This window comes from Lithobates pipiens, unplaced genomic scaffold, assembly GCF_037356315.1.
Source record: "Lithobates pipiens isolate NorthernLeopardFrog02 unplaced genomic scaffold, aLitPip1_a1.2 Scaffold_27, whole genome shotgun sequence".
Taxonomy (NCBI): domain Eukaryota; kingdom Metazoa; phylum Chordata; class Amphibia; order Anura; family Ranidae; genus Lithobates; species Lithobates pipiens.
In genome coordinates, this window is record NW_027507788.1 from 122,057,114 (window position 1) to 122,201,292 (window position 144,179).

The window sequence follows — 144,179 nt, forward strand, 5'->3', positions numbered from 1 at the left end:
TTTTTTGTGTGTACGAATTGCATACAGACAAACTTTTTCCGACCGAAAAATATAGAAACTGCTCTCAATCTTTTGCTGGTTGGAATTCTGCCAGCAAAAGTCCGATGGAGCATACACATGGTCGGAAATTTCTGACTAAAAGCTCACATCCGACTTTTGCTAGCAGAATTTCTGATCGTGTGTATGGGGCATTACAACAAGTTCTGGCTCACTGCTCACCCAAGTGCCTTCTCACAAAGCTATAACTTAGTCCTAGAACCAATACCAGGCCTAAGTATCAGATGGTTGCATCTTCCAGGAAAGATTACAAACTTCATCAGCAAATGGTTGCGGTTTGTTCACACTGGGATTTTTTTCCCCTTTTTTTTTTAATTGATGAAAAACACACGATAGCTGGAGCCAATCTGAATAAATAACTAATTGATAAAATGCAGGAAAAACAATGTAAAACAAAATCTGATGAAAAACATATAACAATTAGAGTGTAAGGAAGTAAAGAGATATAGTTAAGCTCATAAAGCTATGAATGTGCCCACACATTTAAATCTAGTGACACTTTAAATAAGTGTAACATTTCTCAGAAGGTTAGATCTCAGAGAACAATTTGTAAAAAATTATAATCAGTGAAGATGTCTTGGAATTTTAAATTTAATAGGCTAAGGGTAAGGACACACTTTAATGGCTGTCAGGCTTGCTTTAAAATAATTCTCTAAAACATATTTCACACTTAGATTTTGATTCATCTATCTCACAACCCTGTACTCTGGAAATATGATTTATCATTTTTGCATCATTTCTTGGAAAAATTGCTCTCACGCTAGTGGCTTTGCCCTAAGTCGTATCTCCTCTATAAGCTTCCTGGCACTGCAGCTCCACTGGGATACAGTAGCCCTCTCTCAAAGAGATCTTATGAAGCATTGCTTACACTCTCATCAGACTCCCAATGCATTCCATTACTTTGACATAGGAGATAGATGACTATTTTGCCAATAAAATGAAAAGACACAGCGGGTGCTGGCAGAGGTAAATTGCGGAGCATTTCATCACTGCTGTACTTATTGCAGAGGATGTTTCCCAGCACAGCAGCAGAGCAGACATCTGGCCCACACACCTGGCTGGATAGATAAACTCCTTTGCTATCATAATCTTTCTTAATTTCTCTCTCACCTTGCTCTGAATGCATCACACTCCTAATGAATTCCATAATGGTCTGTTGATAGCAGCTCTGTACATTAACTACTGTGGCATTTTTTGAATTTTGAAATCTCTACAAGCAATATAAATTAACTATGGTTACTGCAGACATTACTCACCACCCATTTGCCTATTACACATTTAAAAGTCAGGCCAATTCAATGGGGGTGAACAATTTGACATTTAGTAAAGTAATAGACAAAAATACAAATACATAATAGTTACTGCATACATTTATCTACTATTATCCAGTACCCATTTGCCTATTACCCACTATCCCTTTGTCTATTAATATCCATTCTTATTATTATCCACTCAAATATCAGGGTTGTTTAATTAGAGCAGTGGTCTCCAAACTGCGGCCTGGGGGCTGGGTGTGGCCCTTTGCTTGCCTTTATCAGTCCCTTGGGACACTAATCCTCCCACTGATAAAAGGCATAATTCCTATCACTGACCCTAATCAATAGGGTTTCTACCACTGACCCCTATGATGTGACACTATTCCTCCCACTGACACCTACTGCAGGTCCCTATTTTTCATACTCACATAAATGGCACTATTCTTTCCCCCTGATATCAACAATGGGGTACTATTCCTCCCAAAGAAACCAATGATGGGTTATTATTTTTATACCTAATACCAACAAATTGGGCAATATTTCTCTAACTATAACCAATGATGGGACATTCTTTACTCCCATTGATACCAGGGCATTTTCAACTCCCACTGGCCACAGTCTGGCCCCCTCAAAGTCTGAAGGACAGTAAACTGCCCCTTTGTTCAGAAAGATTGGAAACCCCTGAATTAAAGGTTTACAAATGGGCATTTGCTGAGAGCTCATGAGAATTGGGCTACTAACAGAGCTATTTGTACTGGAGATTGAGAGTAGCTGTCCTAGTTGGTTAAAGAAAATCAAACGTGATTGTTCTTTAGTGATTTTTTTCATAACTCAGTCGTATTCTTTGTAAATGGTCAAGCTACTGTGTAACTGCATATGTATAGTAAGGCCTCACCCTCATAAAAAAAGATTATGGCCATAAAATTGTCACATGCAGCATTCACTCATATTGTGTTAGCCCCAGTTTGCAGGACATGTCACCTTCCAAACATTAAAATAAATGCATATTCGGTACAGCAGAGCCAGACAGTCATTTGTTATAATTAGATGACTGGCAGACAATGCAGGCTGGGTCAGTTCAACATGGATGAAGCCTACATTTATCTTTTAAATGAGAAGATGGGTTTCTTTGTTGTATTCTATATAAAAAGTTACAGTTCAGGAGAATTGCAGACTCACCAGTTTTTGCTGTGTGGTTCTGAACATTTCTATTTGTATCTGATCTGCGGAAGACCATTATTTTTGCAAATTCACTCACAAATTGTATGATTCTCAACAGACTGGACACTTTATTCAGTGTCTGTTTTTCATAACGACTCATTCTTCCCTATATGGAAATCACCTGTCAATTTGTTTACTCTAACCACTTAAATTGAAAACTAAAATTTTTACGACCTAGCCACAATAGCATGATTTGTCTGATGCTTATAACGTATATAAAATTGTTATGATAGTCCTTATTTCCTAAAAAATTTATCTTTGCATGTGGAAGCTTATGTGTCCTGAATTTATGTTAAAAAGTGGCTTTCTGCAGTTTGATAGGGTAATAGATTTGACAGCATCCCAAAACAGAATATATATGTGTCATTCTGTCTGTATGCATGTTTTTCTGTGCTTTTAATGAATGGGTTATGAAAAACTTTCTGGCAATTTCTGTTTTTAAATGTCACAAAAGGAAGAAAGTGCAAAAGCTCTTTGAAGTAGTGAAGAATACACCAAAACCAAGGTATAAGCTACATTAGAAAGAAACCTGTGGGTGAAATCATTTATACTTAGGGCTGCATTCACATCTGCACGCAGTGGAAACTCGCGTTTCCGTTAACATAATTTTTGCTAATTTTTCACGTGTTAACACGCATTACGCATAGGGCAGTTCATTCAATTAAATGGGCTGCCCTACATGCTACAAACACCCCAAAGTGGATTGTGGCACTTGTTCTATGGTGCTTTTGAGTGTGTTTGCAGTGCTTTTATCATGCGACAAAAAACACGTGCCTGCTACCTGTGATTGGGTGGCATAAAAATTTTATGGCAAAGCAAGCATGATGCACATTTGCAGCACATTACTGAAGCATGGCAAATTGTGCATTTTCTGTAAGGTTTGCTGCATGATCGAAAATGTGGAGACGTGAACAGGGCTTAAAAGCAGTCAAAAGCAGAATGCAGCAATTTTTTCTGCTTTTATTAATGGACATAGGTGGTACAAACATACAGTGGTCCAGGACAAGGATTCAAGACATGTAAAAAACAGCATGGCAGCATTACATAGTTGTAGTAATGAGATTCAGACTGAGAAGGAGGAAAAAAAGACATGGGTCTAGCTCAGAAGAGTCTAAATGGCAGTCAAATTATGTCGAGTAAGGAGGGGGTTATTTCAAAATATTGCATTTAGGCTATGCCTTAGAGGGTCAGTATCGGGTGCCACCGTGTGTAAGCTACCGAAGAGGTAGGCAGTTAGGAGTGGGAAGTACAGGAAAGAGGGAAAGCCAAGAAAAGGGGGGGGGGGGGCGGGTACCTCTAGAGGAAGCTTGAGATGGGAAGTTGAGAAAAAGGCAGAGAAATTGATGATGTGAGCAATAGGGATTTATCAAAGTTAGGTGGGAGGTAGTGTGGTGGGAGGTAGTGTGTCACCCATGGTGCCCAGAGGGCTTCATATTTACCTACCTTATCCATGATAACCGCTTCTATTTTAGCATGTACCATGGCTTATGTAACTTTATTTTTAACTGCATAAATACATAGGGTGGGGCTCTTCCAGGCCTTAGCTATAATCTGTTTAGCTACTATCGTGATCTGCAGGAGGAGTTTGAATTGACACTGATTCAATTCCAGGAGTTTTAGATTCAGAAGCACAACAGCAGGGTCTGGAGATAAGGGTAAAGAGTATGTTGAACAAATCAGACCAAAGGACCCGAACTACCAGGCATGCCCACCAAATGTGTGGGAAGGTGCAGAGCAGCCACTGAAACAGTTGGAAAGGTATTGGGGACATATTTAGCGATCCTGGCGGGGACCAAATATCAGCAGGTTAAGACTATACAGTTGGTTTCTAGCGCCACAATATTCTGTGAGGAGGATTTAGTGGCTTGCCAGATATGGTTCCAGTCTGCCATGTCTAATGACAGTTCTATCTCTCTTTCCCATTTAGTAAAATAAGTAAGGCCCCCTGTACACGTTTTTATAACCTCTTCTGAATGATTAACTTGACAGATAGTAACCCACATTTAACACGTCCATTTTGCCACGTTTACATGCCACGTTTAGTGTCATTTTGCCATGTTTTGTCACGTTTGCATTTAGAAGTGTTTAAAAAAAATGCTTTTTTTTTTAAATGGGCAAAAACAAAAAACGCCTATAAAGAAAAGGCGGCTAAATGCCTGTTACCGCATTTAGATGCATTCGGCTGCATTTAGACGCATTTGGCGTTGGAAAATTCGGCACCTGAACCCATTTTTTTTTGCTTTCAACGAAACGCTGTTAAACATAACTGCCTAAAAACGGCAATAAATGAGACATGTGTACATGGTCACATAGGATAACATTGAAAGAGTTCTGGGGCAGTTGAAAAAACTGCCTCTGAATGTATGTTTAGCAGTGTCCCGTGTACATGGAGCTTAAGAGTTAAGAAGGAGTCGGTATGAAGGAAATGAGAGTATAGAGAGGAGATTAGACCTCATCTATGGGGATAACTTTTGCAGGCTTGTTTGAAGATGGTTATGGATGGAGCGGGGGAGTCCCTAGGTATTCAGGGTGTGAGGAAGTGTTTAATCTGAAGATAACTGAAGATTTCACGAAAGAGGGAGGGAGATTATGCGATCGGCAAAGTGGAATGGCTTGATTCCAGTGGGGTCCATGAATTTATATACATGGATAAGGTTTGCTGATGACCAGGCCAGAAAAGTGGTTGGGGAGGTCCAGGCCGGTTGAAAATTTGGGTTGCAGAGGAAGGTTAGTATAGGGTTGTGGGTTGATTGGAGAGTGTGGCTGGATTTAAGGAGGTCCCAAAGGGAGAGGGAAGGGCTTGTAATTGGGTTAAGTATAGTGCGACAATCAGAAAGCTGAAGCCAGAGAAGATTAGCGACTGAGAGAGGGTCACATTCAACAGACTCTATGGATACCCATAAGGGTACTTCAGAGGTGAAATGGTACTTGGGAAGTTGGGCCAGTTGAGCAGAGTAGTAGTACTTCATGAAGTTGGGGAGGCCCAATCCACCCACCCCAGTTTGGGCCTGTAAAAAGTAGGGGAATGAGTGGTCTAGTAGAATTCCAAATATAGAAGGATGCACGCTGTTGTAGCAGGCTGCGGAAGTAACCCAGCCTTGTAGTACACGGAAGAGATATAGTATCTTCAGAAGGAAGGTCATCTTGACCACTGTCATTCTGCCCATCCAAGCTAATGGAAGGCTAGACCATTTAGACATGAGATTGGTAAGGTGAGTTCGCATAGGGGGGTAGTTCGCTGAGTAGAGGTCGAATAGACTTGCAGTCAGTTTGACACTAAGGTATGAGATGGAGTGGATAGATCAAGGGAATGGTAGGGCATTCTGTAGTTGGACCAGTTCCCCAGTGCTGTCATAAAGAGTAAGACGTAGTTCGCAAATAGGCATAGTTTATTATGATGGCCTTCTCTCTCCAGACCCCTAATTGTGGGGTCGGAACGGATTAGTTGGACTAGAGGCACAATAGCCATAGTGAAAATAAGTGGTGAGAGCAGGCAGCCTTGTCTCATTCCTCTTGCAATGGGAAATGGGTCTGATCTGTAACCCATACAGCTTAAAAATGCAGCTAGATGAGTATACAGAGATGAGATACAGGTAAAGAAATGTGTGCCAAACCCTCATCTCTTAAGTATAAAATGAAGATAAGGCCAGGAAACAATGTCAAATGCCTTTCTTATAGCTAATAATATAATATAGCTGATAAGAAACACAGGGGGACATGGCGGGTACATGCTATATGAGCTAAAAGAGCTGCTCTTCGGATGTTGTCTCCTGCTTGGCGGGTGGGAATGAAACAGAATGCAGCTATTTTTAACATGACTAAATCACACAACTAACATGACTGCTTTTCAGAATCCTCTGATGAATTGAGCCAGCAAATGGTCATCCTACACTTTCCTTCTGTGAACCAGAATATCATTATACCTAACTTCAAAGAGTATTACTGCTCACATTCATATTGTTTAAAGTGGTTTTAAAACCTTACACACCACTTTTACCTACACGTAAGCCTATAATAAGACTTACCTGTAGGTACTGTGAATATCTCCTAAACTTGCACAGCTTAGAGGATATATTCACTGTATCAGCATGTGCCAACGCCATCAGCAGATGCACACTGAAGAAACGGCTCGCTTGTATCGTTTCTTCAGCTGCTGTGCCATTACCGGCAGCTCCCACACGCATGCGCAGCAGTGACGTCATTGCGACTTCGGCCAATCACAGCGCCGGAGCCCGCAATATCTGCAAATAACTCCGGTAGACATATCACCGGCCACAGTGGTGTGCCAGGACCACTGCGGGGGCTTTGATCTAAGGTTAGTATTTCATAAGGAGCAAAAAGCCCTGCAAGACAAAGGTATAATGAGCTAGTATGCATAGCATACTAGCTCATTATGCCTTTGTCTTGCAAGGTTTTTTTTTTTTTTCTCTGTGGGTTTACAACCACTTTAAGGTCTGATTACAAAGTGAAACAAGTGGGAGAAAAGTTTCACAATAAGATTCAAAGCCAACGAAACAGTGTACATGAGCCTTTCTTAGATAGAGTTCCACGTAAGGTTTTTATACGTTCCTTGAGCAGTGTGCATCGGTGAGGTATTCCCTACCTTCACTGCCACCAACATAGGTAGGACATTTTCTATTGACTTCCAATGTAAGGGGTTATTTCTACACAATCCACAAACATCAGGTTACATCAAAATGTCCATTGTCTGCATTTATTTTCATCCTACCAGTATTCATTTAGGCCCCTTTCACACATGCGGACGATATGTCCTTATTTCATCCATCCGTTTGCAGAAGAAGTACGGACATACATGCATCCTTATGGGACAGCGGGTGTCTGCGAATGAACATCCGCAGACACCCGCTATTGTCCGCCTCCGCAAAAGTCCGATTCTGCAGACAGAGGAAAATCCTATTTTTCTATCTGTCTGTCCGTGTTCATCCGATCCCCATAGAGGAGAGCGGAGAGCTGACAGGGTGGTCCCCGCACAGTGTGCGGAGACCGCCCTGTCCGCAGCCGGCTCAGCGGGGACAACGGAGCGATCCCCGCTGAGCGAGCTGATCATCACGGGGCGGATCATTACTGATCCGCCCCGTGTGAAAGGGGCCTTAGTTTCAGGACTATTGCTGAAACTAACATTGGTGTATACAGCAGGTGGTGTTAATGTTCTGCCTTAGTGGTCAAATACTCTTTATTCTCTTATTAAAAACTTTCTGTAGCTTACCATGAGCTGTAGATGTACTGTAATAGTTTTTATCAGGGGTTGGCAGGGCTTTAAAATTATTGTTCCATTGTAAAAAATATCTTTTTTAAAAGCTGTTTTATATAATCTTTATATATGTGAATTGAAGCCATTTAGAAGCAGACATTCAGCTATCAGTTATTTATCTAAACCTAGGACAGTGTAAATTGTAGAATCAGGCTGTCCTGTAGGTTTATTATTGTATTAAGCATTGAGTAAGAGGGTATCATAGAGAAGGTGGAATGAAAGTGGCATTTTTGGGTGCATTTGTGCATTTGGACTCTGGAAACTAAACTTACAAATGAATTACTCGTTATGGAGCTGCTTTTCTCCACTGTTGCTTTTCTTTCCCTAGCAGTTTTTATCCAAGGCTGTTTTAAAGAGTCAGGAGAACAACCTGCCATTAGGCTAAAAGAAAAATATCAGTTTTTATAAATTATCTACAATACCAATTACCACCTAATAAGAATGAATCTTTTCCTTACATTGGATCATTTTTATAACTACTGCTGGTCAAAGATTAGATTAGAGATTAGAATATCATATCACTATGCACCCTGTCCAGATTAACCAGTGGAGCCTATAGATTCCAAAGCATGGACCCGTCAATAGAGGTGTACATTGTTTTCTTGTGAGGATGGCCATCCTGGACCCTAACCTGCTGATATATATCACCTGCAGTGATGACCTGTATTGCCTATGGTTGACTTCATACACTGTAGCTTTGATATTAGGCATAAACCTCTGCTTCAATATTTCATGAAATATAGGAATATCTAGCGTCCATCTCCAGATTTTTAACTTAGACTTTGATGTTGAAAAGTAGGACATCGACTTTAAGACCGTTTTTTATACTGTCAAGTTTAAATATGTTTGCAGAAGCCTTTAAAGTATCCCTTGATCTGTCAAGGAATGTTTAAATTGTGCTTGTTGCCAACTGAACCGTAGACAAAGATCATCTAGGGGAAAGTTGTTTCTAATACCCATCAGTGTTCTTACATAAAGATAAAGTACTGTACCAAAAGCATGTGATGGGGAGCGCTATAAAGGTAGGTAAGGAATTATATGTGGGTTAGGATGGGCTTTAAAAAGATTCTGTCATTTTGCCTTGAATGGGCAGAAGGTGACAGAATCTCTTCAAAAAGAAGTAGCCATTACTGACTTTTCCTGCCAATAATCCTAGCTGACTGGCTGTTATACTGTTTCAGTGATTTATAGTACTTTCAAAGTCACTGACCTGGAACATGTTCATAGACTTCTACCTCCACTGTGACCCTTCTGTCTTTCCAGCTTGTCCCAAGTCAGTGACTTTAACTTATAATGCATGCCAAAAACAACAAGGCAACTAGCAATTTCAAAAAGAGGTCAGCAAAGGCAGCCTCTATATTATTTGCAGTATCAGTTTCCTTTAATAGTGTCAAAGGGTCTGTTTACATGGTTGCGCTTATTTGGGCTGCACTACTCTGTAGTAAAATAAAAATGAAGGCAACTTAAACGTGGCGTTGTACATAGAAATGCACTAAAGCCTGCATGTAAACTTTTTCATGCAATTAAGAATGCATTAGGCCTGAGTAGTTTCCTGGTTGTATTCTCATATGTTGATCTATGAATTAAGGGGGTGGACCTTTCAATCATCCACCTATCCTCCATTCTTTGATTCTGCTTCATTTACAGAAGCTAAAGTGTGGTTTCTATGAGTGGAGAAGCTAGGCGTAAAGGGCCGGAATTGTCAGGTACCATTGATGAGTGCCTGTCACAGCTCTGTTGGTGCTAAAAAAAAAAAAAAAAAAAAAAAAAAACCTTGCTGCACTAGAAGATTATGGAAGAGATGGTGGGGGATCAATGGAGAAAGATATCAGCTTATAGAGGGCACAGCAGTACAAGGGACACACCCTACTGACTGCAAGTAATGGCCCTTGCGCTGATTTTTATTTTTTGATTTCTGATAGGTTTTAACAAGTTTAGCTAGAGGTATCTGTGGTCTTGTCACAACTGCCACAATATGTACAGTACAAACTGATCTTTGTTAATATAGGTTATAGAACTGTACCATGCAGAATGCTTATGAAATATTTTGCATTCTAGAGGCATACGTGGATTTCTAACTGTATGACACCCATTGGACATGTATAATTATGTATCTGTACAATTGGAACTACTCTTTGTGATAAAATTCTGGGATTCTAGTGCCAGCATTTCATTCATAAGGGCTGATCATTTTCCTGAGTGTATTATTTGTTCATGTGTAAATAGAGAGTCTCTATTATCCTGCATGCATATGCCTATTTGCCAACACACTAATATCACTGCATCCTGGTCGATACAGTATTAACTTCTGTCTGAAATTATCATCTGACTGTTCACAATGGCCTCATCATTTTACCTCATTAAAAAAAAGTCACTGGAGCCAAGCTGCTTCACAAAATATATTGAAATTAACTCAGGTTGCCTATGCATATTTTTACAGGTACTGGTGTTTTTGGATGCTTCAAGTCCATACCCTTTTACAGTGAAGGTCTTTGACTTACAGCAAACACATATCTTATACCCCCAACACAAAGATCCTAAACACCAGCCTTAGGCAAAAAAAAAAAGTAAACTGTAGATCCAAGCTTCCATGAGAGCCAGATCATTGCTATGTATTTACACTGGTTCTCTCTAAGCTGACTGAGCACAATACTTCAGTTACACTAGTCAAAAACATAGACGTTTATAGGTGGCTCATACTTAAGCTCACAAAAAAAACAAAAAAAAACAATGGGCAGCCCATGAAATCTATGCAGAGACAACCAGTGCAAACACCACGGGTCTGCTGGCTGTTGGAATGGGAGCTCTGACCAGAGAACCTCTTCTTTTTGTTACCTTAAATTTTAGGAAGGACACTGGGAGTATTTGGTATTTCCATATTTATAATTGCCTTGTGCGCTATAATTATTCTTTTGATATAGGCTAAAGTATATTGAAAATTTCATCTAGAATATGAAACTATCAGGCTTGGGGACAGATACATTCGAACATAATTAGGAAGTATTAGTTTGGTTTTCTCTGGAAGGTCATTGGAAAGTACCTGAGGCCGACAATTAAGTTCTCGCCATTATTAAAATTGATGTGTATCTCAAAGTATCAAAGATTCCCTACTGAAGATGTTGAGATATAGAATTTAGTGTGCATTGATTGAATGTAGATGCAAAGTAAGGAAAGGGGTAAAACTTCACAGTCCAGGTTCCTTGAATAAACCCCAACTAAATGTTTTCTAACATTGGCTCCTTGGAAGCTATTCAGTCAAAGATGAACAGAGATTAGTGCAGCATTAATATGAATGTATATGAAAAAACTCGGGGACTTGTCATACACAATGTATGTTTAGGTCAACCATAACAGTTTGCTAATTTATTATTATCATATTTATAATAGTAGGAAATCCCCACCAGCTCCCTATATAGATAAGGGATTCTTACAGTGATATCTCTACACCATCTCAACAGCAGAACTAAAATTCCATTGAAATGTAGGAAAGAAGCAGAACCAGTAATTCCAGCAGAGAGATATTGATGCTGGAGACCCAAAAAGATTTAAATGACTGGTAGTAGAAAAAAAAAAAGAAAAATTGAGCCCGCCATTGCATACTAGGAGCTGTTACCTTGAAATCTGCCACTACAGTCTCTAAAACTTCTTAAACTAAAAAAAGTGGAAACTTGTACGGGGCTGAGCTTACCCGTATGACTTTGATTTGGCCACTCAGGCACCTAGCATTGCATTGCGGGAGACAGGGAGGCTGTGTATGTGAGCCCTATACCTGGAAGTACAGAGTATAAGTGGGGGCTCTGAATGCAAAACTCAGCTACGGGGAACAAGGCAGATGTTACAACTGGCACTTTATGGTTTCCTCTGCGTAGTGGAAGGCTTATGTCTTCAAGAAGCTAGTGGATGTTTTAACATAAAATGAAAGATGTATGAGAACTGAACCTTTCATTCAGAGCTGTCAAGATATGAATATTGTTCAGAAATTTAAACTATAGCGTTCCTTTCCCATTAATTTCTTTCACAGTATTCATTTACAGTGGAATGACGGTTTCAATTTACATTTAGAATTTGATTTTAAACATGAAACTGCTTTGTATCCCTGTGATTATATTGTCAGAGAAACTACGGCTTAAGAGCAGTGTAGTCCTAAGCATGTGAAATAACAAATGGTTGGATAATCCTTACCTTATCTTAAAAGAGAACAGCTTATCAGCAACCTAAAATGTACAATATCTCTTAAGTATATATGTGTGTTTATATATATATATATATATATTTATATATAATATATTTTTTTTATCAAAACACTATAATGCAATTTTCAGAACATTTACCATTTGGTTCCAAAATTTCTTTCACTAGAACAGAGGGTTGGACTCCTGACACCTCTGTACCAGAAATTGGCAGCTACATGGCATAAAATGGCTCCTATCTCCATCCTAAAACGTACACCCAATCACACGCATTGCACATTCACTCACACACACTCACTTAGAAGACCTTAGGCTTGGAACCACCTACACAGGTGTGGTTTTCCTGTTTAGAGTGTTGGTGTTTGAACCGTCCTTGCCCAGGGTACCAGTGTTTGAGGCTGGTCCTGTAACGGTGACAGTGACCCCTGTTTCCTTAGGGAAGCAGTTGTGAAGCTGTAGAAAACTGTGATCTCCACGCTCTGTATTATATAAGCTGCTAACATTAGCCTTGGAGGTATCTCTTGACAAGGTGTACATGGAGATGTCAGTTGAAGGTATCCCTTTGACTCCCACCGGAGAAGTGTCCCTCGATTGAGAAGGTTCAGTGGAGCGTGAACTTGATCTAGAACGTCGGCGGTATCGAAAGCGGTAACTTGGTAAGCGTAGAATGGCAGAGGGGTTTTTGATCAGCTCAGTACGTGATTTACAATGGGCCTCTCTGTTCTTTTCAATGTAGATGTTGACCGCAAGGACCCCAATCATTTCAGCAATAATAAAAGAAAGTCCACCAAAATAAAAGGACCAACCGTATGAATAATGACTTTTTTTCTCATCATCTCTCTTGGTTCCCGGATCTCCGGCATTGGCAGATATGTAAACAATTACACCAATAATGTTGCTTAGTCCTGTCATTAAATGTGAAAGAGAAATTATCAGAAAATTAGGAATATTTTGCTTTTTGAAATAAAAAAACATTAAAATCAGTACAACATTTAAAAGGACTGTTTCAGTCATGTTTGGGAACTGGTGTTCTGGACCTCCTTATTATTTGGTGCTTGGTGTCAAAAACATGTTAAAATTAAACAGCTTTTAAAACTCACCCTGAGCTATAACCTAATCCTTAATCTGACTCCAACACTTAATCTTCACCTGGACCTGAACTGCAACACTTACCCCATTCCCTAAAATTAAGGGAATATATAGTGTTTCGTACGTATTTTTATTATTTATCATAATCGGAACTAAAAAAATATGGTGGTAAATATGAAATATTGCATTTAAATATATAGAGGTTGATTTACTTAAGGCAACTATACTATGCACTGCAAGTGCAGTTGCTCTAGATCTGAGGGGAAGTGCTAAAATGAGAGGAAGCTCTGCTGATTTCTATCATCCAATCACATGTAAGCAAAAATGCTGTTTGTATTTTCCTTACATGTGATTGGGTATTCTTTGCAAAGTATATTTACCTTTAATAAATCAACCCCATAGTTCCCTTATTTCTAGCTAGCAAGTAGAGCTATAGGCTCTTTATTTTTTTCAAGTGTTTCTTTACATTTTGTTGTAAAAAGCCTGTTTACAGAGTTCAATAGCTCAAGATGATATTTTTACAGACAGATCGATATGTCAGGGCACTGATGTATTACCCTCCCTCCCCTTCCTTCATATAACTCTGTTCAAATCTTAATTCAGATTTAGTGATCCCATAATAGACATTTATTACTGACCCTTTAAAAAAAAAAAAAAAAAACATAAATAAATAAATTGGTCCCAAACCAATATACTTTTAACCAGCTCCTTAAACCTAAACTCCAGGCAAACAAACAGTTAACTAAACAAAGTAAATTCATGTACAAGAGTACTTTTACCTGCCAAATTATTTGTATTTCTGTTCATTATTCAAGAGATTTACAAAGACCTGCCACACATCGTAGCCAGTATGGAGACCAGACATTGTAGATACGGATTACAAATGTTCTTTCCTTGTCCACAGACTGTGACTGGACAGTGAAGGAGAATCAGAAAACTGATGAGCTAATTTTTCTGTCACGGGGCTCTCTCCTCCGGTCAGTAGGTTCTTAGATAGCACATGGACACTGCAACACAACTGATTAGCTTTTGTTGCTGCCTTTCCCTCTCCCTGTCTGAGTTATGTTGTACAAGTACAAGGGATTGCAAGAGGCTGGTGTCAATCAAATTTAGATATTTACATCAGTTTCTTTTAAAATGGTGGCCCTACCAGTAGCACATATTCTCTACACCACCACTCTATTTAGCCTGGAACTTCTTGTAACAGATGTGACTTACTTTTATCCTAGTGCTTGGCATTGGTGCATGGTGACTGATTGCTCAGGCTCAGGATCAGTGTCATGCAGGTGCGAAAAAAGAGTTACAACCTCCAGACGGAGCAACGGGATAGTGAAGAGAAGGTTTGTACAGCTGGTGTGGTGAACATTAAAGTTAACCTGTTGCTTCTCCGTGCTTGGCAATAATCCAGCTCACTAAAATCTCATATAAGCTTTAATATGTCAATGTAATTTCAATAATTTTTAAACATGCAACTTTCATTAACATTACACCTAGTGAGGCTACCACGAAGGTCATTTGTTTGCCCTTGGGGTTGATTTACTAAAACCGGACAGTGGAAAATCTGGTGCAGCTCTGCATAGAAACCAATTAGCTTCCAGTATTTAATAAATAGAAGAACCAAATGCTGGTGGGATTTTTTCGGTGCAAAATTTAACAAGAAAAGACCATATATATAAAAAAGTTTTTATTTTCCCATAATAAAATTTCACACATTGCACATGTTACAAAAAGTATCCTGATATACAAAGATTACAAAACAGTAGCTGGTCCATGAAATGGAAATATTTTTGAAGTACTTGGTTATCCCGACATGTTTCGCAATAGCTTCTTCGGGGGATATACAAGCTAATAGTAACAAAAACATATAATTATTTTAAGTCAACGCAACCATCTTACAATACATTCAATACACATTTTATTCATAGAACGTTTAGGTATGGATCTCCAAAATCAAAGCCTCAAGGGGGCGCTTACCCTCCCTACAAATCCACCGTCCTGTGCAAAAACACCAGTCTAGATGTGATTAGAGGTGTGCAGGCCCACCCATTCATCAGCTGACGAAAGGAATGGCTCGGGAGGGCATAGATAGGAGCCAGTCTGGACAGTAGAAAAGAAATACTAAGTATATTTCAAATTTATAGGACTTTAAGTTTTTTTTTTTTTTTTTTTTTTTAACAATTAATAAATATATTTTTATTTTTATTTAATATCTCGTTCAATAATAGACAAAAGGGATAAAGAGGAGAGGGGAAGGGGAACGCTATCAAGCCTCTGTATATTAGATATACTTCTCAAAGAATAATAAATAGAATAGGGTATAGTAAATTTATCATAATGTGATTCATATAGGCTCATATTACACAAGGAAGAGACCATAAAATTCTCAATAATTCAATCAAGAAAATAGTCCAAATAGTACTTACTAATGCAAATGATGCTATCAGGATGCTATCAGGATGCAAGTAAAACATTAAGCCGGTATGCTAATAGGGATTCAATGCATACAAGTTGCAGTGTACTGTTACTGCAATACAGCTCAACACTCACGGACTAACAACTCTTTCGCTAGGTGCCTATAAATATATAAGGTATAATATGCATTGGTGTACAGAGAATAGGTAGATTAGGGTATAAAACAATTACAGTTTCTGATTAGAAAGAACTTACATTGAACAGCATACCGCATGTAAAGCTGACTCAGCGCTTCCGCCAGTACGTCTAGCTAGATAGAGCCAGTTTAAATACTCCCATCCATCGAGCCGGCATCTGACATTACCGGCTCGACGAGGACACGTGCGACGGCACAGCGCATGTCCAAGGGGGGAAGGAATAGGGGAGAGGACTACGATACCCATAAAGCCATTAGGGCGGTAATGGACCTCACGTAGTCACCCCATGGCTGTGTGGGAAGGTACGGCCTCTGCTCTTTCCATTTGAGCTTTACGTTGCCCAGGTACTCAGTGATTCTTATCATCTGACTACATAAGGTCCATTACCGCCCTAATGGCCTTATGGGTATCATAGTCCTCTTCCCTATTTCTTCCCCCCTTGGACATGCGCTGTGCCGTCGCACGTGTCCGCGTCGAGCCGGTGACGTCAGACGCCGGCTCGATGGATGGGAGTATTTAGACTGGCTCTATCTAGCTAGACGTACTGGCGGAAGCGCTGAGTCAGCTTTACATGTGGTATGCTGTTCAATGTAAGTTCTTTCTAATCAGAAACTGTAATTGTTTTATACCCTAATCTACCTATTCTCTGTACACCAATGCATATTATACCTTATATATTTATAGGCACCCAGCGAAAGAGTTGTTAGTCCATGGGTGTTGAGCTGTATTGCAGTAACAGTACACCGCAACTTGTATGCATTGAATCCCTATTAGCATACCGGCTTAATATTTTACTTGCATCCTGATAGCATCCTGATAGCATCATTTGCATTAGTAAGTACTATTTGGACTATTTTCTTGATTGAATTATTGAGAATTTTATGGTCTCTTCCTTGTGTGATATAAGCCTATATGAATCACATTATGATAAATTTACTATACCCTATTCTATTTATTATTCTTTGAGAAGTATATCTAATATACAGAGGCTTGATAGTGTTCCCCTTCCCCCCTTCCCCTCCCCTTCCCCTCTCCTCTTTATCCCTTTTGTCTATTATTAAACAAGATATTAAATAAAAATAAAAATATATTTATTAATTGTTAAAAAAAAAAACTTAAAGCGGCCACTGCCGGATTTTCAGGCCAAGAATCCCCTTATGCACATGCGCCGCTGCAGTCAGCGGCGCATACCGAGGGGAATATCTATATTTTTTTTACCTACAGGTAAGCCTTGTTATAGGCTTTCCTGTAGGTAAAAGTTAAAAATTTGGGTATACAACCACTTTAAAGTCCTATAAATTTGAAATATACTTAGTATTTCTTTTCTACTGTCCAGACTGGCTCCTATCTATGCCCTCCCGAGCCATTCCTTTCGTCAGCTGATGAACGGGTGGGCCTGCACATCTCTAATCACATCTAGACTGGTGTTTTTGCACAGGACGGTGGATTTGGAGGGGGGGTAAGCGCCCCCTTGAGGCTTTTATTTTGGAGATCCATACCTAAACGTTCTATGAATAAAATGTGTATTGAATATATTGTAAGATGGTTGCGTTGACTTAAAATAATTATATGTTTTTGTTACTATTAGCTTGTATATCCCCCGAAGAAGCTATTGTGAAACATGTCGGGATAACCAAGTACTTCAAAAATATTTCCATTTCATGGACCAGCTACTGTTTTGTAATCTTTGTATATCAGGAAACTTTTTGTAACATGTGCAATGTGTGAAATTTTATTATGGGAAAATAAAAACTGTTTTATATATATGGTCTTTTCTTGCTAAATTTTGCACCGAAAAAATCCCACCAGCATTTGGTTCTTCTATTTATTAAATACTCTAATTGGGATTAGGTGCCTTTAACTTTGGTGCTGATGGAAGCTTGAATCAAACTTTACAAAAAAATTTGCTTCCAGGTTTTCTTCTTGAAAGCTAAATTTAATCAGCTGAAGTTAAAAGCTGATTGGCTACCATGAAGAGCTGCACCAAATATTTCACTCTCCAGTTTTAGTAAATCAACCACAATGTGTCTGAAAGAGTCTGAAAGAGATCAGTTGCACTAAGATGTAACAAGAGAAAAACAGATGAAAAGCATGTTTTAGAAAAAAAAAAAAACATGGCAGATGTTTATGGCATATAGTGCTACATTTCATTCAGATTGATTTGAGATCTACTTTAACCGAAATAAAACGTAAGCACTCCTGTGCCTAGGCGAAACACCAGACTGGCTATGGAAAAACAAACAGTGGCCTTGCTGTCCTCAAGGGTGGGGAACCCTAGAAGTCAAAGAGATAAAAGAAAACAAGAGGGTGCACCGGCCTTGTGCAATATCCTTTAGGTACGTATTTATTAAAGACATAAAAAAAGAAACTACTCACAAACGTTCATATACAATCTTGCAGTAAGACAGTAAAAGTAGTCATCAAGTGGCAGTTTGACGGCTCTCCTTCAGCAGTCCCTGAATTGCTGAAGGAGAGCCCACTATTGAGCTCTGAAGAAGAGGGGTTGGTCCCCTTGAAACGCGTCAGCCGGTAGTGAGTGGTGCAACGTCTGGAGAGTCCCGTTCATCTAGTACTGGATGCTGCCACTTGATACTTTTACTGTCTTACTGCAAGATTTTATATGATCGTTTGTGACTACTTTAACCGAACCCTTACAATAAGCCCTTAATATTTAACTGGAACCTCAAAACATTGTGTATGAATTTTGGCTTTCTATAAACTCTATTTCCTAACCATTAACTTTAAAGTGTATGTAAAGCCAAAACATTTTTCTTTTTAGTTTTGGATAGAGTATAGATGTTTTTAAAACCCCTTTCAGGTTTTATTGTGGTCTGTGTCCCTGCTGGTGAGATTTGCCATCTTATCAGGAAAAATCCATATTGCCTTTGGGAATAAAAGTGATGGTAAATCCAATATGTTGGAGCTGTCCTAGGAACTGGAATAGAGAACAAATCTTTAATTTTCAATAGGGATGAGATGGGGATGGACTTTAATCAAGATAGTGTATTTTTTATGTCATAATTCTGAACCTAATACTTTTTATATGTTGTCCTTCTCTTTCACTTTACTGTTATTCTTAAATACATATGGACATAAATCTTTAAATTAAAAAGGCAGAACACAATTGTCAGTCATACATATGTGAATAATAGATTTTGAAAGCACAATTTGGAATTAAAACACTGTAGCAGGAAAAAAAAAAGGCTCATGGACAATGTGATAGACTAGCCAATATATACAGTTTGATACAGTCCCATCCATCAGAAACATTCCCCATCAAGAAATACCGATGTAACCACAAAAATGAGCTATAATGTAGACTGTAAGCTCTAATGAAGTTCACATTAAAAAAAAATAAAAAAAACATTTCAGAACACTCAAGATTGTTATTTTTGCAGGAGTTTTTGCAGGAGTTCTTCTTTAATGATCTCAAAACGTTTTACTTACCCGCAGCAACAAATAGAATTCCAGCTCCTAGGATGATGTTGCGCTTGGATTTGTAAACACGACTGGCAGCAACACAAAGGCCCCCAAGTAGCAGGAGCATGGCACTAAGGATAGGGAAGATGCTTGAGGCACGAACCACACCTGGGAATCAAAAGAAAGGAAAAAGAGATGACTTGATAACACAGTCTATAGATATCAGCTTGTTGAAATTCCTTGCTACATAGAATGAATAAACTTAAAATTGTATTTGGAAATGTCATTCACAAGGCCAAATTTATCTTACTACAATCTCTAGAAGCATGGCTTTTGAAACATTTTAAACCAATAGAAGATAAGTACAATTATTTAATAAAATGTAAGCCATTATATAAAAACATAAGCCATCTGACATAATTAGGACATTTCTGAACATTAAAACTTTTCAGAGTATCTGGAAAGTTCTTGAAGAACTGTAGCCTTTTTTATGCGTGCTAAAGAAGAGGTTGCTATGATCTTTTCACCAATTGTTTTTTAGTTGTCAATCATATGGGTGTATTATCCACTTACCAACTGCAATACGTATATACAGTATAGGTTGCAGTTTGCAAGTGGTTTACCAGGGTTATGGCTGAATCTATCAGCACAGACATAATCCCAGTATCTTTTTTTTTCAGCCAGTGGCTAGCTTTCTCACTCAAGCAATCCAAGTGGCTCATTACCATTACATGTCATTAGCAAAGCAAAGCCCCCTCTTGCTGCTTGCCAGTGTTTCTCGGGCTTACCGTTTGTACAAGTGCACTCAAGAAACAATCCAATAGTGAGTTTGGCTGGTTTCAAAGACAATGAAAGACTAGATTGTCTCTGATTGCCTCTATGACCTTGGAGGACCAGAGCAATGTCATGATGTCACTTCCGGTCTACAGCGGAAATAAACTATTTTTTTTTTACAGCAAAAGATCAAATTTGTTTTTGATCTTTTGCCTTTAAAGGTAAAGAAGAGATTCGGGGTCTTTTTGACCCAGATCTCTATATAAAAAGGACATGTCATCCTTATTTATATTACAAGGGATGGTTACATTCCTTGTAATAGGAATAAAAGTGATAAATAAAGAGACAGTGTAAAAAGAAAAAAGAAAATAAATAAGAAAAACAAAATGTAAGCGCTCCCATCGCTCAGTGTTCATGCACAGAAACAAATACATACCTGTTATGAAGTATCCCCGCAACTGTTAGACCAAGAGCAATATTTCTAGCACTAGACCTCCTCTGTAACTCTAAACAGGTAGCCTGTAAAAAATTTTAAAGTGTTGCCTATAGATATTTTTAAGTACCATACTTTTTTGCCATTCCATGAGTGTATGCACTTTTAAAGAGTGAAATTTTAAGTATCTATTTCCTCAGCATAACATCATCTTACATATTTTACAAAAGAAATTGGGGTATATGTTGTTGTTTTTTTATTCATTAACCACTTGCCAACCAGTGCACGACGATGTACGTCGACAGAATGGCACGGGCAGGCAAATGTGCGTACATGTACGTCCCTTTAAATTTGCCGCCCTGCCATCGGGAGCGCGCCACCGGCCGCGCGCTCCCGTGCTGGTCGGGACCCCCGTGAGTCCGGTCGCGGGACCCGCGGACTCGATCGCCGCGGGCATCCCCGCGATCGTCTCACGGAGCAGGCCGAATGGAGAAGTGCCGTTGTAAACAACATTTCTCCATTCTGCCTAGCAACTAGTGACGCTGATCTCTGCTCCATGTGATTGGAGCAGAGATCAGTGTTCACTAAGTGAAAGCCCAACCCCCCCACATTTAGTAACACACCCCTAGGAACACCTAACCCCTACACTGCCACCCACTGGTTAACCCCTTCACTGCCAGTGTAATTTACACAGGAATCACTGCATTTATATAGTAGTGATTACTGTATAAATGACAATGGTCCCAAAAATGTGTCAAAAATGTCTGATGGGTCCCCCACAATGTCGCAGTCACAATAAAAATCGCTGATCGCCGCCATTACTAGTAAAAAAAAAAAAAAAAAATTATTAATAAAAATGCTATAAAACTATCCCTATTTTGTAAACGCTATAACTTTTGCGCAAACCAATCAATAATCGCTTATTGCGATTTTTTTAACCAAAAATATGTAGAAGAATACGTATCAGCCTAAACTGAGGGAAAAAAATGTTTTTTTATATATTTTTGGGGGATATTTATTATAACAAAAAGTAAAAAATAATGCGTTTTTTTCAAAATTGTCGCTCTATTTTTGTTTATAGCGGAAAAAATAAAAACCGCAGGGGTGATCAAATACCACCAAAAGAAAGCTCTATTTGTGGGAAAAAAAGGACGTCAATTTTGTTTGGGAGCCACGTCGCTCGACCGCGCAATTGTCAGTTAAAGCGATGCAGTGCCGAATCACAAAAAGTGGTCTGGTCTTTGACCAGCAAATTGGTCCGGTCTGAAAGTGGTTAAAGTGTGTTTTTTTCCAAAATATTTGCGTTTGAAAAGCCGCTGCTCAAAAACCGTGGGAAAAATTTGCAATGATCGCCATTTTATTCCCTGAGGTCTCTGCTAAATATATATATTTATATATTATATATATATATATATATATATATATATATATATATATATACATTATATATATATATATATATATATATATATATATATATATATATATATATATATATATATATATATATATATATATATATATATATATATATATAAAATGTTTGGGGGTTCTAAGTAATTTTCTAGCAAAAAATATTGATTTAAACTTGTAAATAAAAAATGCCAGAAAAGGTCTGGTCTTCAAGTGGTTAACAACCAAACAACAGGCAAGAAGGGGTTTTAACAGTCTAATGCCACCTACACACGATCGGAATTCCGGCCAGAAAAAGACCGATGAGAGCTTTTCATCGGAAAATGCGACCATGTGTATGCTCCATCGGAATTTAGCTGTCCGAATTTCTGCCAGCCAAAAATTGATAGCATGTTCTCAATTTTCACAACGGAATAACTTTCTATCGGTAATTCCGATCGTGTGTATGCAATTCCGACACGCCAAAAATCACACATGCTCAGATTCAACTACAAGACAGAAGCTATTGGCTACTGGCTATTGAACTTCCTTTTTCTAGTTACATCGTACGTGTTTTACGTCCCCGCGTTATAAACTCGGAATTTGATGTGGCCGTGTGTAGGCAAGACAGCTTGAGCCGAATTCCATCGGAATTCCATTGGCAAAACCATCAGAGCTTTTTCCATTGAGAATTCCGATCGTGTGTACACGGCATGAGAAGTAGGTAAGTGCACACCCATGCTGGGCTTTCTCTGGGATACAAAAGTTGAGGATCCACCTTTCAATCCTTGAGCAATGCTACATTACAGATCTCTGCACTGAAATTATGCAAAACCAAAAAAACTGTTAATTACACCTACGAGTATCAAAATGTTGATCAAAATAATAGGAAGACAAAAAAGTCAAGATATTTTCCATGGGGTTGATTTACTAAAGGCAAATAGTGAAAAAAAAGTGCTGCACGGTTGATTGTGCATCAATGTCCAGAAAAAAAAATGCTTTATTGTTACAGTTCAAAATATGGAGACAATATCACAGCATAAACACAAGAATAGACCTGTTAATATGCTTTATGGTTGAATACCACCACACATCTTAATGTGTTAAAACTGAACATGTATACTGTAGGATAAGCAACACCTATAAATATACATATATATGACACAATACCATGTCATATTCACAGCAATATAAAAAAATAAACAAAATGTATAGCTATAAGGATATAAAATGTATCAAATAAAGATATAAAAATATACAGTATATGCACTGATTGAAATGGGTACAATAAAACAAGGGGGTGAGATGCACGGGTCTACAAGAGGGATTAGCATCAAATCAGTCATAGCAGTGGGTCAAAATCCAACTCAAAATGTAATCAACCAGGAATCCTGGTCCGCAAATGCCTAGACAAATTAGCAGTTGCCTAGCTCTTTAAAGCAGTTAAATTTCCTCCATGACACTCATTAACATGTCGAGCCACATTAGTAGAGTAATGTTTTCTATACTGTAGTGGTGATTGTGTACGTGACCCCTTAGCCTTCTTGTAGTTCTTCCCAAATATTGGATGGAACAAATTTGACAGGTAATGACATAAATGATGTATCGTATATTGCAATTCAAAAATGGGTTAGTAAGTGTGGACTGACCTGGAGCGGTTCTACTCTTGAAAGATGTTCACTTTCTAAAGGAGTTTTCTCTTATCTTAGTAAATAAGATGACGTTTAGTTGACTTCCATCATCCAATCATGTGCAAGTGTAGCCTCGGTTCGGGCACACAGGGCCACTGGTACATGGACCAGCCAGGATGTCTTATGGAACACAGTTTATGCCAGTGAGTGGAGTGGTGGTTGTGCATGGACAGGAGGAAAGGGAGGGAGCTGACTAGAGGACATTTTGACAGGGCTGAGGTTGCAGCCACAGTGAACTTGAGAAAACCACTCACCATTCAAGGGTACAGAGAACACTGTGACTTGCTGCTTTGCAGTCTGGGAGAGACTGCTGGGAGCCACCTGGAACTAAGGGGGATGTATTCCCCAGGAGACAGCCTCTATCAAGCTAAGTGCTGGATGGAACTACAAATCCCAGGAGAACAGAAAGGAGGAGGAAAAAGGAAAGCAAAGCCCCGGGCTTGGGCAGTCTGATGTGTAAAGTGAGAGGGGACTACTGGAGAGCACTGATGAGTTGGTGACACTGCCTGTTGTGAGGGGCTCACAGCGGTGTCAGAAAGAGACTATGTTACCCCAGCTGCATGGAGGGTACAGCTTTTGGAGAGATCCAGCAGCCTTGAGAAAAGGGACATAACCATTTTCATGAGAGACTGTCCCCATGGAGAGCAGAAGAAGGCCTTATTACAGATGGCATGGTGCTGAGAGACCATGGGGCCACAACTTTGTTAAGCATTTCACAGGCTGCTTGGTGGTAGGAGGCTGCTGGCCCTAACTTCCTTACCCACTTCTTAAAGGGACAGTGTCACCTTGCCTTAGGATACAATTTGGGTATTTACCCCCTGTACCATAGAATCCCCTTAAACTTGAATGCTCCAAATTCAGGAACTCTTAATAGTATGTAGGCAGGTGCAGTCTACTTCCTCCTCTGCAGGTGGTGCTCAACTGAAGTGGCAGTATAGAAGGAGAGAAAGTGAGGAAGAACATGGTTCCTCTATGGCTGCCTCGGTCACTAGGGCAGCAATATTCTAGGATGCAGAAAGCTCATGTGACTCTGGTGGCCACAAGACAAGTAGGGAAAGTGTAATTTATCTGCTTCTCATCCTGGAAACTTCCCCACTTGGACCTGCCAGGCCTCATTCTTTCCCTCCAGACAGACGCTGTAATCTTTGCCGAGATCTGCTCTGCTACACACTGTTGTCATCCTTAAGTGTTCCCAGTTGGGCTTCCTTCCACTGGGCTTGTTGTGAACTGTTTTTCCTTGACTTCAGTACAAGTTCTTTCATTTGCATATGGACTGAATGTGTGTTGTTGCCGCTGCACCTACCTACAAGTATACTTGCCAGTTGGAGGGATTTGAAGAGACTGAAGGACTATTTGCTTCTAGTACCTACCCTTTGGCTAGGACCTCCCTAGATCCTGGGTTTCAGTGCAGAGATACTTGGTCTTAATATGTTGTTACATTGTGAAAATCATCTGTTTTAAGACTCATACACACAAGGCTTTTTTTTTATTCAACCCAGCAGGACTGAATGAAAAAAAAAACTGTCAGCTCAAGAGGAGTTACTGCACTAACTATCTGATGTTAGTACATTGATCTCCCCCTGTTCTATTGTGTTCTGACAGGGGAACAGCCCCCCCCCCCCCCCCACCAGAATACACCAGTCAGATTGGGAGCCGATAGGCAGACCTTTTTCAGTCATGAACAGTTGGACTCCAGTACAAATGGGCAGAATGTCGACTGGTTTCTATTGAACTGGCCAGTGCCACCCCGCATTCAGCCCCTATGTACTAGACTTTACCCTGTACCTGTTTATTACTATTATTAATTTCTGTTGTTGCCTTGTTGGGTGTGTAGCACAAATAAATCCTCCTTCTTTAGATTTGGTGTATTTGGTTAGATTTGGTGGAACATTGCCAGAGGGCTCAGGTCATCCGGCATCTGGGGACCCATACATACATACCAGTGTTACACAAGAAAAAAAAATGCTTTCCTTACCCATAATTGGGTATTCTTTGCAAAATGAATTTTCATCACATTCACTCAGCCAAGGGAAAATTCTCTTGCAAAATTAACAGCCTATTTGCCTTTAGTAAATCAGCCCTAATGAGTGCATGTCCAATATACAGTATCTCAAAATCTGTATTTATTTAGGCAAAATCATGATGCTTTCTGTAAACACTATCCCTTTATATGCCAATCAACTATGAACAAAACAGTTGCATAGTACATTACACCGACACTAGCTTGATTATGGAGTGACAAAATAGGGGATGCATTATGCTATGTATTTTTCGCCTGTAAACTAAAAGAATTGGGTCACTGAATAGTTGCCCTCCCCAAATGTCTTCACTAAGCTTTCCCCTAGCACTAAAGCCCCGTACACACGACCGGACTTTTCAACATCCAAAGTTCGATCGTGTGTGGGCTGCAACGGACTTTTGATTCGCAAAAGTCTGACAGACTTTAGAAATGAAACATGCTTCAAATTTTTCGGCCAGAACTCTGCCGGACCCAGTTCCTACCGAGAAATTTGCTCGTGTGTGTGCTATTCCGACGGACTAAAACCGACGCTAGTGCAGCTATTGGCTACTGGCTATGAACTTCCTTATTCGAGTCGAGTCGTACGTCATCACGTTCGAATCCGTCGGAGTTTGGTGTGATTGTGTGTGGCCAAGTCCGCTCATTCGGAAAGTCCGTCAGAATTCTGCCAGAACTCCGTCAGAACTCCTTCGAAAGTCTGTCGGACTTAATCCCTCGAAAAGTCTGGTCGTGTGTACGCGGCATAAGTCCTGCCCACAGGGATGCATATTCTGCTTTAGAAGAGCTTACCATTTTAAAAGTAAACCACTCCATTCCACCATGAATACAAATCAATAGTTTTAACAGTGAGCACAGTTTTGTAGTCTGAAATGCATTAGAAATCCTGTCAACTAGAACAGAAAAGCAAAGAAAAGGCACAATAAGTGAGACAAGACTGTGCCTTGCTGTTTTACATCTCCCCTTGTGTTTTTATAATGCACCCCCTAATGATAATAACAGCTGGCAATGCCAATGTTGTTGTGCTTCTATGAATATTCTTGATTCTTGTATAGTTTTCTCCATGTCTTTTCCAAGAAGAAAATCAGATTAGCAGCCATGAAGCAAGATGGGAACCTTGATCCAAATATACAAGAAAAGTCTCACCTAATCCTGTGGTTTCAGTGGTCCTGGTAAATTCCACCCCTTTATAAAAAAAACAGGAATCAAACTGGCTAAGTGACATGTGTTGCAAACATGCAAATTAGCTGTTTTGGAGCAACATCCGACCATGTGTACGCTCCTACGGACAAACTTTTTCAGTTTTCATCAGACTTTTGTTGGCTGTGGGAACGGACAAACTTTTTGACAACATAAGTCCGATGGAGCAAAGTCCGATTGGGTGTATGCAAAACCATAGGACTTTTGTACAAAGTACAAACACGCATGCTCAAAATGAATGCAAAAGATCAGACAACAATACGGAAGTTGACCAAAGGTGGCGCTGGAGTAATTGAACATCCTCTTTTGAAGTGTCGTCAGTATGTTGAAACATCACTACGTTCGTGTTTATTGCCTAAAAATTCTGATTGTGTGTATGAAATACAAACTTATGGCCAACGCCCTTTGTACAAAAGTCCACGGGAAAGTTTGTACAAAGTCCGATCGTGTGTATGAGGCTTAAGTTGCAATAAGTTCAGCTCACTAAGCTATCATATTTTTATTTGCCATATCAACCATTAGATCAATGAGGTACTGTATATCAATAAACAATGAAAGTCAATAAAAAGCTGGAGTAAGGAGCCAGATGGAGGAAAATAATAATCACTAAAGCAAATAACACAAGTATTATAACTAGGTGAATTGAGCTTTGTGTCTGAAAACTATCTTGAGCATTCTGTCTTTAAATTTTTAGCACACTAATTGCAACAAATCATTTATTTTTTTATATTTGGCTATTGACGTTTCTTTAATGATTGAATGATTGATAAAAAAAATCTTGAAATCATCATAAATAATTTCATCCATGCTTGTTTTTTAATAATAGAAGCTGTTTATTATTTTTTAACCTCTTGCTGACTGTATAACTTACATATACGGCGACAAGACGGCATTGCTGTGCAGGCTCATGTACCTAGTACGTGATCCTACACTTCCGGGTCTGGGGCACGCATTTGCGCCACCGACGACCCACAGTGGGAGCTGATCTGCGGGTACCGCAGACTCAATGTCCACTGGCACCTGCCGATCATTAGGCAGAGAACCAGAACAGTGATCTGCTTATGTAAACAAGGCAAATCGCTGTTCTGTCAGTAGGGAAGACATGGATCCTGTGTTCCTGCGAAGCAGGAACATGGATCCTTGCCTTCCCCTAGTAAAAGCACCTCCCACACAGTACACAAGCACTGGTTAGGCACAGAGTTAACCCTTTGATCACCCCTGATGTTAGCCCCTTCCCAGCCAGTGTCATTAGTATCATCATTAGTACAATGACAGTGCATATTTTTTAACGCTGATCACTGGTCCCTAAAAAGTGTCAAAAGTGTCAGTTAGTGTCCGATTTGTCTGCCGCAACATCGCAGTCCTTCTATAAGATGCTGATCGCTGCAATTACTAATAAAAAAAATTAAAAATTCCATAAATATATCCCATATTTTGTAGACTATAACTTTTGTGCAAACAAATCAATATACGCTTGGGATTTTTTTCACCAGTAATATGTAGCAGAATATATGTTGACCCAAACTGAATGCAGAATAGATTGTAACACCATACTCAACTTCAGGGTTGAGTGTATTGACAGTCCTACCTGCAGTTGCCTAAGTGCTTTGTAGAATATTTTTAAGTTTCCCTGCTGTAGAGAAGAAATTATGAGAACCAGCCACTTTGAGTACCTTTTACAGCATGTTCTTGATTGTGTAGTAAGAGTGGATGTGGGGCAAGTCTATGTGTGTATGGGTATAGCTACAAAATGTAGGTCCCTTTAACAAACTTTTGAAAGATCCCCTATCCACACCTTGTGCAACTGTGTTTAGCATAGTAAATAGAGGTATGTGTAGAGATCAGCATGGTGGAAAGTGGCAACCTCCACTAAGTAGAACTGCGCTGGTAAGTCTGCCATATGGATAGATACTGTCTTGCAGAAACTAAATAGCAGAATGTCATGAAGTTACAGTAAGATGCTGTTCTGCAAAAAGAATGATTGTCCTGGAGAGCTCCTAGATAGACAAGGCCTATAACGAAGTATCCTGATCCTCACCTACTCGGGGATGACGGAAAAAAACAAACAAAAAAAAAAACAGGCACATGGCCTGTAATCTAGTTTTAGGGAACTAACAGCATGGATCCTTGCTTGGCAGTAATATCAATAATAGTTCTAATATTTAGTCTCATTCAACTGGACTCCTTCTGTAGTATTTAAGACATTTTATAGCTTATCAAACCCCTTTTTCAGTTCCAGTGGGGTTCAGGAGGATATATCAGCATTGATATCTACATGATATGACACCAATGTTAATTGTCCAAGAACAGGATAGGATGATATAAATGCTGGGGTATGTTCCTGACAAACACTGGAACTGAATAAGTGGCTTGCTAAGCTATGAAACATCTTCCACATTGCAGAACATAACCAGTTGTATGTGACTAACCGCCATGAGCTACACCATGACCTGGATAATGAGAACCTTCACAGAAAATGTACCACAAATGATTTTTTATGAAGTGTCGACATATTTCCCCTATACAAAAGCTGGTCCTTCCCCCATTCTTGGTCTTCATAGCAACTGCTAAGTCTCCTTTGCTTGTAGTTGGCCCCTTCGGTGAGTGCAGAAATACTTGTATTACCTTGAAGTGATTTTACCTAAGCCCAGGTGGATTGTACACAGATCTCTATAATAACTGCACATCTGATAGGTGGACTCAAACTAGGATGCAGTTTCTGTCAGGGATTTGTTTGTAACTATACCAATTGCAAATCATTGTTTCACCATGGTCTGATTTGCCTTGACATGATTTTGCTAGACCCGCTATATTATAGGTGTGTTAGGAAGTGTACTAGGCACATATTGGAGAAATCAATATTTCCTTGATTGTGACTAATGTATAAGAATGCCTCCAAAACTTCGGTATGATGCCATATAAGGCCATAAGGATGGTTTTACCTTAACTGGCCTAATGCTATAGGAATGTCATTACAAACTGACCATATGGCCAAGCCCACCAAGTTATTTTAGGGATGTGTACTATCTTCCTTAAAAAGTGCTATCAATTTCCAAACAGTTCCTATTGGTTGTTACTTACTGACTAGTCCTGTATATACCACAGCCAAAATTTAAGTAAACTTGTTCTCTAACAAAACTGCAATAAGCCCATGTCTGTCCTGATCACCTGCCAAGCCAATGGAAAACGGGCAGGGACCCTTTGAATAGCATATATATCCTACCTCTAGCAAAGTAGTTTGATTTTATCTATTGGTTATTCTAACCAATGACACAACAAAGCTCTTAATTCACTCGCTGATCATCTCTCGCCTCGACTACTGCAACTCCCTTCTCATTGGCTTACCTCTACATAGTCTATCACCTCTTCAATCCATCATGAATGATGCTGCCAGACTCATCCACCTGCTACTCCTCTCTGTCAATCCCTCCACTGGCTTTTGCTCGGCCAAAGAATTCAATTAAAAATACTAACAACTAGTGATGGACGAACTTCCAACGGGACGTTTCGCCAACACGGCCAAAAGTTTGCGAACCACAAAGTTCACGGCGGACCCCATTGACTTTAATGGCAGGCGAACCTTAAAAACCTCCAGGTCATATTTTCAGCCACAAAATACTTACTAGCTGTGCACACATAGTCCAACAACATGGACACTGACATAACAAAAATATTAAGTGAATCTGGGATCGACAACGACAAGCATTCTTTTTTTATCTGTGAAATTTTGACAATTCAGGAGCACATGAAGGGCAGGGAGGAGAGGCAAGGTCAGGGCAGGCTATGAAGGGGGTGCAGGAGAGGATCAGTGCCACAGTCAGGGCAGCACAGTCCTGTGCCAGTGTCCCAGTGTGCCAACCTGTGCTTGAGCCCCTCCCTCTGCCCGGTCCTTATCCCCACCTATGCAGGGCTCCACTGCGGTGGTCCAGATGTGCCAGTCCAGTGCTGATCCTCAGCCATGGTGCTGGCACTGCCTGCCGATTGACTTCTCTGCTGCTATGTCCCTCACTGACACCAGCACTGAGATAGAACACTGACACCAGCACCGCGATAGAGACTGAGCACTGACACCAGCACCGAGATAGAGATCACTGACACCACACCAGCACCGTGATAGAGAGCACTGACACCAGCACCGTAATAGAGAGCACTGACACCAGCACCGTGATAGAGAGCACTGAGACGCCACCAGCACCGAGATAGAGAGCACTGACACCAGCACTGAGATAGAGAGCACTGACACCAGCACCGTGATAGAGAGAACTGACACCAGTACTGAGATAGAGAGCACTGACACCACACCAGAACCGAGATAGAGAGCACTGACACCGCACCAGAACCGAGATAGAGATCACTGACACCAGCACCGAGATAGAGAGCATACCACACCAGCACCGAGATAGAGAGCACTGACACCACACCAGCACCGAGATAGAGAGCACTGACACCCCACCAGCACTGAGATAGAGCACTGAGACCACACCAGCACCGAGATTGAGAGCACTGGCACAACACCAGTACCGTGATAGAGAGCACTGACACCAGCACTGTGATAGAGAGCACTGAGACCAGCACCGAGATAGAGAGCACTGACACCACACCAGCACTGTGATAGAGAGCACTGAGACCAGCACCGAGGTAGAGAGCACTGACACCAGCACCGAGATAGAGAGCACTGACACCAGCACTGAGATAGAGAGCACTGACACCAGCACCGTGATAGAGAACACTGACACCACACCAGCATTTTTTAAATGACCCTGTGACAAAAGTCTCTAGAGAAGTGCAGTATGTATGTGGAAGAAGGTATATAACACCCCACTTTAATCTGTCATTTTTGGGGACCACTGGTCTATCACACCAGTTATAATCCTTTTTTTTAATTGAGTTTGTCACTCTTTGTAGTATCGCTGCAGAACCGCTCAGCAGTCACAATGCTGCACAGTGGAAATGCACTATACTATGCTTTCTATATGTGCAAGTATTTTATACGTGTAGCACACCCCTATATACTGCACACCAAATAGTACACCTATACCAGTCCTTAAAAGGACCTTTGTGGACCTAGTAGCTAGTGATTTGCAGACTGTCCCTCAGTCCCTACACTGATAAAAGACAGCTGCAGAATCGGTCAGCAGTCAAGTATAATAGGCTTTCTATATTTGAAAGAAAGTATATTATACGTGTACAATCCTATATACTGTACACCTATACCAGTCCTTAAAAGGACCTTTGTGGACCTTATAGTAATAGCTAGTGATTAAACTGACTGTCCCAGCTCCACACAGCGTCCTGTCCTTACACTGACAAAAGACAGCTGCAGAATTGGTCAGCAGTGCACTCAGCAATCAGCAGCACAGCCGTCAGCAGCATTGCACCAGAACCCTATATACTGTACACCTATACCAGTCCTTAAAAAAGGACCTTTGTGGACCTAATAGTAATAGCTAGTTGTTAAACTGACTGTCCCTGCTCCACACAGCGTCCTGTCCCTACACTGACAAAAGACAGCTGCAGAATTGGTCAGCAGTGCACTCAGCAATCACCAGCACAGTAGTCAGTAGCAGTGCACCAGAACCCTATATACCGTACACCTCTACCAGTCCTTAAAAGGACTTTTGTGGACCTAATAGCTAGTGATTTGTGTCACTACAGTCTGTGCCTGCTCCACACAGCAACCTCTCCCTACACTGACAAAAGACAGAATGTAAAATGGCCCCCAGATCAGGTCTATTTCTAAGGTAGGGGGAATGTCCAATTGTCCATGTGCTGAAATGTCTCAATTGGCTGTCCTGTACCCCATGAGGAATGTGTCATCATGTGTCAAAGTTCTTTCACAATGTAAACGCATATGTCCGCCACGCGAACAGCCCTACTAACAACTATGTACAAAGCCATCCACAATTTAACCCCCAGCTACATCACTAGCCTAGTCTCTAAATACTAACCTACTTGTTCTCTTCGTTCCTCTCAAGACCTTGTGCTCTCTAGCTCCCTCGTCACCTCCTCCCATGCTAACCTCCAGGTCTTTTCTAAAGTCAACCCTATGGAATGCCCTACCCCAATCTCTCCGCTTATCTCCTACTCTATTAGCTTTTATGCCACGTACACAAGAGTGGAATGTCTGACAGAAAAAGTCAGACAGAAGCTTTTCATTGTATATTCCGATCGTGTGTATGCCTCATCTGACTTTTTTTCCCGAAAATTCTAACGGACCTAGAAATAGAACATGTTTTAAATATTTCCAATGTAGCCAATTTCTATCGGGAAAGCCACTCGTCTGTATGCTGTTCTGACGGACCAAGAACGATGCATGCTCTGAAGCAAGTACAAGACAGAAGTTACTGGCTACTGGCTATTGAACTTCCTTTTTATAGTCCTTTCGTACGTGCTATACATCACCAAGTTCTTAACGATCAGACTTTGGTGTGAACGTCTGCACGCACCACAGTTTCAGCGGAACTCTTCGGAGTTTATTCCGACTGGAAAACCGTTCATGTGTACACGGCATTAGACAATCCCTGAAAATAATAATAATAATCTACAAGTGTTTGTGTGATCTCTCTTTGCGCATCTAAAAAAACTCAAAAAATGTAAACTATCATGTAACTGTGATAAAACATTTGGTGTCAGAAGTGAGATATTCAACTCGTGTGAACTAGAGATGAAAATAATAGAATGTGTAGTGGCAAGATTGTGCTAGAAAGTGCAGAAAATGCATCATTTGCTAAGCTGTTGTAAGAGAGAGGTGCCAGATGATCAAAGTGCGAGCCCATTACAGTGTTGGGTGCCCATGACTGGACACTGGAATCCTATTTTTTGTGATCCTTGCCAGTGGGTGTAAGATTTGTCTTGGTTTGATAAAATGGAGCAAAAAACTGATGTGCAGGTGGAATAGGTTTGATAGGAAAAAGACTTTGGACTCTGGGCTGCCAGCAGTTTAACCCCTTCTCTATCAGCACATTTTAAAATGACACCAGCAGGAACCTTCCCTCCGGTCGGGCGCCATATGACATCCACCCCTTCTTGATGCTCTCGTATGTCCCCAGGGGCACACAGCATGGCAATCAGCGATGAGGCATGTACCTCAGCCCATCCCCGATCAGAGTAAAGAGCCAATGAAAATGGATCTTTACCATGTGACCGTCTGTGTCCAATCACAGCTGGTCACATGCATCTTTGTGCACAGCCCATCCCCGATCAGGGTAAAGAGCCAATGAGTTTGAATGAACACAGCTGGTCACAAATGTCAACAAACTGCAGTAACTAGCTGTTACCGGGTTCTCCTCCTCACACACCAAACCTGTGTGAGGAGGAGATTGCAGTAACAGCTAGTTGCCGCTTACAGTGTACAGCACAAAACACAGATTGTCCAGTTAAAAAGAGTACCTGTAAGCAGCCCATCAGAGTACCTATCATCAGCCCATCATCATACCTGAGTACTAGTCTCCCGCCCAGAGTACCCGAGTACCTATCCACAGTCCATTAGAGTACCTGAGTACCTGTATCCAGCCCATTAGAGTACCTGAGTACCTGTCTCCAACCCAGAGTACCCGAGTACCTATCTGAAGCCCATCAGAGTCCCAAGTACCTATCTCCAGCCCATCAGAGTACCTATCATCAGCCCATCATCACACCTGAGTACCAGTCTCCAGCCCAGAGTACCCGAGTACCTATCCACAGTCCATTAGAGTACCTGAGTACCTGTATCCAGCCCATTAGAGTACCTGAGTACCTGTCTCCAACCCAGAGTACCCGAGTACCTATCTGAAGCCCATCAGAGTCCCAAGTACCTATCTCCAGCCCATCAGAGTACCTATCATCAGCCCATCATCACACCTGAGTACCAGTCTCCAGCCCAGAGTACCCGAGTACCTATCTACAGTCCATTAGAGTACCTGAGTACCTGTATCCAGCCCATTAGAGTACCTGAGTACCTGTCTCCAACCCAGAGTACCCGAGTACCTATCTGAAGCCCATCAGAGTCCCAAGTACCTATCTCCAGCCCATCAGAGTACCTATCATCAGCCCATCATCACACCTGAGTACCAGTCTCCAGCCCAGAGTACCCGAGTACCTATCCACAGTCCATTAGAGTACCTGAGTACCTGTATCCAGCCCATTAGAGTACCTGAGTACCTGTCTCCAACCCAGAGTACCCGAGTACCTATCTGAAGCCCATCAGAGTCCCAAGTACCTATCTCCAGCCAATCAGAGTACTTGAGTACCTGTCTCCAGCTCAGAGTACTCAAGAACCTGTCTCAAGCCCAGAGTACCTATCTGCAGCCCATCAAATTAACCAAGTACCTATCTCCAGCCCATCAGTGTACCTGAGTACCTATCTCCAGCCCATCAGAGTAACCAAGTACCTGTCTCCAGCCCATTAGCTTATCTGAGTACCTGTATCAAGTCCATTAAAGTGCCTGAGTACCTGTATCCAGCCCATTAAATTACCTAAATACCTGTCTCCAGCACAGAGTACCCGAGTACCTATCTGCAGACTACCAGAGTACCCGAGTACCTGTCTTCAGCTCAGATTACCCGAGTACCTATCTGCAGCCTGTAGGAGTACCTGAGTACCTGTCTAAGCCCATTAGAGTACCCGAGTACCTGTCTGCAGCACATCAGAGTACCTAAGTACCTATCTGCAGCCCATGCCTCATGTTTGCTTTCCAAAATTGGATCATTTTGTGGGCATTTCCATTGTCATGGTGCTCCAAGGCCTTCAAAAGTGTAATAGGTAGTCAGGAAATCATATGAGATATATAATTTATAGCCATTGTAATTTATGCTCCTAGAATTCCTGAAAGTGCTACTTGGATGTTGGGCCTCTGTATGTGGCCAGGCTGTAAAAAAAAGTCTCACACATGTGGTATTGCCATACTCAGAAGGAGTAGCAGAATGTATTTTTTGGTGTAATTGGAAGCATACATATGTTCTGTGTGAGAAATAACTTATGACAATTTTGTGTAAAAAAAAATCAAAAAAAATCTTAATTTTCCCAAGAATATTGGGAAAAAATGACAACTTCCAAAAACTTACAATGCCTCTTACTAAATACTGTGGTGTCTGCTTTTCAAAAAGGGGTCATTTGGGGGGTATTTGTACTGTCCTGACATTTCAGGGTCTCGAGAAATGAGATAGGTCATCAGTGCATCAGTGATCAATTTTTAATGATTGGCAACATAGCTTGTAGACCAGTGATGGCGAACCTTGGCACCCCAGATGTTTTGGAACTACATTTCCCATGATGCTCTGGCACTCTGCAGTGTAATGGAGCATCATGGGAAATGTAGTTCCAAAACATCTGGGGTGCCAAGGTTCGCCATCACTGTTGTAGACTCTATAACTTACTTATATACACAGACTAAATAATATCCACTAATTTGGGTTATTTTTACCAAAGATATGTAGCAGTATAAATTTTGACCCAAATTTATAATTAAAAATTACTTATTTGCAAAATGTTATAATAGAAACACAAAAAAGTGGTTTTATTTCAGAATGTTTGCTCTTTTTTCACTTATATCGCAAAACATAAAAAACACAGTGGTTTGATAGGCGGCACTAATAGGTGGCAATGATGGGTACTGAATGACACTGGTAGGTGGCACTGATGAGCGCTGATAGGCAGCACTAATAGGTGGCACTGATGAGGAGGCACTGATGTTCATTGATTGGCAGCACTGAAGAGCACTGATTGGCACTGATTGCCAGCACTGGTGGGCACTGATTTGCAGCACCGGTGAGCACTGCTTATCAGTGTAGATGTCCCTTTAACACAAGCTGGTTATCAGTTCTCTTCTCTCCTCCTCATGCTGTCAGAGTGAGGAAAGGAAAACTGATAACCGGCTTGTGTTTACTTCTGTAATAAGCTGTCATTGGACACAGCTGATCATGTGGTAAAGGGCAATTGTGATTGGACCTTTACCCTGATCTGTGATCAGCTGAGTCCAGAGGACTTAGCGATCACAGAGCGGGCTGCCCGTGCACGCAGGCAGCATGATCACGAGAGGACATCCATGGATGCCCTCCCAGCAAAGTAAGCCCTTCGCTGTAGTCGTCTTTCAGCTATAGCACGGACGGGAAAGGGTTAATGAAATTTGTCTTCCTAATGAAAAATCCATGTAGTGTTAATTTATTAATTGATTATGAGCTCATTAAATATTGGTAACAGAAATTGTACTTATAAGTTAACAAAATAATAGCCATATGTTTTGTGCAATGTGGTTTGTAAAATGTGTCTTTGTGTAATATGTTTTTTGGTTCTAAACATTTGTTTATTTCTAGGAGGGAAATTTAATGACACCACACCTTTTATTTTGTTTCGTTTCTAGATAATACTAAATGGCATCAATCAACGTGTTTAATATGATTTTATGTTAACAAAACTAAAGAAGAACAGCCTTAATAGACAATGTGCGTCATTTTATTATTGTTTTTATGTTTTTGAGTAATATGTGAATGTATTGATATCAAATGTAATGAAATTTTCCATTAAGACTGATTGTAAAACAGAGCAGTTTATAATCTTGATGCTGCATGATAGCTATTTAAGAGTTTTTTTTTCAGAATAATCTGAAACAAGAGAGAAAACAACAACAGTTTGATTATTAACAATAGTATTGCTTCCACATTTGGGATGGTATACTTAATTTTAATGCCCAAACATTTATACTAAAAATGTTGTTGTACACCTCCTGTACTATCCTTTCATGTGTGCTCAAGTAATACCAACCTTTTTCAAACAGGGTGCCAAGGCACCCTGCGGTGCCCTGAGTTTTCTTCAGGAGTGCCTTGGTAAAATGCCTGTAGACAAGCCGGCAAGACACTGGCAACCTAACAACCAATGATGTCATCAGTTAATAAGGATGATATCTGTTGCCTCCACAGCATCCTTGTTTGACCCTCCTGTGCCCCTCTCCCTCGGCACTGGGGTGACATTAGCTGACTGATGGAGAAAAATTGAGGTAGAAGAAAAACATTGGAATACTTGTCAGTACCAGTGTGCAAAATTGTATTTGCTTTTAACCACTTCAATACTGGACATTTTCACTCCCTTCCTACCCAGACCAATTTTCAGCTTTCAGCTCTGTAACATTATGAATGACAATTGCGTGGTCATGCAACACACTGTACCCAAATGACATTGTTATATATATTTTTTCCCCACAAATAATGCTTTATTTTGGTGGTATTTGATCACCTCTGCGGTTTTTATTTTTTGCGCTATAAACAAAAAAAGAGTGACAAGTTTGAAAAAAACCACAATATACTTTTTGCTATAATAAATATTCCAATTAAAAAACAAACAAACAAAAAAATAAAATAATAATTTTTTCCTCAGTTTAGGCGTATATGTATTCTTCCACATACTTTTGGTTAAAAAAAACGCAATAACCTTATATTGATTGCTTTGCGCAAACGTTATAGCACCTACAAAATAGGGGATAGATTTATGGCATTTTTCGTATTATTATTTTTTATTTCAATGGTTTTTATTCAATGTTTTCATACATAACAGAAAAATAAAGCCAGAAAGGCAGCGATGAGCACTTGTTTGTAGGACTTTTAAACTTAGAAATATAGATTCTTAGCATAGCATAGAACATCATAGGAAGTTAAGTATCTGCATCATCAGTAGTTTCAAGACTTATAAACATTATAATTGTGTAAATAGCCTGACTGTTGATTGTAATATTTATAGAAATCACTGCTACTAGTAGTTGCTCCAGCTTTGCGATACTCCCTTTTGCGGACACCCCAAAGGGATCACGCTGCGTCCGCATTTGGAGTCCACAAGGCTGAACTGCATATTGTTGACAGTACAATTTCCAATAAGTAAAAGATCACAGTAATTGAAAGTTCATTGTATTGTTGGTTCATCGACTTCTCAGAAACGATCGGGGACTGGGATGGGTAGTGCTTTAAACAAGTAGATAAGTTGGGGTAAAACAATCATTTTAAAATTCGCTAATCTTCAATTAGCACTTGGCGCCCATTAGCAATTAGCACTTGGCGCCCAGTGGCCTATTTAAACTGCTCTGTCACTGCAAACAAGTGCTGGATGATCTTCAGCTCCTTCTTGACCCAAAAAGTCCAGATCCATTGCTCTGTTTGTTTGTTGTTTGTGTGTGACCCGGCTCACCTTTGGACTTTCCCTCTGCTTGCTCCTTTACTCTGTTACCTGGTATCCTGACTTCAGCCTGTTTATTGGACTTGATCTGCTTGCTGACTTGGTACCACATTGCCCAGCTGTTACCTGACCTTAGCCTGCCCTCTGGACTTGCTTGTGTCTGCTGATTCGGTACCCTGCCGCCTGGTTGCTGCTGACTGTTGCTCTTCTTCTGGTTTTGCTCCTGTTCACGCTCTGGTGCCCAGCTGCTTCTACTTCCTGCTCCAAGGACCATGACTGCCAGCTCTACCCACCTTCAGAGGGGACATCACCAGCCAGCTACCCGGCACTCGTGCCACTCCTTCCCTTTACACTTTCTGTTCCCACCTTCAGGAGTGTAAGCGGGAGGAGCAAGGGAGGCCTCTATCACATTCCAGTCTCCACCAGGTACGTGATATTTGCTTTCATTAACCCTATATTACGATATTTGATTAAACACAGCCAGAGCTTCATGTGCCGCAGCCAGGGAAGATTCCACTTCAGTCAAAATCATGATAATGTCGTCAGCGAATAAGCTAATGGAATGGTCGCTGTCCCCTGCTGGGAATCCTTTGATATTTGGATGCGTTCTAATGAAAATAGCAAAGGGTTCCATTTAGAAATTGAAAATTAAGGGGGATAACAGACACCCCTGTCTTGTTCCATTTGATATGAGGATGATAAGATACCAGCTAAGTATACTCGGGCTGACGGATTGGAATATAAGGCCATAGTAGCAGATAATATGTTCCCCCTAAAGCCAAATGTTTCTAATACTTTGATCAGATAAAGCCAGTGTATACGATCAAAAGCCTTCTCTGCATCCATCGTTAGGAGCAGAGAAGGCCTCCGCTGCACCTCTGCCCTGTGAATGATATTCACTAGTCTTTGAGTGGCATCTGAGGTTTGTTTGTGCTTGGTGAATCCTGTTTGATCAGGGTGGATAAGTGTGGGTAATATGTTGACAAGACGTGAGGCTATCAGTTTTGCATAAAGTTTCAGATCAAAATTCAGTAATGAAATTGGTCTAAAATTTGAAGGAGAGTCTGGTTCCTTTCCTGGCTTAGGCAATGTTACAATCAGAGCTTCCAACATTTCAGGAGGGGAAAAGGCAGAGGCAGCAGCGGTGTTGAAAATTTGTTGTAGATATGGGGATAGAAGGGTTTTAAATTCTTTGTAGTATTCCCCACTGAAGTCATCTGGACCAGGGGATTTGTTCGGGGGTAGGGAGTCTATGATCTTGTGGATTTCTGCTTCCGTGAAAGGTGCGTTTAAGGAATTCAGTTGGCTAGATAATAGTTTTAGTATAGATAAGGTTGAAAGGAAATTTTGATGGCTTCAGGGGTTGGTTGGTGTGTCAATCTGTCATTTTTCCAGTTATATAGAGAGCTGTAATAGAAACTTAAATCTGCTATTTTTTGAGGATGATATTTTTTTTGTTTGGTTCCTGGGTGAATGATCAATAGAATTGTTGTTTTATATCTATGCCCTTTGAGATTTTATGCCAATATTTTGGCTGCCCTGTTACCATTAGCATAATAGGTCATTTTTATTTCCTACTTCCTGTAATAGGTCTGTTAAACATTTTTGTCTCTGCCTCCTGGCCCTCAACCCCATCTGAATACCAATACCCCTCATGAACGTTTTATGGGCGTTCCATAGCATAAATGGGTTGAGAACAGATCCAGCGTTATTGATAAAAAACTCCAGCAACCAGGTTCGAAAAATCTCCTTTGTTTCTTTTTTTTTGCAGCAGGAAGGAGTTGATTCTCCATATTGGGCTTGTCTTAACAGGCGACATGGAGAGGGCAATAGGGGCATGGTCTGACCAGGTGATTGGATTTATGGTGACAGCTTTGGTCTGAAGTAGTTTGTTGATCCACCAGGAAAAGGTCTATTCTGGTGTAGATATGATGAAGTGGAGAAGTAAGTAAAGTCTTTCTCACCAGCATGGAAGCATCGCCATGCATCATACAGATTCTGTTTATGGATAGAAGGCAAGGGTGACTGAACTGAGCATTTGGAGTGGGATGTAGAATCCAACAATTGATCTGGGGTAATATTAAAATCCTTGCAGATAATCAGTAGACCCTTTTGATGGGATCTAATTTTCCTTATTATCTTGTTGAAGAATTTGAGTTGGCTAATGTGTTTGTTTGGGGGTACATGTTAGCTATCGTATAGGTAGTGGAGTTTAAGTCGCAGACCAACAGCAAAAACCTGCCATGGGGGTCTCTTATTGCTTCATGTAGTTTAAATGCCACAGAGTCTTTGACAGCAATAAGGACTCCCCTGGTTTTAGATTCAGCATTTGCGGTAAAAACCTGGGGGCAATGCTTATTTGAGCATTTAGGAGATTTTAGTGAGCTGAAGTGAGTCTCTTGCGCACACAGAACATCGCTGAGGTGCATAAGTGTTTCTTTCCGTAGAGAGTTGCGTTTCACAGGGGGGTTAAGCCCCTTGGCATTTATTATTATTATTATTTTTACTAGTAATGGCAGCAATCTGCGATTTTTATTGTGACTGTGACATTGCGGCAGACACATCGGACACTTTTGACACTATTTTGGGACTATTGACTTTTACACAGCGATCAGTGCTATAAATATGCACTGCTAACTGTAGATATGTCACTGGCAGGGAAGGAGTTAACACTAGGGGTGATCAAGGGGTTAAATGTGTTACCTTAGGAGTGATTCTAACTGTGGGGAGAGGGGACTGACTTGGGGAAGAGACCGATCAGTGTTCCTATATACTAGGAAAACATAATCTGTCTCCTCTCCCCTGACAGGATGTGGATCTACACACACAGATCCACGCTCCTGCTCTGTAACATGTGATCGCGAGTGCCTGGCGGACATCGGCTCCTCTGTGAAGCAGCGTGCGCATGCCTACTATACCACCCACCTACCCAGGATGGGAAATCTCATCTGCGGGCGTCATATGACAATGGCCAGGTGGGGAAGTGGTTAAAGAATAAATGACTCTGTAACGTTGGATGTCCTACTTGGACTTGTGAATGTTGATGCATTATGTAAAACTATTAGAATTGTTTTTACATTTTAGAATGGTGTGCCTTGAGATTGTCCATTATTTTAAAGGGTGCCTTGAATGAAAAAAGTTTGAGAAACACTGAATTAGACTATAGCAGCTATGACATAAGTATTGTAGTGGAACGGTAATGCAGAACCACTGATGGAGGAGCGCACATACAGCTTAATATCTATACCAGACCTGAAGGGCCTGGTAATTGAATTTGGGGGAACCCCACACTTTTTTTTTTTTTTTTTTAATCAATGACTTTCAATGACTGTTATCTGTATTATGGGGAGCCGACAATTCATTGCTTTTAAATGATTTTTTTCCTGCAGAAATTACACTTTGTGCAGGGACAGTTCTAAGCATGGGAAACATGTGCCCCTTTACAGGCATATTATACACACCCCCCCAGGAATGAAATTTAAAGGAATATTACACTTTTATTGTTTCACTTTAAGCATTATTAAAATCACTTTCCGAAAAAAGGGACTTTTTTTTAAAACTTTTTTTTGCATTGATCCATGTCCCCTGGGGCAGGACCCAGGTCCCCAAACACTTTTTATGACAATAACTTGCATATAAGCCTTTAAAATTAGCACTTTAAATTTCTCCCATAGACTTGTACAGGGTGTTCCGTGGCTTTTCGAATTTGCCACGAACACCCCAAATTGTTCGCTGTGGGATCATGAAAGTGCAACTTCACCTTTCATTAAAGTGGCACTAAACAATATTGAAATGATTTCCTACTGTGTTTTTCTGCCTCCTTGTGTTGTCTTCTGTAAACCTCGGAACCTCTCCTTTTGCCCGCACTTCCAATTGTTTAGAACTAGCACTTCATGCTAGTTGCTATATGTACAATATACATAATTCATAGTCCGTAGTCTATCTCGGGCACAAGCAAGAGTGGGTAACATTCCTACATACAGTGGGACCATGGAGAACAAATGTAGTTGCCTTCTAACATGAAGTAAGATCACAGCAACAAAAAAAAGGAATTTGATGATGAGGATGTGGCCGAGAGCAAAAGAAGGTAAGTGAGTTAAAAATACATATTTAATTACATTTTTTAAACCAGATTTTATTGTCGCTTTTCTGTTTAAAAGTAGTATAAATAAACAAGAGTTAACTGCATGAGCTTATCTTTCTTATTTTTTATTTTTGTTTAATTTCTAATGGCTTTATTATTTTCTCATACACATGTACAATAATGGCTATTGTGACCTACTAATACTTATAGTGCCACTCTAAGCAAAGAAGGGCAATGTATATGTAGCACCCCCTAGCATTGCGATAGTGCTACATATACATTGCTGGCAGCCAAGCCTGTATTGGTTTTCTGGGTCAGGGTTAAGTGACCCAGGGAGGCTGGTATGACTCACAGGCAGCATCTCTGATACCTCCCCCTACTTATGGAAACTAGCAGAAGATTCCAGAAGGATGGGAGTGAAGGTGAGGAGGAGCTGCCTGGAGTATTCTGAGGGCCTTGACCAATCAGATGAGTTGGCCTGGGGCAGACCCCCTCAGTTATTCAGGGTCACCCCAGCTGGGGCAGTGGAGTTTGGGTGGAAGATGGAGATGGAGTGTTAAGCTGTCGGAGGCCTTAGAAAAGTAGCCCTAGTCTGGGGGTGAACTCAGGCCTGGGACCCCTCTTCAAGACAAACAGTGAGATCATGACCTGGAGGCACAGGAGCAAGGAGAGGACAGCAGGAGAACACTGCCAGGCGCATCTCCAGGGAGAAAGACAGCCAGGAGGGCTGGTGAGTGTACAGTCAGAAGACTGAGAGGCATGCCTGAATGGACTGGTGCAAGAAGTCTGCGATTATTGCAGAGTCAGTCTGGGTGGACTGTGGAGTATTAGCCAGGAGGGATAGTGAAAGGGACAGCTGCAGCCAGGTGGGCTGGCAGTGACTGAAGTGGTGGTACTGGGACCAGTAGCCACAGGAATAGGATAGCTAAGCACTGGGACTTATTTTCTGCTGCAAAGGGGCCTGCGGCCTCTGCCTGCAAAAGGCATCTGCTACAGATCTAACTAGATCTATAACACACTCAGAAAAATTGTTGATTTCAATCTAGTCTGTGTGGTTAACATGTGTGACGTGGCTTGTAGAGTGGTGCAAAGCTGAGGCCATCTTACACGTTAACCATACAGACTGGATTGGGAGAGTGGCAATTTTTCCAAGTATGCTATACAATAATTGCTATCATATAACTAAATTTTTTCTGACATCTATAATGTGACCAGAGCTGTAACTATGTGTGATACTGCCCAATACCAAATATTCTAAAAAGACTCCTTGTATCTTTACTCTCCATCTCAAAGCTAATTCCACTAGGAATACAAAAATACTTCATGGCAATCATTTTGAGAATTACAAAGCATATATACACTATACTTCTGGGACCCATAGAATTTGAATGGTTTCTTATGGCTGCATTGATTTTCAGGCTTGGGGACACAGATAAAATATTTTCTTTCTCTAGAAACTGATGGTGTGCTGTCTGGGTCTGTCAGGAGTTCCTGATTTTGACACTCATGAGTCATGACGACATGGACTTTCTTCTGTGGCACCAAATATATGTTTAAAGTTTTTGTGCTGGGAGCATGCTCAATTACGCAACCACCAGCATGGAGATCGAGCTGTCACTGTCATAATTATTGATCAGTTTTCCTATGATAATAATAAAAAAAAGAAATCAGGGGATATGTAATAATATTTAACATACAATATATACAGTCCTATATATATATATATATATATATATATATATATATATATACCCTGTTTCCCTGAAAATAAGACCTAGTGTTATTGTCGGTGATGGCTGCAATATAAGTCCTACCCACCAAATAAGCCCTACCCTGTTTCCCTGAAAATAAGCCCTACCCTGAAAATAAGACCTACAAGGACTTTAACTAGGGCTTATTTGGGGGTAGGGCTTATATTGAAGCCATCACAATCACGCTAGGTCTTATTTTCGGGGAAACAGGATATATATATATATATATATATATATATATATATATATATATATATATATATATATATATATATATATGTCAATACTGGTGACAGAAGTATATCTATCCCCTTGATGTTGTCTCACGGGCACTATACCAGACAGCTGTATGTTAGTAGATGAACCTGATTATTGCAATAGGGTTTATTCTATAGCTAGTGGAAGCTCTGGACTCAGTAACCAGCATCGATTACCAGCATGTAATCATCCTCAGGGGCCCCTGCAACATTCATCTGAAGGTATCGTTATTAATAACTATATGTACACAAGTATAATTCCACCAGGACTCTTGTTTGTCTCTTTGCTGATATTACCTGTTTGTGCATTGGATGTATATCCTTTTCTTTTAATCTTTATTGTATAAAGCTTGTATTATTCCAATACTGGTGTGCATTTGTATACTTATGGTTAATGTTATATGCTAGCTGCAGTAGTTTTTCTTTGCTCAATTATTAATTAATACATTTCCCAGGACAGGAATGCCCTCTACTCACAGAGGCCCTGTCTTGGGTGGGGGCAATGACAACTTTATTACCAAACCTGCTCTTCCACTTAGCAAAGGTTCTTGTTCTCTTATTTATCTACAGGCATGACGAGGGCCATTTCTTATATTCCTCCCCCCCCAAAAAGAAGGCTGCACAGTCTAAGAAGAACATCACTCTGGTTTAAAAAAAATTTCAAGTAGCAGCTACAAATATTGTAGCTGCTGACCTTTAAGAAACAAACGCTTACCAGCCCATGGAGCTCCATGTCATCTTCATCTTATCTTTTGTTCACCATGATTCTGCTCTTCAGTACTGCTATCTTGGATTTTGGAGCCAGCTGTGACTTTCTGATGTCTCACAATCGGTTCCTCACTGTTCATGAACGGGCACGGTAGCACTGTTAGACTGGTCCTGCAGTCTTCGGGACATATGACATGTTCCAGAAGGCTGTGGGCAAGAGGGGTAGCGCAAGTGGATGTCATTTGTGCCTAAGTGAGAATTGAGGAAGTGGGAGTGGGTCTGTCAAGAAAAGGTACCTGTTCCTTCTCCCCATAAAAAAATCTTCAAATGATAGGGTGATGGGAAGAGAAAAATAATCAGTACTTTAAATTGCAGTTTAGGTCAACTTTAAAAGATTTTTTTTAACCCCTTTATTAATAGTGGGTGCTTTTGTTTACCAGTGCCTTGAAATATTTGTACGTTGTGGAAAACCCTAGGACTGGCTTATTTTTAATGGCAAGATGCAGCAATTCAGTTTCCATACCAGGCATCGGAGTCCTCAGAGAATGAGAAATGTGGTATAATGAGCTTTGATTTATGCCTGGGTACATAGGGCATAACATGGCGGCTACATATTCCATTCAAACTTTGCAACTTATTTTTATTCAACTGTTCATTGTTATAAAGAACTATATAGTAAGACATCTGACATTTTCCTTATCTCATGTCTGAATACATTAAAGCTGTAATAATTAATTTTTCCTTTCACTCAGCAGATCTAGAGATAAGTTGGCATACTTTAAGCATGCCAAAAGAACAAACAGTGTACAGATAGCGCATGGTTAGTTAAAACGAGTTAGATCAGAGAATTTACGATAAAAGGAATCATTTAAGCAATACTTTGCTTTTTTTTTCATTTGCAATATTCATGTGGCACAGAACTAAGGATGAAATTATAACTTGTATATAGCTTTCATGGTAAATTTCAAACAGAGCACAACAGAATGTATTCACTTTCAATTTCTGGAATTTATTGATATTCCTTTTAATTTTTCTTCCTTTACAATGTACAAATTTAAAAGTGCTGAGTAACCACTTTCGTAGTTTAAAGGGTAATTAGCCTACTTTTTTAAGTTCACATGTTTATAGGGTGATTTTAATATGAATATGAATTTAGATTTTACAAATGATCATTCAATACATGATACACCCATAACATGCTTTTTTCCACAAAGCAGTCAAGGTTTGTACCGTACACATATGAAAATGTGCCTGCAGCTCCACATGTTGGCTGTATATCATAAATCTGAAATATTCATATGCAAAATGTTATATTATATGAAAAAATTGCCTAAGCACACCACTTAAAAGTTAACACCAAAAACAACTAAACTCAAGTTGCCAGCACAATAAAGTATTTCACAGTCTAAATACATAAAATAAACAAAAACCTTGGATGTGCTGATGTACATGATGTCTGCATAGGAAGATAGAACATTGCCTGGGACCTCAATAACATGCCCACTATACCAACTAGACCAACTATAATATTAAGGGGTCTACATGGACTGGCACTGGGTGGAAGATTTGCATGTTTGCTTTGTGCAAACTGCACACCATTTGATTTGAGTAACAGATTCATCTGAGTGGACCTTTGGACTGCACTTGGGTATAATTTGATAATTTGGACTGAGAATTTATGTGAAAATATTTTAGTATTTTTTGAGGGTAGGAGAATGGAATACTCATATTCTGGTGATAATAATCCTTTCGAGGCATCTGTCTATCCCTATGGGACTACAATTAAATGGCAGCATATTTAACAACACACAGTAAAGGCTACATAAATGGACATCCCCCAGCACTAAACATTGAGGAGTTTTTGTGTTTGACAGTTCAGCCTTGACACCTTCTCCGGTGTCCATGTGTTCCTCTTAGCTGGGGATGGATTTTTTATATGCATGTTCACAAAAATTCCTTTTTTATTGGCAACTATATTAGCACTTGAATTTCGGTTTGTAGTATTATACTTTATATTTTTTATTTATATTTTTATTATAATTTATACTGAGTGTATCTAAACCCAAGAACAAAATTTTAAAATATTGTAGCTTACCAGACCTTTAATGTGTTGCTGCACAAGATTTCTCTTTTTTTTTAGGGTTTTATTTACCTAGTATTTCTGTCTTAGGTTAACAATACTTACTCACCCTATTGTACACTATGCAGTAACACCATTGTTACCCTAGGATAATAATCGTGTTAGGACCACAGGACACCTCCATTCTACTTGTCTCTATATGTTTTGGAAGTATTCTGTAGTTTACAATGTAGATCTGGACAAGGCTGATTAGACTCCTTGAGATGTTCAACAGGCAATATCTTGTCAGCTCAGTGTAGGAAGTTACAAGCTTACTGGATTTACAGGTAATGTTTGTCACTCATCGAACAAATATAACTGAACATTGTGTATTCAGCAGACAAAAGGGAGAAAATGAGATATGTAAAGCTCCTTTTTAATTAATGATGTATTTAAGTCAGCCTAGAACTTCTGGATGATAAAAAAAAGACTAACATTTTCATCCTACTGTTTACATATAAGTGAATTCCTCTTGGGAGGGACATAACAGCAATGCTTGGTAGTACTACTTCAAGGATAAGTTCACCTTAGGAACATGTTGAATATTCCACTTGTTTTTAGGGTAGAATATGTAACATTTCCCAGCATCCAAAGCCTCTCCCCCTGCTCTGCCCCTCCCTGTAACAGTGAATGGGGAATGTTCTCCCCGCACCTGCTGCCACAATGAGAAAACAATGGAGGCATCCAGGGCTCTGCCCACACAGCCACATCATTCATTCACAGTTTCCTGTGAGTGAATGCCTACAAGTACCATCAGCCCTTGCTCTGCAATCTACTGTAGAGACCTCAGGTTTTCTTATAGGGGTGAAACAACTGAAAATCTGTCTTTTTGCAGATGATGTTATATAATTCACAACAAATCTAGAATATGATATCCCTAAATTGTATGCGTTTGTAATGCAATATGACTCATTCTCTGGGCTACAAATTAATGCCAATAAGTATGAAGTTTTACCGCTCACATTTGGACTAGGACCAATATGGTATCCCAAGGTTAGTTTTGCAGTGGCTAGGGATTAAAACGGGGAAGGATCTTGCATCCTTATATATGTTAAACTTTCCATCAATTATTAAAAAAATATGTAGAGAATTCACAGATTGGGCATCATTACCTTTAACTCTGTTTGACCATATACACTTAATAGAGATATACTAAATAAATCCAAATCCCAAAAATAGATGTATATATGAAAAATTGCCTTTACCTTAATCAATGTACCCTATATTCCTAACCCACGCTTAAAAAACAATTAAAACTATTGCAAGACCCCACATTCCCTGGGAAGAACCATTGAGAGGAATCGTATGCTCATCATAGTTGTAATCAAAGGAAGTCTCAAGTTTTATGAAACTAACTAATGTATAAATATGTGTATCATATAAGTTATATAAAAATTCTCAACATACCCAACTATGCTGAGCAGCCCTTTATCAAAATAGATAAATATCTAGTCTTTGGTTCTTCCTTGAATAATGTACACTATAATATAGTTTTTAAAATAGAGCATATTATAATGTAAATTAAAATATGTGGTCTGGACATTTCTGCCAAACTCGCTGCCACCTCACTTGATGCAATGTGAACTCATCTAACCTTGTTGAACTCTTTGGAATTGGGTAAAATAAAAAAATGATTGCAAACATCTGCTCTGTAGAGTGACTGGATTTGTTTTGTTACATTCCATTTCCGTTTTTTTGACAATAAATCAAACACCTAAACCTTAAAAATAAATAAAGAATGAAAAAATAAAGAAAGTGCACTAAATGTTACTATACAGGTTGCAAGTAAAGATAATAACAAATCCTTATGAAATATAAAATTATAATCTACTGAAGATCAATAAGACTGTATATAGCAGGGTCCTGGGGAGAAATTAAACATACCGTATATAGTAGATCAAAGAAATGTCAACCTTGGGGACAAGCAATTAAACAACTTAAACCCGGTAAGAGCCCAGGCCCAGATGGTTTATCCACGGTCTATCACAAAACATTTGCAAAAACCCTCCAAACTCCATTCCTGAACATATTTAACTCCCTTTCGCCTTCAAACCCGCTCACACATGGAATGCTGGAAGCCCACATAGTAGTCATTCCTAAAGACAGAAAGGACCCCACACACACAGGAAACTATAGGCCAATTTCACTACTGAACGTAGACATCCTAGCAAACAGACTAGCCCCGCTCCTCCCTTCTCTCATATCCAAGGACCAGGTAGGCTTCATCACTGGTCGAGAGACTAGGGATAACACCGCTAAGGCAATTAACCTACACCACATGATGACACAAACCAACCAAAAAGGTTTCTTCCTGTCCCTGGATGCCAATAAGGCATTTGACAGAGTGACCTGGGACTACATGGAGGCAGTCCTGCAGGCTATAGGCATAGGACAGCACATGTCCGGCTTGATCCTTTCCCTATACGTGAGTCCGTCAGCCAAAATGCGAGTCAACAACACTCTGTTGAATGCCTTCACCATATGCAACGTGATGAGACAGGCCTGCCCTCTGTCCCCTATCTTCTTTGTCCTCACATTAGAACCATTCCTCCGGAAGCTGAGACTAATTCCAGACATACAAGGCACCCACCAAAGAATACAAATACGCAGCCTTCACAGATGACGTACTATTATTGTTGACACAACCAATGACCACTCTACCAGTTCTACTATCAGAATTCAAGCATTTCCAAATCATTTCCAACCGCAAAATAAATTTTTCTAAATCCTTTGCACTCAACATATCCCTGGTAAAATGCTTAGCAGATCAATGCAAAAAAATTTCCCCTTCGACTGGAAGCAAGACTCAATTACGTACCTAGGTATACAACATCCAAAACAAGATAATCTCTGACTTCAAACTCTCGAATAAACATTTTTATCATGGTTTGGCAGAGCGGCGATCCTGAAGATGATCCTACCGAGATTCGTATGCATTCGCCAGACAATCCCTATTGTAGTCCCTCTATCCTTTTTTAAAACCTACAAAACAGCCTGCTCCAGATTCCTTTGGGGGAACCACAAACCCAGAATTAATTTTAAACAACTCACCCAACCAAAGCGCCTAGGAGGCATAGACCTTTTTGACATCCTAAATTACTATACCGTAGCTTTGAATGTCCACTCACGTCACAAAGACTGGGTCACACTGGAAGCCTCCCTCACAACACTACCCCTGGCCTAACTACCGTGGATGACTTCACACCACATCCCATTAGAACTTCGTACCCATATGTTAATTGGACCTACCTTGAATTGTTTCACATAACGTATCTTCCATCCAAGGCCTCTTGACCCCTGTGAAACTAAACCCTTCCCAATGGGAAAGATGATGTTACGCTGAGTAAATAGATACCAAACATGTCATGCTTTATAATTGCACGCATTCGTGGAATGGCGACAAATTTTGGTACCTAAAAATCTCCATAGGTGCCGCTTTAATTTTTTTTTACGGTTACCAAGTTAGAGTTACAGAGAAGGTTTAGTGCTAGAATTATTGCTCTCGCTCTGGCGATCATGGAAATACCTCACATTTGTGATTTGAACACCGTTTACATATGCAGGCGTGGCTTCCGTATGCGCTTTCTTTGCTGCGCAAACATTTTTTTTCTTATTTATTTTATTTATTTTTATATTACTAAATTGTGTTTTTTTTAAAAAAAAACATTTGATCACTTTTATTTCTGTTACAAGGAATGTAAACATCCCTTGTGACAGTAATAGTTGGTGACAGGTACTGTTTATGGAGGGATCAGGGGTCTAAAAAACCCTATATCCCTCCTTTGCACTTCAAAGTATTTAGATCACTGAACACGGTGTATATAAATACTGTAGATTTTTTAAAATCCGGCGCCATTGGTAGACGAGTAAACAGGAAGTGACGTTGTGATGTTGCTTCCGTGTTTACATCAAGGAGACTGGAACAAAGCCATTTCCGGCTTTGTTCCACTCTGTCACTAGGCGCCGGAAGAGCCAGATCATCGATCGGCTCTCCGGTGCCACCGCGAGGCCCGGGAAGAGTGGCGGGAGGTGGCCGGAAGGGGGGCGTCCCTGGTATAACCCCCTGAAAGCCGAGTATGCACATCTGCGTACGCTCGGCGGGAAGGGGTTATGGATTGTAAATTCTAAACTATAAACTGTAAACATCATTAACCGACACCTGCACTCACATGTCAAACGCATGCATGTGCAGGTGTGTACATGTATTGCCAACAGACAACTATGCCCAAATAGATGAGTAGCATTGGTCAATTGTCTAGTGTATACAAAGATCAATCATAATCATGGGTTAAATCCCATTCAAAGTTTAAGCCCTGCGGAATTCTAGTTTGCAGACTAAAAATACAGTAAACTTCACGTTTACATAATATCCTAAAAGTGCCACCTCCTTGCACTGGTGGTGCATCCATAGAGGGCGCAGGAGCGCCGCCCCCGGAATCTCCAACAGATCTATTGTCTGGCCCCTTGTTGGGAACCGGGTATCTGAATTACAGACTGGTGGCAATTGATGGGCACACTGGCAGCAATTGATGGGGCGCACCCGTGGAAATTGATGGGGCACACCGGCGGCAATTGATGGGGCACACTGGTGGCAATTGATGGGGCAACGTGGCGGCAATTGATGATCACACTGGCGACAATTGATGGGGCACACCGGCGGCAATTGATGGGGTAAACTGGCGGAAATTGATGGGGCACACTGGCAGCAATTGATGGTTACAGTAGCTGCATTTGATGGCACAGTGGCGGCAATTTATGGGTACAGTGGCTGCGTTTGATGGGCACAGTAGCTGCGCTTGATGGCATTGTGGTAGCATTTAATGGGCAAAGTGGCGGCAATTTATGAGTACAGTGGCTGCGTTTGATGGGCACAGTGGCTTCGTTTGATGGCACAATGGCTTCATTTGATGGGCACAGTGGCTGCATTTGATGGGCACAGTGGCTGCATTTGATGGGCACACTGGCTATGTTTGATGGGCACAGTGGTGGCAATTGTTGGGCACAGTAGCTGCGTTTGATGGGCATAGTGAGGCTGAATTTAATTATTTTTTTTTTAATTCGTTTTTTTTTTTTTAGTTTGTTTGCGCCCCCAAAAAAAAAAAAAAAATTTGAGCACCAGCCGCCACTGCCTCCTCGTCTTGGTGTAGTGAGTCTTTCAATACCCTGTATTTGTATCAAGGAAGTATTTCCATTGTGGACCTCATTAAAATGTCTGGCAACGTTAGTAGCATGTTCCTTTTCAGTACCATGAACGTGGTCATTCTAGTGGTGCGACCAACATATTGAATGTTACATTCTTTACATGTAATTAAATAAATTACATATCTAGTGTTGTAATTAATATATCTCCCAATGCTTTAGGACCTGTCACTAACGCTGGAAGAAAAACGATCACCTCTTATTGTACATGGGCAACACGGGCATACATTGGCTCTACATCTGTAGTTACCCACAAAATCAAGCCATGTCTTATTGGAAATGCTGGAACAAAAATCACTAGGTGATAAAACATTACCCACGGACAAGGCCCATCTGGATACCACTTTGATCCCTTTAGATAGAATATTGGATATTTATTGTCCTCATATAAAATAGGTATATCTCTCCAAAATTCTAAACTATAGGGGGTTGCGAACACTGGTACACTAACTGTATGTTTTTTCTGCTTTTTGTCTAGTAAAAGTGTATGTCTCTCAATGGTTAATGGATATCAATCTCTCACTGGATAGTGCCCGACCGTATTCCTGTGAAGAGAATTCACCATCCATAAGTCGCTTCTCCTCCTTGTATGTTTGAAGCTCACTACGCACTCTACGTAACCTGATAAATTGTCCAACTGGTATCACCCGTATGACATGTTTAGTGTGTCCAGAGTCGGCATGGAGTAGTGTGTTTCCAGAAAGGGGTTTTCTGTATAAACTGGAAACAATACAGCCCTTATTGGAAAGAAACACATCCAAAAACAAAATAGACTCTGCATCCATCTGTCTAGTGAAATGTAGATTCAGATGGTTATCGTTCATATATCTCAAAAATGTGTCAAGATCATTGAACAGATGAATATTGCATTATGATCAATGAATGAAAAAGGTTCCCATCTCCAAAGATGTGGACCCTCTCACACCAACCCATGTATAGGTCAATGAGAGAGTGTGAAAACAGCACTCCCATCGTGACTCTGCATCTCTGGAGATAAAAGCCACCATCAAATGAAAATAAATTATGAGACAGTAGGTAATCCAGGCATTCAAGAAGGAACTCTCTGTGCCATGGTGAATACTCACTGTACAAATCTAGGCAAAAACTCACTGCCGTATACCTAACCCATGAGGAATTGATGAGTACAGGCTGGACACATCACATACAATCCATTGACAATGGTGAGAGATGTTTGGTGTTCCTGAGATAAGGGAAGATTTTTGACTTATGGTTGTAGTTGATTATCCACCCAACCACCTAACCATTGAGAGAACCAGTCCAAGCCACAATCGGATGTCCAGTCAAGGAGGTAAGGCCCTTATGTGTTTTAGGGAGGTGATGAAAGGCAGACATAATTGGGGTGTTGGGAACCATAGTCTCATCCTCCTTCCTAGATAATACCCCTAAGCAGTAGCACACACTTCTTTCTACAAGTGTATGTAAATTGCTTTTATATTTAATGGTGGGGTTGCTGGTTAATGTCTGGTATGTGTTATGATCTACCAATTGTCTGTAAGCTTTCTCCCTATAAACGTTGGAATCCTGGACCACAACTAGACCTCCTTTGTCCGACATCTTTATAACAAAAGAGGTATCCGTTGTTAAGTGTTTTTAACACATTGCATTCTTCTGACGTAAGATTATCATTATGGCTATACCCTCTATTGTAAGAACATGTGGATAGTCTGGTTATCTCTTTCTCACTGTTCTTTTGAAAAAGATCCATGCATTTACTCCTATAGTTGATCTGATAAAATCCAATCGCACCTCAAGGGGGACTTGTATTGGTGGAACATAATCTCCTTCCTGATCATCAAAAGCAGATCCTTCTTGCAATTTATAACATTGTAGCGCACATACAACCTGAAAATCATCACATTTTAACCACTTCCCGACCGGTGCACGAGGATGTATGTCGGCAGAATGGCACGGGCAGGCAAAATGGCATACAGGTAGGTCCATTTGAAATTGCTGCCCTGCCATCGTGTGCGCCACCCCCGTGAGTCCGTTCGCGGGTCCCGCGGACTCGATCGCCATGGGGATAACCGCTATCGTCTCCCAGGGAGGCTGAACGTGGAGATGCCAATGTAAACAGCATCTCCCTGTTCTGCCTATCAACAAGTGACACTGATCTCTGCTCCCTGTGATTGGAGCAGAGATCAGTGTTCACTAACACACAGCCCAGCCCCCCACAGTTAGTAACACACCCCTAGGACACAATAAACCCCATACACTGCCACCCCCTGGTTAACCCCTTCACTGCCAGTGTCATTTAAACAGGAATCAGTGCATTTGTATAGCACTGGTTGCTGTATAAATGACAATGGTCCCAAAAATGTGTCAAAAATGTCTGATGTGTCCGCCATAATGTTGCAGTCACAATAAAAATCGCTGATCGCCATTACTAGTAAAAAAAAATATTAATAAAAATGCCATAAAACTACCCTCTATTTTGTAAACGCTATAAATTTTGTGCAAACCAATCAATAATTGCTTATTGTGTTTTTTTTTTACCAAAAATATGTATTAGAATACATATCGGCCTAAACTGAGGAAAGAAATGTTTTTTTATATATTTATGGGGGATTTTTATTATAGCAAAAAGTTAAAAATAATGCATTTTTTTCAAAATAGTCGCTCTTTTTTGTTTATAGCACAAAAAATTAAAACCGCAGGGGTGATCAAATACCACCAAAAGAAAGCTCTATTTGTGGGAAAAAAAGGACGTCAATTTTGTTTGGGAGCCACGTCGCACGACCCCACAATTGTCAGTTAAAGCGACGCAGTGCAGAATCGCAAAATGTGGTCTGGTCTTAAGCCAGCAAAATGGTCCAGTCTGAAAGTGGTTAATGAGATCCACAATGCCAATACTTCCTTGATACAAATACAGGATATTGAAAGAATCGCTACAACAAGATGAGGAGTTGACAGTTTTAGGATATTATGTAAACATGAAGTTTACTGGATTTTTAGTCTGCAAACTAGAATTCCGCAGAGCTTAATCTTTGAATGGGATTTAACCCATTATTATGATTGACCATTGTATACAATAGACAATTGACCAATGCTACTGGTCTATTTGGGCACGGTTGTCTGTTGGTAACACATATACACACCTGCACATACGTGTGTTTGACATGTGAGTGCAGGTGTCGGTTAATATTTAGAGTTTATAATTTACAATTCATAATTTACAAATTCACCTCCTTTCATTCGGTATGAACTTTGTGGTGGTATGTTTGTATACATTTTCAGTTATTCATACCTATATTTGTATTTTTCATGTATACTGATATCCACATGATGTCCTCTTTATAGATCCTCCACAGTTTCTTGTATGCTATACTTATAAATGTTTTTAGTTTTTGGTTTGTTCGTGTACTGTTTTAATAATGATGCTTGTTACATAGTTTTCTTTATTTTTTTATTTTTTCTTGTTGTTTTATTATTGTTCTTGCATCACTCATACTATATTAAATGTTGTTTAAATATGATCGTGCATGACAGGAAACCTGGAACTTGAAACAGAAAATGTTAGTGTGGAATTGGATACACCTGAATTCAATATCTGAAATGTATTTGCATATATATATATATATATGGGGAAAGGGAAAGACAACACTCCATTAACCAGCACCCTAGCAACCGGTGAAGATACAATAGCTTCAGCCATGCAATAAAATTAGGCCTAAATCCAAAACACTCCAACTCCCTCCAAAAGGTACTCCCATTCAACCGAATCAAATACTTTTTTTAGCATCAAGAGAGGCTACTGCCTCCAGGGAATCCTCTATTCCTATAGCAATATGTGTAAATAAGCAACTAATATTAATGTCTGTACCTCTACTGGGCATAAATCCAGATTGGTCAGGATGCACCAACGCTGTTATAACCAAATTTAAACGATGAGCCAAAATTTTTGTAAGCAGCTTGGCATCCACATTCAATAATGAAATGGGACAATAGGAGGAACAAAAATCCAGATTTTTATCACTATCACCACCCCGACATCGTAGAAGGGAGGCTCCCAGTCCTCAATGAGTTTACCAACACAGCATGTAGTCGGGGTGCTAGATCATCTGCATACATTTTATAGAATTCAATGGGAAACGTAATGGGAGAGCCTAAATAGTCTCTATATGTAGAAGTCAATAACTGGAAGTCAACCTCTGAGAGGAATAACTAAATTTTTCAGTAATATATGTCACCCTCGATGTGTACAGCCCTTCATAGTAGGAGGCAAAACAGTCCACGATAGTCATGGATTCCGTAAGGACCTCCCCAGAGGGGTCAACTATGGGACACACTCATAGCAGGGGATTGTCCTCAGGCAAGCCAGGCCAGAAGCCTGCCAGTCCATTTGACTTGTTCAAAAATCCTCTGAGACTGTTCATGTAGTCTCTTCCAAGTCAAGGTGGTGCATATAAGGAGAAACTTTCTGGTCGCCATCAGCAGTCTGCTATAGAGCTGTGCATCTTTAGTCAGGACATTTTGTTGCTCTCTGCTAAAAGCTTCAGCATCAGTCTTAGGTCAGCATTCAAAGCCCTACAAACCTGTCCTATTAGCATCTGATACTGTCCTCTCCTTAAAGCCTTAAAGGCATCCCAGTTGCTGCTTAAAATCAGAGATCCAAAATCTGCAAAGTCTCCACAGCTTATCCAGAGAACTTTGGGAAAGGAAATCTGCAACAAAATCGGGGCATGATCTGAAATCCCCCTTGGCAAAATATCCACCCAGTGAACCCTAGAGAGGAGAGGAGAGAAGAGATCCCCCCACATAAGCAAGATCAATTTGGGGGAAAGTCTTATAGGTGGAAGAGTGACAAGTAAATTCTCTGGATGCTGGGTGTTTCTATGGTAGGTTTCGGCTCAGGATGCTAGATCAGAAGGAGCGCCCCATCTGGGAAAAGCCTATCCACCCCAGGGTCTGGCAGCATATTAAAATCCCCACAAGAAGGATATTTTCTGTAGAATATGGGGCCACCAGGGAGATGAACTTTCGAAGCAGTCAAAGAGAAGCTGGAGGAGGGATGTACAGGCCCACCAACACTATAGTGTTCTAATCCCTCAATAATAGCATGAATCACAATATACCGTCCCTCTGGGTCCAACTCCAGGTGCAAGAGCTGAAAAGGCAGAGATTTCCACACCAAAATGCTCACCCCTCTGGCAAAGTTAGAGTAGCTAGAGTGATAGAGATACCCCACCCAGGGTTTTTTAAGGTTGAGAGTTTTACTACCTACAAGGTGAGCCTCCTGAAAGATACATATATAAGGTCAATTGTCTTTCAAAAAACAGAACATCAAGGACCTTTTATAGGAGAATTCAAGGCTCTTGTGTTCCATGAGTCTACTGTAAAATTAGCCGTGGTAATAACAGGGCACTAATCACTGTATAAAGGGGGCAAAATACCTGAGTACCCGGATGGATCAGCATCAACACAGCAGCCTGACTAATACAAGTCCAGAGAGCAGTAAACTGACTTTAATGTGCACTTTCAATAAAAACACAACAGCAAAATACAAAACAACAAAACCCAAAAAAACAAATCCCCCTTCCCATCAGCCCCCCCAAAACTGAGGGTGCTATAAAACCCAATCTCAAACATGGTGAAACTTTTCCCTTTGGGATCAATATGTGCAAGAAGCAAAAAGTCAGTAAAAACAATAAAAGGAGTCTCTAAAACTGAACTTGTCCAGCAAGGATACTTGAGGTGCAGGTCTCCCAGCCAAGCTGGGAGGAAAAAACGTATGAGGTAAAATCACACAACAGTGCAAATAAGTGACCTGGGGTAACAGGCCAGGGCCAGTCATAACCGCAAATGGATGAAAGTAGGGTCCTTACACAGGGCAGTGGAACAGATTGATGGAATCCCCATTATAGAAGAGTCAGGCTCAGGCAACTAAGGCACAGCAGAGGTTGAAGAATACTTTACCAAGCCACGAATAGTCACCCAAGTAAGGAGAAAGATAAAGAAGACGGATGCATCCGTCCTCCAGTGTTAATTTAGTCTACTAAAACGACTAAAACATTTTAGTCACCTAAAATGACTAAAACATTTTAGTAGACTAAAATACGATTAAAACTAAAACAATTGAGATGACTAAAATATGACTAAAACTAAAATGCCATTTTAGTCCTAAGACTAAAATGAACACTGCTGTTCTCAGACTTCTCCAGGAGTCTCATGGAAAGACAGGACCATATCAAGACCTGCAGACCATATCCAGCCAGGAGACTGCATCTTCCAGTGAGGTCAAAAAGCACACTTGATCACCATCTTGAAACTAAAGCTGAAAAAAAGCATACTATATTAAAGGCCCTTGCCTCTTAAATGGGTGTGAATATGATCAATGGACTTCTGAAGGGGTTGAGTCTCCACGGAGTGGTCTGAAAAAATAGAAAGCTTGACATTCTCGTACAGCAAGTCCTCTTGGGCCTGAGCCTCGTGAAGCACCATGCCCCCATCCTGAAAGTTTAGCAGTTCAAAGATAAATGTATGGGAGGGAGCCCCTGGAGGGCCCCTGGTAGAAGAAATCAGATAAGCCCGCTTCACCGCAAAGTAGGGTGAAAATTTCACTTGAGGCAGAAGTTGTTTACATATATCCTGAGTAAAGGCTGTAGGGTCAGCCTTCCAAAAGGCCCAGGATGTGCAAATTATTGCGCCAATTCCAGTTCTCAGTGTCTTCTGCCCAGGACTCCAAGTACTTCACTTTAATTTCCAGGGTGTGAAGGACAGTGAGTGGCCAAACGGCCACAAAAGGCATTCAGATCTTTGCAAGTGTGTCAAACTTCCAGATGGATATGATCCAATTTAGTCGTCAGGGTAGATTGAAAAATAGTGATCTCCTGTATGAGAGCTTCCAAAGCCACCTCAATGTCCTTATCCTCTGTCTGTGTGTTCATGCTGCAGGCAGTAATGGTGGCGAGCCTGGCCTCCACTTCCAATGCACCCATAGGGCCAGCTTTTGGGCGATTTTGTCCTACGCTGTGACTCCTTCGCATGCCCGCAGGTGTCCGGCGGGGAAGAGCAGCAGAAGTGTGTAACAAAAGTAGCTTGCACCAATCTAACAGCAGGATAAACAAGCAGGACAGCAGAGCCTCCCGATCAAGCCTTTTACTTTTTTCAGTGGATTAATTTGACTGGACAGCAAGTTCAAGTGGGGTTAGGTGTAATAGAGGGCCGCATCTACTTACCATTTACTTGTCTTGCTCTGATGTAGATATAGGCAATTTTATGGGTTTGGGGACATGACCAAGGAGTATAAATGCAACGGTTTCCCATCCGCTGATGTTAACACCCTTCCTCTCCTCTTCATTCAATAATAAATAACCTTGTATTAATTGAAAAAATTAAGGGAATTCTGTGAACTGTGGCTCTGCCAAGCGAGTGACCCCCTGTGGTCCAAGTGCCACTTGGCACAGGACCTGGAAGATTACACCAACTACTACAGCGATTGCTAGCTATCCCAGTAACCCTTTTGGTATGCATACTTACATTGGTCCAAGCTGAGCCAATATAGGTATGCGATAAAGATCATACCTGGTGTTCAACTTTAATAGAATGCAATTTTTCCAAAAGACCCAGCTACTGTGGAGAGCCCTTTACTAAATGCTACCAAAATACTCCAGTGCCCATGGCGTCGCCCTTCGTCATTGGGCCTTGGATCCCTCCAGTTTTTTATCTGTTTTGCCAAAACTACCCAGGATGTCACTGTGAGGTGCACTATTTATGAGGATAATAGCAAGTAGCTGTGTAAGAACTGTTTTACTGAAACAGCGATTCTCAACATGATTCTCTGTTGTTAAAGAGTCTTATGGAGACTATGCTAACTTTGAACCTGTTTAGTAAACTGCAAGTTAAAATTGTTCCCTTTCTAGTCATTTGGCTGATTGCCTATCCTGTTAAATATTTAATTTTGTTTCATAATCGTGAAGACTTGGCTAGCTAAGTGAATTGTGACACATGGAGTGAGGCCACTAGAGGTTTGCAAAGTAACATATAGAGCAGGGGTCTCCAAACTTGTCCCTCAGTTGTTCAGGAACTACAATTCCCATCATGCCTACTAGTCATGTATTTGAATGTCAGAGTTTTACAATTCCTCACATGTAGTTCTGCAACAGCAGGAGGGCTGCAGTTTGGAGATCCCTGATTTAGAAGACGGAAATACTGAAACTGCCTTGATGCTACTGACTGTGAAAATAGAGATTGTCTTCCTGTGATTTAATTGTGTTTAAAATGCACATTAAATGCAGGTCAGCAGTTTCACACTAACTTTAATGGTGCAGTATGGATGACAGTTCTGAGGTTGCATTTAACCCGCTTTGCTCTTCCATGTGTTTCTCTGAACACAGCATGTCCAATTATTAAGATGGGTTTACATAGATTTTTGCTGTGATTGCCCTTGGTTGCATACATTTGAGTGCTGCTGCGTTTGAATGAAAAAGCCAACAATTGACAACAGCACAGGCGTACACAAACCCTTATGGTGCTGGAGGAACTGTATGGCTTTTGGATTTCTTCGTTTTGCTTCTTTCCCGTGAATACAGTGAAATTAAACTTGGCATTTGTCTTATCTACTTCATGATGCACAACCAGGAGAAGGGTAATAAGTTACATAGTCAGGTTGAAAAAAGATCATCTAGTTTAACCAATAAAACAAAAATAAATAGAATAAATAATTAGAAAGCATTCATATACAAACTCTTATACACACAGTTGATCTACAAAAAACCCTACATAAAGCAAGGACCAATTTGAAAAATAATTTCCTTCCTCATAACCTAGAAGGCAATCAGTTATTCCCTGGATCAACAATTACTAGTGTTATTACCTATTAATGTCCATATCCAGTTATATTTTGTACCTTTAGGCCGCGTACACACGGGCGGACTGTATTGCCTACTTAGTCCGTCATACAATCCAACGGACAGTCCGTCATACTTTCGAATGAACGGACTTGACCACACACGGATGCACAAACAGTCCGTCAAAAGCTTGCGCGATGACGTGTACAGCACGTACGACGGGACTAGAAATAGGAAGTCCAATACACAGCAATGCAACCTTCCGCCGTGTAAATCCTTTCTGAGCATGCGCCATTCTTAGTCCGTCGAACTAGCCTACTCACGAGCGGATTGTCCTCTGAAACCAAAGTATGACGGATAGAATTACGGAAATTCCGAAATACTTAGTACGCCAGACTGCACGCTGAAAAAGTCCGCTGAAGCCCACACACGAGCGGACTGTCCGCTGAAATGTGTTTCGGCAGACTAAGTAGGCCATACAGTCCGCCCGTGTGTACTCGGTCTTAGTAACAAATTTTTTTTTAAAACAATATACCAAGCTGGCCAGAACTCTTGTCCTCTGTAATAACCTGAAATTCAACAACTCTACACCAAGTTCACTATATGGGCCACTTATGTGTTTATACATGGTGATCATATCCCCCCGAATATATTAAGTTTAGCTAATTTTTCCTTATATATAGGGTCATCCATGTTTCCTATCAGTATGGTTGCCTTTTTTCTCCAGTCTCCCAATATGCTTTTTGTGAACAGGTGCCCAAACCATAGCTGTATATTACAGATAAGGTCTTACTAATACTTTGTACAGGGGCACAATTATGTTTCTTTCTCTGGCGTCTTTACCTCTTTTAATACAAAAAAAGTATTTTGCTTGCTTTAGAAACTTCCGTTTTGGATTTTATTATGTCTATGACCTACCCTTCTCCCAGATGTACTTCTCCTAGAATGTATGATGCATGTTTTTTAGTCCCTAAGTGCATAACATTTATCAACATTCACAACTTGACCTTTGGAAGGTTTTACCCCTTTCATGACCAGGCCGTTTTTTGCTATTCAGCGCTGAGCCCATCATATCATCACTATAGGTAGCACAGCTTTTGTACATAAAATGCATTCATAACAGCTTTGTTGACATTGTGATCATGTAATCGCATAGTGTTCACATGATCCCCTGGCTGCTCAAAGCGGCTGGATACCGGGAGCCCCAATCCACCGTGTCTGGAGGATCCTGTTTGCTCACACTGCCTTGTCACAATAAACGTACTGTGACCGGGTGGCAAGCAGTTAAACCTCATTTGCCACATACAGTAGTTGCCCAATTGACCAGTCATTGAGATCTGCTTGTACTAATAATAATGACATCGTTAGTCAGGTTAAAAAAAATACACAAGTACATCTAGTTCAACCTATAAAAGGGCAAAAAAATCGTACAAACCCATATACACAATCCTATACCCACAGTTGATCCAGAGGAAGGCAAGAAAACCCCCCACCAAAGCATGATCCAATTTGCTCCAGCAGGGAGAAAAAATTCCTTCCTGATCCCCCGAGAGACAATTGGATATTCCCTGTATCAACTTTACCTAGACTTATTAGTACCTAGTTATATACATTTAGGAAAGAATCCAGTCCTTTTGTAAAGCAATCTACTGTGCTGGTCAGGACCAGCTCTTAAGGGAGTCTAATCCACATTTTCACAGCTTTTACTGTGAAGAAACCTTTCCATATTTGGAGATTAAATCTCTCTTCCTCCAGACGTAAAGAGTGCCCCCTTGTCCTCTAGGATGACCTTAAAGTGAATAACTCAACACCGAGTTCACTATGTGGACCAATTATGTATTTGTACATGTTGATCATATCCCCCTTAATCTCCTCTTCTCAAGACAAAATAAGTTCAGTTCCTCCAATATTATATGGATGGGATATAACCTGGCATCTAACCATATATGTATAGTGATAATGTTTTCAATAGAAACTCTTTTATTCTTGTTTTTTTTTGTACCTTCTGCCCCCCTCCGGGATATCCTGGTGTCTCCGTGGTTTCCGCATTGGGGATGGGCTAATTTCCCATTAGTATGTCTTCCCTGGGGGGGGGGAGTAGTTGCTGATTTTTCTGCGCTTCTCCCCATGTCCCCTGCACTGGGCATGCGGGCTGGTCCCGCGGCCCAGGCAGGGATTAGTTCCTCCTGCCGGCGGCATCCCTGGACACTTCCGGACACTATGCCTCGCGGCGCATGCACGGGGCCCCACGTGTGCACGTGACATCAATTCGGGGGCCACTTAGCGGCCTTCCGGAATGCCGGGGAAGTCACATGAGGCTGCCCTGTTTGGCAGCCATTTACCATCCGATGGGCGGTCTGGCGGTACACCTACAGGTACTTTTGTAATTAAGTAATCAATGACACCCATATATACTTGGACATATCAGGGGATTACCTATTTCCAGCAGCTCAGCAGGTGGATCATACACATTCTCAGCGTTATACGATAGGCACCTTTTTGTGACTTTGGTTATGCATTGCTTTTCTGGCTTTACTCTATAAGGGATGTATATTTCAAAATGTGTAATACTATTCCTTTATATTTATATATACACATATTCCTCTTTATAAATCTTTTTAGGCTAATGCCGCGTACACACGTAGCCGACTATCCGGCGGACTTATTCTGGCGTATTTCCTGCCCGACTGTCCGCCGGACTTTCCGAATGAGCTACTTGCCCACACACGGCACTTTTTGAGCGGACTAATACGGCATACTAAGTCCGCCGGACTATCCGCCGTACTTTTGAAATGAACGGACATGTCCACACACGCGGAGGAAAGTCCGCTCATTTTGAACGCGTCTCCAGGTATCCCCCAGGTCCATATCAGACCCTTATCCGAGCACGCTACCCGGCCGGCAAGGAAAGGGGGTGGGGACGAGCAAACGCCCCCCCCCCTCCTGAGCCGTACCAGGCCGCGTGCCCTCAACATGGGGGGTGCCTTGGGGAAGGGGGGGCCCGTGGCCCCTCCACCCCAAAGCACCTTGTCCCCATGTTGATGAGGACAAGGGCCTCTTCCCGACAACCCTGGCCGTTGGTTGTTGGGGTCTGCGGGTGGGGGGCTTATCGGAATCCAGGAGCCCCCTTTAATAAGGGGGCCCCCTGGCCCCTCACCCTATGTGAATGAGTATGGGGTACAATGTACCCCTACCCATTCACCTGTGGAAAAAAAGTAAAAAAAAAAACACACAAGGGTTAGAATAGTTTATTGCATAGCTCCGGGGGTCTTCCGTCTTTGGGGGTCTTCTCGCCGGACTCATAGCTCTTTTACTAGCAGAGGAGCCCGTTTTTCTTCTTCGTCGCCGCCCTCTTCTTCCGACTTCGGGGGTCTTGTCCCCCTCTTCGGTTCTTCTTGCCAGGCCACCGCGCCTTCTTCTAAGTTTTTTATAAGCGGTGGCCCGGTCTTCTGTCGTCGCTGTCTTCTGGCCTTCTGTTCTTCTCTTCTGTTTTGTTCGGGGCCTCCTTCGCTGGCCCCGAATACCTGGAGACACGCTCAAAATGAGTGGACTTTTCTTTAGGAGGGGAAAAGTCCATCCATTTCAAAAGTACGGCGGACTGGCACATACACGGCCGAAATGTTATTTACTATAAAGTTACTTTTCCACCGGATTGTTTGATCGTGTGTACGAGGCATAACTGAGACCGATCCCGGGCAAAGTCACGGTCTATAGTCTTGGCCTTTGGAGCAGTGCAAACCAATATAATATTTCCTTAAACCTTAGGTAATAACTTTTCTCATTCAGTCGCCGAATGCGCTCACTTTCTGTTTGTGTCACTATGTTATGTTATTACACTGCGACTTTTGTCTCGCATTATTGGTCACTTCACCGTGCTGTGGCATTTTGTTTCATCACTTTTTTCACTTTTATACCCTGCTCTGTCCTGCTTAACTGCGGCACTGTAGGCAATATCACATTCTTATCTTGTCTTATTTCTGTTTTCCTAAGAACATGATTTCATGTTCCCATCACTCTTTCTACACTCTTTTAGTGATGCTTTTTCTTTCCCCTTAAACAAACTTGTTCTTATTTTCACTAATGGGTTTGTGTGTGGCATTTGTGTTTGGTTTGTGCTTGGTGTTTTTTTTTTTTTTTTCTTCCTTCCCTCTCTGGTCACCTATGCATATTTTTGGTAATCTTCATTTCACCTAATACTTGTCACTTCAGTCACTACTCCAACACTTCTCATTTTCACATCACATATGGATTTTTGGCGTTCCTCTATACATAACTTCTGCCTGGCTATAGGATTGTGCACATATGGACACAACCCATGTGGGCATTAATCCAAGTATAGACGATTCTATGCATATGATGTGACATAATTGTGCCCACACATATGCTGGAGCCATATTATTATTTATGGCTTGTGGCACTTTATATATATTATACTAAATACAATTTTATTTTGTTTTTTTACCATAGATAATATCCACTCATACCCGCACTACTGGGTGTTTGTACCCCCTCTCTTTCTGGGAAGTGGGTGGGGCCTTATAAAGTGTGACCTCTCAGAAGCCACACTGTGGCTTTGGCCCATTCCCGCTTGTGATGGCCATGGAGCAGTCTGGAACCCCGGTTGGGGAATCAGAAGGTTTTCTTTTTAAGCAAGATTTGCTTCATATGGGAATAACTCCTTTTTCTTGGTTTTGGATACATCCTATGGGTAACTATATCAATTGTGTGTAGTTTACATGATTATGATATGTCAATAATGTGTACAATAAGTAATTGTTATAAATTTTTTCTAGCAGAAAGTCCCTCTGAAGAAGACCCCACTGTGGGCTGCAACTGGTTGACAAACTTGACATTCACTGTGTAATGTTGATATGTAACCACTGTCTAATAACATGTATCCGGCATTATTTATTCCCCACTGAAGCTCATGTTTTAAATATCATGTAAAGGATTTTTGTATATATCAATAAACATAGATTTTTCATACATTGCCTATTTATCACCTCTTGGCTGCGTAAAAACCCCACTATAGGGGAGTTCTTTCCATTTTTCAGTTTCTCCAATATTTCCTCATAGCTGAGCTCCTCCATGCCTCTTATCAGTTTGGTTGCTCTTCTCTGCATTTTCTTCAGTTACCCAATATTCTTGTTGTGAACTGGTGGGCAAAACTGAACTGCATATTCCAGATGAGGTCTTACAAATGATTTGTACGGGGGTAAAATATCTCTCTCTCTAAAGTCCATACCTCTCTTAATACAAGAAAGGACTTTACTTGCTTTGGAAACCGTAGCTTGGCATTGCATGCTATTATTAAGCTTATGATCTACCAAAACACCCAGATCCTTCTCCACCATTGATTCCCTCAAATGTATCCCCCCTAGCATGTATGATGCATGCATATTCTTATATTCTTAGCCCCGAGTGCATAATTTTATGTTCATCAACATTAAACCTCATCTGCCACATAGTTGCTGTTGGGTGGTTTTTAAGCAGATATAGGGTATGTTTATTATTGTTGCCCTGTTTGAATTTCAAAGTTTGTAAACTTGTATTGTTGTGATTCAACCTTTACAGGGAACCATCATCTGTACACAATTTATGTCATGGATCACAAGGAAGAATGTTAATCACGAAATGCATTGATCACAAGTGCCATATTCAAACTATTGTATTCTGTATAATGATGGAACTGATAATGAATGAATTGATGTTCACACTATAATATATACTGAATATCGTTTAACCTTTTGTAAAAAAAATTGAATATTTTATTTTTTAACAAATACCTATTGGCTTTATAAGGTACAATTAAAGCTCCACTTTTATACCTCCCAATCGCCTCACCCATTTTATGGCCAGGTGGTTGAAGTGGTCATGTACCTATGGAGAATGATGTACACATGAACTCACCCTTTAGTTTCCTTTGATTTTATAAACGATATAATTTCTCTTGCTATCCTAGCTAACAATACCTGTAAATAAAAGCTTTTTTAAGCTCTTTATTGCTTCCTCTCACATGTTTCCTCTCTCTCCAGTCTTTAAGTAGTAGCTATAAAATTAGACTTTAACCACTTGACCTCCGGAAGGTTTTACGCCTTTCATGACCAGGCCATTTTTTGGCTATCATTGTGCTGTCATTCAACACTGTATGCAAATTGAGCTTTCCTTTGGTGGTATTTAAATACCACTGGATTATTTTTTATTATTATATAATTAAAAAAAGACCAAAAATGTTGAAAAAAAAATATTTTATACTTTTATCCTGTAAAACATATTCAATAATGTGTATATTAATTGGTTTGTGAAAGTTATAGCGTGTACAAACTATGATATATATATATATATATATATATATATATATATATGTATATATATATATATATATATATATATATATATATATATATATATATATATATATTTAAAAATGTATCTTATTTCTTGAGAACCATAAAATCCCAGAACAGTACAAATACCCCCAAATTACCTCTTTTTAGAAAGTAGACAGTCTGAGGTATTTAGTAAGAGCATAGTTTTTTGAAGCTATAATTTTTTGTAACAATATATATGTAGTGCCCTGCTCCTGTTAATCAGGTGCTTGCATGCAAATTTAGTGGGTTGTCTGTTTTGTACCTAGTTCAAACTTAATATTATGGCTAAATTTGCCTCTGTTCCAGCATTGGCTGTGTTGCATGTAGTTCCACGCTGTTGTCTGTAGGTATTTTTGTCACCACAGGCCAGTGATGGAAGGGAAACAGGCTAAGGTATATTAAGTGTCCCTCTTTCCCAAGAAATAGTCAGTGGGAGTGGTTCACCGCTGTGCCTTCTGGGAAAGGATACTTAAGGAGCAGATGCAATTTTTCCCCTCTCTCACCTCATGGCGCTCCTGGCGTAAGGTGTGTGACAACTCCTTTTCTGTCTCGGGGCCTTGTTGGCCCGTTATTGCAAGTAGGCCCAGGAGCTGTCTGGGGCCTGCTGGTTCAGAGGTGGTCCGGTGCTGTCTGTCCTGTGGGAAGAAGCCAAACAATTGAAAGATCCGGGGGGGGGGGGGGGGACTCATCTTGGAGAGGACAGAGCAAAAGGCTGGTATCTCAAGAGGAGGCTGGTGACTCAAGAGGAGTCTGGTGACTCAATTGGAGGACACATCCAAACCAATCTACCTCACACTAATACTGCATGGCTAAAGGAATCTTAGTATGAGTTGCTGTGTTTAACAATTATTGTTCTCATCAAGTCTGTGGCAGAGACATTCCGGCTGCTAGGCCAGTGAGAGTGGTCTATCTGGGTGAGCAGTGCTGTGTTGTTGAGTTTGCTATCATTACTGAATCCTGTGGCAGAGGATTGTTCAACAATTATTGTTCTCATCAAGTCTTTGGCAGGAACTTGTGTCTGTCCATCATTCCAGCTGCTAGGGCAGTGAGAGAGGCCTATCCGGGTGAGCAAGATCCGTTGACTGAAAGCATACTTGTCTCAAGTCCTTAGTGATCTGCACAAGGTATCTGAACTCTCCCCTAACCCTCCATCCTTCTACTGTTCAAGTTGTTTAATAAAAAGCATTGCTACTTTCAGTGCACTTGTAGTGCAAAGTGAATTTGCCTTTAGTAAATAAACCCCTCTGAGTTATTGCAGGGCACCTTCATGTACAGCATATAGTACGTAGGATTTTGGCATAGATTTCACAATACATTATGGGTGTTTCTAAGACAACGCTGTTTTCTTTTGGACAATTTCTGTTTATCTGAAGTTCTGTCATTTGAATGAATGAACAGAGCAGGCTCACAGGAGGAAAATTCATAAGAAAAAAGAAATTGGGGGGCAGTCCACAGCAGAACGCGAAGCAGGATAGGCACGCTCAGTGTGCAATTCCCGCACTGCAAGTAAATGCTCTGCCCTTGCAATCTGCATGCTGGTGGGAATGTAAAGTTAATAGCACCCCAATACAGATTGCAGGCGTACATTTGCAGGTACCACATTGTAAGATACCCCAATACCATGCAGTCTGCTGCAGTGCATTTTTAAAAGTAGTGCATTGTCTTGTACAGTTTTCAGCCCATTCAAATCAATCAACACACCACACAGGAACAAGTGTGAATCACATGGGAACATGCACATTCCTGTGCAATCCTGGTATGAACTGGCCCTTAATCCATTAAAAGTTAATTTAAAAAAAATTGAATAAAAAAACACTACATGTTACCTTTTGCTTTTATGAGTAAATTCACATGTATATGAATGGTGTGTCAAGTATCCCTTTCTGGATTATTTTTCTGGGTTTTTAGCAACTTTCAATTACTACCCTGCTAGACTGAGTGAAACATTTTGCCAGTGGACTAAACTTGCCCTATAACATTTTTAATAAACTTTCTTGTGGAACACAGGCTTGCAGACTCTTGTCCATAGCACTGTACGTTATAAATGGTGCCTATACCTTAATAATCAAGTATCCTCAACTTCAAAGAAAACTAAATTAAACATATTGCAGTACATTATAAAGATAAAAGAAAGTTGTATTGATTCCTTTTCAGGAAAAAGTGTAAGAGGTAATGAAAGCACTTAGGCCAACAGCTTAATGCTTTCCATACCCTTCAACATGTTTAATAAAGAACATGCAGTACATTAGTGCTATATCAAATACAGTATAAAACACTGACTTGAGTCAATACTATTCAGTTTTAACTGCTGACATCACATAAAATTTGAAGAAAATAAACTATCCAGTTACAATGTTTTTATACACTCACTGGCCACTTTATTAGGTATACCTTGTTTGTACTGGGTTGGACCCCCTTTTTCTTCAGAATTGCCTTAATTCTTCATGGCATAGATTCAACAAGGTGTTGGAAATGTTCCTCAGAGATTTTGGTCCATATTGACATGATAGCATCATGCAGTTGCTGCAGATTTGTCGGCTGCACATTCATGATGCGAATCTCCCACCTCATCCCAAAGATCTGGTGACTGTGGAGGCCATTGAAGTACAGTGACCGCATTGTCATGTTCAAGAAACTGGTTTGAGATCATATGAGCTTTGTGACATGGTGCATTATCCTGCTGGAAAGAGCCACCAAAAGATAGGTTCACAATGTAGATATAAAGGGATGGACATGGTCAGCAACGCTACTTAGGTAGGCTGTGGCATTTAAACAATGCTCAATTGGTACTAAGGGGCCCAAAGTTTGCCAAGAAATTATCCCCCACACCATTAAACCACCAGCACCAGTCTGAACCATTGTTTTAAGGCAGGATGGATTCATGCTTTCACATTGTTTACACCAAATCCTGACCCTATCATCTGAATTTTGCAGCTGAAATCGAGACTCATCAGACCAGGGAACATTTTTCCAATATTCTATTGTCCAATTTTAGTGAGCCTGTGTGAGTTGTAGCCTCAATTTCCTGTTCTTATCTGACAGGAGTGTCATCTGGTGTGGTCTTCTGCTGCTGGAATCCATCTACTTCAAGAATCAATGTGTTGTGTGTTCAGAGATGGTATTCTGCATACCTTGGTTGTAACGAGTGGTTATTTGATTGCCTTTCTATCATCTGTAACCAGTCTGCCCATTCTCCTCTCACCTCTGACATCAACAAGGCATTTTCATCCACTCACGGGATATTTCCTCTTTTTCGGACCATTCTCTGTAAACTCTAGAGATGGTTGTGCGTGACAATCCCAGTGGATCAGCAGTTTTTTTAAATACTCAGACCAGCCCATCTGGCACCAACAACCATGCCATGTTCAAAGTCACTTATATCACCTTTCTTCCCCTTTCTGATACTCGGTTTAAACTTCAGCATATTGTCTACACCACGTCTAGATGCCTAAATGCATTGAGTTGGTGCCATGTGATTGGCAATTTGTGCCAAGCTATTGAACAAGTATATCTTATACACTGACCAATATGTGTATTTTAGCTTAGAACAGTCAGAAGTGAAGAAAGATTATTGTAGATTTTTTGAGATTGGTCACAGTGTATTGTATCTAGCTTTTTGTCTTAAGATAATGTATAGGAATCTCTGCAGTTAACAGAAATAGAATGCAGGTACATATAATGTACTTTGTACACATTGTCTAAGGCCACTAGCAACTCCTAAACTTGAGTTTAGGAGCTTTTTCCGTTTTTTTGACAAAGCTCCTAAATAGGTATGAGCCGAACACCCCCCGGTTCGGTTCGCACCAGAACTTTCGAACGGACCCCAAATTCGAACGAACTTTAGAACCCCATTGAAGTATATGGGACTCGAACGTTCGAAATTAAAAGTGCTAATTTTAACGGCTAATATGCAAGATACTGTCCTAAAAAGGGTTTGGGGACCTGGCTCCTGCCCCTGGGGACATGGGTCAATGCCTAAAATGTTTTTAAAAATTGCCGTTTTGGCGGGAGCACTGATTTTAATGACGATTAAAGTGAAAAAAAAAAGTGAAATATTCCTTTAAATATGGTGCCTGGGGGGTGTCTGTAGTATGCCTGTGAAGTGCCACGTGTTTAGAATAGTGCCCTGCACAAAATGACATTAAACAGAAATAACACCATTTAAAACTGCTTGCGGTTTTAATGTAATGGCCTGAAGGTAGTTGGGTAAAACAGCAGTGTAATGGAGTCACACAACACCCACTAAGCCCTGCAGATGGCTCTATTAGAGAACAGCAATAAACGGTAGATACAGGTGTATATTGTGCTGGAGTCACACAACACCCACTAACTCCTGCAGATGCCTTTATTAGAGAACAGCAATAAAGGGTAGATACAGGTGTATATTGTGCTGGAGGCACAAAAAAACCCCTAACTCCTGCAGATGCCTTTTTTATAGAACACCAGAGATAAAGGGGTATATACAGATGTATACTGTGCTGTGCTGGAGGCACACACAACTTCCAATAACTCCTGCAGATGGCAAGTGGGCTCAAATAGAGAAGAGCTATGTAGGTGGATATAGCGGTGTGTACTGGGTACAGAGCACGCAGACAGCACGCACAAGCTCCTAACACTACTGACTGCAAGCTCTATTATAAAAGATAGATCACTAGCTATATAGGTGAGGTGAATATAGCGGTGTATACTGCGGTCAGGGCAAGCAGACAACAACCACTACAGAAGAGCAAGATCGAAAATCGGCCTATAACGATCGGTGTGTACTGTGTTGAAGGTACACAGAACACCCACTAACTGCTTCAGACGCCAACACACTACACTAGGCCGCCGCACTGGCGGCCTTATATAGTGTGGGGCGTGTACTACACAGCCTGAGCTATGATTGGCCACAGGCATCCTGCCTGTGGCCAATCATGGCTCTCCTCGCTGCTGGCGCTGTGATTGGCCAAGCATGCGGGGTCACAGTGCATGCTTGGCCAATCATGAGCCAGCAATGCACTGCGATGACGCAGTGCATTGTGGGCCGTGAGCGCCACACAAATTTGGCACGAACGGCCCATAACGTTCGGAATTCGCCGAACGGGCGAACAGCCGATGTTCGAGTCGAACGTATGTTCGACTCGAACACGAAGCTCATCCCTACTCCTAAACTCAACTCCATAAAAGTCTATGTGTCCATGTACACATAGGCTTTTAGGATCGTTTAGGAGCTGCTGCTGTTCAACCACCCCTAACCTCCCTCTTCTGACGTGGAATAATTGCGATCAGGATAGGAACGTTTTGACCGTCGGGCGCAAAACATGCAAAATTGCTGTAAAATTGCATTTTGTGCTTTCCCACGGTCTGCAGTCAAAACATTTCAAGTGTACATGAAGCTTTAATAGCTCCCTTGTTTGGTGGCCAGTAAAGAAAATAGCAACCTCTTTGAATAAGACTGCATTCACACTTCAGCACTTTGAACCACGGGCATATTTACGGTGATTTCAAAGTGCCGATGTGTGAATGACAAATCGTGGGACTCACATTTAAGATGCCATTTATCTGAATGACACCTAAAATCGTGCTGCGCGTCTGCTGCGATTGTCGCACGATAAATCGTGCTGCAATCGCAGCAACCCACATCGCATGAAGCATGTCACCCAAAAGTAGCTCCTGAACTTTTTTAGGCAATTTTTCATTCAGCGCTTTTAATCAACTGCAAATCACTGCAAATCTGCCCACGATTCAAAACGCTGAAGTGTGAATGCAGTCTAAAAGTCAGGTCTAAAAATTGCCTAATGTAACACTGCTGCTGAAGTGGAGGCACCTTGCTTCTAATCCTCAGTCCCATCTTTTGAAAACCAACAGTCCAATGCCAGAGCTTCCATAGCACATAGAGGCTCTGCCATTGGACTGTTGAGTGGTGGGGTAATAGTGGAGAATGAAAGAACAGCAGCACAATTATAAGATCATCCCAATACTTTTAGGTGCTTTTACTAGCAGTATGTACAAAAATAATATTAATGAGACTATGTTTAATAATTACGCAATGGGGTTGATTTACTAAAGGCAGATATACTGTGAACTTTGTAACTGCAGTTGTATCAATTTATTTTAGTAAATGTAAACAAGGTAAAGCTTCACTTTGTAAAGAATATCCAATCAGGTGCAAGGAAAAAAAATGCCATTCTTGCACATGATTGGATGATGGAAATCAGCAGAGCTTTATCACATGTACTAAGCTCAGGGGAAAATGAGTGCACATGCACTTGCAGCGTGCACAGTCTATGTGTCTTTAGTAGATCAACCCCAATGAATACGTATATATAATAAATAAGATAATTGTAATATTTCTGTCATTTCATTTATATACTGTTTAGAAAGTGCACATCATGTTAGAATTTCCCAGCAGGGGGAGGGGAGTCTTGCCATACACTGTGAGACAGCTTATTGGAGGAAAGGCACACACCTCCACATAGGCAGAGACTTGCAGAGCTGTGCTGTGATTTGACCAGCTGTCTGCTAATCTATTCATAGCACCCGCCCTGACACAAATTCCAGGCTGGTTCTATCACATGTGTCAGAGAACTTGTTAGACATTATAATGCTGATAACAGAAGAACGGTGCAGGAGAAAGCCACGGGACTTAGGGCTTTGAAGAGAGATAAACAAACACTACAAGATATATGTGCCAGGGCCAAATTTCATGAATCGGGTTTACATCCACTTTAAGATTTATTTAGCCCTTTACATTCTTGACACCAAACAAAGATTAAAACATCACCAGGCATTTGAAAACTAACACTAGCAACCACAACCTTTTTATTTAATGCTAACAAAGTCCCGCTAATATGGTACTATCATGAGAGTGTGGGATAATATCAATCGGATTTATAACTGATCCATATCATACATCACTGAACATTATTACTATAATAATATTTAGAAAAATAAACAAGGCTTTAGATGATCCCTGATCTCAGTCAACATCATAGAGTAGTATGCACACATTTGCACAGCCTTGCCTACAACTATTTATATATACACTTGGTTTTGTTAAAGTGGTTGTAAAGCCTATACTACCACTTTTACCTACAAATAAGCCTATAATAAGGCTTACCTGTAGGTACCGTGAATATCTCCTAAACTTGAACCGTTTAGGAGATATTCACTGTAACCGCATGTGCCGACATCATCGACACATGCGCACTGAAGAAACAGCTCGCTTGTGCCATTTCTTCAGTAGCTTTGTCGCAACCGGTGGCTCCTGCCCACATTTGTGGGGGTGATGTCATTGCAGCTCCAGCCAATCACAGCACCTGAGCCCGCAAACCCAGAAATAACTCCAGGAGACATGTCGCCTGTCACAGCAGCATACGGAGACCGCTGCACCAGCTTCAATCTAAGCTAAGTATTTCTTAATGAGTTAGTATGCGATGCATACTAGCTCATTATGCCTTTGTTGTTGTTTTTTTTTTTTTTGATATATATAGATATATTTTCAGCCAGGCTATTCTGCTTTGCCTCCAAGAATACAAGGTCCTGAAGAAGCAAATAATGCCAAACGAGTCAACCTCTTGGACTATTTTGGGCAAAAACATTATAATAGCTTATGTGGTTCACAAGGGTCTGATATCCATGGATCTATGGGACCAATTTCTTGAGGTATTTTAATCTGTGATTTTTAAACTTGTAATAAACGTTATGTAAACTTTTTTTTTATCTATGTATGTGTCTGTCCTCCCTGTACCAGTAAAGACCAATTACGATTTGGGTTTGGTTTAGTATGCATACGCAGAAGCCTTCCTATAAGGAATATAGCAAAAGCCTAAGAAGGCTTCCAGGACCATATTCATAAAGGCAACCAGAGCAACTAAGTTCTCAACATACTGTAGACACTATCCAGCTTTGGATCCCAGATATAGTTATAGTAGCCTAAGATCCCAAACGTCTGCTTGTCCTGCCAACATAACAATATAAGATCTTTGGAGATAGACCAGGAATATTTTCAGATTGGTGCTTCAAAGTGTGCTATCTGCTATGATACCGTGTTTCCCCGAAAATAAGCCTGGGTCTTAAATAAATGTTGACAACAAAAGACACAATAGGGCTTATTTGCTGGGTAGGTCTTATCATGCCACGTGCTGTCTCTCTCCCTCCCTGCCTGTCAGGAATCCCCTGTGTAAAAGTGCTTTTAGAATAATGGAATCCTCACTGTTACAGTATCACACAATGTAAATAGTGTAGTGCCACATACCTTCTTATAGCGACTGTGACCCGCCGGAGCTCTGCAGAGGGAGAGGGGCCTGAGATCCCCTGCTGACATCTTGGAGAGGGATAGATCAGCTGAGTGCAGCTCGCCACTTCCTTAGCCCGCTGGAGCTCGGACCAGGGAGGGGGGCCGAGATCCCCCAATGACATTTTGGAGAGGGAGAGAGCAACTAAGTGCAGCTCACCACTTCCTTAGCCTGCTGCTTCCTTAGCCCATAGATACTCTCCTCCCCACTCTGAGCACTGAAGGGGGGGGGGCAAAATCCTCCTCTGACAGCTGGGAGGAGAGGAACAGGAGATCAGCTGATTGCAGAGCAGCACTATTCCGAAGGTACTTGGCACACATGGATCACACAGACACACAAAGTCTACACTATACACTACTGCAATGGAGTGGATTCCAGCACGCTACACTAGGGCTTATTTTTGGGGTAGGGCTTATATTGCAGCCCTTCCCAAAAATTGCAGTAGGTCTTATTTTTGGGGTAGGTCTTATTTTCGGGGCAACACAGTAGGTACAAAATGTAAAGATAAATAAAAATAGTACATCCAAAAATCAACAATATACATGTTTATACTGCATGTATAAAAAAATTAAAATGACTCACGTAGAAGATATTCGGCACTGTCATGATCATAATCTGTGTCTTCAGGAAAGTGATTTATTTTTACACATACTCCTCTTTTTTGACCTAAATATGAAAGAAAACACATAACATTAGACAATATAGCATGTAGTATGACACATACTACACATTTTGTGGAATGGCCACTGCACAAGAACACAGAATCTGTGTATTTAAAGAAAGTTTACGTAATCATTCAGAAATATGAAGTCTTATACACCCTATAAATGCTTTATACAATTTGAAGTGATTGTAAATAGGGATGGCGGAACTGTTCGCCCGGCGGTCGTTTCGCGGTGAATTGTGCGTGTTCACGATTCGCTCGATCGACGGACTATTGCCGCTGTTCGCCCGACGGACATATGTGTTTACAGTGTGAAAGAACTTTGACCCATGATGACACATCCATCATGGGGTACAGGACAGCCAATTGAGACATTTCAGCACATGGACAAGTGGACATTCCCCCTACCTTATAAATAGACCGGATCTGGCGGACATTTTACATTCTGTCTTATTTCAGTGACACAAATCGCTAGCTATTAGGTCCACAAATGTCCTTTTAAGGACTGGTTTGGTATAGGTGTAGTACAGTATATAGGGTTGAGTGCACTGCTATGCTGGTGATTGCAGCAGCGTGTCTTTTGTCAGTGCAGGGAGGGACAGGACGCTGTGTGCAGCAGGGACAGTCAGTTTAATCACTAGCTATTACAATTAGGTCCTTTTAAGGACTGGTATAGGTGTGCAGTATATAGGGTTGTATAATATACTTTCTTCCAAATATAGAAAGAATATTATACTTGACTGCTGCCCTATTCTGCAGCAGTCCTTTATCAGTGTAGGGACTGAGGTACAGTCTGCAAATCACTAGCTACTTGGTCCACAAAGGTCCTTGTAAGGACTGGTATAGGTGTACTATTTGGAGGGTTGTGGTGCACTGCTGCAGATTGCTGCCCTATTCTGCAGCAGTTCTTTATCAGTGTAGGGACTGAGGTACAGTCTGCAAATCACTAGCTACTTGGTCCACAAAGGTTCTTGTAAGGACTGGTATAGGTGTACTATTTGGAGGGTTGTGGTGCACTGCTGCAGATTACTGCCCTATTCTGTAACAGTCCTTTATCAGTGGAGGTACAGTCTGCAAATCACTAGCTACTTGGTCCACAAAGGTCCTTGTAAGGACTGGTATAGGTGTACTATTTGGAGGGTTGTGGTGCACTGCTGCAGATTACTGCCCTATTCTGCAGCAGTCCTTTATCAGTGTAGGGACTGAGGTACAATCTGAAAATCACTAGCTACTTGGTCCACAAAGGTCCTTGTAAGGACTGATATAGGTGTACAATATATAGGGTTGTGGTGCACTGCTGCAGATTGCTGCCCTATTCTGTAACAGTCCTTTATCAGTGGAGGTACAGTCTGCAAATCACTAGCTACTTGGTCCACAAAGGTCCTATCAGGGTGCTGGTGTCAGTGCACTCTATCTCAGTGCTGGTCTCAGTGCTCTCTATCATGGTGCTGGTGTCAGTGCTCTATATCACGGTGCTCGTGTGGTGTCAGTGCACTCTATCACGGTGCTCATGTCAGTGCTCTATATCACAGTGCTGGTGTCAGTGCTCTATATCACGGTGCTGGTGTCAGTGCTCTATATCACGGTGCTGGTGTCAGTGCTCTATATCACGTTGCTGGTGTCAGTGCACTCTATCACGGTGCTGGTGTCAGTGCTCTATATCACGGTGCTGGTGTCAGTACTCTATATCATGGTTCAGGTGTCAGTGCTCCATATATCACGGTGCTGGTGTCAGTGCTCTCTATCACGGTGCTGGTGTCAGTGCACTCTATCACGGTGATGGTGTCAGTGCTCTATATAACGGTGCTGGTGTCAGTGCTCTATATCACAGTGCTGGTGTCAGTGCTCTATATCATGGTGCTGGTATCAGTGCACTCTATCACGGTGCTGGTGTCAATGCTCTATATCATGGTGCTGGGGTCAGTGCACTCTATCACGGTGCTGGTGTCAGTGCTCTATATCACAGTGCTGGTGTCAGTGCACTCTATCACGGTGAAGGTGTCAGTGCTCTATATCACAGTGCTGGTGATCATCTCCTGCACCCTCGTCATAGCCTACCCTGAGCTTTCCTCTCCTTCAATGCCTTCATGCGCTCCTGAGTCCTGAATTGTCAAAATTTCACATATAAAAAAAGAATGCTTGTAGTTGTCGATCCCAGATTCACTTAATACATGTATTATGTCAATGGCCATGTGGTGGGATTATGTGTGCACAGCTAGTAAGTATTTTGTGGCTAGAAATATGACCTGTAGGTTTTTAAAGTTCGCCTGCCATTGAAGTCAATGGGGCCCGCCGCAAATTTTGCGGTTCGTGAACTTTCGGCCGTGTTCGCGGTTCGCGGTCGCGAAATGTCCTATCAGAAGTTCGTCCATCTCTAATTGTAAACTATCACCTTGTAAAACAACTCATTCAATTTAAAATAGAAATGAAAGGCAAAACATTTCAGAGTTGGGAGGAGGAGAAACAACAGTACATTGAGCTTCCCAGTAAAATGCTGTAGGAGGGCGTGTCAAGACAAGTCTGATTGTTGGAGGAGACTGAGTTCCCAGCATAGCTAAATAACTGACCATGGTGTGTTCTCCTGCTTGGCGTGGTCATTTTTTAATAGGTAAGCAAGGGAACTAGCAGAAATGCCAGGGATTTTACATAAAGGAAGCAATACAAAGAGAACAGGATACTTTCTTATACAAGTACATGGTACAGCAGGCACATATCAGGAATATAAAATTTGGGGGTAACAAACGCTTTAATATACACTCTCTCTGACTCACCTCCTGCTATCATTATCATTACCAATAAAAAATGATCATCCTAACTTAGAAATAAATGGGCATACTACATAGAGATATCAATATTGATCTGCTGCCAAAATGCTGTGATTTATTGTATTACCATGGGAATACAATATGTACAAATATATTTGCAAGATGTAATACGGAAACAGCGGCAGACATACAAATAGCAAGTATGGGAGAGCACAGTCCTAACTTTCATCAAAAGATATATCCACTGTAGATATAATTTGTCATTACATTTTTGTATTTGTAAAGAAATCCGTAAAGATAAAGATGCATGTTCCAATTTTAACCTCCACTATCAAAAATGGATGAATGAGCCATGCTATAAAGCAGTAATAATCAAAATATGAATCAAAAAAATCAAACAAAGTGAAATTGGGTATTACAATGACAACATGAAAGATCGATTGTATAACACCTGTGCACAAGAGAATCCAAGTGCAAATACACCAATATAGGAAACTACAATCCACTTCTCTGTAGAGCTATCTGTGAGATCCCGCCTTTGCTTTTTGTTTTTTAGCCTAGGTTCACATTGCAGTGATTTGGCATACGAGTTGACATGCCAAATCTGCAGCTATTGCCGGCAATGGCACCGTCCGAATTGGTGCGACGCCGTATTTGCAGTGCCGCACAGATTCCCAAAAGTAGTTTCTGTACTACTTTTGGCAACTTTGGGGTGCGATTTGTATAGACATCTGCTCAGGAACCCACACAGATGTCTCTGAAATCGCCCCCCGAAGTCAGACTGACATGCGGGAATGAAATTGTGAGAGTTCATCGATTTCAATCTTGCTATCAGTGCGAACCTAGGCTTAATCATATTTTACACGACAAGAACATTTCTACCCCTTGTCTACTAAGTGCGGCTCTTGGGATCTGTTCTGTAGAAAATATCTTGTAGCAGAGCCGCTGCTTTTCATCATTTAAATATCTTTTCACTGTGGATAATTATTATTTTCCAAGTGCAGTTTTTGAGTTGGTATATTATGAAATAAATGAAATTACTTACCCGACTGTCACACTGATCAATTTTCCAAATTTCAGTCATTTTCCATATTATGAAAAAAGGATAGTTACCTGACTGTCCTACTGATCAATATTCCAAATTTCAGTCAGTCAATCAGTCAGACAAGGTTAAAAATCAAAATTTTAAACTTTACACTGATCTTGTTTGGTACTAAAATAGAATTGAGGATCAAGACAGCCAGGCAACCATTGTTTTTAGGGGAAGGTTGAAAATGACAGATTCCATATATCCCTATTTTACTTACTGCAGGTTTCCCTTAAGATTTTAGTTGGCACCCATGGTGGTTTAGTGCTTCAGAGTTACCTTCTTCGGTACTAGCTTGCGGTGTATAAAGAAAGAAAAAAAAGCTAAAAAAATAACAAAAAAATGCTAAAAGTAAAAATTAAGCTTCCATTGCTCATAGAAGTAATTTAAAGCGGGAGTAAACCCAGTTTAAAAAAACGCTTACATTCCTGGCATGCCGGAAATGCTAACTTTGGTTGTGCTCTCAACCAAACTTTCAAACCATCCAATGGCTGGTTTCATAACTGATCACATGTGCAGCATTATGGCAGTTGAAGAATCATTAGAGGCCAAGATGGCAGCTTCCTTGACTGAAAACGATAGACTTACTTACTTCCACTTTAAAGGCCCTATATACCCTTAAAAATTACCCAAAAATCTCCTCCCCTATGGATTCTAATTCCTTAGCACCAAATGGTAAATGTCTCCAAAATGTCTCAGTTTCACCTGAACCTGAACTCTAGTCTTAGTTTGTATGCATAAACCCCAGAAATTCATATCAGGCCAGATTCACTGTTGACCATGAACCCAAAACTGCTTTGCCCTGAATATCCACTATACACATACAGCTACTCCCACCGTTCCACAAGCCTTGAAAACTTCCAAATATGACAGTCCTTTGATGCCTGTTACAGTGTAAATTTACTTTGCCATTCTTCTGATGAGAGGTACTTGCCCTAAAACATAGAGGTTACTTGACGAAAGACCAATAGACTGTACACTTTGCAAGGAAAGTTGCACTTTACAAGGGAATTTTGCTCAGAGCTTAGTGAATGAGGTCACACTCTGCTGATTTCCATCACCCAATCACGTGCAAGTAAAAAAGCTTTTTTTTTTTTTTACTTTTCCTTGAAAGTGATTAGGTATTCTTTGCAAAGTGAATTTTTACCAGAAATACCAAGCTCTAGGAAAAATTGCTTTCCAAATTGCAACTTTACTTCCAACAAAAAAAAAAGCCTATTTGCCTTTAGTAAATTAATTTCCTCGTGTCTCCGGGAGAGACTCACTATTCTTTTGAACTTTAGAAAAGCTTTCCTTTTATTTCTGGGTCTCATGATAACAGGAATAAAGTGTTTGTTAACCCCCCAAAAAGTGCTTGTGCTGTGTAATCCGCCCCCCTCTAAACTGTAAAATAAACCTCCCTGAACCTGCCACTTCCTGTATCCACTCTCTATACTGACCATGGAAATCAGAGCTGCTGAGCCCTGACCATCGTGGTCAGAGTATGTCCCTGCATCTTACGCAGCTGTCCCCTCTGCTCTCCTCTCTCCCCCCTTACTCCCCCCTTCCTGCCTGTCATCTCCCACTCTGTGTCTGTCACCACCCCGCCCCTTCCCCCGCAGCTATTCTTGGAAAAAAATTTACAATTGTCACTGCCAGCCCCTCTATTAGAGGCTGGCATAACACACTATGTAGCAAGGTCCCAGGCCTCCTTTGGTCTAATAAGAACCTCCATGGCCAGGGATAGCTGACATCCTTCTGTATGTAGTGGGTTGTGAGGCATGGTGGGTGTATAGTTGTTAAAGTTTTTGGGCACCAGACACTTCTTGGATGCAAAAGAAAGTTTATTTCTCTTAACAAACCTTTTTTGGAGGGAGAGAGGGTTAGGGCCAGGATACCCTTAGTTAGTTGCAATAATAATTTGTAGACTCCGAGACTTCAATATGAGGACAGTCATGCAGGGAAAGGCATCCAGTAAGACGCCATATCTGCATGTGTAAGAATGCTGTCTTCTATGGCAACAGTCTTTTTTTTTCAATAAAAAAGTTTATTTGTAAGTAAGTAAAACATATAGGCACGGTACATGTCATGTAGTACAATAGAAGGATACACAATAAACACAAATAGGTAAGTTATCCCTGACATCCATCGTACAATGTTAGCTGTCTTTGCATCTAGCGTCCAAATATACTCTCCCGATCGTATTCCAGCACACTGCACTAGGGACTCTCCTGGTTTTCTATTAATTTGTAGTATGGTATGGCTCTTGCATGTGAATTGAGGTAACACTCATCCCCCAGTATATGTTCAGGTGTATGTGACTACTCAGTGCATTTATCTTGTGTGTCAAGCCCCCTATCCCAGACCTTGTTGTATTTGGCAGGACAGCCCCTGTGCCAGTATATGATCCATGCCTGAGGACTGAGCCAAACTGCAGCTTCAGACAAACTTGAATTAACAAAAATAATAGCATCTGGGAAGTCCCCATCAGGCGGGTCGGTTTCTCTCTGCATCTCGTTGATCCAGCCAGGCCGAGGAGAGCGCCGGGTCATCAAAAAAATGTACTAGATCGTCTCCCGCAATGCGGAGATGGGCCAGAAACAACATGGCGTATTTCAAATGATGTGACCTCAGGCGCCACTTGACATCCACGAAGCGAGCCCTCTGTTTCTGGACCTCTGCTGAGAAGTCGGGGAATACTGATATGTAGCCAGACTGGAATGAAATGTTCCCCTTGTCTTGGGTCAGGTGAAGGATGGCATCTTGATCCTGATAATTTAGTAGCTTCGCTATAAAGGTGCGTGTTGGTGCGCCCTCAGGAGGGCGACGTGCAGGTATGCGGTGGGCGTGTTTGACCATGAATGTGGTGGAAAGGGCCTCCCTACCATATGTTTTAATCATAAGCTTCTCCAGGAAAGTGTCCAGATCTGGACCCTCAGAACCCTTAGGGAGTCCGATGAAATGGAGATTTGACCTGCAAGCCCTTTTTTGAGGTCATCGTGCTTTTGGGCCAGTTGTTGTATTTGGCATTGCATGTCCTTGTGGGAATGTTAGATGGGGTACAGATTGTCTTACGCCCGGCTGATTCTTGTCTCGGTTTCTTTGACCCGGTCCCTGAGTTTAGTCATGTCTTGCCTTATTAGGGAGATATCCACCTTTATCGCCTCTATTTTAGTAGTCAGGGTGGCCTGAAACATGGAAATAGCCTCCAGGACCTTGGCTGTGTCAGCCGCGGCATGCTCTGTTGGCGGGGCTGCAGGGTCACCATCTTGCTCCAAGTGGTCCCGTTCCTGTCGCCGATACCTGTCCAGCGATGAGGAGGCTGTATTGTTCCTCTTCGGTGGGGACATGATGCGTAAAGTGTGGTAGTCACCAGCCATCCAGAGATAGGCAGCTATGGGCATTCAGGATACCGGTTTCAGGATATACCGAGAGCGGAGCTCAGCTCACACATGTCCTACACCATTGCCATTCAGGCCACACCCCCCATGGCAACAGTCTTTAACAGATCCACACACAAGGCTTAACAGTTCATTCACTTTCACTACAATCACTCCTTGTAGTTCTTCAGCACACTGAGCTCCCGGTCTCTCACTAGATCCACTGATTCACTGCCACTGAATCACCTGAGCTCCTCCAGTCTTCACAGTGGTATCTTCCTCAAGCATCACCCTCACTTCTCTGCCGGGTCCCTAGATTGGCACACTAGATACCTTTCAAGCTTCACCCCCGCTGGCCTGCTCGGTCCCTGGCTTGACACACAAGGCTGCTCTGCAAGCGTCACCTCCGCTGGCTGGGTCCCTGGCTTGATTCCCACTGAAGTTTCCTGATTCTTCACTGTCCCCGGTTGGTGAGAACACTGCTCCGGTACTTGCTTCAGTTACTCACTGTGGTCGCTGGTAATAAGGCGGATAGTTCCTTACTGGCGACAGCTTCCCCTCTACCTCTGGCTACAACAGGTTCTCTGGCCGACAGAACGGTCACTATTGGTTGGACTGAAAGCTTCTGGATAGGCCCTTAGACAGTCTAGCAGCCAGATGTGCAAGGGATAGGCCCCAACTCCCTCCTAGCAACCCGATCAATACAACACACATCCACCCAGACAGCCTTCCAGGTGGCACAGAACACGAATCACCTGACCTCACCCGAATATATAGGTTCTCCCAGCAGGCCAAGGGATTCAAACAAACCCCTGCCCATTGGCTGAGATACCCCATATACTCATAACCTGACTTTGCGTTGCCCTTCTCGTATATAGTATCACCAAGTACCCAGCCACCTAGTGGTAGAAGAGAAAAGTGAAACAAGGCCAAACTTAGGAGTAAATCAAGAGCTCTCTAGCAATCAACCAGGATAACTACCCCTGCCAAGTAAATTTGTGAGGAGCAACCCTGCCTAAGCTCCAGGGTGCTACACTACGTAAGTATTTTTCAAAAACGAGCATTCTAAATACCGAATTTGAGCTGTCTTCAGGCCGGTCATGTGACTCACAACTGCTTTACAGCTACGACACAGAACTTCTGCTGAGGAGACGAGCGGCCACATGATCTCCTCGGCTGACCTCTGAGAGAGAGATCATGGCTCATCCCGCAGAAGACATCCATCGGAGCTCTAAAGTGGCTGCGAGTCATGTGACCGGCCTAAAGACAGCTCAAATTTTGTATTTAGAGCGCTCGTTTTTGAAAACGACTTACATAGTGTGCTATGCCATCCTCTAATAGAGGGGCTGGCATAGTCTTATATAAATGGGTTAACAAGCAATTTCAGCTTTTAACTGTCAATAGTTGGAAAAGGTTAAAGAACAACTCTATAGACAATGTTGAGAACCACTAGTATTTGCATCAGTTGGACAAAATGGTCAATTACAACTTCAGTTCAATTTTTAAAAGCAAGAAACAGAGAGCAAGACACCCATAACAACAAACCAACAGGTATAACCAAGTTAAAGTGGACATATGAGTTTACAAGTCTGCATTAATACATTTCAGAGAAGAGTCTTTCAATCTGGGAAGTAAATGCTGACACAGAATAAAGCCTGAATAATCTTGACTAAGTCATCTTGTAAGTAGGGCAAAGGAAACTGAAGGGCCATTTTGTTAGAGAATCGTCTAACCTTTACCTTTTCTCTTTTCCCTTATATGCCTCGAGGGAATCTTTCCCTTTCGTTCCCGGGTTGGATTCTCCTTCCTCACTCTTCTCTTTTCTATTACTCTACCCTTGTTCTTACTTGCCTGTCCCTCACCCTTTCCCCGCCCCCCCCCTTCCTTTCTTTCTATGCTTCCCACCTTTCCCTTCGATACCCCCCTTTTTTCTAGACGCCTAAAGTTTTCCTGTCATAACATTTTCTGATTATCGGATGGCTTCAACACTGAGTGAGTCTGTATTTGTTGTTAATTCTCAACAAAATTTGTTTCAATAATAAAAAAAAAAAAGGTTAATAAAAAAAAAACTTGAATACAATTGGTGCCATCTTTATAGGGAGAAAAGTAGACAAAGGAATTGTCAGGGGAAGTACTCTAACCGCTTTAAAAGGCAAGAAATATTTGTTGATGTAAGATTTACATACTATTTCGCTTGTATGCTGATAACATGAAAAACAAATCCGATAGTAAGTTAATTGTAAAGGCAAACTATAGTAATTTTTGGTTAATTTCATCTTGGAAATTTTAGAAATGTGTAAAATAATATTTGATATTACTATTTTATTATGTTTAAATGTAAAATATTTATTTGCAAGAAACATTTAATATCGGGTCAGCTTTCTATTTGCAGTTTTTAGGGATTTCACATTAGGAAACTACAACATGCACTGCAAACCAGTGTAGGGATCTGCTGCTCCCTGGTGTTAGCTGCTAATATCACAGTGCTATGTATAATTATGTATGAGCACTTCCTATCTCTGAGGGATGATTTAAAAAAAAGAGAGAGAGAGAGAGAGAGAGAGAGAGAGAGAGAGAGAGAGAGAGGGAGAGAGAGAGGGAGAGAGAGAGAGAGAGAGAGGGAGAGAGAGAGGGAGAGAGAGAGGGAGAGGGAGAGGGAGAGGGAGAGGGAGAGGGAGAGAGAGAGAGAGAGAGGGAGAGAGGGAGAGAGAGAGAGAGAGCTGACACCACACATCCACATTAAGAGGCTGCATTACTGCAATACTGCAATTTATCCAGGACACAGGCAGAGACTATCAGTGATTATTCTTGTGTTCTGGCTCTTTAACTGTAGCTGCTCAAAACTTCTTCATCTGAATCCTAGTGACAGACAAGTATCTGTCCTATTGTTATTATCTCACATGCACAGTGCTAGATAGTTAAGTCTGTGCTATGGTATGTATGTAGTGGTCACTTTCCAGTACATTAGTAGGGGAACCTTTTTATTGCAATAGAGTTTATATGCAGCTTCTGCTGATTTAGTTATATGCAGCTCCTGTTATTTTAGTTAACCCTGTCCCCTTTGGTCTAGGATTCTATAGCTAGTTTTAGCTAGGTCTAAATAACCAGCATAGGCTAAAGCCAGGTTGGGCATCCAAAGGCCACTTCGGGAGGTCCAGTTGCATGTCATATTGGAAACTACTATAGAGGGACTAAAGCTAAGAGTGGATAGGCTTACTCTGAGTTTCAGTGCTACATCACAGCTTTTGCATTTGAGAAGCTGTGTTTTAGGCTGATTGGACAACAGTTGGAGGATCTCCCCATCACTACTGATCTTGTCTTCAGGTCTCTGACACAAATACATATGCCACATCACGATCATCCTCAGCAACTGAACTTTGCTGCAACATTCATCTTAACGTATCTCTATTAATAACTATATGTACATGGGTATATGTGCACAATTCTACCAGGATGCCTAGTGGGCTCTTAGCTGATAATATTTGTGTATATATGAGATGTATGTACTGTTATTATTATTTTCTTATAAAAAGCTTGTATTAGTTCTATACTTGTGTGTTGCATACTGGTTGCAGTAATTGCTTCCAATTACTTTGAGTAGATTACTGGTTAATTTTCCAGGAAGGGTATCCCTTCTGCTCACATAGGCCCTATCTTGGGTGGAGGCACTGCCAACTTTATTATCAAACCCACTCTTCCACTTAGGGAAGGTTCTGATTCTCTTATTTACCTACAGGTTTAATGCACTATCCTTTTTGAGGAGGGCCATTTCTCATAACCCCACTCCAAAAAAAAAAGTCTAAAAGAGGTCTATACAAGCACGGCATTTGTTACAGCTTCCAGAGACTAAACATCCAAAGAACCTACCTCTACTAGAAAAAGAGTGGGAAGTCCAGTTGGTCTTCTTATAAGCTAAACCAATGAAAAGGCAGGTTTGGGTATTTAAAGTGATTGTAATCATTCATTTTTTTTACTTTTAACAACAACCATGTTATCATTTACCTGCTCTGTGCAATGGTTTTGCACAAAGCAGCCCCGATCCTCCATTTCTCGGGTCCCCCCACTGGCGCTCCTGGCCTCCCCCCCGCCGAGGATCACCATAGCATGTCGATTGCTTTGGGTGCATTTGTGTATGATCACTTCTGGGCCAGCTTTGTGTGTCCATGAGACACATTGAGCATGGCTTGGTCTCGCCCCCCACTCCTTCCTCACTGGCTATGATTGACAGCCAAAGGTTTCCAATGCTGTATCTGAGCAAATGAGCTGGGAGAGAGCCAGGAGAGCGAGTTCTCATGCTCACTTGATCGAGATGAGGCTAGGTAAGTATAAGGAAGGGGGGGAGTTGCATACTGAAGTTTTTTTACCTTAATGCAGTGTTGCACTGTTTAGGAGATATTCACACTGTAAGCAGCTGGTGACGTCACTGGCGCATTCGCTCTGAAGGGATGGCATACCTGTGCTGTCCTGTCAGAGCTTCACGCCATGGCTATGGCGTCATTGCAGCCCGGCCAATCAGACGGCTGCAGCATGCTAACCCAAAAGGAAGACTGGGTGAAGATGGAAGCCCTGTTAGCGGTGACAGCGCGCCGCTGGAGGGCTTCATTCTAAGGTAAGTAATTCATAATGTGTTAGTATACAATGTATACTAGCTCATTATGCCATTGTCTTGCAGATTTATTTATTTTTATTTTTTAAAGGCTGGTGTTTACTACCACTTTAAGCAGAGAACATTTTGGAAGATAATACTTTGAACATAAGACACTTAGAGAGTTATTTACTAAAGGCAAATCCACTTTGCAATGCAAGTGCACTTGAAAGTGCAGTCGCTCTAGATCTGAGGGGGGCATGCAAGGAAAATAAAAAACAGAATTTTAGCTTGCACATGATTGGATAATAAAATCAGCAGAGCTTCCCCTCATTTCGATCTTCCCCTCAAATTTACAGCAACTGCACATTCAAGTGCACTTGTAGTGCAAAGTGGATTTGCCTTTCATAAATAACCCCCTTAATAGATTACATATTGAGAAAGGGGGGGGGGGTACTTACAGTGCCTTGCGAAAGTATTTGCCCCCCTTGAACTTTTCAACCTTTTGCCACATTTCAGGCTTCAAACATAAAGATATAAAAATTTTATTTTTTGTGAAGAATCACCAACAAGTGGGACACAATTGTGAAGTGGAACGAAATCTATTGGATTTTTGAAACTAATAAAAAAATGAAAAGTGGGGCGTGCAAAATTATTCGGCCCCCTTGCGTTAATACTTTGTAGAGCCACCTTTTGCTGCGATTACAGCTGCAAGTCGCTTGGGGTATGTCTCTATCAGTTTTGCACATCGAGAGACTGAAATTCTTGCCCATTCTTCCTTGCAAAACAGCTCGAGCTCAGTGAGGTTGGATGGGGAGCGTTTGTGAACAGCAGTTTTCAGCTCTTTCCACAGATTCTCGAAATGGATTCAGGTCTGGACTTTGACTTGGCAATTCTAACACCTGGATATGTTTATTTGTGAACCATTCCTTTGTAGATTTTGCTGTATGTTTGGGATCATTGTCTTGTTGGAAGATAAATCTCTGTCCCAGTTTCAGGTCTTTTGCAGACTCCAACAGGTTTTTATCCAGAATGGTCCTGTATTTGGCTGCATCCATCTTCCCCTCAATTTTAACCATCTTCCCTGTCCCTGCTGAAGAAAATCAGGCCCAAACCATGATGCTGCCAACACCATGTTTGACAGCGGGGATGGTGTGTTGAGGGTGATGAGCTGTGTTGCTTTTATGTCAAACATATCGTTTTGCATTGTGGGCAAAAAGTTCGATTTTGGTTTCATCTGACCAGAGCACCTTCTTCCACATGTTTGGTGTGTCTCCCAGGTGGCTTGTGGCAAACTTTAGAGGAGACTTTTTATTGATATCTTTGAGAAATGGCTTTCTTCTTGCCACTCTTCCATAAAGGTCAGATTTGTGCAGTGTACGACTGATTGTTGTAATATGGACAGACTCTCCCACCTCAGCTGTAGTTCTCTGCAGTTCATCCAGAGTGATCATGGGCCTCTTGGCTGCATCTCTGATCAGTCTTTTCCTTGTCTGAGCTGAAAGTTTAGAGGGACGGCCAGGTCTTGGTAGATTTGCAGTGGTCTGATACTCCTTCCATTTCAAAATGATCGCTTGCACAGTGCTCCTTGAGATGTTTAAAGCTTGGGAAATCTTTTTGTATCCAAATCCGGCTTTAAACTTCTCCACAACAGTATTACGGACCTGCCTGGTGTGTTCCTTGGTCTTCATGATGCTCTCTGCGCTTTCAACGGAAACCTGAGACTATCACAGAGCAGGTGCATTTATACAGAGACTTGATTACACACAGGTGGATTCTATTTATCACCATCAGTCATTTAGGACAACATTGGATCATTCAGAGATCCTCGCTGAACTTCTGGAGTGAGTTTGCTGCACTGAAAGTAAAGGGGCTGAATAATTTTGCACGCACCACTTTTCAGTTTTTTATTTGCTAAAAAAGTTTAAATTATCCAATAGATTTTGTTCCACTTCACAATTGTGTCCCACTTGTTAGTGATTCTTCACAAAAAATTAAAATTTTATATCTTTTTGTTTGAAGCCTGAAATGTGGCAAAAGGTTGAAAAGTTCAAGGGGGCCGAATACTTTCGCAAGGCACTGTAATTGTTGAATATTAATTTAACTACAGTTATATTTTTTTGAGCAGGAGCCCTAGAGACACATAAATATTAAGAGTAGGTCAGCACATTATGGAGAAATCATTTTTAAGCTTATTACATAATTATATAAAAACAATATAAACAGGGACCATAATAATAGCAATAAAAAAGTACTGCCAGTTAGAAGGATCCTTTTATATTTTCTACAATTCCGACAACAGTTTAAGGCATGTCTTACTAGTTACTTTGGACATAACATTATTTAAATGTGAAAGCACAGCATTACCCAAGTTGTATAATATTATTCATTGGTTTAGTTGTATTATGTTATGCTCATAATTTAAATTTATGTAAAATGTGTGCAGTATAGACTGCATCTCTCATTATTCTGCTCATTATCATAGCATGAATGATTGTATTGGAACTGAAGAGAATACCACAGAGTTTTTGGTAATTTCAGTGGTTAGTGTTACAATTTTGCTATTTGCAGATACTGAGTTGTGAAATATCTTGTCATTAAAGTAGCAATTCAAGATCTGTCAGCAAAAACTGTGAGATAAAAACGGAAACCTTAAAAGATCAAATGTTTTATTTCTTTATTTTCCAAATCTACATAAAGTGCGCACACTCAGGATTGAATTCAGGATAAAGCAAAGCATAGGGTTATTCTAGACTCCACTGTATAACACAGTTTATTTGTACAAGTACTGAAGATCAAATCTATCTAAGAAAACTAAAATATGTTTTTCCAGGCAAGTTTAAGTTTACTACTAATGTATCACTAGTGCATATGTCCTAAATTAGCATTTCTCAACCTTTTTTCAGTTGTGGCACCTAAAAAGCATGCCAAATCTCAAGGCACCCCAGTCTAAAATGTATGTTACTTATCTATGGGAAACCTGAGCATGGAACATTTACCTTCACATCAGAAATCCCCCCTTCACATCAGAGGTTTTTACACCACATCAGAGGTCCCTCTATCCCATCAGAGCCTCCCTTATACTTCAGAGGACCTCTGTCACATCAGAGGTCATTCATCATGTCAGAGGTCACCCATCACATCTGAGTTCCCCCTTCACATTAGAGGCACCCCTATATGTCAGAGGCCCCCATCACAACAGAGTCCCCACTATAATTCAGAGGCCACCCTATACAGTACATGACAGCCATGTCACAACAGAGTTACTCCTATACATCAGGCGCCCCAATACATGAGTCCTCCCATCAATACGGAGCCCCCCCATCACATCAGAGTCTCACTATCACAGTGCCCCCCCAATCACACAGTAGCCCCATCACATAGCGCCCCAGTCACACAGCCCCCAAGTCACACAGATCCCCCCATCACAGAGCCCTTCTTCACATCAGAGCCTTAACTTTGACTCCAGCAGCATGGCAGAGGGAAGGAGGTCTGGAGGAGGCAGATATACTTCCTCTCCTGAATGCTGGGGGTGGCCCTCCATGCCATCTGCCCTGGATCAGAGTCAGAAGCTGCCATGTTGCTGGGAAAATGCTGGTCAACATAGTAGCGATGAATAATGCAATTCATCCTAGCCCTAGAGCGCCATGGCTCATTATGGTGTTGGCAGCTGGCCCACTGATCCGGGGCACCCTCATTGAGAAACACTCTCCTACACCTTGGTACACATGAAATTATAGCATTTCTTCTCTATAAATAAGCAAAATAAAAAAAAACAGAAATAATTTTGAATTTTTTTTACAGAAATAAAGGAAATGTATATCTTTTTTGGATATATTTTCAATCTTTAGTAACAGAATCCCAGGAAAAAAATAGCTCAATAATAGAATAAACAAAAAAAGCAGATTTTGTGGCAATATTTATTTTCAGTTCAAGGCTGGGCCCTGCAGAACTTCTTTTATGATACAAGGTGGTGTCATCAGTATTTTAGGTAATAGCCCTAATTATTTAAATTACTTTCTCTGAGTCCAGGATGTCATGTACCTACCCCCAACCAATTACTGGACAGTGAAGGGAAAGCAGTACAGGGACAAGCTCATCTTACTGTCACTCTGACTTTTTTTTTATGGCGAGGGGATTGCACTTGTGACCTGACCTGGGTGGACACACTTATATTTAAATGAACCAGGCTTGAATTAAAAATAACTACAAAAGCCCTACATGCTGTTAATGCCACAGATTAAACTTTTAATTGTCAGCCAGCCCAAAAAAAAAAAAAAGGAAAAAACATTACCAGCTCCTGTCACCTTTCCTGGCCTATTCTGGTGCTCCAGCACTGTAAATGTGGCACACAATTTTTCTGCAGCTGGAAATCAACAGACACAATTGTAATGTCTGTACATTACAATTCAGTGTTTCAGCACTGAAAAATATTACTGGCTATAGTCACTCAGATAATACAGTTTGTATCTTAAGTCAAAACCTGCCTTGTCTCTCCATTTTATATTGTGGCTTGACCAAACTGTTTACTTACTGTCCAGGAAATGGGCAATATTTGTAGCTACTGTCTCTCAAATAATACATTCTAATGTTTATTTCAAGATAAAACCTGCCTCATCTTTAACTCTTACGTTATGGTCTTAGCAGGCTGTTTACACACTGTCTAGCCACAGAACAATATTTGTAAATATTGTCTCTCAGAAAATAAGTTCAAAATCTTATGAGCTAGAGGTAGCTGGGCAAGTGATCTACAGCCAGATGAGAGGCTCTTCACTGTCAGAACCGGAGTCTAATAGCATGCAGCTTCTCCAACAGAACCAGCTACTGTGATGAGCCCATTTCTGATTTCTAGCAGAGGGCTCTTGTTCTAGTGGGGTGGTGCTTTGTCCTTGGGCCTTGACTACTTCCAGCCATTCACCCATTTTACCAGAGCTTCCTAGACTTCAGGGCCACCATCAGGGGGGTACAGGCGTTACACCTGTAAGGGGCCCGCAAGTCTCAAGTAGCCTGGCCATTGGTGCCCCCCCGCTTATCACGTGAGAAGAGGAGAGAAATATCATCTGTGTCTCCAGCAGCGCCAGCCCCCCCCCCCCTTATCAAGTGAGGAGAGGAGAGAAATCATCTGTGTCTCCAGCAGCACCCCCCCCCCCTTATCAAGTGAGGAGAGGAGAGAAATCATCTGTGTCTCCAGCAGCACCAGCACCCCCCCATCCGCCCCCCCCCCCCCCGCTTATCAAATGAGGAGAGAAGAGGAGAGAAAATTTGAAGTAAAGTGAAGTGTGAAGTAATGAAGTGTTTGGTCTGGATATTGGAAGGGGGAAAGATAACATGTAGAGATTGTTAACACCCTACCTGCAGAGGCAGAGCCTAAGGATTAGCTCAGAATGTTATTGGGCATGATAAGAACAGGGGGAGTGGCAAGCTCGTCACTGCACATGGCCAGAGAAACCAATAACAAATCGGAGAATGCTGCTTGGTGGGTAAGTCAAATATTTCATTTGGGCTGCTGACTGTGCCCCCATGTGCTGCTTATACATTAGTGTGGGACTTTATTTATTTGCTTCTTCTTGGATGGGACACCCAAAGACCCCTTTCACACCGTGCCGCAACCGTCATCAGCGATAAGGCAGTGCTATTTTTAGCACCGCTTTACCTTCGTTTTAGCTGCGCTATTCACCCACTAGCAGGGCGGTTTTAACCCCCCACTAGCAGCCGAAAAGGGGCTAAATCTGCCCGCAAAACACCGCCGGAGTGGCGTTTTGTGGACGGTATCACAGGGCTGCCCCATTGATTGCAATGGGGAGCAGCCACGGAGAAGTGGTGAGTTTACCGCTCCAAAGAAGCTGCTGGCAGGACTTTTTGTGACGCCCTGCCAGCGCACCGCTCCAGTGTGAAAGCCCTCAGGGTATCCACAACGCACGCACCCCCACCCAGGTCGAGCACCATCCATCCCTCCAGTCTCCACAAAGCACGCATCCCCACCCACGCCGAGCACCATCCTTACCTCCAGTCTCCACAATGCACGCATCCCCACCCAGGCTGAGCACCATTCATCCCTCTAGTCTCCACAACGCACGCATGCCCACCCAGGCTGAGCACCATCCATCCCTCCAGTCCCCACAATGCACGCATCCCCACCCAGGCCGAGCACCATCCATTACTCCAGTCTCCACAATGAATCTTTGGAGTGGTGAAGGAGCAGTGTGTACACCGCTCCTCCACCGCTCCTGCCCATTGAAATGAATGGGGCAGCATGGCTATACCACCGGCATAGTGCTGCTGCAGCAGCGCTTTGCGGTGGATTTAACCCTTTCTCGGCCACTAGTGGGGGTAAAAGCATTCTGCTAGCGGCCGAATAGCGACGCAAATTTGACGGTAAAGTGCCGCTAAAAATAGCAGCGCTTTAACGCCGACGCAACCACTGCCCCAGTGTAAAAGGGGCCTTACTGTTAAATATTGAAAGCACTGATGACTTTTATTCCACTTTTCATATATTAAGGTGTAAGAGTGTTAAAATAAAAGTGGGTGCACTGAAGAACATGGTGGGATGGTCAGTGGGCCGATTCAGTGGGACGACCAGTAGGCGGGCCCTGGAGAATGTTGGGGTCAGGCCCCGGGGGGCCCAGGCCTAAAGCTGTATAAGGGGCCCCAAAATTTCTGATGGCTGCCCTGGTGAGGATAATCACAGGTAGTTGTGTTATGTGTAGTTTACTTAATTAGTGAATCTCAGCTTAACTCTCTGTTGTTAAACATTCTCATACAGACTATGCAATGCAGCCACATGTTACTCTGACATGAGTCACAGAGAAATTGCTTTGAAGAGTCCATGTTCATGCAGTTTCCTAATGTTTGGACAGGTTTCTTTATCCTGCTGTGTATGCATGTTTTTTACATCCTTTTTGACATAACCTGTTTGCATTGTTGTCTCTAACGTTGTATCTGTTTAGTAAACTGCAAGATACATTTACTCTATGTCCGATCATTCTGTTGATTACACATTTTGTTAAATTTGGTGTCTACGAACAATATTGACCATTTCCGACAATAGTGATGGGAGTGGCATGACAGTGGTATTAGCCCCTTATTCTGGGCAGGATTCCTACTGCAACAATTACCCAAGTACACAGTGCATGGCCATGACTTGTGTAACTTGTTGATTGTGCCATGAGATTGCAGAGCCTCATATGGAATCCTGACTGCACATTAAGAACAATTGGCTGTTAATACTTTTGAGGGGAAAGCAAGAAGGTTAATCCTGCACCTCTCATCGGAAGGTCTTGTCAAGATAGTTAACTGCTTAGTTAATATATATAGAAGATCAAAGTGGTAACATTAAGGGACTTTAGGAACCATTTCAACAGTAGAAACCATTAGGAGGAAAATTCATTCTGCAATAGGCACAGGAACTGCAAAACAAAGCAGCAGAAGTATGCCATAGGGAAAAGGGCCAAGCAGGACAGGCTGGCTGGGACAATTCAAACAGGCTGAAGGTAAGTTTTGTAGATGGACTGCTGTTTGATAAGGTCAGAGAAACTTTGCAAGAGAAAGATATTGACAACTCTAATTAGAAGTTCCAAGAACTGTTGGAAGCAGACATAATGTGTCAGGCAAAGAGATGCACAAGCTAGGACACATCTGGACTTATTTCTTTAATTTAGATCTGACAGTTTTATGGCACTTCTGAAGGATGCATTCCAGGGCTATGCAAGGAGAGAAGTACACACAGCAGCTCTGCCCACCTGCCAGAGCTATCCTTCTGGAGCTCCATATAACTGTCAGATGTAAATTAGATAAATAAATCCAGGAGGTGCCAAGTGCCTTGATGGACTTAACTCGTAAAATGTATCAAAGTGGCAAAATTCCTGGATTTGAGCTTCAATTGAGCTTACATCCATATATTCATATATTTAGATTGTACTGCCATTATAAATTCTATGGGATCATACCAGATGGTAAAATATTTGAAGAACAAATATTTAATAAATAATTTAATTAAAACAAATAATACTTTTAAGTTTGAATCAACAAAGAATAAAAACACAAATAATAAAAAAAAGCATGTATTTACCTTCCAAACAACAAATTCTCCATAGACCAGAATGGGTTAGCCCTCCAGGGTCTTTCTTATCTTTCTGTGGTGTTTCCTCACTTGATATGTTAGTGGTATTGCAGATGAAGGCCCTGGCATATAGCCAGTAATCTGTTCCTATTGCGATTGTCATGAGCCCAAATGCAGCAAAAGCTCCCACCGTGGTCAGAAGAACCTGAACCCCTTTCTCACACCACACCATTCTGCCTTCATTCCACCTCTTCCACGACTCCAGGGTGACAGGTTGAGGGGGCCTAACTCACGTAAAAAAAAAATAGGTTTGAGCAGAAGAAGCCCGAAGTCTTCTTCTTTGGTCTTCCTTGGCTCTTTGGTTCCTGGGGCCCTCTCCCGTTTTTCTTCCTACTTGTGGCTTTTCTGCTGTCAGCAATAGCTCAGATGCTTCTGCCAGAGGACAATGGAAGCCACTGAAATGCTCAGGACTATGTTACCAACAATCTTCAAGTTGTCTTCCATTGACTGTCTACTCTTAGTTCCGTATAGTCAGTGCTAACTGATAAAGTGCTCCTCTTGCATCACAAGAACCTGTAGAAGATATGGTAACATGATAACATTGTTAGCAAAGGGGGGAATAGACTAATACATTAATAAAAAAATAAAAAAATAACCTTTATCAGTTCTAATGCCTTGTACACACGATCAGAACTTCCGATGGAAAAGGTCCGATTGTAATATATTGTTGGAAAATCCGATCGAGTGTGTGCTCTATTGGACTTTTTCCGTCGGAGATTCAGACGGAAAAAAATTGAGAACAGGATTTCAAATTTTCCAACAAAAAAATCCGATCTGACTTTTTCCGATCGTTTGTAGAGAGTTCTGATCGGACAAAGTGCCACGCATGCTCAGATCAAATTACGAGACCAAAGCTATTGGCTACTAGCCTCAACATAGTCCCGTCGTAATGAACGAACTTCATCACGTTCCAAACGATCGGATTTTCCAACAACTTTATCCGACCGTGTGTATGCAACAGATTTTGTGGTCGGAATGTCCGACCGTGTGTAGAAGACATAATACTTCTCAATTACAGATAACATAGAGGAAGGAAAAACAAAACCTTAGCAAGGCAGCTGCCAATTTAGAAAAAAAATATTGACCCTGACAGTAGAAGTAAGCCCTTGTACACACGGTCGGAGATTCCGACGAAATGTGTCCTATCGGACCGTTTTGTCAGATATTCCGACTGTGTGTGGTCTCCATCGGGCTGTTTCCGTCGGAATATCCGACGGAACAAACTTTTCCAACTTGCCGGTAAAATTTTACGACAAAATGCTCTGATCGGACATACTCCGATCATGTGTAGCCTACTCCGATGGACAAAGTGCCACGCATGCTCAGATCAAATTCCTAGACAAAAGCTATTGGCTACTAGCCTGAACGTAGTCCCGTCGTAATGAAATAACGTCATCACGTTATGTACAATCGGATTTCCCGACAACTTAGTCTGACCGTGTGTATGCAACATCACTTCCGGACCTCTTCCGGAATTAATTTGTCGGAATTACTCCGACGGATTTGGTTGTCAGAATCTCCGACCGTGTGTACGGGGGCTAAGACTAATTTCCTGGATCAATCACTTCACTGACATATCTTACCAATTGCATCTCATAGTAAGAAATGCATTAATTGCAGATTTAAATGCATGTGTACTGTTAACTATCACTTAATATAATTTGTTATAGAATGCAACAGTTTGACCACACTAGCAATAAAAGAAATCCTTGCATACTGGTGAAGAAATGCTTTATTAGAAAAAAAGAAAAGAAAAGGGGAATGTCCCTTGCCATTAACACAATCCAGTCCCAACAGTAAAGAAATCATTATTTATTTATGGTATTGACCTCTGCAGACTGTACATTGACATAATTTATTTAAACCCATTGTTTAGGAGTTTACATCTAGCCATACACTTTAAAGTTTACAATCTAATGCTCCTAATACTCATGGGTCAGCTTTGTGAGAATGACAATTAACTTACCAGCATTAATGTGGTTGGAATTTTTTTTTAGAAGTGTCTGGTGCAACAGAGGCATCTGTGGGAGGGTAGCACAGAGTTGTAGCAGAATGTGAAAGATGAAAGGTCCAGACCAAGCTTGTTGTGATGAAGGAAATGCATTGATAACACCAGTGTGGATTCGATCTAAATTAAGTCGATTTAAATCACAATTTAAATCATGATTTAAATCACAATTTAAATCATGATTTAAATCGCTAGTAAAATAGCTTGATTTAAATCAACTCAATATAAATCATAATTTTTAAAGAGCAACTGTCATCTCTATCCCACAGCGGCTCCTCCTCTGACCCTCTGTGTACTCACTGATAGTCTCATTCACTTTAATGGGATGGCTGGTGATGCGGCAGTGACACAACAAGGTAAGGGATGTGGCGGCCCTCATTTCCCTTCCCTCTCTTCCCCCCTCCCTTCTTCCTACCATTCCCTCCCCCTCCTCTCTCCTTCTCTCTCCCCTTTTCCCTTTCTTTGTCACCTCCATTTGTCCCCTTCCCCTTCTTCACTTATCTCCCTTCCCTTCTTCCTACCCCCTCTCATTCCCCCCTTTCTCCCCCTTCCCTTTACTCCCTTCCCCTCCTCCTTGCCTCCTCTTCTTCCTGCATTATACCCCCCCCCCCCCCGGGGGACTATACATTATCCTTATGGTTACCACCCCACCAACTATTGGATATATATATATTGCTATCCTTATATAGATTTATTCTCCACAAAAATCCTCTATGCCCACCGTAGGGGGGAATCTATTGAACAGCTGGGGACCGTACCTGGCTGTGGATCTGTTGGGTAAGCAACTACCCAGTGCTATTTGCTGAGTATTATGTAAGTAATATGTTTTTTGTATTTTTTTGTAATTTGTTCTGTGTCTTACTAAATTATTACCCATTTTATAGACTATTTCTCCTGACGAAGCAGTCTATGGGCCGCAAAACTAGTAGATGACCAGTTAACCTATGAGAAAACTCCACCATCAGTTACTTTTTGGGAAACCTTTTAGTATTTGTATACTGTTTTTTTTGTTGTTTTTTTTATTGAGGCCTATGTATGTATGTTTTTTATATGTAATAAATTATATAATTTTATTATTGTGTATCAGTACCGAGATATTCCACAAAAACCTTTGTGGGTCAGAGTGTATGTTTGGACAGCCTCAGCAACTGTCCCCATGCCTCCCATCCTCCCCCCTATTCTTTCCTATATAATTTTTGGATGGTGGTACTTCCATTTGCCTAGTTTTAGGCTTTGATTTTTCAGGCTACACTTAAATTGTTTTTAATATTATATTATCAATTATCGAGTAATTAGTATATTCAAACTGGTAGAATATTCAATTGACACTGACGAAATAAAAGGTGAGCAGCAGCTCTCTATACGTTTCTTGGATCAAAGTCTATTTCTTTAGGAGATATGGAAGTGTTTCTGTAAATTGTATATTAACAAGGTCATTCGATATTGCTTATATTTATGCCAATGTCATGTTATCCACAATAAAATTACATATAAATCTAACAAAACCCAGTGTCTGAAGCTAATTACAATCTTAATATAAAACTATATATAAGCCTTGTTGTATGGCATCCTTCAGAAAAAGACAGGGAGGGCTGCAGGGGACCAGACAAGGGGTATCTGCCACCACACACACGAGCAATTTAACAAAACAGGACCATTGCCAATTTGCAATCATATCAAATTATCACATACAAACCTCTGCCTCTAGTATATTTATTTGTCCTAGGATTATTATTTTTATTTTTTTCTAGGAGGTCGATTTGACGTGACTTTGAGCTATCTATTGTGTTTGCCCCTGCCCTAGGGGAGTTCAGTGGTGGTGCAGTTGATGTGAAAATTCTGGCCTAGTCTGCCCACACATGCTAACATGTTTGTTCCAGCAACTATCTCTCCTCTTTTGATATCCTTGCTGACATCAGCTGGGCTGAAGTCACCCCATAACACATTTGTATGTGCTTGTGTGGTGAGCAAGTGGACCGTTCTTCCCAAAACCACTAAAAGGAGCACAGATGTCAGTAATAGCCTGTTTGGACTGTTGATACTGTGTATAATAGTGACTTCCACACTGCATACAGTGACATTATCACATTTGGGAGCATTACCAATGTCCATTATGTCATCACATTCAAGGGGCATGGTTTGGCATACATCACAGTGTCTTTATTCATGCCTTTTTGCTTTCAATGGTGCTTAAAGCTTAATGATTTTTTTCTTAATTCACACAAAGGATGGTACTTACATTGAATGAGAACTGTCTCTCATGTAGGTGGCTGCTCTCTTCTTTTAAACCTTCAGCCTTACACATACCCCTGCAGTGGTAATCTTCCAGGGCTGCAGGGGATATTGTTCATCAAGAGCACTGACCATGCCCACCCTTTCCGGCCTCTCTCTTCTAATTATAGAAGCTACACTATAGCTACACTATAGCTTCTAGCAATGAAAAGCAGTTTATGAAAAGAAGACTGGCAGATTAATAAAAGGTCTGCCTCCTCCATTCATAGAGCGCACTTCATTGTGGGAAGCTATAGTATAGCATTTATGAATGGAGGAGGGGAAAAAAGGGTGGGCATAAATAACACTTTTAAAGAGTGCATAAGACAGGTTCAGTGGCTTGTATGAGCCCCTACAAAACCAGAAACTTACCACTGCTGGGGTATGCAGGAGGGTAAAGGAATGAATTAAAAAAAAAAGAGAGCAGCCACCAATACAAGGTATATCTCTCATTCATTGAAAATACAGTCTCTTGTGCTGATTTAACAAAAAAAAGGACCTAAACTTAAGCTTTAATGCCTTTCAAGCTTATGGCTACCATCTTTCCTTTTTGGTAACATCTGAGCTCACCCAGCTATAGGCGTTTCTGTTTCTGTTAAGATATCGGGGTTGAGTTCACTTGAATAATATACTTGTGGGTAGATGCTGCTTTGAGGAAGCTTTTAAATGACTGTTAACTTAAAGAATGTACTTTTGTGATAATTTAGAACCTTGGGCAGCTTTAAGGCTGAGCTTATGTTCACCTGATTGTCATCTCGTGGTCATCAGCAATAGCTATGGTCTGCAATTTATAAGGTAGTGAAAGGGGTGGTATAAGTATACGTTTTTGTATATACTGTTATAATATGAATAAATGTAATGAGGGATATATTGATTATATTATTTGCATTTTGTAGAATGGCCCTGGAACAAGGGCATTAAATAGATTATACTGAAGCTGTGTATGTACCTAAGGTGAAATTCACTCTAATATCCTGCCTTATGGTAAGGATAGTGGGGCATATTTGGAAGTGATTGTGTGACTATGATTACAAATATTCTATGGCCCTGTTTGTTATTCTGCTCAGGTGTAGTCAGTGGTGGCAGATATCCCTTGATTGGTCTTCTGTGGCCCTCCCTGTCTCTTGCCTAAGGCCATGCAGCAGTGCATAACCGAGCATATATGGTTTAATTTCAAGATTGTAAATAGATCCAGGATCTGGGCTTTGTATGTGTAAATAGTTTATAGTGGATAGGCAGGATATTATGACATTAGCTTAAACATATGTGATATCCAACTACCTAGTTAATATACAATTTACAGAATCAACATATCTCCTGATGAAATGGAATCAGATCCAAGAAATGCACAGAGAGCCATGGTCCCTCTAACATTTCCTCTGTGGCTACTGAGGATTCCACAAACATGAACACATGGATTATTAGATAATTGTTGAAATAATGGCAAAGATAAACTGCAATGGGGAAATGGTGAGCTAAGGCCGTGAGGTGTCATTATTATAAGATCTGTATATACATAACACACATGCCAATGTTATTGTTTTTTTTTTAAGTATGTTTTAATAAACATAAAATAAATCTTTTTATAATTTTTTTTATATATTCACTATGTATGTCCTCATGTACGGATATAGAGGTATATACTGACCTTAAATGTACCAATAAAGTCCAATTTTATAGGTTTTTGTTTGTACTGACCACATATTCAGATAATCGAATGTCTACCCTGACAAACTCTTGTCAATAGAAAAAGCAGATCAGAGAGCTTGTCTGCTATTGTGACTATCTGTTCCTCTCCCATTCATCGTTCACTTAATGCACATATGATGATCTGTCTTTTTTACTTTACCGCTTGAGTTACTGGACCTTTTCCTCCCTAAAACCCCTTTGCTCCAGGAGCTTTGTTTCATTTCTGCAATGTCTCAGTTTCACCCATTTTAACTGTTAGGCCGCGTACACACGCGGGGACTGTTCGCTGAAACTGTCCGCTGAAACCAAGTTTCAGCGGACAGTCCGCTCGTGTGTGGGCTTTCAGCGGACAGTTTCAGCGAACAGTCCACTGAACAAGGTTTTTCGGAAATTCCGAAAAACTGTCCGCTGAAACCTTGTTTCAGCGGACAGTCCCCGCGTGTGTAGGCTTGTTCGTCAAACAAAGTTGCGCGCATGCTCAGAAAGGATTTTCACGCCGAAAGTTATAATGCAGTGTATAGGACGTCGTATTTTTCGTCCCGTCGTACGTGCCGTTCACGTCATCGCGCACGGTTTCAGCAAACTGTTCGTCCGTCGTGTGTGGCCATGTCCGTCCATGCTAATTTTGAGCGGACTGTTTGCTGAAACTGTTTGACGGACAAAGTTGGGCGAGCAGTCCCCGCGTGTGTACGCGGCCTTAGTGTCTCTAGTCTATCCAAACATATATGCTTTTCTTTTTTTTTTCAGGACATATACGGCTTTCATTTGGTAGCAAAATCTGCATACATACATTTGTATTTCTTTGGTTTACATTGAGAATAACAAGTTACAAATGAGAGAAAAAAATGTTTGTGTCATTTTTACCAACACAACCTTTACTTAATTTGCGCACCTCTACATATACACTGCAAAATATAATCAACAAAATCTGCTGGTATAACAATCGAGTGGCTTTTATGTAATGTAGTTGATTGGTAAAGCTCAAAGTTATTTGATTATATTATAACGCTACATTGGAACACAGGCAGGATAAAATATGGTTTGCATAAATTATCAGAGTAACTTTAGGATAAGTAAAAAAGCAGAGCTTTATCCAAAAGGGGAAGCTCTGCTTGTTTGCTTCCCTCCCCCTCTGCTGACACATTTGGCACCTTTCGGGGAGGAGTAGGGAGCGGGGACTTGTTTTTGACAGGTACCTGTCCCCACTTTTGGAGACCTCCCTGTAGCTAGGTCCTCCCTCCTTCCTCCCTCCACTGCCGGGCTATTCACAAAGCGCAGCTCACTTTGCGCATGAGCAGTAGGGAACCATTTGTGAAGCCAAAATGGTGGCAGCAGCACCTGAGAGCCGATTGAAAAATCAGCTGGGGCGCCGACATCGCAGGATCCCTGGACAGGTAAGTGTCCTCATATTAAAAGGGAAAAGGTAGTGGGGCTGGAGCTCCACCTTCACTTGGGTTGACAAGGACACAGATTGGCACAACATCAACTTTTCACAGATTTGTGACTACTAAAAGTTCAAACGATGTTTAAGTGATCATTTGGTGCGCAGATGCAATAAATGTTACATCCTGTCTGGGGGTTAATTTTGTGACATCCCAACTAACCACATATATCTCTTTGTCCAGAAATGTTTGTGCCCCAAATTTAGATAAAGAATCCATGATATATTTAACACATATTAGGTGTTTTCTGTACTAATAGTGTTAGACCTTATCCAAAAGTGTAGCTGTAGGAACAAATAAACATCCCAATATCAGTCTCCTTGGTGGACTGATGGGATTTCATGCACTTTAGGTAATGTATAGAAAACAGGTATGATAGGATACTGGACCATGAAGAACTACAATATTTCCTTAGAGGTAATACCCTCATACACTTGATGGACTGACGGTTGTTGAGAGATCCCATCCTAATAAAATAATATGAAATATGAGGGCTAATATGAGGCCAGCAAAGGGTTTATTGATGATGGTGTCTCTTTAAGGAGAAAACAAATGTAATGTAGTTAATTGCCTTAATCTCTAAAAAAATGTAAAAGGTAATTGGGGTCTAAACAGGCCAACTAACATCCCAACTAACCACATATATCTCTTTGTCCAGAAATGTCTGTGCCCCAAGTTTAGATAAAGAATCCATGATATCTTTAACACATATTAGGTGTTTTCTGTACTAATAGTGTTAGATCTTATCCAAAAGTGTAGCTGTAGGAACAAATAAACATCCCACCACCACCAAAATCAGACTCCTTGGTGGACTGGTGGGATTTCATGCACTTTAGGTAATGAATAGAAAACAGGTATGATAGGATACTGGACCCTGAAGAACTACAATATTTCCTTAGAGGTAATACCATCATACACTTGATGGACTGATGGTTGTTGAGAGATCCCATCCTAATAAAATAATATGAAATATGAGGGCTAATATGAGGCCAGGAAAGGGTTTATTGATGATGGTGTCTCTTTAAGGAGAAAACAAATGTAATGTAGTTAATCGCCTTAATCTCAAAAAAAATTGTAAAAGATAATTGGGGTCTAAACAGGCCAATAACAAATTTGCACATTTTGTATATAGCAGCTTTCTGCACTATGCAATAAAGGAACACTAGCCATGGGTAGTGACAAATTAATTTGTCAGCCTTATGAAAATACTCCTTCCCTTATTAATAGTGACTTCTAGCTAGTTTTGACTGAATTCCTTATTTCATGTATGCTTAGTAAACAACTGTTATCATGAAGCTGTTCTGTGTTATATTGTGTAGCCTTTTGCATAGAAAATTCAAATAATCCAGTTGACATTTTCGCTCAGGCTAACAGCAGGTGTGCCAGCATTAGCTACTAAAAGGTTTAGAAAATTATCAAAATTTCACATTTTAATTTGACATGTTGACCAAACAACAATCCCATAAAAATCTCAACTGTCTTCACTTTAAAGCGAAGCTTTGTAAAATGTGTTTGAATACATAGAGTATTGTATATGCAAAACCATAATCCTATACCTTCTGATGTTTGTCGTTTTTCATTACTATACATAAATTAATTGTCAGATACCTTTTAACCTTGAAGAATTTACAAAAGAAAAACAAAACAAAATGAAATGATTAATGTGAGGAGGCAATGTAAGACTTCTACAAAAATGAATACACAGACAAACAAAAAGAAGTCTCAAAGTAGAAGAGCAGGAAGTGATGATGTAAAGACTGGCTGTACAGAAAAATATATTTTTACAGGTAGGCAGAAGAAATTTAAAGTACTGTACAAAATATTTTTTATTTTGTTGACTGGAGTGGTTCTCTAATATACAGAGATGTCTATTTTACAGACTATAGGCATACTAGTAGCCACCCTTTTCAGGCAGTTCTTCCTCCAGAAAAACCTAGACAAATGCACTATTCATAAAATATTTATGGACCTACATCATGAAATATTAGAAACTATATTATGGCTGAACCTAGAAAATCGGCTTTAAATTTTGTCTTTACCTCCTTTTTGTAGACTCCAATAGATTAGATAAAACAGCTTAAAAATAATTGTTACACAAAAAGATCCCTGCTCGATTTCATGGCCTGTAAAGAAGAGTGCAGGAGTGAGAAATATGCACCTGAGGATATATCTGGCTGGTGTAATACAAGTAGAAATACGTCTGCTCAAACCAGAGGAACAAATAGATCAAGCAACTGACACTGGTGCTGTTGCATATTGCATCTAAACTGCCGCTTTACAGCACAGCACTAATTAGCAAGGTACATTGGATTTTCAATAAAGAGACGGCAGCGTAACCTATCTTTCCATTATTTTAAACTTATTTCTTTAGACACATTTAATAGCTACTTGGGTTTAAAACAGAACAGTTTTTTATCAATGTTGGCCTGTTTGCAGCCGGTGAAGGACAGTGTGGGTATACAGTGAATAGTGATGGACGAACTTCCGACGGGACGTTTCGCGAACGCGAAACGCGAACGGACACAAACGTTCGCGAAAACGACCGTTCGCCGCGGGCTCCATTGACTTCAATGGGAGGCGAATTTCGCAAACCTTTAGGTCGAATTTGCGGCCACGGGGTAATTATTAGGGGGTAGCACGTAGTCCCACCACCTGGACAATAGCATAATACATGTATGAGGTGAATTTGGGATCGATAACTACAAGCATTTTTTTTTTATTTGGGAAATTGTTCTGACAATTCAGGACTATGGAGCTAATGAAGGCAATGGAGGAGAGGGAAGGTCAGGGACCAGGGTAGGCAAACAAGAGGGTGCAGGAGATACAGAGCACTGACAGCAGCACCGTAATACAGAGCACTGACATCAGCACCGTGACATACAGCGCTGACAGCAGCTCCGTGACATACAGCGCTGACAGCAGCTCCGTGACATACAGCGCTGACAGCAGCTCCGTGACATACAGCGCTGACAGCAGCTCCGTGACATACAGCGCTGACAGCAGCTCCGTGACATACAGCGCTGACAGCAGCACCGTGACATACAGCGCTGACAGCAGCTCCGTGACATACAGCGCTGACAGCAGCTCCGTGACATACAGCGCTGACAGCAGCTCCGTGACATACAGCACTGACAGCAGCTCCGTGACATACAGCGCTGACAGCAGCTCCGTGACATACAGCGCTGACAGCAGCACCGTGACATACAGCGCTGACAGCAGCTCCGTGACATACAGCGCTGACAGCAGCTCCGTGACATACAGCGCTGACAGCAGCTCCGTGACATACAGCGCTGACAGCAGCTCCGTGACATACAGCGCTGACAGCAGCTCCGTGACATACAGCGCTGACAGCAGCTCCGTGACATACAGCGCTGACAGCAGCTCCGTGACATACAGCGCTGACAGCAGCTCCGTGACATACAGCGCTGACAGCAGCTCCGTGACATACAGCGCTGACAGCAGCTCCGTGACATACAGCGCTGACAGCAGCTCCGTGACATACAGCGCTGACAGCAGCACCGTAAGCAGCCCCAGGAGGAAGTCAGCACAGCACAGGGATGGTGTGATCCCCTCATAATAAGAACCCCCAGGAGGAAGTCAGCACAGCACAGGGATGGTGGGAGCCCCTCATAATAAGAACACCCAGGAGGAAGTCAGCACAGCACAGGGATGGTGGGAACCCCTCATAATAAGCAGCCCCAGTAGAAATATGACACCGCTCAACCTCTTCAAAGAGGAGGGTAGGGGCATATAGTACGGTGTGCTTTTTTGGGTCAGGGAAGTGAGCCAAATGAATTAAGAAGGTCTGTGTGCTTGATTCCAAAAATTGTTTATAGACATATACATGGTCTACTGATCACATGTGTTGAATTCCTCCGAGATCCATGCCTCATTCATTTTTAGAAATGTGAGGTAGTTAACACTGTGGTGAGCTAGGCGAGTACGCTTATCGGTCACAATCCCCCCTGCTGCGCTGAACGTCCTTTCGGACAGGACACTGGATGAGGGGCAAGCCAACAGTTCGATTGCAAATTGGGCAAGCTCTGGCCAGAGGTCAAGCCTGCCCACCCAGTAGTCTAGGGGTTCATCACTCCTCAGAGCGTCCACATCGGCCGTTAACCCAATGTAGTCGGACACCTGACGGTCTAGGCGTTCCCTGATGCTGGATCCGGATGACACCTGTCGATGGGTCGGCTGAAAGAATGACCTCATATCCGAAGTCACCAACACATCTTCAAACCGGCCTCTTCTTGCAGGCGCTGTTGGATTGGTACCCGCAAATCCTTCTCTGGGAGTGGGAATTGCTCCTCTGCCAGCGCACGCAAAAGCAGAATGCAGCATTTCTCGAAGCAAGGCCTGGAAGTGCTGCATTCTGACAGCCCTCTGCGACGGCGGTAACATTTCCGCCATTTTGTGTTTGTACCGGGGGTCTAAGTACGTTGCCACCCAGTACTGGTCCTTGACCCTCATGCTTTTTATACGGGGGTCCCTATTAAAACACTGGAGCATGAAGGCCCCCATTTGCACTAAAGTGGAAGCGGTGTGGTGGCCTGGCTCCTGCTCATCATCCAGGATAATGTCGTCCTCTTCATTCTCCTCTCCCCATCCTCGCACAACAGGGATCCCAGAAAGGTTTAAAGCATGCTCTTCTTGCTCCTGCTCATCCGCCCCGGCACCATCCTCCTCTGACTCCTCATCAGACTCCTGTTGTTGACTTGTCTCAGATAGAGTAGCCCCCCCTGGGAATTCATCCAGCATTGCGACTTCCTCATCTTCCCGCTCCTGCTCCTCCACAGCCTGATCAATGACACGACGCAATGCACGCTCCAGAAAGAAGGCATAAGGTACCATGTCACTGATGGCGCCATGGCTGCGACTGACCAGTTTGGTGATCTCCTCAAATGGCCGCAGAAGTCTGCATGTGTCGCGCATGAGCAGCCACTGGCGCGGTGAAAAAAAACCCAGCTCCCCAGAACCGTTTCTTTCGCAGAGTTCATACAGGTAGACGTTAACTGCACGTTTCTGCTGGAGCAGCCTATCAAGCATATAGAAGGTTGAGTTCCATCGCGTCGGGCAATCGCAAATAAGACGTCTGACCGGCAGATGGTGTCGCCGCTGAATGTCAGCAAGGCGAGCCATGGCCGTGTAAGATCTTCTGAAATGGGCCGAGATTTTCCTTGCCTGCCGCAAGATGTCCTGGACCCCAGGGTATTTGACAAGGAATCGCTGCACGACCAAGTTTAAGACGTGTGCCATGCACGGCACGTGCGTGATTTTGCCCTGTTTCAATGCGCTAAGCAGATTGGCACCGTTGTCACACACCACTTTACCAACTGTCAAATTGAGCGGTGTTAGCCACTCATCTGCCTGTGAACGCAAAGCTGAAAGGAGTGCCGGGCCAGTGTGGCTCTTTGCTTCCAGGCACAACAGACGCAGCACGGCATGGCAACGTCTCACCTGGCATGTGGAATAGGTTCTGGGGAGCTTGGGCGGTGCAGTGGAAGAGACGCTAGCAGCGGAAAAGGAGGAGGCAGCTGAGGAGGAGAGGGAGGAGGATGGAGTAGGAGGAGGAGAAGAAGAGTCAGGCCTGCATGCAATCCGTGGCGGTAAAACCAAATCTACACGGGTGCCACGGGTTACATGCTTGACGGCCGTCAGAAGGTTCACCCAGTGGGCAGTAAAACTGATATACCTTCCCTGCCCGTGTTTGCTAGACCACGTGTCTGTGGTCAGATGTATCTTGGCACCGACACTGTGTGCCAGAGATACATTCACTTGCCGCTGAACATGGCCATATAGCTCTGGGATGCCCTTCTCTGAGAAATACTTCCTTCCTGGGACCTTCCATTGTGGTGTTCCAATGGCCACAAATTTGCGAAAGGCCTCCGAGTCCACCAGTTTATATGGCAGTAGTTGGCGGGCTATGAGTTCTGACAAGCCAGCCGCCAACCGTTGGGCAAGAGGGTTATCCGGCGTCATCATTTTTTTACGCTCAAACATTAGGCCCACGGAAGCCTGCCTTTTTGCAGAAAAATGTGAGCTTGGCGTGATGGAAGGTGGAGTGGAGGACAATTGTGAGGAGAGAGGAGAAGGAGAAGTAGAAGACGAGGCTGGACGGTGAGAGCCTGCAGTGTGGCTTTGTGTGTTCCGTTGCTCCCACTGGGCTCGGTGATGGCTGCTCATGTGCCTTCTTAAGGCGGTCGTCCCTAGGTGAGTATTGGGCTTACCGCGACTAACGCGTTGACTGCAAAGATTGCAGATGGCAACGCTATTGTCAGCAGCGGACACGTTAAAAAAAGCCCACACTGCGGAGCCATGTGCCGGTGTCCTGGGAGCGCCAGATGTGACCGTACATGGTCGATGACTCGCTCCTGATACATTTGCAGTCTGCTTTGTCCCTGCTGTGCAATGTAAGTCATTGCTGCTTCTCCTCCCTATCTGCTGGTCCATATCTCCCTCTGAACTCCCCTCCTCTTCCTCTCTTGTGGGCACCCACGTGACATCACTAGACACGTCATCATCAACGTCACCTTCCCCACCGCTATAAGTAGAGTAGGCAGCAACACCGGGGACCAACCTCCTCCTTGGGCTGATCTGGGTACTGGCGTCAGACTGCTGAGTAGCGCTTGTTGCTACCTCCTCTTCCTGATCCAATACCAAGAGTGGCTGCGCATCAGAAATGTCCTCTTGATATGGATCGGAAAATAATTCCAGTGACTCAAGCGGAAGGTATGTGGTGGTGGTGGTGGTGGTCGTGTTGTTGGTGGTAGTGTCTTTGGGGGTGCACATAGCAGAGAGTGAAGAAGAGGGTGCAGATCGAGAGGATGAGGAGGGTGCAGAAGAGTAAGGCTGAGCGAGCCACTCAACCAAGTCTGGTGCATCCTTTAAAGTAATTGAACGCACCTTCTGCAACTTCCCACTTTGGCTCAAGCCTGTTGCTCCTGCCCTACCCCTACCACCCCTGCGGAAGGGCCTGCCTCTTCCTCTGCATGTCATTTTTTAAATGACCCTGTGACAAAACTCTTAGTCCCTATACCGCTGAAGGACTGCTGCAGTATAGGTGAGCGGTCAGCAGTGGTGCACGTCAACCCTATCTATTGTGGACCTATAGCGGTCCTTACAGAACAGCAGACTGTACCGCACTCAAGCCTATGTACCGTAGCACCCTATACCAAGTTACCAGTCCTTATAAGAACTTTTGTGGACCAAGCAGGTTGTGTGTTAGTGTTTAGCAGACTGTACGTCAGTCCCTATACCGCTGAAGGACTGCTGCAGTATAGGGCAGCGGTCAGCAGTGGTGCACGTCAACCCTATCTATTGTGGACCGATAGCGGTCCTTACAGAACAGCAGACTGTACCGCACTCAAGCCTATGTACCGTAGCACCCTATACCAAGTTACCAGTCCTTATAAGAACTTTTGTGGACCAAGCAGGTTGTGTGTTAGTGTTTAGCAGACTGTACGTCAGTCCCTATACCGCTGAAGGACTGCTGCAGTATAGGGCAGCGGTCAGCAGTGGTGCACGTCAACCCTATCTATTGTGGACCGATAGCGGTCCTTACAGAACAGCAGACTGTACCGCACTCAAGCCTATGTACCGTAGCACCCTATACCAAGTTACCAGTCCTTATAAGAACTTTTGTGGAACAAGCAGGTTGTGTGTTAGTGATTAGCAGACTGTACGTCAGTCCCTATACCGCTGAAGGACTGCTGCAGTATAGGTGAGCGGTCAGCAGTGGTGCACGTCAACCCTATCTATTGTGGACCGATAGCGGTCCTTACAGAACAGCAGACTGTACCGCACTCAAGCCTATGTACCGTAGCACCCTATACCAAGTTACCAGTCCTTATAAGAACTTTTGTGGACCAAGCAGGTTGTGTATTAGTGTTTAGCAGACTGTACGTCAGTCCCTATACCGCTGAAGGACTGCTGCAGTATAGGGCAGCGGTCAGCAGTGGTGCACGTCAACCCTATCTATTGTGGACCGATAGCGGTCCTTACAGAACAGCAGACTGTACCGCACTCAAGCCTATGTACCGTAGCACCCTATACCAAGTTACCAGTCCTTATAAGAACTTTTGTGGAACAAGCAGGTTGTGTGTTAGTGATTAGCAGACTGTACGTCAGTCCCTATACCGCTGAAGGACTGCTGCAGTATAGGGCAGCGGTCAGCAGTGGTGCACGTCAACCCTATCTATTGTGGACCGATAGCGGTCCTTACAGAACAGCAGACTGTACCGCACTCAAGCCTATGTACCGTAGCACCCTATACCAAGTTACCAGTCCTTATAAGAACTTTTGTGGAACAAGCAGGTTGTGTGTTAGTGATTAGCAGACTGTACGTCAGTCCCTATACCGCTGAAGGACTGCTGCAGTATAGGTGAGCGGTCAGCAGTGGTGCACGTCAACCCTATCTATTGTGGACCGATAGCGGTCCTTACAGAACAGCAGACTGTACCGCACTCAAGCCTATGTACCGTAGCACCCTATACCAAGTTACCAGTCCTTATAAGAACTTTTGTGGACCAAGCAGGTTGTGTATTAGTGTTTAGCAGACTGTACGTCAGTCCCTATACCGCTGAAGGACTGCTGCAGTATAGGGCAGCGGTCAGCAGTGGTGCACGTCAACCCTATCTATTGTGGACCGATAGCGGTCCTTACAGAACAGCAGACTGTACCGCACTCAAGCCTATGTACCGTAGCACCCTATACCAAGTTACCAGTCCTTATAAGAACTTTTGTGGACCAAGCAGGTTGTGTGTTAGTGTTTAGCAGACTGTACGTCAGTCCCTATACCGCTGAAGGACTGCTGCAGTATAGGGCAGCGGTCAGCAGTGGTGCACGTCAACCCTATCTATTGTGGACCGATAGCGGTCCTTACAGAACAGCAGACTGTACCGCACTCAAGCCTATGTACCGTAGCACCCTATACCAAGTTACCAGTCCTTATAAGAACTTTTGTGGAACAAGCAGGTTGTGTGTTAGTGATTAGCAGACTGTACGTCAGTCCCTATACCGCTGAAGGACTGCTGCAGTATAGGTGAGCGGTCAGCAGTGGTGCACGTCAACCCTATCTATTGTGGACCGATAGCGGTCCTTACAGAACAGCAGACTGTACCGCACTCAAGCCTATGTACCGTAGCACCCTATACCAAGTTACCAGTCCTTATAAGAACTTTTGTGGACCAAGCAGGTTGTGTATTAGTGTTTAGCAGACTGTACGTCAGTCCCTATACCGCTGAAGGACTGCTGCAGTATAGGGCAGCGGTCAGCAGTGGTGCACGTCAACCCTATCTATTGTGGACCGATAGCGGTCCTTACAGAACAGCAGACTGTACCGCACTCAAGCCTATGTACCGTAGCACCCTATACCAAGTTACCAGTCCTTATAAGAACTTTTGTGGACCAAGCAGGTTGTGTATTAGTGTTTAGCAGACTGTACGTCAGTCCCTATACCGCTGAAGGACTGCTGCAGTATAGGGCAGCGGTCAGCAGTGGTGCACGTCAACCCTATCTATTGTGGACCGATAGCGGTCCTTACAGAACAGCAGACTGTACCGCACTCAAGCCTATGTACCGTAGCACCCTATACCAAGTTACCAGTCCTTATAAGAACTTTTGTGGAACAAGCAGGTTGTGTGTTAGTGATTAGCAGACTGTACGTCAGTCCCTATACCGCTGAAGGACTGCTGCAGTATAGGGCAGCGGTCAGCAGTGGTGCACGTCAACCCTATCTATTGTGGACCGATAGCGGTCCTTACAGAACAGCAGACTGTACCGCACTCAAGCCTATGTACCGTAGCACCCTATACCAAGTTACCAGTCCTTATAAGAACTTTTGTGGAACAAGTGAGTTGTGAATGTTTAGCAGACTGCAGCAGAAGGGCAGCAGTCAAGTATAATATCCTTTCTATATTTGGAAGAAAGAATATTATACATGTACAAGCCTATTACTGTACCACTGATACCAGTCCTGAAAAGAACCTTTGTGGAACTAATAATAACAGCAAGTCTTTAAAATTACCCTCACTGCCTGACAACACTGCTTCCTTCCTGTCCCTATACAAATTGGCAAAAAAAGAGAACGATTAGTGGTTACTGGAACAGCTCTTTTGTGGACCTTGATAGTAACAGCTAATGATGATGATGATGATGATGATGATGAAAGACTAATCTGGCTGTCCCTGTAGCATACACCGTCCTTTCCCTTTCTCTAAACTAACAAAAGACACTCAGGCTGCTGCAAGAATCAGCAGCACAGCAAACCTATCAACACCTAACACCTATACCAGTCCTGAAAAGAACTTTTGTGTACCAAATAGCTAGTGGTTTATCTCTCCCTACTCCACACAGGAACCTGTCCCTATCTTAACAGAAGAAAGAATGTAAAATGGCCACCGGATCGGGTGTATTTATAGGTTAGGGGGAATGTACAAGTGTCCATGTGCTGTCATGTCTCAATTGGCTGTCCTGTATCACATGATAAACGTGTCACCAAAGGTTAAAGTTCTTGTATACATTAAACACGTAAGTCCGCCGCGGCGAACGACGGAAAAAGGCGTTCGAACGTGCGGACCGCGAATGTCGGAAATTCGCCGCGAAACGACCGCCGGGCGAACCGTTCGGCCATCACTAACAGTGAATAGGGGTTACTGTTAGGGCTCAAAGGTTATCTCTATTTGTAGTACCATTATCCACAATGTGTGCTGCTTTTCCATTTACAATTTTTGTGAATGCTGCTCCATAAAATGAATAATACAAATAACACATACAATCAAATGTATAGAATCAATCAATAAAATCAATACTCCCAAATCCCAGTACATCTTTTCTACGTCAAAGCTACAATAATGCATAGAAAAGAACTAGGTTCACTTTAGAGAGCATTCATGCCAACACTTTTGGGCTGCACTAAGATGTCTTGCCAAACGCAATCCCAACACAAGATTGTGGACTTTATGTCCCATAGATTCAGTTTACATCAGCATGCTGCTTTGTTGTGCGATGAAAAAAAAAGGATATGTTCTATTTTTGCACACTATATTGCAATGCACTGTAATGAATCACAATCTGCTGCAGTGCATAGAAATACACAGATGTTAAAAAAGTAAGTATTGCAAGGCATTATAATCATTTCTGGTGTGAATAAGACCTACAAGCTAAAGTTTTGGTATTTTAATTTTTTTTTAATAGTTATCTTTTTCCAGCTTGGACCAAAGTATATATGCACATGCCATACTTAGCAGATCCCCATGGAAGTTGGAAATTACTGTAGTAGGCATCGCTACAAGTAAACTACGAGTTGCTCAAGACTAACACCCACTATTTCAGGGTATGGTGTTTGATGGCTGGCCCACGACTAGAATGTGTCTAATGTTTCTCCATACCTGGATGTAGAGGGTTTTTTGGTGGCTGAATTCCACAGAATATATGTATATACCACTGGGAGAGGGATGAACAATGCACAGGTTTGCATTAAGATCTTCACTAAACACAAATCTCAAACACTCAGTAAGGTTGTTTAATTTTGTCTAAGGTTTGAATAGAATTATAGAGATCTGATAATGTTGATATATATATATACAGTATCTCACAAATGTGAGTGCACCCCTCACATTTTTGTAAATATTATATTTTATATTTTCATGTGATAACACCAGAAATTACACTTTGTTACAATGTAAAGTAGTGAGTGTACAGCTTATATAACAGTATAAATTTTCTGTCCTCTCACAATAACTCAACACGCAGCCATTAATGTGGCAATAATAGGGAGTACAACACTAAGTAAAAATGTGCCTAATTGGTCATTTCCCCATCCCGATGTCATGTGACTCGTTAGTGTTACAAGGTCTCAGGTGTGAATAGGGAGCAGGTGTGTTAAATTTGGTGTTATCGCTCTCACTCTCTCATACTGGTCACTGAAAGGTCAGCATGGCACCTCATGGCAAAGAACTCTCTGAGGTTCTGAAAAAAACGATTGTTGTTCTACATAAAGATGGCCTAGGCTATAAGAAGATTGACAAGGCCCTGAAACTGAGCTGCAGCACAGTGGCCAAGACCATACAGTGGTTTAACAGGACAGGTTCCACTCAGGCAGTCCAAAAACTAGTTTTTTTTATAAAGGAGAGGTCAACAATAGGCATCCTCCATGCCTTCCTACTATAGCTGTATTTTAATTGTGTATATTACAATACTAAAGAAGCTCCCAGTAAGTCTATACCTAAATGTCCTGTTTGTCAAGTCATAGATGCAGTTTTTACAGAACCAATGAGAGGTTTGAATAAATAAAAGTTCAAAGGACTCTCATCAAGTAAAATGCACATCTAGCTTTTTAAAGCAATGAAACATTCACACAGAATATGCCTGATCCCCTTCACTCCACCCCCCAACCTCAAAGGCAAATAAGAACAGAAAATGTCTTTGAAGGTCGTCTTGACCAGACCAATTTCACGCACTGTAAGCTGTCTTGTTTAAAGATTAAAACGACTAAATATTGGCACTGGTTCCAGCAGATACTTGAATGTAATCAATGAATGAATGATGAGAGTTCAGTCCTAAATAAGATCATTTAACTCCCTGTGGTGTTACATTATGCAGATTTTTATGTTAACATTAACTTTTAAAATGAAAAGCTGAACTGTGCCAGTTGGTTTTGCATGCATATTAAGCTGCATAGAGTATGATGTGTTGGTATAGATGTTATTTTTCTAAACTTTCTAACATTATTAGTAGTGTAAAAATGTTAAAAAAATATGAAAAAAAACATTAGTGTGTCTCTGGGCTTCATTTTTAAAACTGTCCTTCATAAAAACTGCTGTTGTTTTTCCATAGCAACTAATCTGCAGGTTTGGGTACAAGGAAGGATCGTGCCTGGTCACACAAAGATCTTTAACATCCTGGAAAATACCTGAGCAATAACAATTGTTTCGGACATATAAAGCTGCCTATTAGGGTAGCCCTAAATAGCCCAATCCTCACCCAAAGCTTCTGTTGAATTGAGAGTAGAATTGGGCATTTATGGTCACCTTTTTTGTACCCAAAGTTAAACACCTGGCAAATAACTAAATACACAGTTGAAGGTCATAAATGTTGTGCAGTATATTCAGTAAGACCCTTGGAATAATAGGTATTTTCCCTTACCCCACTCCAATTCTAGCATTGTAACACCTTTGTCTGATTAATTGTAAAAATATCTTGCTTCAAGTGAAATACTTTATGTCTAATCTAATTTTTTTTCCTAAAGTCTACCTGATATTTACTGATTTTATATAGCAGACATTAAGGAGCTCCTCTGTGGAAGCACACAGCTACTGTATCAGAGATAGACTTCCAAGCACACATAAAAAGTCAAGTATCTCAGTGTGATTCTCTCCAGCAGTGAATCTCTCCCATTCAACAATTAAAGTGGCTGTAAATCTCTGATGTGAAACTTGAACAAAGCATATCCCTCTATAGTGTGTACTTGTCTCACTCTAGAACATTAAGTGTCAATTTTGTCTGCTGTCTTGTTACTCTGCTATCTGTATGAGTCACTTTTGACACACAGCCCATGATTGACAACCTCAGCTCTGTCTCTATGTTCTGTGTGAAAGGAGATGTGTTCCTTCCCTCCAATCATCAGATCTCAGAGCTCCACTCACTGAGATCTGCAGAGTGTAAATTCAGCTGCCCGTCCCTTGTTTTCTGAAAGCTGTCTATACAACTAATTATAATAATATAAATCAATATATATTAAAGTGTTACTAAACCAAGTACTATGAAAATAGGTCATCTGCCCCCCCACAGTGCCCACAGCTTATAAATCTTCTTTTTGCATTAAAATATTTCCACTATATATCTTTTTGGCTGATCTGTATACCACAGTCAGTGATAAACTGCACAGTTTCTCCAGTGCTGAGCGTTCAGGTAGGAGAAGATTTCCACAGCAGCCTGTATACACGCCCACATGTGTGATGTCAATATGATGTGACTTGGCTAGTTCAGCTCAACAGGGAAATATGCTCTACAGCATAAAAGGCATGTGCAGGTCGACTACTCTGCCTGTGTTAGCTGGCCTTCCCCAGATAGACAGTACAGGGAGGGAAGGATCTATGCATACAGGATAAAACAGCCTTTTTAATCAATGCAGAGGATTAGCTGCCTTAAGTTCCACATGAAGTATAACAAGCATGCTATGCTGCATATACAGACTGATTTTACTGTTGTGGGTTTAGTAACACTTTAACATAATTGTAATATAGCAAGCAACCAATATTGACCTAAAGGCACATGTACTTGAAGATATCCAGTCATTGAGAATTAAAGCAGCACTCATCCAAAAGGACAGGTATACTAGGGAGTGGGGCCTCCTTTCCCAGTTTTCTATGTCTGTATGAGTAACATTTGATACACAGCCCATGACTGACAGCCTCAGCTCTCTCCCTATGTTCTGTGTGAAGGGGGATGTGTTCCTTCCCTCTAATAATCGTCTCTCAGAACTCCACTCACTGACATCAGCTCCCTATTTTCTGAAAGCTGACTATGTAACTAATTATAATAATGTAGCCATATACTGTGTATATATATATATATATATATATATATATATATATATATATATATATATATATACATTTTCTTACAAAAGGGAGTACACCCCTCATATTTTTGTAAATATTTTATTATATATTTTCATGTGACAAAACTGAAGAAATTACACTTTGCTACAAATGAAAAGTAGTGAGTGTACAGCTTGTATAACAGTGTAAATTTGCTATCCCCTCAATATAACTCAACACAAAGCCATTCATGTCTAAACCGCTAGCAACAAAAGTGAGTACATCACTAAGTGAAAATGTCCAAATTGGACTCAATTAGCCATTTCCCTCCCCGGTGTCATATGATTCGTTAGTGTTACAAGATGTCAGGTGTGAATGGGGAGCAGGTGTGTTAAATTTGGTGTTATCGCTCTCACTCTCTCATACTGGTCACTGGAAGTTCAACATGGCACCTCATGTCAAAGAACTCTCTGAGGAGCTGAAAAAAAGAATTGCTGTTCTACATAAAGATAGCCTAGGCCAGTGATGGCGAACCTTGGCACTCCAGATGTTTTGGAACTAGAATTCCCAGGATACTCATCTACACTGCAGAGTGCATGAGCATCATGGGAAATGTAGTTCCAAAGCATCTGGGGTGCCAAGGTTCGCCATCACTGGCCTAGGCTATAAGAAGATTGCTAAGACCCTGAAACTGAGCTGCAGCACGGTGGCCAAGACAGTGGTTTAACAGGAGAGGTTCAACTCAGAACAGGCCTCACCATAGTTGACCAAAGAGGTTGAGTGCACCTGCTCAGCATCATATATAGAGGTTGTCTTTGGGAAATAGACATATGAGTGCTGCCAGCATGGTGGTGGGAGTGTCATGGTCTGGGGCTGCATGAGTGCACTGGGGAGCTACAGTTAATTGAAGGAACCATGAATGCCAACATGTACTGTAACATACTGAAGCCAAGCATGAACCCCTCCCTTTGGAGACTGGGCCACAGGGCTGCCTTGCTAAAGAAGCTGAGGGTAAAGGTGATTTGCCAATCATGTCTCCAGATCTAAACCCTATTGAGCATCTGTGGGACACCCTCAAATGGAAGGTGGAGGAGCGCAAGGTCTCTAACATCCACCAGCTCTGTGATGTCATCATGGAGGAGTGAAAGAGCACTCCAGTGGCAACCTGTGAAGCTCTGGTGAACTCCATGCACAAGAGGGTTAAGGCAGTGCTGAAAAATAATGTTGGCTACACAAAATATTGATACTTTGGGCCCAATTTGGACATTTTAACTTACGGGTGTACGTACTTTTATTGCCAGCAGTTTAGATGGTTGTGTGTTGAGTTATTTTGAAGGGACAGCAAATTTACACTGTTATACAAAATGCACCTTCACTACTTTACATTAAAGCAAAGTGTAATTTCTTCAGTGTTGTCACATGAAAAGATATAATACAATATTTACAGAAATGTGATTGGTGTACTCACTTTTGTGAGATACATCATTTTAATATAGCAACTAACATTGACCTAAATATACATGTACTTGAGGATTTCCAGTCATTGAGCAGCACTCATCCAAAGGACAGGTGCATTGGGGACCTCCTTTGCCAGTTTAATATGTTAGTGATCTGGAATGGGTAATCTGACTTAGAGAATGATATGGACTGCATTTTGTTTATTACTAACCACAATAAATATGCTTCTGCAATATTTATGCACCAAACCCCAATTGCATGCTGTGTCTATGCAACTTTATTTAAAAGTGCCTGAAATACATATACAGTTGTGCTAATAAGTTTACATACCCTGACAGAATTTATGATTTCTTGGCCATTTTTCAGAGAATATGAATGATAACGCAAATACTTTTCTTTCACTCATGGTTAGTGTTTGGCTGAAGCCTTTTATTATCAATCAACTGTGTTTACTCTTTTTAAATCATAATGATAACAGAAACTACCCAAATGACCCTGATCAAAAGTTTACATACCCCAGTTCTTAATACCGTGTATTTCCCCCTTTAACATCAATGACAGCTTGAAGTCTTTTGTGGTATTTGTGGATGAGACTATTTATCTTCTCAGATGGTAAAGCTGCCCATTCCTCTTGGCAAAAAGCCTCCAGTTCCTGTAAATTCTTGGGCTTTCTTGCATAAACTGCACGTTTGAGATCTCCCCAGCGTGGCTCAAAGATATTGAGGTCAGGAGACTAAGATGACAACTCCAGAACCTTCACTTTATTCTGCTGTAACTAATGACAGATCGACTTGGCCTTGTATTTTGGATCATTGTCATGTTGGAATGTCCAAGTACGTCCCATGCGCAGCTTCCTGGCTGATGAATGCAAATGTCCCTCTAGCATTTTTTATTTAATTTCAAACAACCATCAATTTTGACCAAATTACCTGTGCCTTTGTAGCTCACACATCCCCAAAACATCAGCGATCCACCTCCATGTTTCACAATAGGAATGGTGTCATTCATCGTAGGCCTTGTTGACTCCACTCCAAATGTAGCGTTTATGGTTGTGGCCAAAAAGCTAAATTTTGGTCTCATCAATCCAAACGACTATGTGTCAGAAGGTTTGAGGCTTGTTTCTGTGCTGTTTGGTGTATTATAAGTGGGATACCTTGTGGCATTTGTGTAGTAAAGGCTTTCTTCTGGAAACTCGACCATGTAGCTCACCTTTCTTCAAGTGCCTCCTTATTGCGCATTTTAAAACAGCCACACCACGTGCTTTCAGAGAGTCCTGTATTTCACCTGAAGTTTTTTGTGTTTTTTTCTTTGCATCCCGAACTATTTTCCTGACAGTTGTGGCTGAAATTTTAGTTGGTCTACCTGACTGTAGTTTGGTTTCAACAGAACCCCTCATTTTCCACTTCTTGATTAGAGTTTGAACACTGCTGGCATTCTCAATTCCTTGGATATATTTTTATATCCCTTTTTCTGTTTTATACAGTTCAACTACCTTTTCCTGTAGAACCTTTGACAATTCTTTTGCTTTACCCATGACTCAGAGTCCATAAACGTCAGTGCAGCCCTGGATGAAAGATGCAAGGGTCTGTCAGGAGTTCGTAAACTTGACCTTTTACACACACACACTAATTACAAGCAAACAGTTCACAGGTGGGGATGGTTACCTTTAATAGCCATTCAAACCCCTTTGTGTTAACTTGTGTGCATGTTATCAGGCCGAAATCACCAGGGTATGTAAACTTTTTATCAGGGTCATTTGGGTAGTTTCTGTTGTCATTATGATTAAAAAAAGAGTAAACAGTTGATTGATAATAAATGGCTTCAGCCAAACACTAACCATGAGTGAAAGAAAAGTTTGTGTTATCATTCATATTCTCTGAAAAATGGCCAAGAAAACATACATTCTGCCAGGTATGTAAACTTATGAGCACAACTGTAAATGATCCAATACCAAGGTTTTCCAACTGGCATGTAAACATGAATTTAAAGTGTATGTCCAAGCAGAATTTTTTTTTCTAATTTTAGATAGCATGAAGCAGCTATGTAAGAGTCCAGGGCTTACTATGCATGCCCCATGGCGCGTTGCCGTAAGGGGAAATCCGTGCCAACTGAGCATGGGGCAAAGACGCCTTAGTGCGCTAACCCACTTCTGCACTGAAGACTTGATGGAAAAAGGCAGGAAAATGCCCAGGATGCGCAACAGGAAGTGACTTTAACCTGATGGAAAAAGGTGGGAAAATGCCCAGTAGATGCACAGGAAGTGACCTCAAACTTCCCTATATAAGCCCAGCCCAGACACTGCCAAATTGCTGGATTATCTTTAGTCCCCACTTATTTCCGTGCTAGCGTGTGATCTGTATGAACTTGTTGTGACCTGGAACCCTTTTTTTCTACTGTTGATTGCTGCTTGCCATTGACCTTGGATTTGTACCTTAACCATTCTACTTTGCCCCTTTTGTACTCAGCTGCTAGATTGGAACCGACCCCGGCTTGGAGCTTGACCATTCTTCTTCTGATTAATCCTTTTATACTTTGTCGCCCAGCTGGACTTTACCTTGGCTCAGATCTCGGACTAAGGCTTTCACGGTGCTCTGCACCCTTGGCACTCGTTCCACTCGGTGTCCACCAAGTCTCTGTCTCCATCTCCAGAGGCTTCAAGGACCCGAGGTGCAAGGGAGGCCTCCCCACTACTCCGGTCTTACCTCAGGTACATGGCTCTCATGACAAGCTATCCGTAGCTTGGTTAGAGATATTTTCCTTTTACTTCTTGGCTGGCTGAACAAAGGTTTCACCAGATAGGAAGTGAAGAATCGTCTGCAATAGGGGATAGACAGAAATAAAATTCTGACAGGTATTGTAGTTTTTCCCTACAATATTAATTAAAAAAATATGTGTTGCTTTTGAAGAGTTACCCTAACTTCCTGTCTGGTAAAATTTTGTCACCATGCCAGTTAGTGAGGGGAAGTTTCTCTAGCCGAGTACCAGGCAGAAAAAACCTGATAGGGATTCTAAACCCCCCCCCCTCCCTCCATCTAAAACTAAGAATTTTTTTTTTTTTGCGGGGGGGGGGGGGGGGGGCGGGGGGGAGGGGTGGGACACATTTTAACAAGTACAGTTCAAACATAATGTCTCAATCTGCTCTACCACACTTGAACTTGAATCACGTGTGATACATTCACTTCACTTATGTTGATGCTCTACCTTACATTAAACTGGTTGAAGGGTTGCTTAGACTTTGATTGCTTCTCTCTGCTACTCACACTTCATGGTTGGAAAATACACACTACACTATTACCCATCTTGGAATAGTTATGCAATCGTTGCTATAGATTTCTGCTCCATACCAGCTATTTATGCCCTTGCTTGTACCTGGGAAACCGTGACAAATGATGCTGGAATCTCACTCTGCACCCTGCAATAATTCTGATATCCACAGTAGGATGTTTAAGTACTAATCCAAGTGCAGCTACATTTACCTACCTTGCAATTACAGAATAAAAATCGTGTATATGATTATAGATTGCAGACAATTAAGTATCATTATAATACCGTAAAAAATAAATAAAAAAATCATAAAAAACACAAGCTCATGCAGCTCTGTATTTAACCACTAGGTGTCCACACTATAACCGAAAGACGGCTGCAGCGTGGATGCCAATTGCTGGGTGGACGTCCCTGGACCCCAAAAAATGGAAAATTAAGTGCCCACATGTCCCCACTGTCAGTGCCAGTGCCACCTGTCCCCACTGCCATCTGTCCCCAGTGCCACGTATAAGTGCCACATCAATGCCACATGTCATCAGTGCCACGTGTCATCAGTGCCACATTGTGCCATCTGTCATCAGTGCCACATCAGTGTCACTTGTCATCAGTGCCACATATTAGTGCCATCTGTCATCAGTGCCACGTATCAGTGCCATCTGTCAGTGCCACCTGTCAGTGTCACGTGCCATCTGTTATCAGTGTGACGTGTCATCAATGCCACGTATCAGTGCCATCTGTTATCAGTGTCACGTGCCATCAGTGCCACGTATTAGTGCCATCTGTCATCAGTGCCATGTATTAGTGCATCTATCATCAGTGCCACGCATTAGTGCCACATGTCACCAGTGCCACATATCAGTGCCATCTGTCATCAGCGCCATGTCAGTGTCACGTGTGATTGTCCTGGTGCTCCACGGCCTTCAAAAGTGTAATAGGTAGTCAAGAAGTTAGATGTTTAATTTATGCTCCTTGAACATGTGACGGTGCTCCCTGCATGTTGGGCCTCTCTAAGTGGCTAGGCTGTGGAAAAGTCCCATACGTGTGGTATCACCATACTCAGGAGGAGTAGCAGAATTAATTTTATTTTATTTATATTTGTGGTATACACATGCCATGTGAGAGACTTAACCTATTACAACCTATTACAATGACAGTTTTGTGTAAAACAAAATAAAAAAATAAAAAAATCTTCATTTTGCAAAGAATTGTGGGAAAAAATGACAGCTTCCAAAACCTCACCATGCATCTTACTAAATAACTTGGAATGTCTACTTTCCAAAAAGGGGTCATTTGGGGGGTATTTTTACTTTCCTGGCTTGTTCGGGTCACAAGAAATGAGATAGGCCACCAGTACTTCAGGTGTGATCAGTGATCATTTTTTTATGATTTGCACCACAGCTTGTAAACTCTCTAACTTTCACAAAGACCAAATAATATCCACTAATTTGGGTTATTTTTACCAAAGATATGTAGCAGTATAAATTGTGGCCAAAATTGATGAAGAAAAATTAATAATTTGCTAAATTTTATCAGAGAAACAAAGAAAAATGTGTTTATTTTTTCATAATTTTCTGCTTTTTTTAATTTATAGCGAAAAAAAAAAAGCCCCCAGAGGTGATCAAATACCACCAAAAGAAATCTCTGAAGCAATGGCGTGGGACCACAAAGGAGGGAGATCATTGCTCATTGCAAAACCATTGTACAGAGCAGGTAAATAGAACATGTTTATTATTTAAATATATTCCTTTACAATCACTTTAAGAGCCGGTTCACACAGGGGCGACACGACTTTCAACACGACTTTTGGAAGCAACTTGGACACGACTTGAACACGACTTGGGCACGACTTGGGGCGACTTACAACACGGCTTTGAGTCGCCCCAGGCCAGGCGACTTTTGCCGTGGCCAATCAGAGAATGAGCTCTGAAGGGGGAACTCCACACCAAATTAAAAAAAAAAAATGGCATGGGTTCCCCCTCCAAGAGCATACCAGGCCCTTAGGTCTGGTATGGATTCTAAGGGAACCCCTACGCCAAAAAAACGGCGGGGGGGTCCCCCCCAGATCCATACCAGACCCTTATCCGAGCACGCTACCCAGCTGGCAAGGAAAGGGGGTGAGTCCACACCAAATAAAAAAAAAATGGCATGGGTTCCCCCTCCGAGAGCATACCAGGCCCTTAGGTCTGGTATGGATTCTAAGGGGAACCCCTATGCCAAAAAAACGGCGTGGGGGGTCCCCCCCAGATCCATACCAGACCCTTATCCGAGCACGCTACCCAACTGGCAAGGAAAGGGGGTGAGGATGAGCAAGCGCACCCCCCCTCCTGAGCCATACCAGGCCGCGTGCCCTCAACATGGGGGGTGCCTTGGGGAAGGGGGGCTGTGCGCCCCACCAACACACAGCACCTTGTCCCCATGTTGATGAGGACAAGGGCCTCTTCCTGACAACCCTGGCCGTTGGCAGGTGGCAAGGTGCTTTATGGTGAGGGGGCTGCACGGCCCCCCCTTCCCCAAGGCACCCCCCATGTTGAGGGCATGCCTGGTACAGCTCAGGAGGGGGGGGGGGGCGCTTGCTCGTCCTCACCCCCTTTCCTTGTCGGCCGGGTAGCGTGCTCGGATAAGGGTATGGTATGGATCTGGGGGGACCCCCACGCCGTTTTTTCGGTGTAGGGGGTTCCCCTTACAATCCATACCAGACCTAAGAGCCTGGTATGCTCTCGGAGGGGGAACCCACTCCAAATTTTTAAAATAAATTTGCCGTGGAGTTCCCTCTTGAGAGCTGATAATTCTGTCAGAGTTGCCTCCGTATAGACGGAGATCTGGCTTGGAGGCGACCTCCATTGAAATCAATGGATACCAGTCGCCTACAAGTCGGATTGAAGTAGTACAGGAACCTTTTCTGAAGTTGGAGCGACTTCAGTAGTGTGCATTAAGACGGCTCTCATTCACTTACATTGATTTTTACATGTTGTCCGACCTGAGGCGACTAGGGGCGACCTGAAGTTGGATCTGAGTCGCCCCTGAGTGAACCGGCTCTAAAGGTAAATATTGCAGCAAAGCCTGATTTTGTATTTCAATGAGCTATTTGTTTTTATCTTGTTATTTTTGTCTGGAGTTCTGTTTTAAACAACTTTTTAGATTCTTCTAAAATGAGGAGTTGTAGAAATGACTAACTATGACAATGCATTACTTATTTGTAATAGCTTTGTACAGGATGCCACAAATGGTTGGATGGAGCTGGTGTGGAGGGACTTAAATAGCGAGTAGAGAGTCCTGACTCACAAATAGGGATGGCCGAACGGTTCGCCCGGCGGTCGTTTCGCTGGGAATTTCAGCTGTTCGCCGTCCGCCCGATCGGCGGACTATTGCCGCCGTTCGCCCGGTGGACTTCTGTGTTTACTGTGTAAAAGAACTTTGACCTATGATGACACATCCATCATGGGGTACAGGATAGCCAATTGAGACATTACAGCACATGGACACTTGGACATTCCCCCTAACTTATAAATAGACCCGATCCGGCGGCCATTTTACATTCTTTCTTCTGTCACTATAGGGAGAGGTTGCTGTGTGGAGCAGGGAGGATTGCAGTAACCCAAATCGCTAGCTATTTGGTCCACAAAAGTTCTTTTCAGGACTGGTATAGGTGTTAGGTGTAGTTCAGGATATAGGTTTTAGGCACTGCTGTGTTACTGATTGTTGCAGCAGCCTGTCTCTTGTCAGTGTAGAGAGAGGGACAGTACGCTGTGTGCTGCAGGGACAGTCAGTTTAATCATTAGCTGTTACTATTAGGTCCACAAAAGTGCTATTCAAGTTATTGTTCCAGCAGCCTCTGTTTTGTCAGTTTAAATAGGGACAGACAGGAAGCTGTGTGTGAGGCAACAAGGGACAGTCAGTTTAATCAGTAGCTGTTACTATTAGATCCACAAAGGTTCTTTTCAGGACTGGTATGGTAATAGGCTTGTACACGTATAATATTCTTTCTTCCAAATATAGAAAGAATATTATACTTGACTGCTGCCCTTCTGCTGCAGTAGTCCTTTATCAGTATAGGGACTGAGGTACAGTCTGCTAATCATTCACAACCTACTTGTTCCACAAAGGTCCTTATAAGGACTGGTAAGGTCTAGGGTGCTACAGTACATAGGGTTGAGTGAGGTACAGTCTGCTATTCCTTAAGGACTGGTATAGGTCCACAATACATAAGGTTGAGGTGCACTACTGCTGACTGCTGCCCTATACTGCAGCAGTCCTTTATCAGTATAGGGACTGAGGTACAGTCTGCTAATCATTCACAACCTACTTGTTCCACAAAGGTCCTTATAAGGACTGGTAAGGTCTAGGGTGCTACAGTACATAGGTTTGAGTGAGGTACAGTCTGCTATTCCTTAAGGACTGGTATAGGTCCACAATACATAGGGTTGAGGTGCACTACTGCTGACTGACTGCTGCCCTATACTGCAGCAGTCCTTTATCAGTATAGGGACTGAGGTACAGTCTGCTAATCATTCACAAACTACTTGTTCCACAAAGGTCCTTATAAGGACTGGTAAGGTCTAGGGTGCTACAGTACATAGGGTTGAGTGAGGTACAGTCTGCTATTCCTTAAGGACTGGTATAGGTCCACAATACATAGGGTTGAGGTGCACTACTGCTGACTGACTGCTGCCCTATACTGCAGCAGTCCTTTATCAGTATAGGGACTGAGGTACAGTCTGCTAATCATTCACAACCTACTTGTTCCATAAAGGTCCTTATAAGGACTGGTAAGGTCTAGGGTGCTACAGTACATAGGGTTGAGTGAGGTACAGTCTGCTATTCCTTAAGGACTGGTATAGGTCCACAATACATAGGGTTGATGTGCACTACTGCTGACTGCTGCTCTATACTGCAGCAGTCCTTTATCAGTATAGGGACTGAGGTACAGTCTGCTAATCATTCACAACCTACTTGTTCCACAAAGGTCCTTATAAGGACTGGTAAGGTCTAGGGTGCTACAGTACATAGGGTTGAGTGAGGTACAGTCTGCTATTCCTTAAGGACTGGTATAGGTCCACAATACATAGGGTTGAGGTGCACTACTGCTGACTGACTGCTGCCCTATACTGCAGCAGTCCTTTATCAGTATAGGGACTAAGGTACAGTCTGCTAATCATTCACAACCTACTTGTTCCACAAAGGTCCTTATAAGGACTGGTAAGGTCTAGGGTGCTACAGTACATAGGGTTGAGTGAGGTACAGTCTGCTATTCCTTAAGGACTGGTATAGGTCCACAATACATATGGTCATATCCCATACCAGCTTCCTGATCACCACCATATCCCATACCAACATCCTTATTACTGCCATACCCCATATCAACTCCCTGATCACTGCTATATCCCATTCCAATGTTGTCTAGGTTCCATTCTTTGTTTACCTGGCCGTTACTGGCCATGGAAGCAGCCGACTGCATTGGAGGCCAGAGGATGGGTCTGTGGTCTAATAGAGTCCAAATCTCTCCATAAGGAGTACCTGTCATGGCCCATGCTGTCACAAGCGATGTAGTTCTTCCCTTGTGATAGCAATAAAGTTGCTAAAAAAACAAAACAAAGAGACAGTGTAAAAATATTTTTATTTTATTTTTATTATTCACCTTCAGATCAATCAGAGAATGCCTTGTAGAAAAATACAAGGGATTCTGTGAATAGAGACAGTGCCAAACAAGTTGCCCTCTGTGGTTACTACACAGATTGTCAGTTGATTGACTTGGACCCAGAAGACTGCTGCTATCACTGTAGCAGCACCAACTACTTCAGGGATTTGAAGCTTCAACAGTGGTTGCTCAGGTATGTGATATCTATACTTACAGATCCATACTGCAATTCTGCTGGAATTTGGTCTCAAAACAAGGCTAAGAAAACTTCTGCGGTGCCACACTGAATGTCACTCCTCCAAGCCCCTTCAACAAGAAGTGGCCATGTGGACAAAAATCTTGGAATCTGGCATGTAGCATCTTGGCATGTGACAAGTACCTGTAAGAAAAACTCCTGGATTTCAGAGGATAGGAATCATCAGTCAATTTAGAAAGGATTATCACCCTTTTCACACCAGGGCGTTTTGCAAGCGCTATAACGTTAGAAATAGCACCTGCAATCCGCCCTAAAGAAGCTGCACCATTGTGTGTAGTGTGAAAGCCCCGAGGGCTTTCACACTACAGCGGTGCGCTGGCAGGACGTCAGAAAAAAGTCCTGCCAGCAGCTTCTTTGGAATGGTGAAGGAGCGGTGTGTTTACCGCTCCTCCACCGCTGCTCCCCATTGAAATCAATGGGGCAGCGCTGTAATACTGCCGGCAAAACGCCGCTATTGCGGCGTATTGCCGGCGGTTTTAACCCTTTCGCGGCCGCTAGCGGGGGGTAAAAGTGCCCCGCTAGTGGCCAAAATGCGCCGCAAATCCGCCGCAAATCCAGCGGTAAAACGCCACTAAAAATAGCGGCGTTTTACCGCCGACGCAATGGGCGGTGTGGTGTGAAAGGGGTCTATTATATCTTCTGTTAGGTTTTTACTGAGCCTTGCCAAGCTCTGTTAGAAATATTTTTCTTAGCTTCCTGTCCTGTTGGCAACATTTTACCAGGCTGGAAACAAGGTGAACCCTCTGACAGCAAAAGATATAGAAGTAAAACTTTTTTTTAGTAGAAAAGGGGAAGGCTATGTAGTGCTACCCCTGTAGTGCGGAACCCCTGGAGCAGCTAAAGTTAACTAGTTCTTCCCCAATAGTGTAGCAGCTGCCCTTTCACCTAAGCACAAGTCCACTCACTCTAGCTCTAACAAACAGTCTAGGAGTTTGTCTTTTTGTTATTCCTTGCTTTTAGAATTAGTAGCAGGAGAGGGATTGGGGCATGGGGTTCTCCAAAACGCTCAGTAACATTAAGCAGAGGACATTCTTCTCCTTGTGGATGTAGCACAGTCTAAAAACCCTCACAGCTGGGGACCATGAGGTAGTCTTGGTCTCTCGGTTCAATCTAAGACCTCAAAACTAAGGACTTTGGGGCAAGTCTTTTGGCATCTGGTTACCCTGCACTACTGTACAGCTATATGTAGAAGTTTTTGGGATGCTGCCCAGCCAAAGAGGTCAATTAGGGTCTCTTACTCACAAGTCCCCAGGGCAGCAGCCACTATCTGGCCTCCTCAGGCAACGGTCAAGTGAGTGACATTCTCCTTTCATACCTGCTCTCCTGATAAAGAAATCCTGCACGCACTTTCAGATTAGTTACAGGTGCCAGCCCTGACACAGCTCAGACCCAGCAAAACAGCAACTCAGTCCAAAAAGGTGCTTCAGGGTAAGCAACCCCCTGAAGCCCTCTTGGAACCTTTTTTGATGGGTAAAAGACAGTTGCCTCGAGGCTCCAGGCTATTTACCATCTCCCAGACCACCTTCTGGGCACACCTCCCCACGGATTTACCAGAGCATGATAAATATTCAGGCCAAGTACTTGAATTTCCCACCCTGGAAACTTCGAGAGGCAGGGGGAAAAAATAAAGAAACCATCAACAGACCAGAGCAGATGAACAATGGTCCCATGATTACAGTAGGACCCAAGAACTAGATTTATGAAGCATCCTGCACTGGGAACATTATTAACAAATGTGATCCTGTCACATTTACCCCAATGCAGGTGGTCAGACACTATAGCTAGCTACTGTGTGCTTCACCTATAGCAGCCCCCTTTCCCTTAAGGCAAGCAGGCATACTGGCACTTGGTTGCCCCCAGGACTATATATATAGTGCCTGGCCACCACATTAGGGCAGACAGGAACAGAGCAAGCAACAGACTACTTGCAGTTTAGCAGACAGATAGCGTGGTTCTAAGACAGTCCAGGTAAAAGGCAGGCTGATTTCAGGGAATAGTCCAATATCCTATCCAATGACAGTCTAGGTAAAAGGCAGGCTGAGTTCAGGGAATAGTCCAATATACAATCCAGGTCATACACAGGAAAATCCAACAGTAAAGCAGGGCAGACAAATGGGAGGCTTGATCAGGAACAATTCAGGTAACTCTGTCTCTATCATAAGCAAGGGATAGAGTGTTCGGTTTGCTTATATCAGGTGACTGATCAAATCAATCACCTTGCAGGTGAACACAGACAGGGGGAATACCACAGCCAACACCCGGATGCTGGAATGAGGAGTAGGAGCACTAAGTGAGGTTGACAGATCCTGTTGAAAATGTGCCCTCATTTTTTTGTCTGGTGTAACTGTTGCCGGCAAGGGAGAAAGTTAGAGGAAGTTTTTCCAATGGAGCCCCGGACAGCAGTAAAAAGCAGACATTCATTCTAATTCTTTCCTACTCTATCCAAAAAATGTAAATACATTTGGCTTGACACACGCTTTTGACCTGATTATATGTCCACCTTTGCCTACTATTTTATACCTACTGCTTGAAGGGAATTTGAATATGCTTTTACAATATATGACCCACATGACTGCACTCATCAACTGCATTGATGGCTTCTAGGTGTACAATTATTTACTGATAGGAGCAAACATTTTTTTTATATATATAAAGCACATTGAACGGTTGTTCCCTCTCTGTCTATTTGCTAGTCTCTCCCTTGCTTAACATTAGTGTATAACATAGCATAAAAAGATAACAAATCAATAAAAGTCAAAAAAAAAAATCAAAACGTTAAAAAGGAGAAGCCTTTATCTGGTAAAGACTATGTTAGACATAAAACAGGAGCAGACTATTGTGTACAGCTGAAACGGGTCATGCTACCAGTTCTGTTATTGTTCATATCATGCTGATTCTATTCAGAATCACTGCAACATTTGTCCGACATAAAATCCAAAACCAATACATGCAACTTCTTCTGCTTCGGGAGTGAAAATAGAGGAATAAAGACATCAATATTGTATCCTACTGTATATTGTTATTCGTCTGTTGATGATAGTTGTTAAACTTTCAACTCCAAGATTTTAAAGTTGTTTGAAATGTATGAATGTATTGAAAAAAAGCTAAAACAGAATAGCAGGCATTGCAAGGATCAGTACCTTCATTTTATTAAAAATCAGTTTTTTGTTAGAAATACGACGGCAATCCTAAATAGAACATAAACCAGGAGTCTATGTTCTGGTCCACAGTTGTTGCTGAGAAAAATATTTTCTGATGCAATTGCATTTAAAACAATATCTATTAGTTATAGAAAGCGTATCTATATTTCTGTTTAATTCCTGAAATACTAGTTTATTCCGTTTGATACAAATCTCCACCCAAAATACAGGTGATACTCGAAAAATTTGAATATTGTGCAAAAGTTCATTTATTTCCCTAATGCAACTTAAAAGGTGAAACTAATATATGCGATAGAGTCATTACATGCAAACCAAGATAGTTCAAGCCGTGATTTGTCATAATTGTGAGGATTATGGCTCACAGCTCATGAAAACCCCAAATCCACAATCTCAGAAAATTAGAATACTACATGCAATCAATAAAACAAGGATTGTACATTGAACAATATCAGACCTCTGAAAAGTATAAGCATGCATATGTACTCAATACTTGGTTTGGGCCCCTTTTGCAGCAATTACTCCCTCAATGTGGCGTGGCATGGAAGCTGTCAGCCTGTGGCACTGCTGAGGTGTTATGGAAGACCAGGATGCTTCTATAGCGGCCTTCAGCTCTTCTGCATTGTTTGGTCTCATGTCTCTCATCTTTCTCTTGGCAATGCCAAGATTCTCTATGGTGTTCAGGTGAGTTTGCTGGCCAATCAAGCACAGTAATCCCACTGTCATTGTACCAGGTTTTGGTGCTTTTGGCAATGTGGGCAGGTGCCAAGTCCTGCAGGAAAATGAAGTCAGCATCCCCATAGATCTTGTCTGTGGAAGGAAGCATGAAGTGCTCCAAAATCTCCTGATAGACGGCTGCATTGACCCTGGACTTAATGAAACACAGTGGACCAACACCAGCAGATGACATGGTTCCCCAAATCAACACAGACTGTGGAAACTTCACACTGGACTGGACTGGACTTCACACTGCAGTGTGTGCATCTCAATTCTTCCTCCATACTCTTGGTCCTTGGTTTCCAAATGAGATGCAAAATTTGCTCTCATCAGAAAAAAGGACTTTGGACCACTGAGCAACAGACCAGGTCTGTCTTTCTTTAGCCCAGGTAAGACACTTCTGATGTTGTTTGTTGTTCAGGAGTGGCTTGACAAGAGGAATACGACATTTGAAGCCCATGTCCAGGATCTGTCTGTGTATGGTGGCTCTCGATGCACTGACTCTAGGCTCAGTCCAGTCCTTGTGAAAGTCCCCAATACTTTTGAATGGCCTTTTCCTGACAATCCTCTCCAGGCTGCGGTCATCCCTGCTGCTTGTGCACCTTTTTCTTCCACACTTTTCCCTTCCACATAACTTTATATTAATGTGCTTTGATATAGCACTTTGGGAACATCCAACTTCTTTTGCAATTACCCTTTGAGGCTTTCCCTCCTTATAGAGGGTGTCAGTGATGTTTTCTGCACAACTGTCAGGTCAGCAGTCTTTCCCATGATTGTGATTCCTACTGAACCAGACTGAGAGACCATTAAAAGGCTCATGAACCCTTTGCAGGGTTTAAGGCTTAATTAGCTGGTTAGAGTGGGACACTTTGAGCCTAGAATATTGCACCTTCTCACAATATTCTAATTTTCTGAGATTGTGGTTTCGGGTTTTTCATGAGCTGTAAGCCATAATCATCACATTTATGACAAATCATGGCTTGAACTATCTTGCTTTGCATCTCATATATTAGTTTCACCTTTTAAGTTGCATTAGTGAAATAAATTAACTTTTGCACGGTATTCAAATTTTTTGAGTAGTCAAGAAAAGTATGGGAATTAAAAAAAATTAACTTATATTAAAATAAATAAATACATTTATACTTGTTGGAAGAACAACAGCATAGTAGCTTTATATACTGTGAATTATACATATGCATTATACCTGTCTATACTAGCAGGTGATGCTGCAGTATTATACCGTATTGTTTATCTATGATATGATGTAATGGGAGCAAGTAATGTTTTTTCTTCTGTCTGTTTTTGTTTGTGTTCTGTTCCTGTCTCCATGCTGTAAGACATGCTCTTATATTTCTCCATCAAAGCAAAGCTATTGCTGCAAAGAAGAAGCTTCCAGAGTATGATTTTAATACTCAGCTAGCAATACTCACTTATGTCCCAGGCTCAAAGACCAAGGAACCAAGCAATCACATGATCTTTGAGGGTGAATTACTTTAGAGTACATGCGGTTACAGAGGTCAGTGATAGATTCAATTAAAGCTCTTTTGCACAGCTTTTCATTAACCCCCTTTCCTGTCAGTGTCAGTCACTGTAATAATGTCACTGGTTCCCAAAAAGTGCCAAAAGTGTCAGTGTCCGCTGCAATGTCACAGCCGCGCTAAAAATCACTGATCACTGCCATTACTAGCAAAAATAATAAATAAATAAAAATGCATTAAAAATATCCCATAGTTTGTGGACGCTATAACTTTTGCGCAAAACAATCAATATTGGCTTATTGGGATTTTATTTACCAAAAATATGTAGCAGAATACATAATGGCCTAAATTGATGAACAAATTCGATTTTTTACTGGATATGTTTTATAGCAGAAAGTAAAAAATATTGTTTTTTTTTCAAAATTGCAGCTCTTTTTTGTTTATAGCGCAAAAAATAAAAACCGCAGAGGGGATCAAATACCAAAAAAAGAAAGCTCTATTTGTTGGTAAGTGTTGCATGACCATACAATTGTCAGTTAAAGTAATGCAGTGCCATATTGCAAAAAATGGTCTGGTCATTAAGGGGGTAAAACCTTCTGGGGCTGAACTTTTTAAGCCAGATAAAACTGTCTCTATCCTAAAAGGGCTTCTATTTGTATTGCCTCCCAAGTTAAAGGTTTCCAGTTCTTTCCCGAGCAGCTCCACAGCATATAATCTTTGCTAATTTAACAAGGTGCTGCAGAAATACAGCAAAGCATCTCAGACATCTACAATGCTGTGAAAAAGTATGTGCCCCCTTTCTGATTTTTTTTTTGTGCATATTTGTCACACTTAAATGACGAGTAAATACAAAATGCAGTTTTTAAATGATGGCTTAATTTATTAAGGCAACAAAGCTGTCCAAACCTGCCTGGCTTTATGTGAAAAAGTAATTGCCCCCTTAACCTAATAACTGGTTGTGCCACCCTTGGCGGGAACAACTGCAATCAAGCATTTGCGATAACTGGCAATGAGTCTTTCACATTGCTGTGAAGCAATTTTGGCACATTCTTCTTTGCAGAATTGTTTTAATTTAGCCACATTGGAGGGTTTTCCAGCATGAACGACCTGTGTAAGGTCATGATACAACATCTCAATTGGATTTAAGTTCTGACCTTTGACTAGGCCACTCCAAAACCTAAATTTTGCTTTGTTTGAACCATTTGGAGGTGGACTTGCTGTTGTGTTTCGGATCATTGTCCTGCTGCATAACCCAAGTGCACTTGAGCTTGAGGTCACAAACTGATGACATTCTCCTTTTCTGGTAGAGTTCAGAATTCATGGTTCCATCAATTATGGTAAGTCGTCCAGGTGAAGCTGCAAAGCAGCCCCAGACCATCATGCTACCACCACCATATCTGACTGTTGGTATGATGTTCTTGTTATGAAATGCTGTATTAGTTTTATGGCAGCTGTAACAGGACGCACACCTTCCAAAAAAGTTAAATTTTTGTCTCATCAGTCCCCAGAATGTTTGCCTAAAATTCTTGGGGATAATCAAAATGTTTTTTGGTAAATGTGAGATGAGCTTTTGTGTTCTTTTTGTTCAGCAGTGGCTTTGGTCTTGGAACTCTCCCATTTTTGCCCAATCTCTTTCTTATTGTTGAATCATGAACACTGATCTTAACTGAGGCAAGTCAGGCCTGCATTTCTTTAGATGTTGTTCTGGGTTCTTTTATGACCTCCTGGATGAGTCATCGTTGTGCTCTTGGAGTCATTTTGGTTGGCTGGCCACTCCTGGGAAGGTTTATCACTGTTCCAAGTTTTCTCCATTTGTGGATAATGGCTCTCACCATCGTTCACCTGCATCCCAAAGCCTTAGAAATGGCTTTGTAATCCTTTCCAAAATTATACATGTCAATGACTTTCTCCTCTGCTCTTGAATTTCTTTAGATCACAGCTTCACTTTATCAGACAGCTTTTATTTAAGTCATTTTTTTTAATTCAACAGGTTTGGCAGTAATCAGGCCTGGGCGTGGCAAGCGAAATTGAACTCAGCTTTCCAGAAAATTGTGGTTTATCACAGTTCATTCATGCTTCAGCATGGGAGGGGACAATTATGTTTTCACATAGGGCCAGGCAGGTTTAAACATCTTTTTTCCCTTAACAAATGAAATAATAATTTAAAAACTGCATCTTGAATTTACTCTTTTTGTAATATTAAAATTTATTTGATGATCTGAATCATTTAAGTGTGAAAAATATGCAAAAAAACAAACAAAAAAAAAAAAACTGGAAGGGGGGAAATACTTTTTCACAGCACTGTATCTTGAACAGGGCATAGAAGGTGTTATGTGACATGTAAAAAAAAACAAAATGGTGTACATTGTAGCCTACATATTATTAGCAAAAATAAATAGTTTCCAAAATATAAAATCTTTTATACTGTGTATTGATAACAAAGAACAGAGAGGTAGCACATTTTGTCTCTTAGCTGTGCTTTTCACAGTTTAACACTTTGCTTAACACGTTTGACAGTAAACCAACAAGACAGAAATGTCTAGTCTTTTTTAATGCTTGCCATGACTTTTGGGAGTTTTGTGCTCGCTTCTGCTGTGAGATTCTGAGGCAATCTGACTCTGGAATAGAAATGTACACATGTATGTCTTTTCATCTGAAGGCTGCAGTAACCGTTTTTCATCTTTTTTTGCAGAGTTGGATCAATGTCTCACTCATAAGCAGTAAAATTCTAAAGAAATATAATAGGGCATTTTTTGCTTGGTTTTAGGGCGGTTTAATCCTTAGGGGCCTGTTCACACTATTTGCAGTGACTGGTGTTTTTCTGAACTTGATCAACGCCTGTTACTGCTAGGGTACATAGAAAACAGACATGCTGTTTACCTGAAGTCACTGTCCGTTTTAATGAAATGTCACATTGACATTTCAATAAAGTTAAAAAAAGGGAAAAAAAAAGTAAACAGCAACTTGCGCTCTGGTAATCCAACTCACTAAAAATATTTAAAATGTAAAGATACCACACTTTTTGACAAGTCCTTAAAATAATAATAATACAAAAATCCCACGTGTAGATCCATTGTCAATCATGCCATGCAGTGAAGAAGATTTGTCAGCTACGTAGAATGATGCGTGCTGATTGGCTAAAAGTAAAAACCCACTGATCCCATCTCTCACTCACAGTGAATACTAATTTTCAGAGCTGTCATATAGAATGTAAACAAAGGGTGGGGTGTACCCAGTGATGTCATTGACCAAAAACATGGCCATCAAAGGGGCAGTGACGTCAGCCATTATCCCTGTCTTTTGTTTACATGGCTAGGGAATTCTTGCGGCAAATTAATTAGAATGAGTAACATCACTGGTTGATAAGGTGCCTGCGCCTGCTGCTTCCTTGAAAAAAAAAAAACACTGACAGCAGAAGAAGGAAGCTATCATGTATATTAGCAGTAGAAAAATGCTACTTAATATAAAATTTAGCTCCCATCAAACAGATTAACAGTTTGGACTTCAGATGAACACCTGAACGAGCAAAGTTAAGTCCAAAATCCTGAAGCTCATCTCAGCAAGGAATTACATCAACAGGCACTGATGGCCCAGTGAGAGTATATAGGGAGGAGGTGGCGGCCCTTACAGGAGGCTGCCTTCTCCTCCTTTTTCCATCTGATGTCCCGAATGCACATCTTCAAGGTATGGGGCGCAATTATGTTTTGTGATCTTTGTAGAGATTATCTCTGGGTAGCCTTGTGGTGGGCTTCTAATAATGCCAATTGTTTACCTAAGTACATTAGATAAAAATTTAGTGTGAGCTTTATTTAATTATGAGCACATGCCATTAGAGATTGAGTTGTGGGACTGCATGAGTTTGGCATAGGGACATGCATGAGGATAGTGGAGAATGTTTAGCTGGCAGGTTTTGTATGGATGTCTTTTAATACGGGTTTGTATGTGGTTGGTGGATGTAGCTTATGGATATATGTAGATGTGTAGTTAGGGTTGCTGCCATATTATGTATTGTACGGTGTGCTATACAGAAGCTTTTTTGTTATATATTTTGTTTATATATTTTATGAGAATATTTTGTATTATTGGGATGTTTCGTTTTGCAGATGTTTCTGTGATGTCCTTGAGGAAGCAGTGTTTATACTGCGAAACGTGTTGGATTGACTTTGCAGGAGCATACAAGCATCCATTATTGTATTCACGCAGAACCCTTTTATAATTTTGTCAAACTATGGAAATATAGACCAAATTTTTTTGAAAACATTCATGTATATTGGAATAAAAAAATATGTTTTTATGAAAATGGTGTAATTACCTTGAGTACAAACCCCCAGAAAAGTTCTGACCCAAACAGTGAACCCCATTGAAGTCTGTGGGAGCCAAACATGAAAACTTAAAAGTGCCTATTTTGAAGGCTTATATGCAAGTAATTGGCCATAAAAGGTGTATGGGGGGCGGTGTAATGCCCTGGCGGAAATGTATTCAAGCAGTGATTTTAACCACTTCGGCCCCGGACCATTTTGCTGGTCAAAGTCCAGGCCACTTTTTGCGATTTGGCACTGCATCGCTTTAACTGACAATTGGGCTGTCATGCGACGTAGGTCCCAAACAAAATTGACGTCCTTTTTTTCCCACAAATATATCTTAATTTTGGTGGTATTTGATCACCTCTGCAGTTTTTATTTTTTGCGCCATAAACAAAAATAGAGCGTCAATTTTGAAAAAACGCATAATTTTTTACTTTTTGTTATAATAAATATCCCCTAAAAATATATAAAAATATTTTTTTTTCCCTCAGTTTAGGCCAATACGTATTCTTCTACATATTTTTCGTAAAAAAAAATCACAATAAGCGTTTATTGATTGGTTTATAAAGTTATAGCGTTTACAAAATAGGGGATAGTTTTATGGCATTTTTATTAATAATTTTTTTTTGGCGGCGATCAGCGATTTTTATTGTGACTGTGACATTATGGCGGATACATCGGACATTTTTGACACTTTTTGGGACCATTGTCATTTATACAGCAATCACTGCTATACAAATGCAGTGATTCATGTGTAAATGACACTGGCAGTGAAGGGGTTAACCAGTGGGTGGCAGTGTAGGGGTTAAGTGTTCCTAGGGGTGTGTTACTAACTGTTGGGGGCTGAGTTTTCTTTTAGTGAACACTGATCTCTGCTCCAATCACATGGAGCAGAGATCAGCGTCACTTGTTGCTAGGCAGAACGGGGAGATGCTGCTTACAACGGCATCTCCCAGTTCAACCGCCCCGTGAGACGATCGCGGGTATGCCCATGGTGATTAAGTCCGCGGGACCCGCGACCGGACTCACGGGGGTCCCGACCAGTACCTGAGCGCGCCGACGGCGGCACGCTCGCGATGGCAGGGCGGCATTTAAGATTGGACGTACCTGTATGCCAATATGCCTGCCCGTGCCATTCTGCCGACTTACATCGGCGTGCGCTGGTCGGGAAGTGGTTAATGTGCAACAAACCAAATCAAGAATTCCTTTAAATATAGTGCGGGGGGGGGGGGGTCCCTTAGTCTGCCTGTAAAGTGGCACATCTGTAGCATGTATAGGACATGCTGCAGTTTAAAAAAATGTATTTCTAAAAAAAAAGAAAAAACAAGTCAAATCACATTTATATTGACTTGCAGCTGCAATTGCCGACACATGACTATTTAAAAAAAATAAAGAAAAAATGGCGCAGGGTCCTTCCCAGTTCATACCAGACCTGAAGCCCACGCCAACATATTTTTTAAAACGGCATGGGACGAGCGAGCACCCCCCTCCTAAACCATACCAGGACACATGCCCTAAACATGGGGGTGCTTTGGGGCAGGGGGGGCACTGTTTCCTCTGCCCCAAAGCACCCTGTCCCTATGTTGATGGAGACAAGTGTTTCTTCCGCACAACCCAGGGCTGTGGTTGTGGGCTTCTGTGAGGGGGGCCCCCAGATTCCAGCCCCCCTATGTGAAGGAGTATGGGGTAAATAGTACCCATACCCATTCACCAAAAGTGGTAAAAACTAATAAAAACACAGAGATAGTTTTTGACAATTCCTTTATTTAAAAAGAAATAAAAAAACAATGCCCCCAATGTAAATCCATCATCAATCAACGCCCGCCACCCTGCCGACCTGAAAAAGAAGAAGAAAAAAAAAAACGCTCCGCACTCTTTGACAGCCAACCGCCAATTGCCTCCTCTGCCGGTTGACAGTTCTTTGACAGCATGCACCTGTCCATGATGTATAAAGGGGGGGCGATGCCACCAGGTGATGTTTCCAGGTAGGCCCGCCCTTAGCTATATAAGAACTGTCAAACATCAAGCCAGCCATTCAGTGGTTTGCCTTCACGGCGAACTGAGAGATTTTTTTTCCTCAGGTATGGCGGTGCTGCAGCGTAGTAATTGACAATGGATCTTCATCGGGGGACATTGTTTATTTATTTTTTAACCTCTTGCTTTCCACGCTATAGCCCAAATACGGCCCAAATTGCTGGGAGGGTGTCTATGTATGTCCTCCTATGCATGTGATGCCTGCAGGGGGTGCATGAGACTCAGCTGATCACAGATCATAGTAAGGGGCCGATCCCAGCCATTTACCACGTGATCAGCTGTCAGCGAATAACAGCTGATCACATGATGTAAACAGAGCCATTAATCTGCTTTTTTCCCCCTCACAGCGCCAGGAGGAAAAAGAAAAGCCAATTACCATCTGCAGTAAATGGAACATCGGTCCCTCACACTCCAGACCCACTGCTGCTAAGCAGTGCCCAGCAGTGCCACCTACCAGTGCATATCAGCACTGCTGAGCAGTGCCCACCAGTGCCACCTACCAATGCCCATCAGTGCCTTATCATCAGTGGTGCCTATCAGTGTCACCGAACCAGTACCTATCAGTGCCACCTATCAGTGGCCTTCAGTGCTGCATATCAGTGCTCATCAGTGCCACCTATTAGTGCAGCTTCATCTGTGTATCCTCATCAGTGCCGCCTTATCAGTGCTGCCTATCAATGCCTATCAATGCAGCCTAACAGTGCTCATCAGTGCACATCAACGAAGGAAAAAAAAATTACCTGTTTGCAAAATTTTATAACTATGAAAACTGTTTTTCTTTTTTTCAAAATTTTCTGTCTTTTTTTTTGTTTAGCAAAAATAAAAAACCCAGTGGTGATTAAATACCACCAAAAGAAAGTTTTGTTTGTGTGAAAAAAAAATCTATTTTATATACACAATGTAGCATGACTGCGCAATTGTCATTCAAAGAGTGACAGTGCTGAAAGCTGAAAATTGGCCTGGGCAGGAAGGGAGTTTAAGTTCCCAGTAAGCAAGTGGTTAACTGGAAAAAAAACTGTTTCTGTGTTTTTATTACTTTTTGACACGTTTTTGGTGAATGGGTACTATGTATCTGGGGGGCCCCCTTGTTAAAGGGGGCTTCCATATTCCCCTAAGCCCCCCGCCCGCAGACCCCCACAACCACAGCCCAGGTTTGTGGGGAAGAGACCCTTGTCCCCATCAACATGGGGACAAGGAGCTTTGGGGTGGGGGGGCAGAGCCCCCATGCACCCCCCCATGTTGAGGGCATTTTGAGGACAGGAATGTAAAGGGGTGCTACAAAGGGGGGAGGAAGGGAATGTGAAGGGGGTGCTATAAAAGGGGTGAGGACAGGAATGTGAAGGGGGGTTCTACAAAGGAGGTGAGGACTGGAATGTAAAGGGGTGCTATAAAGGGGATGAGGACAGGAATGTAAAGGGGGTGTCATAAAGGGGATGAGGGCAGGAATGTGAAAGGGTGCCATAATGGGGGTGAGAACCGGAATGTAAAAGGGGTGCCATAAAGGGGGGTGAGGACAGGAATGTAAAGGGGGTGCAATAAAGGGGGTGAGGACAGGAATGTGAAGGGGGTGCTATAAAGGGGGTGAGGACAGGAATGTGAAGGGGGTGCTATAAAGGGGGTGAGGACAGGAATGTAAAGGGGGTGTCATAAAGGGGGTGAGGACAGGAATGTGAAGGGGGTGCCATAAAGGGAGTGAGGACAGGAATGTGAAGGGGGTGCCATAAAGGGGGTGAGGACAGTAATGTGAAGGGGGTGATGACGGGAATGTAAAGGGGGTGCCATAAAGGGGGTGAGGACAGGAATGTGAAGCGGGTGCTATAAAGGGGGTGAGGGCAGGAATGTGAAGGGGGTACCATAAAGGGTGTGAGGACAGGAATGTGAAGGGGGTGCCATAAAGGGGGTGAGGACAGGAATGTGAAGGGGGTGCTATAAAGGGGTTGAGGATGGGAATGTAAAGGGGGTGCCATAAAGGGGGTGAGGACAGGAATGTGAAGGGGGTGCTATAAAGGGGGTGAGGACAGGAATGTGAAGGGGGTGCAATAAAGGGGTGAGTACAGGAATATGAAGGGGGTACTATAAAGGGGGTGAGGACAGGAACGTGAAGGGGGTGCTATAAAGGAGGTGAGGACAGGAACATGAATGGAGCTCTACAAAGGGGGGGGGGGGGAGGAAAGGAATGTGAAGAGGGGGTTCTATAAAGGGGCTGATGACAGGAATGTGAAGGGGATGTGAAAGGGAGTTAGAGACTGCAATGTGAAGGATTGTGATATGAAGGGGGCTGGGAACTGCTATTTGAAGTGAAGTACGGAGTGATATAAAGGGGGACCGAAGACAAGAATGTGAAGGGGGGCTGAGAACTGTAAAGTGAAAGGGGGGTGATGTGCAGGGGGACTGATGTAATAAAAAGGGATTGTGATCTGAAGGATCTGAGGCTAGCTTCACATTATTGCATACTGCGTGCAGGCGGCCCCTCTATTGCAGTGAGCTGCCATATAAGCAGAAACGCAGAAAAATAAGTTCCTGTCCTTTTTTTTTTATTGCACCATACCAAGCTGCACGGTACTGTGGCACCATGCGGTGTGGCACTCGCAAAAGTGCACCACATTTGCCATTGTGCAGAGGTGCCATTAAGAGTCAAACATGATTCGGACCTCGGCTGGAAGAAAATTTTACTGACTGGACCCTCATGAATTTTAATTCAATACCCCTGCTCTACGCTAATAGTTGCTTGCTATCAACAGGCAATTACTTTGGCTTTACTACTAGAAAGAATAAAAAAATGCACTATTATATTTAACTGTTAGAAAGGGAGCACTTTATGGAAATTACATTTTTGGGTTAACAAACTCATCAGACTAACTGTACCTTAACCACATATATCAACCCCTTAACCTTCACACTAAACCCTAAACACTAAACCTCAAGCCGGCATTATTGATTGCGAAAGTCTTGGTGCCAACAACTTCCTCTCCTGGGCTGAGATCTACCAATGCTGAAATCTCAATGCCAACAGCCAG

At 41.8% G+C, this 144,179-nt stretch overlaps 1 protein-coding gene across 1 annotated transcript; it reads right to left on the reverse strand.

Moving 5' to 3' along the window:
- Window positions 1-7,645: 7,645 nt before the first annotated feature.
- Window positions 7,646-97,122, reverse strand: CACNG8 (calcium voltage-gated channel auxiliary subunit gamma 8). The gene is made up of 4 exons (XM_077457418.1): window positions 96,858-97,122; window positions 76,912-76,995; window positions 19,142-19,282; window positions 7,646-12,901 (listed from the first exon to the last, which is right to left on the reverse strand). The coding sequence occupies exons 1-4, from the start codon at window positions 97,078-97,080 to the stop codon at window positions 12,321-12,323; spliced, it is 1,029 nt and encodes a 342-aa protein (XP_077313544.1). The 5' UTR covers window positions 97,081-97,122; the 3' UTR covers window positions 7,646-12,320.
- Between the last annotated feature and the right edge of the window lie 47,057 nt (window positions 97,123-144,179).

What these genes read in the sequence shown, in the direction of transcription:
- CACNG8 (XM_077457418.1), bottom strand. Translation starts at nt 97,080, where the DNA reads ATGGTGTGGTGTGAGAAAGGGGTTCAGGTTCTTCTGACCACGGTGGGA. An exon ending in CAGTGCCGAATATCTTCTAC is followed by an intron (nt 19,283 to 76,911) that starts GTGAGTCATTTT and finishes TTTGATTCCCAG; the next exon opens with GTGTGGTTCGTGCCTCAAGC. An exon ending in AATTCTATTTGTTGCTGCGG is followed by an intron (nt 12,902 to 19,141) that starts GTAAGTAAAACG and finishes ATTTAATGACAG; the next exon opens with GACTAAGCAACATTATTGGT.